Source organism: Tenrec ecaudatus, chromosome 8 (assembly GCF_050624435.1).
Source record: "Tenrec ecaudatus isolate mTenEca1 chromosome 8, mTenEca1.hap1, whole genome shotgun sequence".
Classification (NCBI taxonomy): domain Eukaryota; kingdom Metazoa; phylum Chordata; class Mammalia; order Afrosoricida; family Tenrecidae; genus Tenrec; species Tenrec ecaudatus.
Genome location: NC_134537.1, coordinates 6,496,485 through 6,618,380, shown reverse-complemented (window position 1 = coordinate 6,618,380; position 121,896 = coordinate 6,496,485). Strand labels below are relative to the sequence as shown.

Below are 121,896 nucleotides of genomic sequence, written 5' to 3'. Positions count from 1 at the left end.
CCAAACGCGTCCTCGGTCGGGAGCTCTGCAGCGCCCTCTGACGAAGCCGTCGGGGAACAGCTATGTACCTGCGCTTCTCGGAGCCGCGGCTGCTCCCCGAGAGGGAGGTGGATTCTTCAAACGCAACCGCTGTGTCCGCCGGTCGCCCCTTTCTCCTGGCCCACGAGCCACCTCAGCCCGACGCAAGGTGCTGTCCACCAGCCCAAGAGGAGGGCGCGCGGGGGAAACGCTCTCACCGCCACCGAGCCACCGCACTCTGGCCGTGCCCGCACGGCCCCCTCCCTCGAGGGCCCCCCCGCGGCCTGCCGCCGCGTCACGTGCGTGCCCCGTCACGTGAGCCCGCGGTCCAATAGCAGCGCGCCGCCCGTCCCGGCGCTGGCCGGCGCTGCAGGCGGGCGGGCGGGCGAGCGCGGCGTTGTCGGCGGACACCATGGCTCAGAGTCCGCGGCCCCCGAGCGGCGCGGTGTGCGCGGCCGCCTACCCCGACACCCCCGCCGAGTTCCCCCCGCGCCGCCAGGCCGGCGCGATGCGGCGCCGCTTCTGGGGCGTGTTCAACTGCCTGTGTGCCGGCGCGTTCGGGGCCCTGGCCGCCGCCTCCGCCAAGCTGGCCTTCAGCAGCGAGGTCGAGCCCGGGGCGCGGCTGCTGCGGGCGGGCGGGCTGGCTGGCGGGCGGGGCGGGCGGAGGGCGTGCGGCGGGGCCCGGGGCGGGTGGGCACCGAGGCCTCCCCCCGCCGCGCCGCTCTGAGGCCTGCTGCCCTCAGCCGGGCTGGGAGAGCATCCTCGGACGCTGAATCGCGTGCAGTGTAGGCGATGACAGGGACCAGAGGCCTAGAGCCTTCCCTCCCTCGATGGGGCTAGTTCGTTCTTGGGGAAGACGTCCACCCTCTGCCTCTCATTGTAATCTCGCCACGTTGACTCAAGGTGAGAAGCCCATCGCCCATCGTGGCGCCGTAAATAACAGGTGTTCTGACTGGTCTATCCTGCTGGTGGGAATGTTGCGTTCCTGAGTAGCAGGGAAGACGGAGAGGGACGTTCTGGAGCCTCCTGAGTCCCAGAACTGCTAAGGTGCCAGCTCTTCTCTTTATCTCTCAGCCTGAATCATAAGCCGGGCTCTGCTGGCTAGAGGTCTGGCTGTGTCTGCAACCCAGGGCTAGCCCCCAGGTGGGGCAGACAGGGCCAGGATGATTTGGGTTCGACCCTCCTTGGCCATAATCCATTGGGAGCTGCCGTGTTTGCATTCATAGCCTGTTGGTTGTGGGATGGAGGGTCTGGGGCAAGGCTGAAGAGGGGCTCTCTGCAGCAGGGGGTATTCTAGTCTGTTCAGGTGTGAAGTAGGCCCCTTTAAATAAATAAATAACTAGTTGACACCTTCCCCACACTATGCCTTTGTGTAAATGACAAGAAGGCATCTATTGCTCAAGACGTTGCCCTCAGCTGTTGGGGTGGGGGGGCGGTGTTCCAGAAAGACCCGAGGCTACGAGGTCTGGGCAGTCTCCAGAGGAAGTAGCCCTCACCAGGGAGGAGAATACAACCTAGTGCACACCCCTCCTCTGTCTCGGCCCTCTCCTTAAACCAAGACACCAAAAGGAGTCAGCAAGTGTTGGAAAGTCAGCAAGTGTTGGAAAAGGAGTCAGATGGTCTGTAGTGGTGGTCTCGCAAGGGGTGGGGGTTGTGTGCGCTGCTGCAGAGAGCATAGAGCCCCACAACCTGGGTGTGACTCGGGAGGCTCACCAGCAGTGGCAGTCGGGCAAGTGACTTCATGTGCACCTCCTGTTCTTCATCTGTGAAGCGAAGGCATGGAGAAGGTTAGAATGCACGCAGTCAACTTGCCTCAGGATCTGCTGAGTGGAAAAATGACATGGTCCCCAGGAGGGGTAGCCTGAGTAGGCTGGAACCTGGCTAGACTCCCAGATTCCTCCTGAGTAGGAGGCCCTTTGGGGCTAATCTTGTGGTTGGAAATCAGTCAGTGGCTCAACTCAAACCACACTGCCATTCAGTCGATTCTGACCCACAGCGACCCCGGTAGGACAGGGTAGACCTGCCCCATGCGAGTTTCCGAGACTGGAACTCTTTATAGGAGTAGAAAGCCCCTTCTTTCTCCTGCAGAGCGGGCTGATGATTTCTAAAGGTCGACCTTGTGGATCCAAGCCCAGCATGTAACCACTGTACCCCCACCACCACCACCACCCGGAAGCTTCTAGTAAGGGCCTGGTGATAAGTAAACACGACTTAGAGGTAGCATTTCCTCCTGCCCAAGGCCATGTGGCGAGCAAACTGAAAACTCACCAGTCAAGGCTGACTCATATGGATACTATAGGGAAGAAAGAAGAAAAAAAGGCCTTATAGGCTGGGAGAACTGCCCTGTGGCTTCCCCAGACTGTTACTCTTTCAGGAGTAGAAAGCCTCATCTCTCCCTCAGAGCAGCTGGTAGTTTTGAACTGCTGGCCTTTTGGATCGCAGCTCAGTAAGTAACCACTGTGCCACCAGGATCCACATAGCCAGCAAGAGAGCCAATGTTAGGTGGCCTGAGTCGCTTTCCTGTGTAAAGCAGGTGTGCCGCACACCTTGGAGTCCCGGCAGCCTCCTCAGTGCCTGGGTGCGTGGAGAGTGGGCGTGGCTGCAGTGACCCCCTCCTCCTGCAGGTGCACATGGGCCTGTGCGTGCTGGGCATCGTGGGGATGGCACTCACCAACTCTCTGATGTGGACGTTCTTCAGCCGGGGCCTCAGCTTCTCCATGTCTTCGGCCATCGCGTCGGTGACTGTGACGTTTTCAAACATCCTCAGCTCCGTGAGTAGCCCCTCCCCAGCCCGGGCTCCTGGAGGGAGGAAGATCCCCTTGCCCTTGGCCCCCCTGGGGTTACTTGCCCAGGGGACTGAATGCACGTCTGTTCTGCAGGCGTTCCTGGGCTACGTGCTGTACGGGGAGTTCCAGGAGGTCCTGTGGTGGGGCGGCGTGTTCCTCATCCTCTGCGGTCTCACCCTGATCCACAGGAAGCTCCCGCCCACCTGGAAGGCCCTCCCGCATAAGCTGCAGTAGGCGGTGGGCAGATGGTGGGACGGTCGGATGGAGGACCAGCTGGAGGGAGAAGGGGCATCCCGGCTCCACCAGAGGAGGGGCCCGCCAGGCCACCTGCTCTCAGGGGAAGCAGGGCTGCGGAAAGGGCGGTGGCTGTAGCAGTGTCCCAAGGGCTCCTACACAGGAGTATCTGTACTGCTCTGCTGGCACGGGAGCTGTGGCCGAGGCCGGCGGCCCCGGGCGTCTCCTTTTGGTGTGGCACCTGAAGCCATGATCATCTTCGTTGTTGTCGTCACCATGTGGCCCTACCAAGGCCAGTCAGAGTGGTGTGGCACTCAGGTCTGGGACTGGTGGGGGCGCATCGATGTCCCGGGCCAGGCCAGCTGGGCCCTGCGTGTGTCACTGCAGCGGGAGAAGGAAGATGGGTGAATAATAAACTCTGGGTGTTGTTTTTGATTCTGGGCGACCTGCTCTGAGATCTTCATCTCTCCCGCTCTGCACAGTAAACAGTAGCAGCCAGAGTGAGCTGGCTTCCCCAGTGTGCGCCCCCCCCCCCCCGCTTGCACACAGCCCAGTCCCCACTTTCTCCTGTGGTCACAGCTGGCCAGAGCTCTGCGCCACCCCGACCCCCACCCCGGGCTTTCCAGGAGAGGAGCGGGGACCTTGCTTGGGAGACCTTGGTTTGTCTTGTTTTGCTTCTCAGGAAAGACACTGATCGGAAAGATCACCCCTCTGCCCCCATCCTCTTTCCTTCCTCCTTTAGATCCCAGATGTTCTGCAGTTTCCTGCCACCCCGGTCCCTTGGATGCTATCTGAGGTGCTACGTGGGTGCATGGATGTTCAAATTCCCTGCGCACTCCCCTTCTCCCCTGGACGCCCATAGGGACCTGGCAGCTCTCTGTTCATTTGGCCCGCCCTTGCTAAGGTTCCCTGTGGGTTGAGGGACATGGCTGCTTCCCCTGTGCACTCAGTATGCGCCCGTTCACAGCAGCCCTGCCTGAGGCCATGCGTGCTGTCACGTGAAGTTTCAATGACCACAGGCTCACCAGCCACTCTGGGTGAGGACGACAGCAGCTATCCCCTCCGCAGACAGCGAGCGGGTGCCTCTTGTGAGCTGGGATTGCCGTGGGGAACCTCGACAGGGAGCGGCTACAGTCCCTGCTCTGAAGGAACCAATGGGGTGATGTTGGGTGGATACCGGAATCTCATATGTGAAATCAGCACGAGGGTGGGGAGGTCGTGCCCAGCGAGTGCCGGGCTGGCAGACACGGGCTCCGGGCCCTCCCCCGGTGAACGGGGGCCAGTTAGAACTTTGTCCGGTGAAAAGCCCTGTACTGAAGACTCCCTGGCAAGTTCCCTGGTGCTGCTGCCTCTTGTACCGATGTACCCAAGGTTGTGGCAGATGCATCATTTCAAGTGAACGTGAAGAGATACAGAGTGCAGGGGCTGGAATTCAACCTGTCAATCAGGTCGCAGACTGAGGGTGCCTCCCGATGGGCGTGGCCTTCTCATAAGGAAGGTTCTGGGAACCTCACCCTCTCTGCCTTCACCTCACTGCTGACTGACCCTGGCTGCTGCGAGCCCTGTGATATGACCACTGCCATTGGGCAACACGGCTTTGCACCCACCGGCCTGTGATCTCCCTGCATTCTGCATCATTGCATGTGGCTGCCTGAGACTGAAGAGGGACTTAAGGACTCGTATCGTCGTCCGGACTTGAGTGGGACTGGCTGGGCTATCAACTTGATATCTAAGGACTCTTGATATAAAGCTCTCTCGTGCACACAGAGGCGCGTCTCTGCCTTCGTTTCTCTGGTCAACCCACCTGACACGGCATTGTCAGCCTGCAGCCCTGGCCCATGGGAGGGCTTGTCACAGTCCTAGATGTGGGGGGCTGTGGCCAACACCCCAGTAGATGCACCGAGAGCAGGGGTTCTGAGCAGACTAGGAGTTTGGCCCTGCTTTAGACGACTCTCTGACATTTCTGTGGAGATGCAGCTGAGGGGCCAGAGGGAAGGGTGGAGAAGCAGGGCGCTGGCTGTTGTCTGCTTTTGCGGTCCCTGCATATGCCTTCCCCACCTAAGAGGGAGCCTCCTTAGGGAAGGCTAGGGTGTAGATAAGGCTGCCTGTGGTGGGTCTGGATTCGTTCTTGAATTCCTTAAAGTCTGATAAACTCAGGATGTCCAATTATTGGTGCTGAATGAATAAACATATAGACATACATATATACTTAGACATACACATGTGCGTTTACATACACACACAGATGTGTACTTAGAGAAGCCCTCGTGGCATAGTAGTTTATGTGCTGGGCTGCTCACAGCAAGGTCAGCAGTTGAAAACCACCAGTCGCTCCTCAGGAGAAAGATGAGGCTCCCTACTCCTTTCCATCCTGGGAAGCCCCTAAGTGCCATTCTAGTGTGCCCTTTAGGGCTGCCCTGAGTCAGAAGGAGCGAGCGAGGCGTGTAGTTCCCCCAGGCTGGCTGTGGCTCTCTACTGTGACTCTGCTTTAGCAGATCATGACTCAGGCATGCTTTCTCGCTCTTTCTCATCCCTACCCCAATGCAGGTGCCCGGCAGAGGCATGGCTGCCCAGCTACTTGTCTGCATTTGTATCACCCCTGACCGGGGACAGACCATGCTGGGAGTCGGGAGGAACTAGATGGTTCCTTTCGTGTGGATTTCGTCATGAAACAGATGCTCTTTTTTGGAGACGCCTGTGCCTGTCCGTGAGATGCGAACAGCCATCAAACCAGGGGTGTTTGAGCCATGTGAGCGGGGGACGCTGGCTTTGGGAAGCAGCTGACTTAAAGCCACCATGTTTTTGGAGAGGAAACTGAGGCCCAGGAGCAGCCGCGGCTTTTTATGGCGCTGTATCAGTGTCTCCTCCACCAGCCAGGTGCGGCAGACAGACCCCAAGACTCTGAGAGGAGGGGTCCTGGGGGTATCAGCGATATGTGCCCTGGCTGCTAGTCGGGGCTGTTGGGGGAGTGGGATGGGCTGAGCGGTAAGAAGGACGGAGGCAGGAAATGTGCCAGTGCCTCAGGGGTCTCACTCGGGTCCCAGACCCATGAGACAAGTGGGAAGGAACTCCGGAAGCTAGGGTGCACGACCCAACCTGGCCGGGCCAGTGGGTTGTCCAGTGGGTGTAGTGACAGGCTGGAATGGACAGGCAGCAGCTGAGGTCACAGGGGGGCCTGGTCCCAGCACTGTAGGACCTGCTGAAGGTTCTGCGCAAGCCAGGGAGAAGGTGTGGAGTTTTACAGTGGAAAGCTCTGGGACTCTCAGAGGTAATAGCTGCCCCAGAGTGTGACAATCACCTTGGAGGTCCCCAGGGCCTGTTGGCTTCTAAATCTGCTGCCACCAGCCAGGGTGCTCCCGGCAGTCCTCTGCCCACTGCCTCTCCTCTGTGCTGGGAGCCCCCACGGGGCCCGAGGGAGGTGGGCAGGAGACCACCTTGGAGCCCCTAGACCTGGAGACAGATGCTCCCAGGCTCCGTTCAGTAGGGGTTGGTGACCCAGAGTAAAGGCCTGCCTGACCCCCACGACCTTTCTTGGTGCCGGGAGCTGCCCAGCAGGAGTCAGCTCCGTAGCATGCCCGGCTGCTGGGCAGGCCTGGGGGAACCCCTGAGCTGTAGCACCCATTCCCTCCATCACCATGGGCGCGGCTCCACCCTGTGTGAATTTCTCTGTTAACTTTTGAGCTTCAACCTGGCTTGTTCTGGTCCTGCCCTCTGCCGGACACTTGCCTGCCCACCCAGATGTACTACGTCAGAGGCCACATTTTAACAGCAAGAATCACCCTGGGCCTTGTTGAACCATTGATTCAGGGGCAGAAAGGCCACTGCTCAGCCGGGCGTGGATCTAGCGTGGACTTGGTCTGGCTGGAAGCCCTCAGTAATTAACTTAAGCGCATTCGGAACTTCCATTCTGCCACATGATTCATATGCTTTTCATCTGACTCAGATTGCGTCAAGCAGCTGACCTGACCATTCGAGTCCCCTGGCTTTTTCGGTGTGAATTTTCACGGAGTGTCTCTGAGAGCATCCCGTCCTGGGTATCCTGTGGTCCCCTGGGCATCTGGCAAGCTGTTTGAACTTCCTGGGTCTGGGGAGTAGCTCTTTGGGGGCTGGGATTCAGGATGTCCAGTCTTTCTCTATGGCTTAATTGGACACCCCCCCAGGGGGGTACCAATACAGGCTGAATGAGAGCCATTGTGTGTGTTGAAGCCAGTGACTTTAGGTCCGATGCCCTTCCCCCTTGGGCCCGATAGCTGGGCAGAGTCCAAAGCAGTAAACTTCAGACTCGATGCCCTTGACCCTGGCATACAGTCGGCATTCAACAGCTGCTTGTAGGGTGAAGGGGGCAAACAGCCTGGGGAGACTGGTGACCCTTACCTGTTTCCTGGGGAAGGCAGCTCTCCCAGGGGTGCCCCTGGAGGCCAACCCAGAAAAAAGGACGCTTCCCAGTGTCCCCTGTGCCGAGTCAAGGGCTTGTCTCTCAAAGGTGGCAGCGGAGGCCAGTGCCCTGCCTGGTCTCCCAGGGACACTCCTCTTGCTGGGCATTGGTGGCAATTCTGTCCATTGGATGCTGCTCAGAACACCACACTGTGTCCACAGTGGCCACTGGCTTGGGGCTGAACTGGTCGCCACCCAGCTCACCCTGGTGGTGGTTCAGTCTAGCCACTCTCGGGGTAAGGAAGGAGTGATGTGGGGAGACAGGAGGGCAAGCAGTGAGCATGTAGAATGCCCCCAACCCCACCCCCTGCCTTCCTTTCTTGAGGCTCCAAGAAAGTGGACTTGGTTTGGGGGCTGGGGGGACCTCTGCTTTCAGGCCACACTGGCTCCAAAGGAGGTACATTCAAGTCCAAGTTGTGCTGCACTCTCCTCTGACCTCCACCCTGGACTCAGCCCAGCCTGTTGCCACCCTCGGCCCTGGGCCTCTGGCTTGGTGCTGGCACTGGGGCTGCCTTCTGATGGGGGAGTAAAGCAGATGTGTGGGGACTGTCTCCCAGAGCTTGGCATATCCATGCCCTGCTCAGTCAGCTCTAGGGCAGACCTGGGCGCTTTCATTGTCATGAACCCATATGAGGCTGATTGGGACCGTGGACACGAGCCTGCAGGCTGTGGCTACTCAGTGGGGTGGGGGGCACTCTTGGATGGGCCCCATCTGAGCAGAGCAGGGTGGAAAGCAATTAACCCCAGACCCTGTTGCTGGTAGGTCTCAGCCAGGGTCACCAGCCTGTGGCTTGATGCTTCCTGGTTTTCCACATTCATCCAACCCTTTTCTTCGCATCTTAGGGCTGCACCTCTGAACTCTGATATCTTCCCCATGGAACCAGGGGCTAAAGCCAGAGTCTCATGCTTCGTCTGGGGCTGGGAGAGTCTGCACAGAGCCGCCTCGGTGTCTGGGCTCTCAGCTGTTTGGGGGAGAAAGGGGGGCGCTAAGAGAGGAACAAAAGCTCAGGCGTGGCTAGAAGGAGCCAGGACACGCACCCTTCTGATGTGCTTTGTGAAGATGCTCCCTGCAGCCCCCCCCTATTGGAATGGGGTTTTGGAGTTCAAGAACCACAGTTTGGATATTCATTGATGATCAAGCTTCAAATGGAGTTATCCAGGGCCCAGGCTCATATTGGTAGAGTGTGATATTTGTCTGTCTGTCTGTCTCCCTCCCTCCAGGTTCACCAACACCCTCCCATCCCTCCAGAGAAACAAGGTGGATGCCATCTGGGACACTGGTGGTTATATAATCTGCTGTCAACAAGAGACTAGGTAAGGTGAAGGGGTGGGGTCTAGTCTGTCAATCAGGTCACAGTGTGATGACCTCATTTGGAGGCGCTAAGGAGATAAATAGATCGCTGGAGGCCCACAAACACTTGCTGCTTCATCTTCCTGCTGACCAGACACATGTAGCTATACTGATGGAGCCAGAATCCTGGAACTGGAGGAGCCATATGGAGACCCATGCTAGCGCTGAGATGTTTCCACCACCACTGGATCCACTAGACTTTCCACCCATTTGGCGTCATTGCATGTGTTGTGTGAGTCTGAATTAATAGACTGAGACTGGACATAGGGGCTACTATGGGACTTAATGGGCTTGATCTGGACTGGATGTTCTCAATGTAGAATGACTCTGACATAAAGCTCTCTCTTACGCATACATGACCTCTCTGGATCTGTTTCTCTAGTCAACTCACACAGACATACTGGCCTACACACATGGGCAGGGTGGGCTGTCAGGTTCCCTCCAGGAGGGAGAGCTGAGTTAGGGTCTCCTCTCTCAGCTGTGAGCAGGCACATCTGTGCCTGAGACACAAACCTGGCTGCCGCTCTGAGCTGCCCGACTCGGGTGGGGTGGGGGGAGACGACACCGGTGTGTGAAGTGGGTGCGAATTGGGGGTGCCACTGTCAGAGCTCAGACTCCCTTCTCTCCTGGGCATGTCTGAGTGTGTGTGTGTAGCCCTGCACCGGGGTCCTCTCAAACCGAGTCTCCCCCCAGGAAGGCAGCCGTGGCAGCCAATGGCTTCCTAGGAGCTCAGGCTGGTCCCTCTGGATGGTGGTTTCCCACCCCAGGCCCGCTATCCTGACACTTGGTTCCCGGAAGCCAAGCCCTCAGGCTCCCAGACTTCCCTCCGAGAAAAACCAGGGCGAGCTCTTTCCTTTGCACAGTGTTCTCTGTTGGGCAGGGAGGTACAGGGGCCCCAAAGCCACGAGCCCCCTGAGTCAAAGTCCCCCCGGCCCCCTTGGGCAGGCTGCCAGGCTCTGGGGCTGCCCGTGTTGGTTTGCTCTTCTTGGTGGTGGCGGCGGCAGCAGCAGGGCCTACTCATCTGTCACTTCCACGGAGTCCTCCTCCTTGTGCTCCTCGGACTGCTCCTCCGTGGTCTCCGTGTTGTCCGTGCTCGACAGCGAGGCCGCCCGCTGCACCCAGTCCGTGCTTTGGGAGGCCGCTGGCTGGCAGGGTCGGGAGAAAGGGCTGAACCAGTTCAGCGAGAAGTCGCCGCCAAAGGCCTCCTTCACCGTCTCCCAGCTGCCTGTGCGCTCCCGGGGCTGCTGCTTCCTCTTGAGGCGCTCGATGCTCTGGAGGGATGCGGGGGGAGAGAGGGTCTGCAGTCACTGCCACGGCACCGTATGGGGCCCACAGGGCGGGGGCAGTGGGGGCTGGGCTGCCTCTGGGAGGCCACGTGTGGGAGCAGCAGGGGAAGGGGGTTGGCAAGCAGGCCCTTCCTGAGGAGTTGGCCCGTTTCCCACCCAACCCTCCGTGCCCCTCCCCTCCCCCTCTTCCCAGGAGCAGCAGCCTGGACAAGGCCCACTGCTGGGCAGGGTCCTGGCACTGGTGGCTGAGGGCCTGCGAGAAACATCCTGGTATGGCTGGGCCAGCCATCTTGGAGACCACTAGTCCTGGTGACTCCCCTGACTATTCCGGGACACTCTCTCCATGGGGGGTGGAGGGTGCAGCAGACAGCACCGAGGAGGGTGGCACATGCGGGGCCACACTACACACTGGGCGAGGGAGGGAGCGAGCAGGTGCTGGCACATGCAGTGGGCAGCACAGGACCACCTGGACAGTGAGGGCTGGCCATGCAGAAGGGATAACCTGTAGCCGGCCCCTGCTGCCCACTCACCTGCCACTGGGTGTCGGCGGGACTTGCTGCCGGGCCAGAGAGGGGGTGGGGATAAGAGAAGCCCAAAGGAGTTAGAGGCCTAGTCAGGTCAGTCTGTCCAAGCGCTCCCCCCCCCCCCACCAACCCCCCCAGAGGGGCCTCTTCTGGTGGAAGCCCAGGGCTCTGCGGTGGGCTTGCCAGGCACCGGCAGTATTCCTACCACGCCAGGCCTCCTCGGAAAGCCTCCCACGCAGACTTTGCTTCTCTTTCCTAGAGACCCTGCCCGGGGAGCTCCACCCCACCAGGCAGCACACACGATGACCTCTGACCGCACCTTGGGCCCAAGCCTTCTCTGCGCTCCCCATTCCCGTGAGACCTCAGACACTGGCAGCCTTGATGTTTGTAAGCAACACAAAAACGTGTAAGTGGACGAATGTGCTCTCAGTGTCTCCCCAGACTCGAAACTGAACTTGCCATGGGTAGACGCCGACGCGCGTGGGGACCCAGTAGGACGGGTGGAACTGCCTTGGGGGGAGGGGGTGCTTCTCCCAGGACTGTAATGTTTTTACCGGAGCAGAAAACCCTGTCTTTCTCCCTCTGCGGAACCTGCACGTCTATGGGAATGGGGAGGGGAGGGAGGGTCATTTTGTAAGGGAGGCGCTTTGTACCTCTCACCTTCCGCCAAGAGGTCGGGAATGAGGCGCCCAGCTGCAGACAAGCACCGACAACGAGGGGTGGACACCAGGCATCGCCCAGGCCCAGGGAAGGAAGGCTACCTCTCCCCCTCACCCAACGGCCCCACCTCAACCTCCACCCCAGAAAGCCAGCATCAGTCCGCCTCCCTGGGACGGACGGCCTACAGGCTGGCCCTTAGAAAGGTCAAGGTCTGGAGTGGCAGAGGTGGTGGCTGTGGCCTGGCAATGTTTGCAAGCAATTGGCGTCACCGGATGGTCACTTTTTAGGTGGTGACCTTTCTGTCGTGTGACCTTCACCAGAGTCAACAAGGGCCAAGGTCATGAGATCTAGTAGGTCAGGCCCTGGATTGACGAAGAGGAAGGAAACAGGACCCATGATGCCACGGTTGGGTTCGGACCAGCAGACAGGATCATGAGAGACACTTATTTAACGAGGCATGTTCACTAGCTGATGCTATTCTATAAACATTCCTGCCCTGGGGTTGATTTCTGCCCTATGGCTTGATAAAAAAATATATATGTTTTGGGGTGAGTAGGGGGCAAGACTTAAAACCTTTCCAGACAGAACCTGGGGCTGTCCACAGCAGAGCGCAATCACTCATCAGTTAAGTGGGTGAGTGCCCACGGGGGAACCGGTCCTGAGTCTGGGAAGAAGAGACCATTCTCTGGGCCCTGACACATGGGGAGGGCGTGATTGTGGACCCGTATGCCCCGGGGCGTCCACTGAGGCTGCTTTCAACTGGCCCAGGGCCCATGCTGGGCTCTGAGGGAAAAGTTGAGCTTTAGGCTTTGGAGAGGCACCAGAAAGACCCACTTCTGGCTCCCGAGGGAGTGAGATTCCTGGTGAGGGGACCTCGCTGACTTGACCACAGGCGCCACCCGTGGACTGGCCCACCAGCGCCTCACGGGAAGTCACGCTTGGGGGTGGGGGGGGGTGGGACTAAAAGCCCCGAGGCTCAGCCCAGACCCCAGGACAAGAGCAGGCTGTGACCCTCTCTAGCTCATCAGAAAGTGGGCACCCCCCAGCCTCCCCCACTGCAGCCATACTGACGGGTCCTTTTCCTGTGGTCCCTTGTCACCAGTGGCTTCGCACGCATGTCACCACACCCATGACAGGCAGTACACGTCCACTACGCGCGAGTGCACCATCCCAGGAAACACCCTACAGCTACGCCACGTGGGGAATGTTTATTTCCTTAAAGGAAAAAAAATGCGGGATGCAAACCCATCGATGGAGGTTGCCCGTGACGACCCCTGGGAGCTGTGGATGGGAAGCCGCGGCTCCAAGACGACGCAGGACAGTTCCAGGCCCCACCGCCAGCACAGGGGCATTCACTCTTTGGGGGTCATTCGGCGCGCCAGCCTGTGGTTTGGACGGCGCTCTGGATTTTACAGCTGAGGAAGAGCGGAGGTCTGGGGAAGGGAAGTATTGGGGCCACCCTGGCTCTCGGCCTGAGATGGGGGTGTCCCTGGCCCCCTCCTCAGAAGGCTCTTTGCAAACAGCTCTGCAGTGCCCCTCCCCCCGCCACCAGCCCTCGGGCTGCTTCCTCAGCTCTGTGTGTGTGTGTGTGTGTGTTTCCCCAAGCAGAGGGGCTCCCTGGGGACCCCTCTTTGCTATGCTAGGGTGCTCATGCTGCACAGGCCGCAGGTAATGCTTTGCTTCGGTTTGGGAGGGCCTGCGGTCAGTGGTACATTCCCATGTCCTTGTGAACAGATGTGTCATCTCAGCGGCGGCGGCAGTGGTTCTCAGGGCACGGAGATGAACAGCAGGGAGAGAAGACCGGGTGGGTGCTGGGCTACACCGAGGGGAGCAAAGGTTCGTGTGTGGGCTTGGCCGCACTGACAAAAACTTGGCATGAGTGCAGGCTATGCGGTGGCTGCCCTCTGCCCCTCCCTGTGGACTACTGCTTCCCCCTCAGCAGAGGCAGGCCTAGCGCTGAGATGCTCAGGAAGGAATGCTGGAGAGGCAGATCCCCCGGCTCCCCATCGGACAGACAGACAGACAGGCTCACTCGCCCTCAGTGAGGGGAAGGCCGAGGGGACCGATGGGACCGTTGTCCAGCCCCACAGTCGTGCCTGATACACTGGACTCAGGTCACCCGCAGGTGACTCCTGCTGGCCCACGCTGGCTTCTCAGACTTGAGCACAGACGGCTGGGATTCCCTCTTTTTGATTCTCCGGGCCTGCGGGTTATGCATTGCTGACGAGTTCCCAGGTCTGGGGGGCCTCACTCGGAGGTCCACTGGCTGGGTATCCTCTGCAGTCACCAGAAAGAGGGTCCCTCAGGGGCTTCTATCACCATCGCGGATGATAGCTGGGACCCCTACTGCTCCTGGCTGGTTTCTCCTGCAGGCAGGCAGACATGCTGGAAGCTTGAAATGAGCCAGGCTGGAGGGCAGGTGGGAGCCTGTGAGGATGACGTCTTTCTATCTTCTTTAGGTTTCTGCCACCAGGGCTGATAGGTCTCAACGGAGTGGCCCAAGGTGCGCAGCAAGCGGGCCACACAGGTGTCTTATACTTTGGGCTTTTCCCAGAAGGAAGTGTCTCGGAGAGGAGATGGTTCAACCTAAGGGTACGGAGCACGTGCACCTCTATTCAGTCACCGTGCAGGATGCCTGTGCACCCCAGCAAATGTGCAAAGGTTCCCTTGGACCTCAGCATTTTGTATGTCCTTGTCTGGTTGTTGCAGCCGACCGGCAGGTGGGAACCTTTCCACCTCCAGTGGTGGCTGCTCCTGGCTCATGTTCGTAGGAGGGGGCCATTAGCGCCATCAGCGGTCCCGTGCCCAGCAGCACGCAGGGACCACCTTTGTGCCCAGAGATGTCCTCTTGCGCCAGGTGGCCGGGACCCCTGTATGTTGTGTGGACACTGGGTTGGGAGCTGCCAGTGTACTGCACACAGCCTGGGGCTCTGAGCGACATGCGACCAGTCTCAGGAAGATGAACTGAGACAATGCGAGGAGCCCCCTCCCTGGGAGAGCTCATCTGCTGTGAGTGGGCAGGGTCTCATGCTTTTCAGCCAGAGCGCACAGAAAACCCAGAAGCTGAATCAAAGGGGAGGTGTGGAAGGGCCTCTCTCTGGGACGGACAGACAGTATGCTCAGGTCTCAGTGAGAAGTCTCCATTTCTAGGATCAAAATGGTTAAAAAAAAACAACCCAAAAAGGCTCAGTATATTTTTGGCACGATCGGTTACACTCAGCCATTCCACGCCGACGGGACCAAGCTTGGTTACTTTGTTAAATGCCCTTGGAGCCAGCGGATGTTGAGGGCATCCCCAAACGCCAGCAACTCCAGCCCAACTGCAGAGCCCAGCTGCTGCCTTCCTTGAGGGGGCGTTCCTGAGCCGCAGGAGCAGGGCCAGCGTCCCCTCGGCTGCTCTGGTCATTGCCACCCGGACCACTGCTTGGACACCCAGGCAGACAGAGATTCAAAACACAAGGCATGTGGAGCGCAGCCAGACCTGAGAGAGCAGCGCCTCACAAAAGAGCAGGCTCTTGGCGCGGTGGAAGCAAGTGGCGGCTCTTTGGTTGGACAGAGAGGCGGTCTTTCTGAGCTTGCCCTGTGGGGTGGGTACCTTTGGCGGCTTCCTCCGGCTCACTGCTGCCCACTGTGTGCTCAGAGGGAAGGAGAGGGTTCTCCTCCCTGGCGTAGCCCATGAACGGACCCAGCTGGCAAGTGTAGCAGAGAGACCCTCAACAGATAGCAGGGGAGCAGTCCGAGGCAGGGCGGGGGGCCTGATGGGGCATTGTGTTGAAAGGAGGGACGTACTCCCTGTCACCAGAACCGCCGCCACCCAACCTCCCACTGGGTGCAGCAGGCAGCGTATGTGGGCGGACACTCTGCTGGCCCCGCCAAGCCCCCCTGCGGGAGCAGAGCGGCTCACAGGTCTGGGGAACCCGGACGTGCAGACGGAGGGGAGACCATGTGGCCTGTTCCTCCTGTTTTGGGAGAGCACTGGGCTAAGTCAGCTACACCGTGGGGCAGGCTGAGCACATGTCCCAGGCAAGGGCCGAGAAGGAGGTTTGTGGCAACTGCTTCCAACCAACCCGGAGACCAGGTCTTGAGTCCCCGATGGTCAGTATCCGGGTTTGAGTCCGTGTGTGCGCTCACGCAAGAGGCTCCCACTAACCCGCACCTCCGCCTCCAGCAGCCAGACCCCACCTGTTCAGAGACGGACCGGCCTCCCACGTGGGAAGGGCTACCTGCCAGGTCTCTTGCCCTGTTGGGGTCTGCGATGGCGGGCAGGCTCGTGTCCCAAACCGAGCCGGACACCTGCAGGAGCACGTTTACAGAGCTGGCGCCTGGGAACGAGAACCCACCCCAGACATGGGCTAACGAGGGAGGAGGGGTTGGACTGTGGGCATCTTAGGGCTGGTGTGGGACCTGCGGGTGGGCCTTAGCACAGATTAACTGGCGCCGTGCTGGTGGTAGGGGCAGTGGCGGTGAGCGAGGGTAAGTAGCTGTAATCAAGGAAAAATTGTCTTCCCTGTACAGTCTTTCCAAATAATCAGAGGGGATATATTTTCGGAATCCAGAATTACAAATTAGATCCCTTTCGTCTGTGCCCCGCCACCCCCACACCCCGGCCCAAATCACCATATGTCATCCCAGATGCCCATCAAGTTCAAAGGCTGGCAATTGGCTTTGTGAACCAGGAGGGCAAACCGTGTCCATTCAGGGGCCAGTCGGCTGGCCAGGGGCTGTCTTCCTGCCCCGGTGCTGCCCTGGGGCGAGGCGGGGCAGCTCAGGGGGGCGGTCATCCTCTCCGCTGAAGTTTACAGTCCCGTCAGGTTAGTAGAGGTGGGCGGGCCCCGCAGGCAGCGCCCTCCGTGTCAGGGTTTAGTCAGGCCACACAGACAGCAGAGGGGGCACCAGAGGCCAGAGAAGTCACTGAGAGAGGAAACGGAAGAGCAGCCGGCTGGCTTGCCAACAAACCAACCAACTCAGAGGGGATGATCTTTCCGAATAAAACGGGGGCAGGTTTTTTTTCCTTTTTCTCTGCAATGCTCAGCCATGTGTACTGGAGATTAAAAACAAGAGTCTGAGAGGAGTTGCTTTTCGCTGTGCACATTCATGGGCGTGGCCGCCGGGCTGGGGCGGGGTCCTTCAGACCACATACTGGTAGGGGTCTGCCTTCCCCTGGTCTGGTGTGGCAAAGGGGCTGGCCCAGCCTAGGGAGAAGGGGTGGCCGAACACGGCCTTCATGTTCATCCACTTTGTTTTTTTAGCCCATCTTCGCTCTTCCTTTTTCAGCTGCTCTATGCCCTGCAACAAGAACAGGACACGGTCAGTCAGCTCTCCGCCCTGCGGGTGGGGAGGGAGGCCCGTGAGCCCCAGGGGCACCCGACGGCACCTTTTCAGAGACCGACCGTGAGACCTTTGCCTCGTCATTCAAAAAAAAGCACGATTTTTCCCCCCTTTTGGTGGGTCCATGTTTATAAGTGTTTACAAGTCCCTCTGAGAAGGGGGTGAGAATCAACACAGCCAGCGGCCCCTCCTCGGGAACCTGGTCAGAAGCGAGGGTGCATGTATGTGTGTGTGTGTTGTGTGCTGCATGGATATGTGTGCTGTGTCTGTGCTATGCGTGTGCGTGCTGTGAGGGGAGTGGGGGACCCTCAGATGGTGGGGGGCTGACCATAATGATGGCCACTGGCCATCCATCTGAGCATAATCTGAGGGTACCATGACCACTTTGCAGAAAAAAAGAAAAAAAAGGGGTGTGGGGGGAGCAGAAATCAAACTTCTGAGGGGCAGTTAGCCCTGCCAACCAGGAGGTGTGAGCACCCTGCTGAGAGGCCAGACACAGCCAAGAGGAAACCGTCAGAGAGGGGAGTCACCAGCAGAGGAAGGAGAGAGGTTAGTGCAGGCCAGAGGGCGCAAGGACAGAGCAGTCAGATTATGGCCCAGTAGAGGTTGTCCCCAGGCCAAGGGTGCGCGGGAGGTGGCAGGCACCGTAGCTGTCGCAGGGCTGCGCCTCTCCCACACCAGGCCTGGGGCCTGCCCTCTCCCTTCCTCACAAGGAGCTGGTCCCAGGGCAGGCCCCGTTGCCTTGGTCTCCCTCAAAGCAGCTCCCTGAGAGAAGATGGGGCTTGAGGGGGACCCTCAGTCTGAGTGTTTCTTTACGGCTTAGGGACCTCAGAAGACATAGACGCAAGGGAAGCGGTCCTTTCCTGGGAGCTGCAGGCAGGTTTCCTTCCCTCTCCTTCCCTCCCTCCCTCCCTCCCTCCCCGACACAAGTCTCATGAGGATGATCCTGACCAGGCGCAGGTTACGGCCTGAGGTCCCTGCAGGTCTTAAGGGATCTCTTAGAAAGGAGTTGCTGAGGTCACCAGCCCTCTGAGCTGTCCAGAGGCCCACTCCCCAGACTTAGATGGGCCACATTTTCTGTGGCATGGGGGTGTGTGTCCCAGCAGCCTGTGCAGTAAGTGCACGGCTCGGCTTCCCGCTGCGCTGATTGTTTGACTGAGAGCTGCGGTCCGGAGGGGCTTCCACTCCTTCCCAGAGCTTGGAGTGCCCCTCCTCCAGCCAGCCACCCAACCTCCTGAGGGGTGCAGGCACTTAGCGAGGGCAGAGAGGATCGAGGGATCTGACAAGGACTGGCTGCCCATTGCTCAGTGATGGCGGGTGGTGGTGGCTCAGGGCACACCTACCATCTGACACCTCAGGACCCAATCAGTGGATTCCTTCCTCTGGGAGGCGCTCCCCCTCTCTCGACTGCACAGGGAGAGGTGTCTGTCCCTGGTGCCCGCCAGGGGTTGGCACAGCATTGTGTGCAGGCAAACACCACCAGACCACCAGGGGTCCCCACTCGGGCCCCTTTCCCATGTGACCCACAGGAGTGGGGGTGCACAGTGCACGCGCTTGTGAGCAAGGCCTGAGCGTTGCTGCACACGCTTGTCAGGGGCCTCTCCCTCCCCCTTGCCCCAGTGTACAGCGGCGGTGGCAGCCCCTCACCGTCTCGTCGGTACAGATGGAGTGCACCTGGGTCCCAAACATCACCGCGGTGAAGATGAGGAAGAGCAGCCCCTCGAAGCACAGCAGGATCAGCAGGATGACAGTGGTGGGAGGGGAGAAGGAGCTGCACTCTGGAAGAGAGGGACACGTGGGGCTGGGGACGCGCTCCCCACCAGGCACCCCTCAGTCCCTGCAGAAGCCCCCTCAGCCAAGCCAGCTCTGCCGAGTCCGTCAGCCCTTGCTCACCGCCTCTGCTGCCTGGCACAGTGCAGATCCACGCGGACACAGACAGACAGACGTTGAGTCCGGTGCTGGCGTGTAGCAGGGCCACACAGATCGGGCCGAGGAAGACCCTCTCCCCTCAGAGGGTGCCCTGCAGGCTGCGCTGGAGGACAGGCCTCCGCTCAGTCTGGCCACCAGCTTCCGGGGCTGCCCACTCTGCACCTCCACCAGGAACACAAAGCTTGGCAGAGGGCAACTGACCAGGGGGGCTCTGCCCCGCCACCGCCAGCTCACTTGCGCTTACTTCTGCAGCTACTGGGGCCAGAGGTTCCAACCAGAAGTGAGCCCCCAGTCGGTGTTCTCTCGGGCCCCCACCCAGGAGGCCCTCTGAACACCCAAGCCTGCCCCCACCCAAGGCCTCACCTGAGCCCCGTCTCCCTGCCCTGTGAACACCAGGCTGCCTGGGTGTGTGGCTGGGCTTCAAGCGGCAGTCTTCTGCCTGAAATGAAAGCCTGCCCACACTGCACAGAAGGAGGCAGTGGGTGAATGGGAGACCTGCTCCCACCCTGCCATCAAGGTGGCCTCTCGGGAGTCCTGGAGATGTCGGCCACACTGGGGGAAACGGCATGTGGGTGGTGCCCTAGGCCCCTCATCCAGCCAGTAGGGCTGAGCGAGCTCCCAGGCATGGACCTGCAGCCTGCAGGAAAGGTGGGGCCTGGAGGGCAGGTCAGGCTTCCCAGGCTGTGAGACTGCAGTGAGGATGCGTTCTCTGAGTCGCCCAGAGGCCAAACCTGGGGGTGGTCCCGGCAAGCGCCGTTACCTCCTCACAGTTCCTGTGGGGCTCTGCAGAGACAGTCTTTCCTGGGCTCTGTGCTGGGCAGAGTGGGCCATCTCTGGGTGGCCTCAGTGAGGGAGCTGCCTCTTGGCTCTTGGCCAGGTGGTGGGAGGTCAGGGCCCTGATATCAGACAGGCAGCCATGGCGGGGGCTTGGACCCAGGGCTCGGTGGTTCTCACTGGCACTATTTTGGACCCTGTGATTTTCCCGCATGCTGTGTGGAAATGCCCTGCCTTTTCCTGTCCTGCACCGAGGGCCTGCCTCTCACTGCACTTCCAGCCCCCCGTGGGAGGGAGGGCTGTGCACGCAGCCTGGGCTTCACACCTGGGACGTGCGGGAGACTCTGGTGGAGAAGCCTGGGCTCTAGGCGCTGTCCCTGCTTACACCTGCCTGTGTGTGCACACACACCCCCACTGAATGGAACAGCCTTGCCCCTTGCTCCAGTGGCTGGCAGCCTAGCCCAGCGGCCTGGTCTTGATCTCCACACAGGTGCAGTGCCCCACCCCTGCTGGAGTGGCGGGGGGCAGGAAGCAGCCCCAGGAGACGCAGAACTACTTTCCAGCCCTCTCGACAGCTCGACTCCATGGGCTCTCCTGCTGGAGAGGGCCACGTGCCTCGGGCGTGCCCCCAGCTCCTGGGGCTGAGCCGGGCTGAGCGGGGATGGTGCTATCAGTCAGAGTCACCCCGGGATTTGCTCTCTGTGGGGCTTCTCCTGTGTCCATGGGAGCAGGGCGCTTCACACCCATGCCTGGGAATCCAACCCCGGCAGCTGGGACAACAGGGTAGGATTGGGGTTTCAGGCCCTCCTCTTTGCTGGGACCCTGGGGAACTTGGCTTGGCTCCCCAGCTTTTGCCTCCTGCCCAGTGGGCCTTGAAGGGTTCAAGTGCGACTCAAGAGCCCTCTTCCAGGGAGGAGCCACCTCCTGCCCTTGCGGGGGCCAGGGAGAGGGGGCACGCTTCCCCCGCTCACGACTTTACCTGCGGATCTGACTTTGGGGGCCTGCTTATTCTCCTGAGGAGAGAGAAGAGGGTCTGCTGCTCCTTCCCCTGGCACTCCATAGTCTTGCAGGAGATCTAGCAAAACGAGGTTGGCCCCTGGCACCAGGAGGGGGCAGAGCGCCCACCTCCCACGCGGGCCCCGTCCGCGCTGGCGCATACTCACTTGTCCAGTCTTCCTCGAAGCAGTGCAGGAAGTGGAAGCCCACCATGATGAGGGCGTGCAGGGAGACGAGGGCTATGTACATCTGAAACGGGAAAGCAGTGTGCACGCTGCTGCTGGGGCCTGGCCAGCGCTCCTGGGCACCAGGGGCCACTTCAATCACTGCTGGCAGAAGCGAGACCAGGGGGCGGGGCAGAGGGGCATCCGGCGAGCCCTCCATCGCTGGGGCCCGCACTGAACGGCTATGAATGTGAGCAGCAGGGAACTGGTTACTTGATACCGGGGTAGGAGCCCCCAATAGGCCTTGCTTACAGCTGGTCAACACCGAGGAACCCCTGAATGCTCAAGCGAAGGGCCGAGGCTAGGCACTGCCCTTGGGATGGCCCCCCGAGTGCCGAGGTCTGCGGGGGGTGGGTCCAGGGCAGGGGCAGAGCGGGAGGTGGACTCACTGTAAACAGGACGAAGTACTTCTGGTTGCTCTCCCCGACGCAGTTGTTTACCCAGGGGCAGTGGTGGTCCATCTTCCGGATGCACCGCTTACAGACACTGAAAGAGCCAATGCACCGGACCCTGAGAGGGCTGCCGGGGAGCTGGGGGCTCTGGGCGTGAGGCCAGGGGAGGCATGAGGGCCCACAGAGAAACATGGAGCCGCTCCGCTCTGTGGTGTGTGTGTGTGAGGGGGCGCGGAGGGCAGCGCCAGGCCCCAGATTCATGCAGAAGCAAGATGGAAACGACGAGGCTGACAAAGAGACTGTACTCCTTTGTGGAATTTACGATCAGCTCATGGAAGCGGTGGACTCTGTGCCCGGGAAGGAGCGGGCGCGAGAGGGGACAGAGCTGAGGGGCAGCAGAGTGGTGACTGGGGTGACAATGGAGGCACAGTGACCAGAAAAGGAAGGCCTGCCTGCTGCACCTTAACAAGGAAGAGGTGAGAGACATCCAATTTAAAGAAACAACCCGACCAGATGCTTCACTGAGGAAGACCTCCAGGCTGGCGAGAAAAAAGGAAGAAAGGCTCCCGTCCGCCTGCCAGTCACGAGATGCAAACCCCAAGCAGTGTGGGATGTCATCCGTCCCACCTGAACCTCGGTGGCCAAGCCTGGCAATGTCCCGGCAGATGCCGCCTAAGCCAACACTGCCTAGGAAACCCTGGGGAAAGGACGAAGGCGGGAAAGGGGCTGCGATTTGAAGCGCAGAACAAATGCCCCTCGTTGCAGATGCCATAACCCCGCGCACAGAAACTCCCAGAGACCCCTCCCACCCAGCCCCAAGTTGCTGGATGAAACAGAAGAAGTCCGCAAAATGTCGGCCGGCGTGTAAGACACACACACGTGCATGTCAGGCTCTTCCATCACGGACCACACACTTGCTCGCTCTTCAAGGGCGGCCAGCGCTCTGCTATGAGAGTTTCATCCACCCCAACCCCTTCAGATGGTCTCCCCCCAAACTCACAAAACACCGAGACAGAGCATGGTTGGGCCCCTAGAGGCCGCCCACCCCGCCACGTGGCTAGACGGTCCATCAGAGAGCGAGCACACGTGTCTTTGAGGAAGGGAAAGAAGAAGTGTGCGGACCTGTAAAGATGGTGAGGAGATGTAAATGACCATGGAGATGAACCAACATGCGCAAGAATCGCAAATGTAAAACTGGACCTTTGCTCAGTGGACCTTTACCCCGTTCATAACAAAAACATGAAAAATGAAAAGAAACTGGGTGGGACCAAGCAAACCAGCTTAGAGTGTGGAAGGGGTACGGAGAACTATTGCTGCCCTGATCTCCCTTAGAAGATCAAGCCCAAGCTCCTGGGGTGGACCCAGGAGGGGGTGGCCCAGCTCCAGGCTGAGGAAGGCAGGAGCCCCTCCAGAGCTGGGTGAAGGGTGGGCTGTCTCCTGGGGTCAGGAAGGCCCCTCCTTCCAGGAGCTTCAGCTCCACAGCTAGCGGGAAATCCCATTCACCGGCACACCGCAAACTTGTTAGCTGGGGCGTTTGGGATGGAGAAGGCTTCAGGCAAACTGCTCCCTCCTTTTTGGGAAATGCAAAGTCAGGGTGAAACAAGAACGCAGCACTCCCAGGGTTTAGATGCAACTGCCTTCCGGAGGACCCTTCACCCAAGGATGTGCTCCCCAAGGATGGCTCTCTTCAACTCACTGGAGTAGCATCTTCCCAATGAACCCAGTTTATCTTGGAGATAAACAGCTTAGAGCACCAGGAATGCCACTCAGAACAGCTAGACTCTTGTTAAAGTTTCTTAGTGCACACTGGCTCCCCACCCCCACCCCCGCAACGAAAGTCTTGGTGGATCAACTTGAGTGGCCTGGGGCTGCCAGGTGTTTTAGACCTGCCCACACAGGGAAAGGGCGTGGTCTTCCAGGTATGGAGGTGTGCTGTCCCTAGGACCCTGGGTCTGGAAGCAGACCCCTCAGAAGAAATTCTCCACAGTGGGTGTGGGGTCTTGGCCAGCTCTGGGGGCAGGCATGCCCACCCGGGGCTGCCCCTGCCCACTCCCTAGCACAGCTCCTTCTGCCAAGCTGGTTCAACTCCAAGCCTCAGAGTCTCTCCATCACCAGGTTGTGGACTATTGTGGAACGTGGGAACTGGTATTGGCCGGGCTCACAGCAGTAGGTTCACACTCTCTCTGTCTACTCACTTTCCCACTTCTGAAATTCCAGGACCCCACTGACGCACATGCCGGGAATGAGCACACCTCGGAGTTGCTGGCCCAGTGTGAGCGACATGAGAGGGACATGGAGGGAAGGACACAGGCAGCCTGGTACCAGCGATTCTGTTTCCCCAGTCCGTGTCTTCCTGCATGTATGTGTGCACGCGCGTGTGTACACGCATCTACACATGCACACATCCTGACATGGGGAGAGCTTCAGAAGTTCATGGAAAGATGGTAAGAAAGTCTCCTCCCCTATATATATTTGTACAGGAGAAGGAGGAGTTTGTTATCAAAAAAGCTTGAAACCATCTCAGTCCAAAAATCTCTTTTACACACACACACACACACACACACACACACAAAATCTTGGTGATACACTGTGAAGGTACAGACGAGGTGAGCATGAAGCCCCGGCCTGAGCTCCCCATGCAGTCTGTCCCCGCCCCACAAGACACTCAGCTCTGATTTCTCGGTCCCCTCCCCAGGTTCTGTGGGCTCTGCGCCTGCCGCCTAGACTCCCGAGCAGCGCCTCCTCCATCTGTACATATTTCCAAAGGGAGGGTCGAGTGGGTGCCCTCGCAGTGTTTGCAGAGCAGAGTGGCTGGGCCTCTGAAAGTGTTTACAAAGCACTCACAGCAAATCCGCCCTTCCCGCTTTCCCTCTTCACAGGGGTGGGGCCCATGGAGAGCACATTCTCGGGGTTCATGATGGAGAAGTCACAGGGGATGGGGGTGGGGCTGCAAAGGCTGCCCCGCACTGCTGGCCTCAGGCGTTTTCTGGGTTGAATGTCAGGAACCGCCCACACTCCCTTCTCTCCCTGGCGGACAGGGCGGTTTACAAGCAGGCTTCTGGGCACAGGCGAGCCCCGGATTGAAGACTGGCCCACAGCTGTCAGATGCTGGGCCTGAGGCATGCGGAGTGCCAAGGGAAGGACACTTGGGGTGGCCTGAGGGTGGGCGTCCTGCTGTGCCACCTCAGGTACCACAAGGTACCCCCCCTCAGCTCAGCATAAGCATAGGGGGCTGAGGAAGCTCGGGGCTCACACCACTCCATGGCCCCCAGCTGTCTTCCACCCTCCTTTCTGCATGGACCAGGGGCCATGTTGGAGCTGCTGTGAGTTCTAGGCGCTGGGGGCTTGGCAGCATGTCCCCAGCAGGCGTCACAGTCACTGAAAAGGCCAAACGCCTTCAGTGGGGTCTGGTTCCCCCCAGGTTTCCCAGGTCCCTCTATGGACTACATCAGGGACCGAGGAGGCAGAGGCTTTGCACCTCTGCTCCGGGGTCCTCACCACCTTCCAGACCAAAGCACCCACCCGGCTCCTTGCAAGCACTTGGGATCCCTCCCCTGGGAGGTGCTCCACCTGCCCACCTGGGAGACACTGAGGGTCCTGGGGGCTGTGGCCTCTGCGTGCAACAGCACTGGGCCCTGCACCTGGTGGCCCAGTGTGCCAGTCTCTGGTGACACTGCACAACCGCAGGGGCACAGCATTCTCCAGTGGGAAAGGGCCGACTGCGGCCCAGAGTGCACACAGCACAGCGCAGAGCAGGGCCTGAGGCCACACCTCTAAGGGGGCCTAGCGCCGAGCAGTCGGCCTTCTCCAGCCAGAACTGCCTGCCCAGACTTCGCCGAGCCACTGCGAGCACCAGAAGTGAGACTGTGTGTGACATGCTTTGAAAATCGGACACCAAGCCCCCCTTCCCGCCGCCGCTGCTAAATCCATCACAGGTTGTGGCGACCCCTGTGGGGCTTCCGAGGCTGTCAGTCTTTCCAGGGCTGGCTGGTGGGCCTGACCCGTGGACCTTGTGGTTACCAGCCCAATACCAATGACACCGCCAAGGAGTGTGCTGTATAAATTCTATCTGTAACCATTACCAGGACAGCCCCACAGCAGGACCAAACAGCAGGGGCTCGGAGCCTGTGGGCCACTGAAGAATGTGAGTGGCCGCAGTCAGAGGTCTCTGTCTTAGTGTGTAACAAGAACCTAGCACAACAGCTTCATGTCCGGGTCGCCTGCAATAGCACTGATGGTGCTCCTTCCTCACCGGGTGCCCATGAAGCTGCTTCCACGGACAGGGGGGACCCAGAACCAGGACGGGAGCAGCCAGGGTTCTGAGTGCCTGTCTTTGCCAGACAGACCCCTGCAGGGCTGGAAGGTGCACAGACAGGGTGGGGTGGGGTGGGTTAGGTACGTGTGTAAGTGTTAGGTGCATCCCAGGCTCAGAGACATCTCACCATTCTCTGGGGGACAGGGACCACAGAGCTGGACACAGACAGCTTTGCCTGAGTGGGCGAGATGAACAGTGTTCCCCTGACCAGACAGCAAACTGCCCTGCCTGACCAGCCCCATATAGCCCCATGTTGGCTAGGGTGCTGAGTTCTCCTGTACCATCCTGGAGACCATGGGGCCATCATGCGCCACCACACATGGCAGCTGGCGGCATGCGCTTCCCAAGGCAGAGTGGTCAACTATGGGCACCTTCACTGCAGCCCGTTTCACTTCAAGCAGCACTTGTTCTGCTCAAGCTAACTGGATTTCTGGGAACCAAAGTGCCCCCCTTGGATTGTCCTGGGGAGAGGGGCAGGAGGTGGCAGTGGCGAGGGCTCAGGAGGGAAGAGAAAAGACATGTGCTGGCCCAATTTTCCACACCTGCGGATCTGTCCAACCTCAACACCCAGCCTCAACCTGAGAACACCCACTGGTTGCTGGGCAGGGTGACTTACAGCTACTCCTGTGTCGTCTGAAAACCAGCCACGAGGCCCGGCTCTGACGTCACCCCTTTCACAGAGGACGCAGCTCAAGTTTAGAGAGGTGCAGGGCCTAGCCAGCTGGGTGTCTAGAAAACAGCTGGCTCCCGGCATGGGGGGTGGGTAGGGAGAGCAGACATACTAACATTTTCCCCTCAGGCCTAATTTAGCTTCCAATACGCATCAGCTGGAAGCACCAGACAGGACAGCATCACTCTGCTCCTCACCTCCGAAGGAGGCCGATTCTTTATCCCCACGCTCCAGTGGGGTGTTTGTTCTGGAGGGTCTACCTCCGAGAGGTTGGCAGGTAGAAAACACACACACACACACACACACACAAACACGCATCCACACATCCATACACAGGCATGCACCCCCACACAGGGTTTGACACGTATGTGCATGCCTGTCTAAGTGACTCTCCAGGTGGCACATCGCCCCTTCAAGGCCCACTTTCCTCACGGAGGGAGGTGCCGCAGGGGTGACCACGAGGACTCAGGCCTGGCAGCTCTCTGGGTGGGCAGCCCTGATGGCTGTCTGTGGGTCTGAAAGAGAAGCCTGCCCTCCTGCGAGCCTCCTTCAGATGGTGATTGCACCCGTCCGATGCCACGAGCAACTGCAGGGCCCCGAAACCTCTCCCCAACCCAAGAAACACGGATGGGAGACAGGGGACAAGTGGCGTTCGTGTCCTTTAGCATTTAAAGTTGCCCTTGCTACAGTGAAGTGTGACACACGGCTCACGGTCTGCTAGTTGAGAAGACTCGGAAGAACAAAGAAACCCCCAAGCCCACACAAGCACAGCCACCAGAGACGGGGCCTGGCAACCTCCAGGCGCTCTCCTAAAGCACAGCCTCCGTTCAGGCACTACCCCTTCCCTCATCTGTGGAAGTCCGAGCGAGTGCAGCCAACCTTGTCAACGTGTGAGGACCAGACCCTCCCTCGCCACTCTCTCCCCGGCTGCTTGGTGAGGCAGCCCTGAGGTGGGAAGAGCAGGACTGCCGACTGTTCGGAAACGTGGCGGCAGAGGCAGAGGTGAGGCAGGGTTCCCATCCCAGACTGCAGCCCTGTGCAGACAAGCTCGCTCGCTGGGGACTGGGGGAGACTCACACCCAGGGACGCTCAGAGGGCACCTTTGGGGGTGTGCGGTGGAGGGGAAGGGGGCGGCAGGGGGGCCGTACCTGCAGTGGTGGGCCCGGTCAGGCTTGATGCTGCAGCACTTGGGACACTTGTACACCACCTGCCCGGGCTTCAGCTGTAAACTCTCGATGAATTCTTTAGTGGCGTTTCCTTTGGGCACTGCCCCCTGCAAAACAGAGGGGAGGTGTCAGGGTTAGGGGGTCCCCAACAGCCCTCACATGTCCCGGTGGAGGCAGTTATCTGAAAGCGGAAATCACACACACAGGGAGAGGGCACCTGGATCCTGGGGACTTCTCAGGGCTGACGTTGAGTCAGTGACCAAGAATTTGCCTTGAGGAAATGCCACTAGGTCCTATGAACTTCCTTGATTAATTTCCCACCCAGACTAGTTCAGTTATTATTTCCAACCATTTTCCATTTCCATTGAACTAAACGGAGTTTCTTTTTCTGTTTTTCAACACCCGGAGTTTCTTTTAGATGTCGTTTCACGGGCAGAGAACGCACATCACATGATTCAATAGTTCAGTCACACCAGGAGGAGTGCATTGATCACCACCCCACCAGGTTTAGAACGTTTTCTCCATTCTTATATTTGTTCTTAGGCCCCGCCCCCCCACCTTTCCTAAATCAGTTTCCACGGCACCATTCTATTTCAATGTAATTAGTAAATGGAGACTTGATTCCCCAACTATGTTTTTTGAGAGTCAATATCCAATTTCCTTTAACAGCGAGAACCTCTGGGAATTTTCACAGGGGAGTAACCTGCCAGGCCTGGCTCTCCCAGATAAACGCTGGCAGCTTGAAGTTCTCACGGGTTCTGTGTAGATTGGTGTCAAGTCCTTTCATTGGTGGTTTTTAGCAGGTGAGAGGGTGACTTAACGTAGCTTTGGTTTGCTTTCCTCTAATGAAACTCTAGGCGCCCTGACGGGGTAGTGGCTACGTGTTGGGCTTTGATCTGCATGGTGGGCTTCCTACTCCCGTAAATAGTTACTCTCGGAAGCCTCCGGGGTCGCTGTGAGTCAGCACTGAGTTAATGGAACTCTGATCATCTATCGGGGAAGCATTGAACAGCTAACCACACCCACTTGCCACTCCAACGGAGACGAGGCTCTCTGCTCCTGTGGAAATCTTCCACCTTGGGCACCTTATACAGGTGACTGTGGGTTAGAACGGACTCGGCGGCAGTGGATTTGGATTTGGTTAGTGGTCGCATTTTGTCCTGTAGCTGTTGGCTGCCTGAATGAACGCCCTCTTTTGTGAAGTGAATGTTCACGTCCTTTCCCCATTTCTTACTGGGTTTGTACTTTTGCTGCTGAGTTGAACTGTTCTCTATATTTATAGTTTCAGCTCTTATCCGATGTGTTGCCAGTGGGTTTCCTCCGGGCTACAGGCTTTGTTTGGTAAAGTGTTTTGATGAGCACAGGCATTTCACTCTAAAGAGGCCCCACGGATCCATTTTCTCTCCTGCAGTGCGTATGCTTTCCCTTTTGTTTCAGAAGGCATTTATAAAAAAAAAAAAAAAAAACCAGCCCCCCCACCCCGTTTTGGCCCACGTGCTCCTCCAGGCACGTCCTAGTTGTAGCTTTAGCACACGTTCATCTCTCTGCATCTTGAGGGATGGACCCGGTCCTGTCTCTGCAGAGGAAGAGCGAGTTCCCGGCACCGTTTGTTAAGTAGACTTTGTGCTTTTGTCAAAGATGAGATAGAGTGACTTCCGGGTCCTCAATTCTGTTCCATTGGTGTCTAGGTGTCTGTTATGGTACCAGTCAGTACCGGCAGTTTGGTTTTCTGACGCTGCCTTCAAAGTTTTGAGATTGAAGTGTGAGGTCTCCTTTGGTCTTCAAATTGAAGATTGGATTTTTCCATTAAAGAACATTGTTGAGATTTGGATAGAATTACATTGTGTGTATCTATAGAGAGCTTTTGGGAGTGGCTATTTTCAATGTGAAGTCTTCCAATCCATGAGCATGGAATGGTTTCCTGGTTATGAAGATGTTGCTTATAGTAGTGGTTCACAGTTTTCATTGTGAGTAGTTTATGTCTCTGGTGCGATTTATTCCTAGGCTGTTGCTCTTGTGGTTGGTTGTGTAATCTACTGTGAATGGTACTGTTTTCTTGACCAGCTCCCTGGTGTCCAAGAGGGACTACAACAAGCAAAGGGCTCTCAGCCTAGAGAGGAGGAGGTCTTGGAATCAGAGTCTCTCCTGGGAAGGGAAAAGCCGCTGCATAACCAGAACAATCTCCAGATTCCAAGAGTGCAAGGGAGCTGCGTTTTATCTTTTACCAAGGAAAAGACCACAGACGATAGAGACTCCAGCGGAGTTACTCGTGAGGTGCAACCAATCTACCCTTCTCTCCTGGATGTTTACAACCGTACATTCCCAACCTTATTTGGCTCACCACCCCTTCTTTTCAGGAAAATCAAACACGCCGGCACCCTGCCATGGTGATTGAAAATGTCTGACAGCACACCACACAGGGTAAAGTGCAGGGTCCTGCTTTTTCACCTCCACCACCCCAGCAGCCTCAGGGGTCAAGTACCACCCATGTGGGAAATCGGAGCACCACGGGAAATGCAAAGGTGTGACGGAGCAGGTGGGTGGGAACCCAGATGCACAGTAAGAAGTCTCAGCCACTGCATGTCAGGAGCTTTCGGGAGCACGAGTGCCGAGGTGGGGATTCTGGGAGGAAAGTGGGTCTGAAAGATGGGGCAGGGGGGTGGGCTTCGGCTAGACAGCAGCAGAAGGGTGCCCAGGAGGGGGAGCACTGTCCCTGAGGCAGGGGAAAGGGGTGTTATCAGGTAGATGGCTTCTCAGGAGATGATGAGCAGGACTGAGGAAGGGCCTCTTGTCAGCAGCAGGGGAAGTTCAGCCAGACACTTCAAGGGAACAGGAAACCATTTCAGTCTGTCAGAGAAGAGGCCTTGGGGGGACTCTAGGCCGGCATGCACTTAGTCCTCTACCTGCTCCCAGAGGGGTGGGGGAAGAGAGACACCCTAACCCTCAGTCCTCCACCTGCTTCCAGAGACAGACAGACAGACAGACAGACACACACACACACACACACACACACACACACTCCAACCCTAAGTCTAACACCAACCCCAATCCAAACCCTAACCCTAAGTCTTTTTGCCAGAGTTTGTGAGAGGAGATTCTATCGTCCGGGTGAGCATCTATTCATGCCTGGGACAGCCAGCACTTGCCCACTGTTTTTCAAAGCAGTGTCCCTGGTCTGTGTTCAGTATAAGAGACCTGGGCTCAGGGAGGGAAGGAGACCACCCAAAGGATGCGTGTTGGGTATGGGTGGCCTGGGTCCTGGGCTCATAGCACCAGGGTGAAGACCTCTTCTGTTGAGGGGAGACAGGAGGGGGGGGGTCTTCACAGGAGAGGGAGGCAGAGGCCAAAACCTGGGAAAAGTCTGACTTGTAAAAATGGTGAATACATGGGTGTCCTTTATACTTTAGTGGTTTGAAACAACCCCTTTGGTGGAAAAAAAGTTGTTTTTTTTAAAGAGAAAGAGAAAAGAAAAAGTATATGATCTGTAAAATGTCTCCAGATGCCAGAAAACCCTACTACAAACCATTTAAAAGCATGGCAGCATTGGTGGGCAAGAACCATACGGTACGTGTAATGTCATTCAGAATGTGGCTCTTGGCATTCGATAGACTGCAGAAGCACACGGTGTCCTGGGAGACGGCTAACATAGGTTGTTAAAGGGAAAATAGGTTTCTGAACGGAATGTAGACCAGGAGCCCATTTTATAAAGACATGTCCGTGAGAATAGGGAAAAGAGACAAACACCCAGGTAGAACCCATTCACGGTTACCTCAAATGGAATCGCAGGCAAATTTTATTTTCTTGGCTGGACTTCTTAAATGTTCTATGTTGACTAGTAATTTTGTAATAAGGAAAAAAAATTAACCACACGAGTGAAAAGCAAACCCCAGGGAAGTGCTACGGTGGCAGAAATATCGCCAATGTCCCTGAAGTGTGTGACCAGAGTGCTCTCTCAGTGCTGTCCTCTTGAGCCAGCGAGGGCCTCACAGGAGGGCCAGCCTCTCAAGCCTTCAGGATGACAAGACAGAGCCCAGACCAAGTATGAGGGGTTGGAAGGGTACTGGCCCAGATATAGGGCAGTGTGGTACAGAAACCCTCACACACAAAGTACTTCAGTACGGGCAACTGGGTGACCTTTTACAGATCGGATCGCTGAAGCCACGCAGAAGGAAAGGACAAAGGACCTTCGTTTGTTTCCAGAGGGAGAAGCGATGAGGAGGCTAATTTCCTGTTTTGCTGGTTTTTTGGCCTGTTTCAGGCACGATTTTTAAGGAAGCTCCGGCTACTGGGATTGGCTGGATGTCTCTGCTCCAGAGTCTTTACACTGAGGGCAGTTCAAGTTCCCAGGTCGCCCTTGTTTCTGGCTGTGCTTAGAAACACAAGTCTTACAGTGGGGCTCCAGGTGCACATGTCGGCCAGAGGACCTGTCCTGCCCAGGCCCTGCTGCCAAAGCCCCTGGTGCATCCTTAGTGTAGGGGTTGGCACGGGCTTCCTGACCAATGCGCAGCGAGCAGTTTCACATTTGTCACCATCTCAAAGATTCTCTTTCTAGGTCGGGCTGGCATCGGTCACTCCCCCAACCACCTCGGCACAGCCTCTTTCCGAATGTGCAGTCCCTGGCAGGGAAGAGTAGCCAGGAAGCAAGGGGGCCAGTGTGAAACTGTCCACTAGCGCTTAGCTTGCGTATTTGGTAATCTGTCCCTGCTTAGCCTCCACCTTCCTTGGGGGTCTCATCACCACCAGACCCCCCACTCTGTCACTCTCTCCTACAGATGCTCTGTGCTGCCTGGATCTCCTGGAGACAGGTATGTACCAGGGTTCCACCCCAGCTTTCTCCCCTGCTCATTCCAAACTCTCTCTTGGACCGTGTTGTCAATAACCCCCACTTCCCTTATGACCATCCAAGAAGGATTTTCTCATGCTGACCTCTCTGGGAGCGACAAATATGTCTACCTGGTTGTCCAACAGATCATAAAAGAACACAGAACTGGATCCCCAACATATGGCAGGCACAGCTAGGACAGAACCCATTACTCACTGCTTCACCTGCTCCCCCCAACCCAACTGTCCCTCTTCCCTGGTTCCTGGCAGTCACCCAGCACAGAAATCTCAGTTTTCTCGGTCCTCTGCCCCACGCCCCATCTGTTCTACCAAGCTAGATCTGCCCCTAACCAGTGTTTCGAGTCCACCTTTCTGCCACACCACGACCCGGCTTCACTGCAGCCCCATCCGTCGCCTGCTTCTGACTCCCCCTCACCCTTTACAGCCCACTCTACTCTTCCCCCAACAGTGTTGAGCACAACCTTTCTAAAATGTGAACCCCATCGTGTTGCTGCCCACCCCAAGCGTGGCTCCCTGGGGACTGTGGCAAGGAGCCCTGGTTACCAACCCAAAGGTCGAGGGTTCAAACCCAACAGTTCTTCCGCTCCCATGAAGACTGCAGCCCGGGAAACCCACTGGGAGCCATTCCGCGTGGTCCTGAAGGAAAGCCAAGCAGACAGCAGTGGAGTTCTATGGACCACGGCACCCAGTCCAAGTTCCTGGGAGAACTCCTAAGACCACAACCCCAGAGCTGGCTTCTCCTTCTCCAGGACCGAGCTGTGAACCACCAGGTGTGCTGGTATCATCACCACTCCTCCCCCTTCAGCCTGCGGGCCACCTCCCTGCCCTGTGCACCCCAAACTGCTCAGGGGCGCCTCCTCATCGGCAGTTGACCCAGGACCAGGCGGAACCCATCCCTGTCTTTGTGCTCCCATGGAGCGTATTCATAGTATAGCCAAGCTCCCAACCAGGCCTTCCCAGGCCCGTCACGGCTGATGAAGCGACCCTGGTACAATGAAACGTGAGCACGAGAACCGAAGCACAAACCAGCACGCGTCAATACTGGCTCTCAGGAAACAGGGCAGCCGTGTGCTGTGCAGCAGTGAAACCTCTCGACCAGCAGAGTGGAAACAACCGTGCCCGTTTCAGCAGCCCCGAATGTGTGTGTGGTCCCGTCGAGGCAGTTACCCTGTTTCCCAGGTCCCGCTGCTGAAAGGGGCACCGCTCCTCTTCCAATGTTCCCATTCTGGGCTCTGACCCAACTCGTCAGAAGCCCAGACCACTGCACCCATCAGTTAATCACATGCCGACCTCTGTTGCCTACATGCCTGCGTTTCCTCCGGCGCAGACACAGCGCCTCCCAACTTTTAACCCAGGGCACTGCCCAGGGCCTGTCTGCGGCACGAAGCGCACAGTCAGTGCCCCCGAGCCAATCAGCCTGACTGCCCAACAGGCCTTGGAGTGCTCACCGCACAGCGGTCACAGCTCCAAAGGCTCCCCACGTGTCGACTCAGTTGCTTTGGACAAGAAGCCCACGGCTCTTCCTCGCTGTCCAGACAAGGTGCCTACAGTGGAGACCTTGCCCAGGCCCCATAGCTAGTGACTGGCAATGCAGGCTGAGAACCCAGGCCGGGAGACGCGCGGCTCAGAGTTCTAGAGCGCGGCGTGGCAGGAGCTCTCCACGGCCTTGCTGCTGGCTGTCATCTGACCGCCAGCACCCTTAGGAAGAACAAGTAAGGCGGCCCGTTCCAATAGGCAGACGAGCTGGCACAACGTGGCATGAAGGGTACAAGAGCAAGCGTGGGGAGGGACGGGCTCCTGGGAAGCACGAGGTGGGGGTCCCTCAGGACTAAACATCCCTACCCACTCTGGGCAGCAGGGGCAAAACTGGCTAAGAAGCTTTCTGGGGCCACAGAGATGAAGACCTGTGTACACATGGGGGCCCGGGTGAGTGTCAGCCCCACACCCCCGGCACCCCAAGCTCTGTCGGGGACAGAGGTCAGCTGACAGGTGCAGGCCTCGTGGTGTGGCCACAGGGCTGCCCTACAGGAAGCGCAGCGGAAGGTGATCCCCGAAGGGCACACTCCCGTCTCTCTGGAGCCAGGAAGCCTTCTCCCGGCGATGAGGAGTTGCTCAGGGGCAGGTACAAGCTGCCCAGCAGGAGAGATGAATGAATGCTGAGCCGACCTTGGGCAAGCAGGCCTGTAGCTGGCAGCACAGCATGGTCAGCTGCAGCTGCAAAGGGGCCCAGGCCCTCCTGCTGTGTTCTCACTGGCCCCTGCATCAGGCCGCCACACTAGGAAATGTTTGTCCTGCGCACGGTGCGTGCTCAGCAAGGGTGCCGGGAGAGATTCCAGAAGGGAGCACCCACTGCCCAGTTGACGTGAAGCCCACTCTGCTGACTGTGGCGTGCAAGCAGCGGGGCTGACGCAGTGACCCACAGTGGTCAAGTGAGGGCTGTCCAGAGAGGTGGCCAGAGGCTCGCAGTGATTCCGTGGAAGTGATTGATAGCACTTCCTCCTCAAGTCTCAGCTGTGATCATTTACAATGAGGCTCACAGGCCGGTCGGCTGGTCACGAGGGTCACCCCACTGCTGCGGGACGGTCGGACGGACAGAAACGAGCTGCTTGCCAGCTCTTGGTACCCTCTGCGAGACAGAGACGCTGTGCCAGATCTGAATTTTAAAGGGAATTCTTCCCACGGGATTTCACCAGAGGAGGCATGAAAACGCACTGTAACCACAGAAGAACAGATGGTGAAGGCGGGGAGTGGAGTGGCCAGAAAGGAGTCCAGAATGTCTTCAAGAGGCTGCTTCACGGGGCAACTGGAGCCGCTGCGGGCCTTTGAGCACCTGCAGGGTTCCAGGAAGACTGGGGCTCCTTGGAAGGCCTCCCCAGAGAGGCGAGGGCAGGACACCAGGAGACCCAGCCCCAGCCAGACCTGCCGCCTGGCCACCCCACCAGTACCAGATGCACCTGTCCTCTTCCCTCGGCAGGATGCTAGTCCTTAAGGGGGAGCTAACCCCTAGACTGGGCACACCTGAGCATCATTTGTCTCTTCCTGGTTCAGCATGTGTGCCACACACCGACCCCATTGTCCCTACACTGGTCCTGTGAGGGAGGCCTGGCAGTGTGGTGGTGGGTGCTGGGCTGTAGGGCTTTGTGCTCCTGTCAAGTGACAGTCTCGGGACTTGATGAGCAGCGAGCAGAGAAAACAGAAGAGCCCAACAACTGTTCTGAGGCTCCATTTGGGAAAGGAATTTTAAAGCTGGAAGCAGAAAACAACTACCTGGGTGACCAGAAGAGGTTGTTACTAGTATGAGTAAGGTTAACAAAATGATATCGTGCACACACTACTGTCCATAACCTTAGAAGGCAATTTCCTTCTGGAAAAAAAAGATGGGAAACATGACCACAATCCCATGAGAGCTTCTGAAAGCCTGCTGGAGAGCCTTTTCTGTAAGCAGAGACCCCGCAGTGTGGGTGCCCCTCCAAACCAGCACCAGTGACCCTGGAGCACAGAGCAGGACTGCCCAGAGTCTCCAAGGCCGAACATCTTTAGGGCAGCGAAGAGCCACATCTTCCTCTGCCAGGGGTGGGTCCAAAGGCTGAGCCTCTGGGTCAGCCAACAGAGGCTTCAACCACAACGCTGCCAGGGGTCTCGGCAGAGCCCACAAGGCACCCTACTCGCTCAGGCAGCCCACCTGGGCCTCTTGAAAGCCCACGTTCTACTGTGGGGCCTCCGGGGCACTCTCCTTCCAACTCCACCGTGTGTACAGTGGCTGCTGCAGAAACTGCCCCACGCTGGGAATGGGGCAAGGCAGGTCCTCAGGAAGCTGGCTGACCCCGGGGCGGGCCTATCTGCAGGAAATGCTTTGAGCCGGCCCCTCTTACTCTGGGAAACATAGGACAGTCCCTTCATTGTGTTGCCCAGTTTTCTCTGCAGCTTCCAGCAAGCCACACCTGCGAGAGGCACACTGATATCTGGTAATATACTGGAGGTCGGGGGCTTCAGAAGCTTGTGGGAACATTCCAGTTTTCCACAAACGTCTTGAAGCCCCCTCAGAGTTGTCCATGGCTTGCACCCACCTGGCATTAGAAGCTGAGCCACACAGGATGGTGGTAATGTGTTCTCCTGCACCCTATGGAGGAGGTACCTTGAGAGTCCCCCCACCCCTCTTCAAGTGAGGGGCTCCAAGGACTCCCTGTGCCAGGCCTTCTGGAAGCCAACAACCCACACTCTCCACTATGAGACCCTGACCTCCCGTGCCCACCGGGCACCTCTGCTTACATGCTGTGCAGGCTGCTTGGGGGAAATGGAAGTCTGCATCTGTGCCCCCAAGTCTTTCCCATTCACTAAGCTGTACCCCCAGTCCTCTGGGAGCTCAGACCAAGCCTCTCGAAGGTACTCTGCATGCATCTCCACCTGGTAGCTCTCAGCTCTCAGCACAGAGCCTGCTCTCCGGCGGATGGACAGGAGTCACCTGGGAGCTCTGAAGTCTCCCAACGGGCAAGGCCAACTCAGCCTGATTACAGTGGACGCTCTAGAGGGGTGTGTGTGCAGCGCTCCCGGGGCTCTCTCTGACCACTGGCCTCAGAAACACGCCACGTCCCACGGCTCTCTCCAGCCTTGGTGGCTTCCCCCGTGGCCACTGCACTCGCCCACCCCAGCCTGCTTCTACTCACCGGCCCCCTACCCCCAGAGCCCCCTGACCCGCACAAGCTGTTCTCTTGAAGGCCAGGTGGTGGCATCGCGCCTCTCTGAGGCTTCCCACTGCCCTTGTGGTGAAGGCCAGAATCGTCTGCTAGCACCCCCGTTCCCGCCTTCACTCTGCCTGCCTGGCTGGTTTTACTGCTGAGCCTCAAACCTGACACTGCTCCTGTCTCTAGCTGCTCCCCCTCGGCCTCGGAGGGCTCTGGGGACCTGGTGTGTTGCTTCCTGACATTTGGGTGGGGGGGTAGCTGGGAAGGCCATCTCCTCCTGCCCACAGCACCCCTGGGGCTGGTCGGCGTGATCATGTCTGCCAGGAGGATCCTTGACAGTGGCCACAGGCTGCCCTTCATTTACCTGCCTGACCCCCAATACCTCACACACCAAACCCACTCTGACACAGTGACCCGACAGGACAGGACCTGCCGCAGCATCGGCTGGAAGTTCACCGCCTTCCAGTCGCTGAACCCTGCACCACATTGTCTGTCTGCTAACCCACCTTCCCTCTAGGCTCCCAGCATTCCAGTGGCTCCCCAGAGGGGCCACAGGCCCGCAGCACTCTGCAGCTTGGTGCTCCTTCCTCTGAGGTGGACATCGCCCTGCTTCAGTGCCCTCTGGCTCCCCTGCCAGCTCCCCCTGCTGTGGGCTGCCTGCCCTCACAGCCACTGCTGCCCAGACTGGGGGGCTACCCACCCTGCCTGTCACTTGATGGGAAACAGAAGTCGAGCAAGATACTGTCCTTGGCCCTGTGTCCCTAGCGGAGGGGGCCCATGCAAATTTCTGGACCAACCCTTGTCTCCAGTGTGACCAACTGGGAGCTGCTGGGAAAACCTTTCAGCAGGTGCATGCCTGCAGCACCTATGACCACAGGGAGGTCCTTCCTTTCTCGGGGGATGACTATGTAGCCACTCCATATGCCCTCCTCCCGAGGGCGCTGCTCGGGACCAGTGGCTGATGTGTCATGGAACTGGGAATACTGCCCTCCCTGGGGATGGGATATGGAGCCACCAGCAGAACAGAGGGAACTGGAGCCACCCCCTCCCCCCCATGAGAAGGTAGGAGGAGCCCATGGGGGGAGGAGGGACAGGGCCAGTGCCATCAGCAGATGGGCAGGCTTTCCCAGCTTAATTTAAACACTGGAATCCCGTGCACGCACAGGACAATCAGACCACAGGCGGTCTTTACTGACTGATGGACTCTTGAGTTTCCTACCGAGATAATGAGTAGGGATGAAGGCTTAATAGCAGGGTGCACACTCCTGCACTAGCCACTCTCACAGCCTGGTCTTTGCAGCAAAGCCATCTCTCTGCAGCAAAGTCATCAGGAGGGACGCCACAGTGCAGGCATGGGTGGTCAGCCAGGGCCACGAGCTGTTGCCTGGAACAGGCTTGTCTCCCCTTTCGGGAAGCGGAGTCCCGCTCAAACACGGAGAAGGTTCCTGGAACTGGGCGCAGCTCCACTCCTCTCTGCACTGGGCCACCCCGTCCTCAGCCCTCCGGCCTCAGTCCCCCAGCAGGCCCCCTGCTCGCGCCATCTGACGGTCTTTATTTGGAGTGAGCTGGCCGCAGTGTTCCTGCAGGAGCTTGCTTCCCTGAGCCCAAATCTCTGCCACAGAAGTTTCAAGGCACACACGAGGGGCTTCAGAGAGTGCAGGGGAACAACATCACTCTAAGTTCCAGTCTCCCACAAACTGTTGGAAGCGCCCCGCGTGGTGTTAACTAAGAGGCGCAAGCTGTGTAAAGGAGGCTGCCCTGCTCCTCTGCCACCCTTGGCCCTGCAGTGCCTGGGTCCAGTGCCCCTGGGGCCATAGGAGGAGAGTGTGGGTGGGCCAAAAGGCACCCTGACATACTCACGGGGTCCGTCAGCATGGCCCGGCAGTGGGAGGCCAGGGCCAAGAAGGCCAGCAGGTTGAAGACAATCCCGTTGAGGACGCTATAGACGTAATCCCGGGATGGAATCAGCATGACGAAGAGGACCACAAACTCGGCATAGAGGACCAGAAACCAGGTGACGATGGCACAGGCGATGCCGCATCCGTCACGGATGAACCACATGGTTCCCTTGGGACCAGGGCGGGGAGGCGGGACGCACTTCTCTGGCTGGAGGTACTGGGGTTTCCGCTCAATGTCTCGGGAGTGGTGGGCGGGGATGAGCATCATAAGCTATTCTGTCCGTGCCAGCATCTGGAAGAGAGCAGAGGGAGGAAGGAGACTGGGTATGGAGGTGCCACCAGGGAGTCTCCAGCGGAGGCAGTGCCATCGGCGGGCGAGGGACCCCTGCCGCACTGCTAGTCCCTCCAAAATGGGAGTCTCCTTCTCCACTCTTGGGAGGTAACCCTCCTGAGCAGGGCCACCTTGCCCGATGCCATCACCTGGCAGTGATGGAAGTCGCCATGGGTGGGTGACAGGCCAGGCCCCTGGGCAGCCCGAGCAGCAGCTGCAGATAGGGAGTTAACAGCAGAACCCAGCCTCCTCCTGCTGGGATCTCGTGGTGTGAGAGAGACTCAGGAGCTGGTTAAAGTGTAAATTAAAAGACAGAGAAGAGAGTCAATCAAGTCCTCTAGGGCACACGCCTCGGGCAGTAACCGGACGCCTTCTTGATGGTGAAGGCATCCAAACAAAAACCCAAGTTCACTGCCATCGAGTTAGTGCCAACGCAGAGAGACCCTGAAGGCGACAACTGCCCCTGTGAGCTCCAGGCACTGTAACTTGTTGCCCGGAGTAGAAAGCCGTCTTTCTCCCACGGAGTCTGGTGGTTTTGAACTGTGGATCTGTGGTTAGTAGCCCAACTTGTGACCCTTATGCTTCCAGGGCTCCTTATCTGGGACCAGCAGGAGGAAAACGGGGGCTACCTAGGACCACCTGCCGCAAGTTAGTAACGACAAAGGAAACAGTCACCAGGTTGGGGAGTGCTTCGAAACAAACCAAGCTTGTATTGCTGTCTGTCTGTTTTCTGCTATACTGGCCCAAACACCCCCACCCCCAGGGCTGACTCACTTTGCTTTCCTTGTGATAGGCAATGGGACCACGTGTGGGTACGTGGGACAGCAAGCCTACCAGCTGGCCTCGGCTACCGTCTCCCTCCCGAGGGGAGCTCGAGGGTGGAAGGAGTTCGTGGAGGTGCCGGCAGCGTGAACTAACACTCTCTCTCTCTCTCTCCGTCAGAAGCACGGGCAGGGCAATGGGGCCTTTTCTTCCTATCTGCTGCCGCTCCAGGGCCTGGAGACAGCAGTGAGACAGCTGAGCCACATGAACTAAAGTCTGTCCATGCACAAATGGTGCGGGGAGACCCAGCAAGCACAGACCTCCCTCTTCGACCGCTGTACCTTACGCTTCGTGGCCGGCTCCACGGCCAGCGGGTTCCTCTGTTAGCAACGGTGACCGTTTGGCTTCGCCACTAGATGTGGGGGCTGTGGGAAGCCCCCGTGGCACAGGCAAGTGACACCAAGGTCTGAGAACCCAAGCCGCTCCACAGCAGCAGGAGCCACTGAAACGCCAGGCTGGCTGCGCGTGTTTTTCAGGGGCTGCAGCCTGAAGGGAAGAGCTGGCTCTTCAGTAATGTGTCATGTCAAGTTATTCTTAGCTCCCCCCCCATTTCTCTTCTCCCCCTACTGCCCCCAGTCCCCCAAATAGCAAGGAGTGTCCAGAAAGCTACGCAGGCAAAGCTGTGCCGGCTACTGAAAATGACACTGGAAGGTGGAAAGCTGCACAGCAGAGGAAGGCCAGGGCTCCCTCCACGGCAACCGCGAGTTAGTGGCTGAAAGGCAATGAATGTGTACCACGCACGCAGAGTCACAGAGGATCTGGCCACATGGGGATATGAGTACTTCCTACACCAGGCACTTCTGTGCTGGGAGCAGGGGCACAGGAACCCGTGACCACAGGGAATGACCATCTCACGTCCAGCAAAGCTGGCACGACTTGATGGATGACGCACGAGCCAGCAAGCTAAAAAAGGGACCTATGCTCTCTAGAAAACCAAAAACCCCACTGAAATCTAGTCGATTCTGGCTCACAGTCATCCTACAGGGCAGCACAGGGCTGCCCCCTAGGGCTTCTCAGGCTATAAACCTTTATGGGAGTGGACAGACAGCCTCATCTTTCTCCAGAGAAATGGCTGGTGGGTTTGAACCATCGACCTTGTGGTTCACAGTCCAACAGGGAACCCTCTCCAGAGGACAGTGGTCATTTGTGCTACCAGTGACAGACAACCCGAAGGCCTTAAAAGGTGGGGCAGAATCACCCTAGGGGATCATGAACCAGGAGTGGCTGGGGCCTGACCTGCACTCGGCACATTTTAAATTCTCCCCAACTAAGAACAAATAACCGCAATCCCACACTCTTTTGACAAGAAGATCTCTCCTCTACAATGTTCAGGAAAGGAGATCCCTGCTCAAGGATGTTTAGAGAAGACCCGCTCAAAACGGTTCAGGAAAGAGCGTCCCTGCTTGGCGATGCTCAGGAAAGAAGATGCAGGCTCTCTCTGGGCCATTCCCGCTGCCACACAGACTTGGACTCCGGAAGTCTGTGTGTTCCCACAATGATGGCCGAGTGCTGGACACCCAGGAGGCTCAGTGGCACCACGTGTCCATCGGGCTCCGTGCTGTGATGGCTGCTTTGTCATGGCAGGAGCGGAGAGGAGAGAGTCATCGAGGAAGAGACTGGATGACAAACAGGTGTTAATCACCAAAGAACGTTTTTTTTTTTTGTTTATCACAAGTCTCACTTCCCTTCAGAACAGCTGAAGGTGATGGAGATGGTCCATCACAACTCACCCCATCCCACCTTGTCTGTGGCTGTGGCCCGAGAGTCACCCGGCCACAGGCCCTTCTTCAACCATGACAGATGGTGCGTGTGTGTGTTGAAGTCGGTCCGATACTAAAGATCCATTTTAGAACCAGTCTCCTGTTCGGGTAATCCTGTTCACCAGGCAGGCAGTGTAGTTTGCAGCATCCTATCACTTGCTAGCCGCTCTTTCTTGACTGTGTATCTGGCAGCGACGGGGGAAGCTCTCGGGGTGGAGCAGATGGTTACGAGTCTGGCTGTCTACTGAAATGGGGGGCCCTCCCAGTTACGCTTCGGTGGAAAGGCCTGGTGAATGACAAAGCACCTGCGGCTGCGAATCAGCATCAACTCAACGGCGCCTGGTTCGGTTTGGGGTCTGGACCCTAGAATGACATTTTATAGGAGTCATTTTGCTGAGAGATAAGCCCTTCCCCCCCCCCCCCCCCCACACACACACACGAACTTCTCAGGGAGCTACCTTATTCTGAAGAAGGCAACATCTAACCATGCGGTGGAAAGGAGCCTGGTGGGGCAGTGTTTACACACCGGGCTGCCAACCACAAGGGCAGCCATCCTGAGTCTCAGAAACCCACAGGGGCATGTCCACCCTGCCTTCTGGGCTCACCGTGCGTTAGAATGGCCTTAAGGGCAGAGAGCAACCGTCTTAACAAGAAAACAGAAGCCAACAAACAAGGGTTTGAGGGTGGGTGGGGCACACCATAGCTGTCCCTGCGCTGCCTACAATCACCCTCCCATTTTCCTGGAGTGACTTAGAGTCCTTATGAGCACATCATTAAGGGAACGGTGCTGTGTTGTGTAATGATGGCCTCAGGGGCCTCGCCAGGCTCACTGACCCAACCGGCCTGCTCACACCATTACAGTGATAGCTTGGGCACCTGCTTGTGTGGCTCTTTGTCTTCCTCCTCCCGCTTCTGCTTCTGGCACTTCTGCGTAGAGTCGCCAAGCCTCCAACACACCCTCTGTTTACTACAGTTAACAGGCCGTGGGCTGGAAGAAGCCAGTAACTCAGTGGTGATCTGTTCGATGTGTCTGTAAACCACTTCTCGGCGCGTGCACCAGGCTGGGAGGCTGGGAGAAAAGGCTTGCCCTGCAGCCTGCGAGGGCCAGAGCCAGTCTTTTCATTAGACCAGGGCCGGGCACACCAGAGCCACCCAGGAAGTGTGCTCCTAGATAAACACTGGCCCAACATGCTTGCCCCACCTCTCAGAGGCCCTCCCTACCTGTGAACTCAGGGCAGCAGCGGTTCTCAACTTGTGGGTCAGGACCCCTTTGGGGGGTGGGGTCCAATGACTCTTTCACAGGGGCCGCCTGATTCATCACAGTAGCAAAATTACAGTTATGAAGTCGCAACGAAAATAATTTTATGGTTGGGGGTCACCACCACATGAGGAACTGTATAAAAGGGTCTCGGCATGAGGAAGGTTGAGAACCACTGGGCTGGAGGGTGGGCACACCGAGTAGGACCCTGGAGTCAACTGGCTGTGACTCTTCTCTCTAAGTGGTGGTCCTCCCTCTACCAAGGTGGGACCCCAGAGTGTGTGGGCCTGTGCCACACTGAGAGGGCAGCCCAGGTCTGAGGAAGGACGCAGCCAAGGCACCCGGTGGGGAGCCAGGACCAAGTGCTGAGCTGAAGAACACAGCACGGTTTCAACATTCAGAGCCTCCCCAACCCCCCACAAGGAAACAAACAAACAAACAAACAAACAAACAAAACAACACCTCTGAGGTCCTTTTTCTACAGGTCATTTGTTTCCTAAACAAGCCACCTGCAAGTCTCGGACTTGGAAGGGAGTGAGACAAATGTTATGCAAGCATTCCCTCCACGCTGCCCTGCCAGCACGGGGGCAAGCACAGACTGCTTTCCCTTCTCCCCTTTGAATAGGGAAATGCGGGCTGGGCCACACCCACACGGGCCCTGGCTTGCAAGGAGCTGGGCAGAACCTGCAGCTCTGGGTCAGGCCCAGCTAGTGCAGGCCTGAGGAAGGCAGCCTCCTCCAGGTACCCTTGCCTGGCCTGCCCTCCAAAGCCCGGTCGTCCAGGTCAACCCAGGAAGAGACACGGCCCATACAGCGCAAGCAGGGGGCTCGGCTCCTGTGGGTGTGCTGCCCTCAGGCCCCATGGCCTTTATCCCCTAATTCTCAGCAGGGGGAAGCTAGTCTTACCTGCCTTTCCTTCTAACCTGGAAAGCCCCTCTGTACAGACTGCGCTCCTGAATGTACGGAATATGTCTATCACAAACACCCTCAATAGCCCAACACCCAGGCAAGGCAGGAACAAACACAGCTGAGGGGAAAGCACAGTGCCAACAAGAGGGGCTCGTTTTTGTGGCCAGGACTTCTGAAGAGGTGACTCTGAGTCGGGCAGGGAGCCAGGGAAGGTGCTTCAATTACCAGCAGGGTGAGCGTGGGGTGGGGCTGAGTGCGCACCCACAGGGCTTCCCTGTGGACTGGGAGGAGAGGGGCGCTTGTGTGTCCTTAAAGGCCAGAAGAAGTTATTCAGAGGGCCTTAGAACCCATGAGTTGGGTGTCACCCGAAGGTGCCAGGGAGCAAACGGAGGTGTCTGAGGGGGTCCAGGGTGCAGCAAGGCCGTTCTGGCAGGGCAGGCAGGACAGACCAGAAGGCTAGGGAGTCCCAGAGGTGCCGTTGCGGGGAGACAGTAAGGCCCGCCTGGTGGAACTGGGCTTTCATCCCTCTAAGTGGCTATTAGTTTTCCAAAAGACAGACTGAGAACAAAAATGGCTTTGTGATTTTCCTGACCGCGAGATCCCCAGCGTGCCTTTATGAACTCACAGAAGTTAACAAGTGCAAGCACCTCCCTGGGCTAGTGACCCACACCCAGAGTCATTACATCCCCACCTGACCGGAACACAGGCACTCAGCCCCGCCGAGAGCACTAGAGCCTCCTAGAACTCACAACCCCAGAGACAAGGAAGGCACAAGGCCAACATGCCCCCTGCGCTCTGTGGGGGAAGCCCCATCCAGAGCCCCACGGACGGGCGACACGCCAGACCTTCACCTGCTTCCATGCAACAAGATGCTCATAAAGCCACGGAGGATTTCGACTAGAGCCAGAACCAAACCCTGAGGAGCTACCAAAACTCGGCGAGGAGGGCTGTCTTCAAACCACACACCCTCTCTTTGGTGCACTGTGAGACTGCAGAGAATCATGTAGCATTACAAGGATCCACATGTGACCTCCTTCCTGGGAGATGGACGGCAGCGGATGTGCGGATGTGCTTTATACAATTGATGTATGTATATGTATGGATTGTGATAAGAGTTGTATGAGCCCCTAATAAAATGTTAAAAAAAAAAAAAAGGGCAGCTGACCCAAACCATTAAGGCCTGTCTGAAATGTGGAATTATTTTCACTTGGCTTGGCACTAAGAATTACAGAAATCCTAGGAAAAGAAATAGGACAATCAGGGAGTTCACTTCGGAGGCTCAGACTAGTGAGAGTATGTATAGTTGGTCACCTCCTTAGCAGACGGGAACCCTTAACATAGCAGACTTAACTTGGGTGAAAATTAATTTCAGACAAATATTTAAGAGTTTAACAAACTGAGTATTAAGCTTGACTGCTGGTTCAGGTCTTCTCCGAGCCATTGAAGTCCTACCTAAGCCGATGTTTTCCACAGTTAAACAGTCATCTACCCGAAAAAGAAGGCTCCGAAGGCCCGTTGAAAGAAGACTGCCTCTTTCCTGACATCTGGTCATAACTCTCAAGTGAAACTCGCCCTAAAGAGCATGTCATTATCCTTCCATGGATTAAATCCTACTGCTGCCCTAAGATCATGCCTCTTCTAGGACGTCTCACGCTTCTTTTGAGTGACAGACTTACTTAACATCTTCAGGCATTCCCAAGCCTGCCCAGCTTCAAAGCAGAATAGACAGCCCGTGCCCAGGCAGCTTTGGAAACACACCTGGATCGAGTAGGATATTAATTTATCAGCGCAACAATTCCCTTAATGCAATCTGTATAAGGATTCAAAGGGACTGTGAATGTTATACCTGTTTTTGTAGCTCCTTGGGAAGAGAAAGAACCACCTATGAGTCACTTTATGAAGTCTGTATGAAACACTTCCATTAAACACATGGGCTGAGTCAGGATCCACTTTACAAGGTAAGGTAGGGTGTGGTTCCCGCCCTCAGAGGACAGGTGCCTTCTCACCTGCATCAGCACGCTGCCTGTCAAGGAAGGCGGGCAGACAGGATTTTCTTGAATAACTCCAGGGCTTCTCACTCTGCAGGAGGCTGTCTCTTGCCTCTTGTGGCAATCTTCAATGATAACAGAAAAAAAAACCCACCAAAAAAAAGTTTACACATACACACGTGCACGCATCTCCCATGCCTTTTAAAATTCACCAAGGAAAGCAAGAAGTGGTCAGTCACCAACAATATCACAGTATCAGTGACGGTACTGACTCATATCTGGTCACCTTCCAATAAACCCAGAGAGTAGCACACAGACAGACTCCGCCTACTGGATCGTCAGGTCAGAAAAACAGTCTGGGATTCAGACAGCTCAGCCAGGCAAAGGGCTCCTCCTCGTCCCACCTCTCACCGTTTCTTATGGATGGGAGGCCTGGTGGCGCGTGGTTGACACGGTGGGCTGCTAACTCCAAGGCCCGCAGTCGAGCCCACGAGGTGCTCCAGGGGAGAGAGATGAGGCTTTCTGCTTCCATAGAGGGACAGTCTCGGAAACCCACGGGGACAATTCTCCTCTGTCCTATAGGGTTGCTGTGGGTGGGCTGACTCGACAACAGGGAGTGAGCTTTCTAGATTGGGGGGATGACACCCAAACACACACACACACACACACACACACTGACACGACCCATGTGGCAAATGCTGGAGATCGTCAGACATGGCCTCTCATTTGGGGGGTGCATTGTGCTCCCTCTGCCTTTGGATGGGGTCCATGTGTGGCCGTGAGAAAAGGCCGTGAAACTTCCAACAAGGCCACATCTACGAGTAAGGAGTGAAATACGTGTCAATCTAAACCAGAATTTTAGAGTGGAAAGGTACATTAAATTCAAAAACCATGTCCGTCTGATAGATTCTAGTCAAATAGTCACATGCGGACAAAGACATCGAGGGCCAACGAAGACCTGGCCTCGGACATAAACGTTCATGCAGTGCTGTCCCGGGAAAATGGGCCCCAGCATCGAAGAGCTATGATTTAAGGGCTCACACCCAGCCACTGGCTTCAGCATCTTGACCCAGGGACTAGTATTCTCCATTTCTTAGATGGGAGGCTTGAGGCTCCGAGGCTTGGAAATATTCCCCTGGTGGCCCGCTGTGAGGGCACAGGGCACCAGCTGGGTGTGTGCCATGGACCATGCCGCTGACCACAGCAGGTGGCTTCCTTTTTTGCAAGAGGAGAAGGGAGGAGTGACCAGGCAGGAAACGCGAATGCTGCTTCTTCCTCCCACACATATTTGAGACTTGAGAAGTCACTACAACTCAACTTTAAAGTGAGGGGAGTGGCAGATCTCTAAGCACCATGACTTCAAACCCCAGACCCGAACTCTAAGCAGACCTTTCTCCCAGGGGCTCCAGGAAGTCCACAATTCCCATGTCTTCAGATTACCTCTAGCAGCCGCCTCCCGAACAGAATCAGGCATCCACAGGCCTACCTCATATCTTTTGGACATAAAGTGATTCAGCTTGTGCAAAGCGATTGGGGAGTAGCTGTCTCAAGCAAACATAGATGGGTCCAGCCCATTTTACAGACGAGTGAAAACATGAAAATCGAGGTATCGGTTGATCTTCCGAAAGTGCTTAGAGGTGGCTAACAAGCTTTCTATGTCGGACCAGTGGAGCCTACTGCAGTCTGTTTAACTTGATGCTATGCTGCCGTCTCCCCGCATCACCCCCTCCTCCTTGCAGGAAATCTGTAACTGTTTATCAAGGCAACAACGAACCAGCGATGCAGCAACCCAGCTGAAACTTGTCCACAAACCTAATACTCTCTCAGTGTGTGAAACCCTTTGTAACCAGGCGCGTGGACCTCACTTGAACTGCCTCTGGCCACTGTCATTATTAGATGACATCACACATTATGGGGCTCCAAGATGGGCATTCTCCTCGGGCTGCTGCCTTATTGTGGGGCAGGGCCGAGACTTCTGGAATACCTCTTACCCGACAGCCTTGACCACGGGCTAGACAGACAGCAGGCTCTGTCTGTCAGACAACTAGACATTTACTCTGTCATACCCCCACCCCCTTCAGAGCCGAGGAAGATGGAGTGTGGAGAGGGGTGCCCAAAATTGTATCTCCTGGAAACAGTACACCCCCAAGTCTGCTCCTATCCCACAACCTGCTTTTCAGCCACTCTCGGCAGACACTACATTTCGGACAATGGCCTGGGGGTAGAAAAGGCAGGCGGAGTGTGGCTCTTCCCTGAATGCCCTTGGGTTTGTGGAGATGGCACGCTCCAGTGGGCGGCATGCAGACCCTGGGCCTGAACCCAGAGGCACGAGCTTGGTTTCGGTTTTATTTTTTCTTTTAGGGGCCCGGAAGCAAAAGTGCCTGGAGGGATAGGAACTAGCTATGGGAGAGAATGAAGTGGCTTTTGCAAGTGCACTGACGTCTCACACAGGGCGGGGGTGGGGGGGCATTGGCTGTCAGGTTTCCACTTGCTTCCTTCATCATCCCAGGTACCAGAGGCAGCTATGCAAGCGGCGGCGGGCGACCCTGGGAAACCTGGGCTCTGGCCATGAGGATGGCGTGTGCTCTGCAAGCCCACAGCCCCCTGCCCCCTGGGCTCGGGCTCCCTGGATCAGCCAGAGCAGCCGTTCTCAACCTGTGGGTCTTGACCCCTTTGGGAGTGTGTGTGTCTAATGACCCTTTCACAGGGGTCACCCGATTCATAACAGTAGCAAGATTAAAGTTAGGAAGGTAGCAACGAAAATCATTTTACGGTTGGGGGGGTCACCACAACACGAGGAATCTGTTAAAGGGTGGATCGCCGAGTCTTTCTGCCTAGGCCATCGTAGTCTGGAAGCAGACATCTGCCCATCTTTCTGCCCCCAACAGGAACCACCCAGACGCAATCCCTCCATTTCTGCTTGAGAGGCTTGGTTCTTTTGTACGGCCGACAGGGCATCTACTACACGTGCTTAAATACTCCCCAATCTGGTCATCGGGCCATGTGAACCCTTCTCTCTCTCTCTCTCTCTCTCTCTCACACACACACACACACACACACACACACACACACACACACACACACACACACACAGAAGCAGCCTCCAAATGGCACACCGATGAAGAGTCCTCCAAGTGGGAATGCACTTTCCCGTGCACTCTGTCAATTTCCTATTCCCACATCCCCAAGTTACCAGGTCCAGATCAGGAAGACGGACACACGGACTTGCCAGGTCAGTTCTAGCACAAGTCGTTTTCTTTCTTTCTTTCCTTCTCAAGACAAGGCACAGGTAGGGCAAACGGAGTGTTCAGGGAAGAGAGATCTGACAGGGAAGAGTAGCTCACTTGGCCTTTTGAGTGGTGCTGGGGCACTGGCCTGGGGCTGCTCACCACAAGGTTTAGTTGTTCACATGCGGCTCTGCAGAACACACAAATGTGGCACTTTGTGGGTTTCAGAGGCTGTAAATCTAAAGGGGTCAGCCTCAGACTCACAGCTGCTGACACCCAGAGGCAGTTCTACTGTATCCTGTGTATGCGTGGGTGTGGGTGTTGGGGTGGGGTGTCACTATGAGTCTGAATCGACTCCGAGTTTGGTCTGGGTTTTGAGTTAATGGTGAAAAAGCAAAGGAGATGGATGAAATTTAGTCAAGTCCAAGACCAGGAACCCAACGTTCCCAGCTCTCTGCATCTTCAGAACCAGGGACTGCCGCTCCTGCCCCGAGCACTTCCATAACTAGCTTTTATTGCCTTAATTAACCACCACTAGGTGGGACACAATTATTGCCTCTCTGCAACGTAACTGTTGCCCTCCAGTTGCTGGCAGCAGCTCATCACCTCTTTGCACCAGATGCCTGGCCTGTACAATTAGCACCTTATTTGTATTGATTTATTTTTTTCAATTAGCACCTTATTATGGGCTGGCCTCACTTCTAATTACCCTGGGTCTCAATTGAGGCCTGTACTCTATGGTCTTGTTTAGACACGAGCTCACGTGCCTGGGTTCCCACAAATAGAATAGAGCCTACATTCCTTTGGGGCTGGTGCTGTCCTCTGGTTTGCTTCTTCTTCTTTAAAACATTTCTCCCCCAGGCCTATGAGAACACTAGGGACCTGTCAGGCACGCACACACCACGCCTATCTCGGAGTCCCTGGCTTCATTTGCTGGTAAAGGCTCTCACTAGATACTCGGAGTGAAGCTCTATCAGACAACCCTGGTGGTGTAGTGGGTTACATGAACCCCAAGGCTGGTGGTTCAAACCCATCAGCTGCTCTGCAGGAGAAAGATGAGGCTAACTGCTTCAGTAAGGATGTACAGCCTTGGGAAAGCTGGGCTGAAGCAGATAAAGAAACCTCCCACCAGCACCACATTCCAAGGTCCTCTAGAAAAGCAGGCTCAAGGGATGTGAGCTGATGTCGGAAACAGACTTCTCTCCTTTGGAATGAAAAGGGAGGACACCGAGCATTGGATGGCTGGTTGTACAGAGACCCTGGAGAGAGTCACCCCGAGTTGGAATTGACTCGATGGCAGTGTGTGGGGTAGACAATCCCTAAGCAAGGAACTCTAGTGGCACCGAGGTGAAAGCGCTTTGCTCGTCTGCTAACCCAAAATCAGTGGCGTGAACCCACCAGCTGCAGCAGGAGCAAAGATGTGGCAGTCTGGGAAACCCTGTGCAGCAACTCTACTCTGTCCCAGAGACCGCTGGGGATAGACGGCCCGGCGGGGAGTTTGCTTGGTTTCATTCCTGGGTGGTGTGGTTCAAACCCACTTGGAGGGGCCTCCAAAGTGCAGTCTGGTGATCTGCTTCCCAAAGGTCACAGCCTGGAGAACTCTATGGGGTAGTCCTCTGTACACACTGGGTCACCCGCCGTAAGCGGGAACCGATGGCCACAGCAATAGGGTGTACAGGGCGGCTGGCAATTCCCTTGCAAACACAACTCCCCCCCCACCCCCAACTACTCGGAACTGAAGAAACGGATCCTCTCTCTGAGGAGGCCAAGTGAAAAGCTCAGGAACAAGGAGGGGGGTCACTTGGACTCAAATGCTGACTCTGCTTCTCATTAGCGGAGTTACATGATCTGTGACCTTGATCCAGACAGTTAACCGGCAGTTTCCCAATCTGTGAAAGGGGGCCGTGATCCTGACTCAAGAGGCTATTGCGAGTTAAACTTTGTAAGATGCTCACAACAGTGCTTGGCACATAATCAGCACCATATAAATGTGTGTTAGAAAAAATTAAGAGTTCATTCCATGTTTTAGAATTCACGGACCTTACCAAATAAGGTGCCCTCCACCCCCCACCCCCCTATTTGATGATGATGGTAAAATAAGCTGGTTTAAAGGAATTTTTCCTCAGCCTCTTTACATTTCTGGCTAAGAAAAAGCACTCTGAAATGTATGGGTTTACAAAACGTCTTTTTTAAAAAAAAGCCTAATAGTGATCACAACTAAAGTGATAAAAGTCCAAGAAACATTTAAGTAGAACAATTAGTGAAGGTGGATTTTTTTTTTGGTTCGGAATTTAAAATAAACTTTCTACTGTTAACGTCTTATACCAACACCTGACAGCATCCCTAACAGCACCTGTGCTGTGTCACCTAAGCAGTGCTGGCGGTGCTGTTGCTCCTTCTCCTCCTTCTCCGGCAGGAAGCCCCGGGCCAGCTGTTGAGATACAAGCTGGGTGTTTTCAAATCAAATGACTTTTCTGCTGGGATGACCCCGCGGTATCCAAGTCCAGACTGTTCTTGCTGTGTCTTTTTTCACCTGCCAGTTTGCTGGCACCTTTAAAATGCTCAATCCCAGAGACATCTTGGTAACCAGAACTCCTCCTTCCACTGGCTTTCCTTCCTGAGCACTGGCCAGTATACAGCAGAGGGGGGCTTCAAAGGGATCTTCTGGTAATCCCATCATCTGTTCATTCCATTTTCCAATGAACTTTGTGAAGTCACCCACTCCACCCCATCCCCGCCCCGTTTCACCTGCACCAGCCCCATATTATCTCAACAGAGTTCACCTGCCCAACCACACATGGAGATATCTATCTCTGCGTCACTGCAGGTGGGGCACTGGGCCTTCACTGGGGAAGCAATTCCCCCCCCCCCCCCCCCCCCCCGCCCCCAGCCTTCCTGGAGGGCAAAGTCCAACCCTGTAAGTCACTTTCCCTTCGGATACGCCTCTGTAGTGAAGGCTGTAGAGACTTTCACAAGGAGCCTTCTTGGCCACACTATTGGGCTGCTAACTGCAAGGTTAGCAGTTCGAAACCACCAGCAGCATTTCGAGAGAAAGCCGGGGCTTTTGACTCCGGGAAAACAGTTAGTCTTGGAGCCCCACAGGAGTAGCTCTACCTTATCCTACAGCAGGGGTGCTCAATACCTCGATCGCGAATGTAGTGTGGGTAGATCGCATGGCATTAAAAAAAGATGTAAGCCTATCATCAATCCCCCCACTTAATTGATATATAGCACAGTCAATCAGATGCGATCTTAGGTGTCAAATGCACGCACAAACAACTGTACTAAGTGCAGCAAAACTGACAAGCTAAGTTATCACCAATTTTTAGACCTTGTTTTTTTTTTCTCTTAAACATAAGAAAGGGTATTAAAATGAGCGGGAGAGCTGGACCAAGTAAGAAGACAAAAACGTATCTCTTTCATACGGAATGGGAGATTTTGACACTACAAGCCGACATTCAGCTCAAGTCCAGAGCGCATGAACAGTTCTGGAACTTACTCTCAGAGGGAAAGTTCCCAAACATGAGAAAATGTGCTACCTTCTTGACTGCATTATTCGGCCCTACTTATTTCCGTGAGTCAGCCTTTTCCCACATAAAGATCATTAAGTCCAAGTACCGTTCCACCATGACTGATGGTCATTTGGAAGTGTGCTTGAGACTGGCTGTCAGCAGCTAATGTCCGGACTATGCATCCCTGGCTCATTCCATTCAGTGCAAGTCGTCAGAGTAAACTCAGGTAATGACAAAAAATGAACATAGTTAATTGTGTTGTGTTGTGCAATACGGACTCATGTGGTTATGCAAGGCACATGAACATACATTGTACATATAGAGAATTCTCTATGTATTTATGAATACATGTAATAAATGAATAAAAGAAACATATGTTTTGAATTTTTGTAGTTGGTAGCTCGCATGCTGACAAAGTGTGAGCACCCTGGCCTCCAGGGTCTCTGTGAGTTGGAATTCACCGAAGGCAGTGCTTTTGGGAATGTCCAGTCTATGAACCAAAAGGGTCATTTCCCATGAGGGCCAGCAGTTAAATGCTTAGGACACTTCCTTCCTCTGCCCTTCTGACTCACCTCCCGATGGCCAGACCCACGGCACCCATTGGGGACACCATCACTGCTCTAGGCACACTATTCATGTTTAGCCTTACTTCAGTCTCCCTCCGCCTCTGCACTAGGAGCTTTCCGGGCACAAGCTGGGCTATTCCTTGCCTTCCGCGTCTGAACGTTAGCATCGAGACCACATTCTTTGGATAGTAGAGCAGTGAAGGTTTACTTTCACTTTTAACAATAGGGGAGGAGATTCCGCAAAAAAAAAAAAAGAAGGGGGGGGCATCCGGAAGTCACGAGACCCAAGCACTTTGGATCAACTTTCTCCAATTTAGCCGCAAGGTCCCTTTAAAACTTGTACTGGACCCTGCCTGCCCCGCCTCAATGGGACTCCTTTGACTCCTGCTTCACCTTGCAGGTATCCAGTCTGGAACCCGAAGGCCCGCACTCGCACTCGGCCACCGTGCGGACCTGCCTCATTTTTCCTTTCCGGGCAGGTGCCACCGCATGCAATCACCCCCATTCAGCCGGGGATTCCAGTCCCCACAGGGAAGCTCTGGGGGCGCCCGCGCGGGCACGATGCCCTCGCCATCGCCGGTGGCAAAAGAAATCCTCCCTCCCTACTTCTTCCAGGACAATGCTCTGGCGACCACCCGGACCATCGTGCATGGTCCTGGGCCAGCGTTCGATTCGTCCTCGGAGATAGACTGGGGTGGGTGAGGTCCAGTGCTATTCCTGCCCGGCCCCTTCGCACCGACGAGGGGCCGAAGAGGGCTTCTTCTCGCAGACCATTCAAAGCACCGGGAAATGGAGGGCGGGGAGAGCGGGGAGCGAGCCCCCCCGGACCAATCACGACGTCCGGCTCCGCTCAGCCAGGCTCCGTCTCTTTCTCACGCACACACACGACCTGCAGCGAGCAGCCGGCGCCGCGCGCCTCCCGCTCGGCAAAGCCCTGGGTCCCGACCCGCGTCCCCAGCCCCGCGCCAACCCCAATTCTCCCTGCCAACTGACCGTGAAGCCGGAGGCAGTCCCCCCGTCCCCAGCCTCCCGGGGACGCTCGCCGCCGCCGCCTGCTGCTGTAGTCCCCGACCCAGGACGCGGCCTCGGGCTGCGGCGCGGCTCCCCGGACGCGGCCAGACACCCGGCGGCGCGCAGGAGAAGCCCATGGAGCTCCCGGCGGCGGCGAGAGCAGCGGCTGCAGGAGCGGCGGCCGCGCGGGCTGATGACGCGCCGGCTCGGGGGGGCGCGGTCGCGCGGGGGCGGCGCGCGGGGATGACGCCGGTTGCGTGGCGCCACTCGGCAGCATGGCGTCGGTGTCGCTGAGCGAGGCAGAGAAGGTGTACGTCGTGCACGGCGTCCAGGTAGCTGCCGCGGTCGGTCCGCCGCAGGGCGCCCCCGGCTCGCCGGGTGGGGGGCGGCCGGGCTGCCGGGAGCCCAGATTTACCTGGAGGCTCTGCCGTCAGAGCCCGCCGCGAACGGCCCCTCGCAACTGTTTGCCTGCTTGCTTGCGGCTTGGTCTACGAGGTTTTGAACTTGGCTAGGAAGCGGCGGGCGCGCCCAGAGGCCTTTCCTGAGTCCCTCCTCGGGGAGATGATCGCCCAGTCGCCTCCTCTTTACCTGTCTCCAGATTTCACTTGGCCCACCCTCAGTTGTTTGCTTCTGGGGGAAGGAGTGTTTCAGGCTCACGTGGGGTGGGGTGGGCGTTTGGTTTGGAGGAGCAGAGAGAGAGAGCACACACCCGCTTCGAGGATGCACAAAGGGCAAAGGTTTGGGGTTTAAAAGGCTGCTCCGCACCAGGGAACCAAAAGGCTTCCCATTTTACCTGTCGAGAGCTTAGACTTCTGGACGCAGTGGCGTCTGTGCGCAGATCTCAAGCCCCCAGCTTTGACCGCTCAAGAACGAGAGTTGTGGGCTGACGGCCCCGCCCTGGGGCTACCCGGAGCCCTTCCCTGACCCTGACCGGACTTGTCCTCCCCGGTGCTGCCCTCGAAGCCGAGTTCTGTAGCTCGCTGACTGCAGGGTTCTGTTGGCATCCTCTTTCGTAGCCTTTTCTCTGCGCCTGCAGTCAGTGGTTCCATGGTGTGGTTTTCAGATTAAGGTGGTCGGCGTTGCTCAAACTCGCCTATTTAGAATTAAGGCCCTGTCCTTTTAACATGATGCCGTGTGTTGTTTTGTTTTTCTTTCTCCTATGCCTGTTATAGAAGAAGCAAGCATTCGTTTTTATCTGACAAGTTGCATCTGAAACCTGGGAGATAGAATCCAAACTCAAAGTTCATGAAATGTTACTTTAGATTTTAGGATCAGGAATAGAGGCATGAGGGAGAGAGAGAGAGAGACAGAGACAGAGACAGAGAGAGAGAGTGTTATTGGGTAGAAATGTGTATGATATTTGTGTTCGGGAAGATATAGAAATGCTCACAAAGCAATTAGGTTGGGTTTTCCTTGTCTTTGTGTCATTGTGTGTGCGTGCGCGTGCATGTGCGCATGGGCGCCTATTTGGTTCAGGTGCTGTTTCTCCTGAACAAAAGATGCTTGGGGGACGCATTAAAGATGACATTTATAAATCTAAATGATGTCTTGGGTTCTTTGCCACCACAGCCATGAAATATTGATTACCTTTTGCTGCCAATTCTCTAGCATTCCCTCTCTGAAATTGCCACCAAAGACCATATGAGAGGAAAGCAAGTGTGCCCTCCCAACCTGTAACCTCCCAAGGTTAGAGATGCCCCAGGAACATCCTTAGTTCCTATGGCAGCTCACTATTCAGCATCCTGCCAGAGAACCTATGTAGCCATATGTCCTCCCCGATTACTTTATAATCAGTCATTACACGCTTGTATTACATTGAGTGCCGAGTGGGAGGGGAAAAGGCCACAGATGCTGAGCGGATAGTTTGGGCAAAATTAGATGGTTTTATGCACCATTTTGATACTCAGTCCCCAGCCTGCTCTGTGGGAAACTGGGGGTGGGGAAACATGAAGGGGCTTGTGTTTTTGAAATTAACTAGAGATCGAGGAGAGGGGGGAATAGATGTCTACAACAGAGACAGTGGGTTTAAGTGTTATATGCTGCGAGAGATTAAAGACCGTTGTAATGCCATGAAGTCCAATTAGGAGTCTATTAAGCTGGCAGTTCTGGGAGGACTGTGTGGGATAGTGACGAAGGACTTGGGCTTGGAATTCAAATCACGACTTGCTGCCTGCTGGTCACGTGACTTTGGGCGAATTGTTGAGCATCTTTGTTCTCAGTGCCCACATTTGTGAGATGGAACGAATGACACCGTCTCATGGGGCTCTGGTGACATAGAGGAGTTGCTGGCCTTTGTGATTTGCAGGTCTTTGCTGCTGTTAATTTCAGTTTCTAGGTGGAGCAAGTGGTTGACACTGCACCGGCCAACCCAAAGGCTGGTGTTTGAGCTCACCCTGAGGTCCCTCAGAGAAAAGGCCTGGTGGTCTGTCTGCATGAAGGTGTTGGCTCAGCCAACTCTCTCGGAAGAGACTCGATGGTGACCAACAAAAACAGGAAGCGCCTCTGCAGCATCTAACTCGACCTTTACCATTTATAAATAAGGATACTGAGCCAAAGAGCGGAGGGATTCCTTGGTCAAGCACCCAGTGAATGATCGGCGGGGCCCAGACCCCAAGGTCGGTGCCTAGTGTTCACTCACAACCGTACGTGTCTGCAGCCCATAAAAGAGTCCTGGTGAATGTAGATGTCTCTGGGCCAGGTTTGTACCTGCAGGGTCGGGCAGACTGTGGGGTCAGAGACTGCGACACTTTCAGGTTTTGTGGTTGTGAGGGGACAGTAATGGTCACAGGGAGTCCCAGAATTCCACACAAGGTACAGTCCTGACAGTGTCTTTAAGAGGTCATAGGTAAGTCAGCGCAGATGCACGCGGTTCTTAGTTCACTTGCCTTTTCATGCATCTCTTTAGGTTTAAGCATTGGGCTGCAAACCTCAGGGTCGGCTGTTCAAATCCACCAGCTCCTCCAAAGGGAGAAAGAGGAGGCTGGCTGCTTCCATAAAGATTTGTTCTTTCGGATATCCTGTACAGGTTTGCTATGAGCTGCAGTCCACTCGAAGGCAGTGGGTTTGGCTTTTTTGTTTAGTGAACGAAAAAACTCGCAGCCTTTTCTGTGATTGAAAAACTGTAGGTGCAGCCAGTGTAGGTGATTGTGAAGAATCTGTGGCTGTTAATTTAAGTGAGAGGGCCTGGCTGGGGGAACTAACCTTCCTTACAGGCGTTCCAGCTGAGAGGGGCTCCACTTTCCTAGGCTTGAACTTTTGTTATTTTCAAATCCAAACTCCTGACACTCAAGATAGATTGCATGGAGTGGTGGGCTGCAAAGGGGACTTCAGGCCAGAGCCTGATGTTTATGTTGTCGTTGGAAAGAGGGTGAAAGAAGACTCGAGCTAGAGCGCTATCAACAGAAGGTCCCAAGAAGTTCATTGGGGAAGGTGCTGGGTTTTCTTGTGTTTGTTTGATTTCACAAGTCAGTCACAGTGCAGTCAACCAGGCAGTTTAACAGTGACTTCACCGTAGTTGCCCATAACACAGAAGTGTGTGGGGGTGGGGTGGGGGGAGTAGTAGTTTGGTTTTTAACTCTTGGGGGTTTCTACTTCCCTGAGAATCTGATGAAGTTAATGATTCCCCGCCCCCAATGGAAAAAGTACTTAAAAAGTATCTATAAAGACTGAGGACGATTTCTTCAACCTGACATGGAGTACTTATCTGGATACATTGTTAAGGATGAGAACAAAGTGCAAGGGAGTATCTAGAGATGCTGTCCTTCTATAAGAAAGAATGTCTGTAAAAACGACTTTGTATCTGTTCATTTGTGCAGAAGAAACACCAGCAGCCATTGAGGTGATTGGGACTCCGAGTGACCCTATGATAGAGTAGAATTTCCCCTATGGGCTTTCTAGACTGTTCATCTCTGTGGGAGTGGAGTGCCTCATCTTTCTCCTGCAGGGTGGCTGGTGGATTTGAACTGCTGACTTTGTAGTGAGCAGCCTAACACATAACTCCCTATACCACCAAGGGTCCTTTAGAAAAAATATAAGGAGGATAAAATCAACAACTAACCAGTAACGAGGTTGTGTACTGACCTGGTGGGGAGAGGAATGAAAACAGGGTAATCAAGTCAGGGTCGAGGGAGCTTTCTCTGAATGTGCCCTTTCTGGCAGAGCTGGCTCTCCCGTCCACATTCCCTCAAATAAACAGAAGTAAGTAGGCCGTGGGAGGCCCGGGCCATGAGTCCTCGGTGGCTCATGTAACAGAGTAACGGGGTCTTTGTGTCAGGAGTAGAATGCCAGGCCTTTCTTCCTTGCCCGCTGGTTAAGTTCACACCACCACCCTTGTGATTACCAGCTGATGACGGACTCTTTGGGCCACCCTGTGGCCATGGAGGAGCCCATACTAGAGTACAGACCCCCAAACTGCAACCCACAGCCATATAGAGTCAGTGCTGCCTCAGAGCGACCCTGTGTTGCCCGTGACCACCATACCCGCCCGGAATGACAGCGCAGGAAGGGGACAGAGAACCATGTGATCAGCCCTTGAGCAACACGGGTTTGAACTGCACGGGCCCCCTTAGACATGACTTAGACGTAAATAGATCAGAAAAGTCTTGGGAACTTTTGCAACAATTTAGAAAAACACGAACCGCTTAGCCTAGATATATCAAAAATTAAGCGAAGGTGTGTCATATGCATAAAATATTTGTATTTTGTAATCTATTTTATAATTTCCTGGCGCAAGTCTATTGTAAGAAGTTAAAATTTCTCAGAACCGACAGAGAAACACAGACGGCACTTGGCACCACATGCAGCGGCCAGACAGCTAAACAAAGGCAAAGAGGCTGGGTCAGATCCGCGTAGAATCAGCCGTCCTAATCAATCGAACGCCCTCCCGCTGCTCCCGTGGTGAGTGCAAGTGGGAGGAACTGCTTCCAGCGCCACGTGGCACTCCTTCCTGCGTGACCTGCCTCCAGGGTCCCATCGCGGTGCTCTGAATGCAGTGCTGTCCACCTTCTCTGAGGCCCTGGGACTCACCCACAGTGCCACCAGGGATGCCGGAAACGCTTCCAAGATGCAGAGTGGCCGTGTCATGACAGGAAAATGCCAGGCTTACTGTATGGTAGACTGAGTTTGGCGCCCTGGGTCTCCACCATATCAAGGTAAATGAGTCCACTATTGAAAAGGAAATCCCTGTTGCTGTCTACAGCAGCATAGGGGTACTTTTGCCAACTATCTTTTTTATCTTCTATTGAAATTTTGGTATTTATGTGGGCAAACTATAACGCACACAATATGTGTTGATGGGCGGTTTTATATTATCAATAGCAGTAGACGAATAGTCGTTAAGGTTTGGGGAGTCAAAAGTTGTAGGTGGATTTTCTGCCAGGCTGGGTTGGCAGCAGACTCTGCAGACTCCAAGCCTGAGTTATTCAGGGTCCAGCTATCTTTGGAAAGGCTGGCCATTCGAACCCCAGATGGGCCTGGCCATCTGCTGCTACAAGGTTCCACCTAGTTCTGCTCTGCCCACAGGGCGTCTTCAGAATGGGAGTCCGACGGCAGCTAACAGCAACAGTCAGATGAAGACCAGCATCATTCTGCACGAATGCTGTCTGTACTCTGTAAGGAGATGCATTACACCTGCAAGTTTAGGTTCGCAATTTGGAAAGTATGTGTGTAGTAAGACTGAACAAATAGGTAATATATTGTAGAGGAGGAGAGCTTATCTGTCTCGGAGAGAAGTGACCAGATGCAAAGGGGACAGGTTTGGCTGAGCACCATCGTGGTGGGCTGGCGGGCAGCTTCCACCTGTGTGTAGACAGACCAGGCACCAGCTCCTCTGTTGCCGACTCGATTCCGACAGCAGTGACCCCGTGGGCTGCAGGCTGGGGCTGCGTGTGCTCCATTGAGCTCGCTTGGCTGCCTTCTTCACAGAAGCTCATCAGCAGGCCCTTCCATGGTGCCACTGCGGGTTCTCGTGGTGGACGGCTGATGGCTTGTGCCACTAGGGACGTGACATATAATATAGCGTTATACATAATGATAGACTGTAACAGATGTATCTATGTCATAAGCCAGAAGAGGTGTAGATGTATGTGTATGCTTGGTTACCATATCCACATACATGTTTTAGTTTGTTCCGTCTGCTAAGAAGGCCGCAAAGCAGCGCTGCCTCAGTAGCAGTGAGCATGCTCAGCTCTCAGACCCTGGTTTCACATATTTTCCTCCAGTGAAAGGAACCGGGGTTCCTTGGAGGAAAGGACTGGTTTTGGAAGAAAGGGCTGGGGCAGGAAAACAGCCACGGGGGACCCTCGAAGTCAGAGGCAGGCCTGCTGAGAGCACCCAGAAGTCCCCAGGGGCCAGGTCTGGAGCCCTTCCAACAGTAAAAGGAGTAAGGGTCGTATCTGACGCTGCCTCACAGCATAAACTAAATCCTTCCGAGCTCCGCTGATGTCAGTCATGAAGGCTGTACGGTGATTGACCAGGAAGCTGAGCCAGCTCCTTGTCACAGAGGTCTATTAATGAGTGTCTGAGAAGTGAGGGCCTTCCAGTTGCCAGGCCCACTGTGGGCAGTGGCGATTGTTGCAGGCGTGGTCTTCTAGCGAGTGCTGCACTCAGGAGGTTTGAGGAGAAATGGACTATTTGCCTAGTCTCAAAGTATCTTCTCCCAAGAGAGTAATTGCGAGGGAACGATTGTAACACTCCAGACACTCCTTAACCAAGTGGTTGAAGTTACTGTTTCCTGTCGTTAGTTAAGACAGCATCCTGCGCCTCCTGATGTGCCTGACTGCACAGGGTACAGCCTCTTCTATAGTTTGCCTCAAAAGGCCTGACCTCTGTCCAAGCACGAGAGGACACTGGCCACATGCAGCGAAGAGACTTCCCACAAAAGTGTCAAGATTACCAAGAACAAAGTTGCTGCCCCCAGAGGCAGAGGAGACTTGCTACCTACATGCAGCATGGGGTCCTGGACTGGGCCCGGAACCAGAAAAAGACAGTACTGGGGGAACTGGAAGACCATCTTTAGCTAATAGTACCTACCAATGTTAATTTCTAGTTTTGAAAGATGTACTATGATTATGTTAATTAAAGGAAGCTAGGTTAAGAAATGATGGCAACTCTTTCCTAATTTTGCAGGTCTGAAGATATTTCCAAAGAACTCTGTTCTCACTTAGGGGAGGGCGGTGAGCACCCGTTACTCTGGGACCCATCTTCCTCAACACAGTGGGGACTCTTCCTCCAGAGAGCGGGAGAGTTATGCTGTGGGGTGGTGCAGGTAGCCCGGTCCCTCCAGGAACCTCCGCTCTGCCTTCCAGAGTGGAAGCAGCCAGGGAGAAAGGAGTGGGCAGGGCTGGGACCTGCCCTTGACATGATGGTTCCCTCCAGGTGCCTTGTTCTCGTTTTTAATCTTCTGGCCGTTTACAGTACAGATCTTGTTGAGTTTTCTGGGACGGGCAGCTGCAGCCCAGGGAGTTGTGCTCAGAGCTGGGACATGTTCTTCGTTTACAAAGCTTTATTGCGAGTTGGGTTACAGGGCGGATAGGTCAGCCTCAGTTTTCCATTCCACAGTTCATACTCATTTTGCTTCACGTCACTGATTGCACACCTGCAGTGCGCAGTTGTCACGCACCCCGCCTCCTCCCTGTGTTTCCTGTGGCCCTGCCTCCTCCTCCTCTAACTACCTGGACTCGGTCCTTGGGTAAATGCTGCCTTTTTTAATCTCCAGTGGTTGGCCGGCCTGAGGCGTGTGTCCCTCTCTAGAGTCAGGCATGTTCTCCTGGATGCCGTTTTAGAGGTGCACATGTGTAGAGGGGCCGACTCTTGTTTTGCCTCTTGTTTCGCAGGTCTATTCAGTCTGATGGCATGTGGTATGGACCTCAGAGCTGGACGGGTCTGGACTAAGTGCCCAGCTTTGTGCCTACTAGCCGTAGGGCCGTGGCCAAGTCACTTAACGTCTCTGAGTCTCTGGTGCCTGATATATAAATAGTAATACTATTTTTGTTTTAATTAAAAGATCGTTTTACTGGGGACTTTACAACTCTTGTTACAGTCCATACATTGATTGCATCAGGCATGTTTGTACACACATTACATTCATTTCTAGACATTTACTTTCTATTGAGCCCTTGGTATCAGCCCCTCATTCCCTCCCACCCCATACCCCCTTGCTAGATTAAAAATTATTTTCATATCTTACACTGACCACTGTCTCCAGTCCCCCATATTTTCTGTTGTTTTTCCCCCCTGGAGAGGAGTGTATGGTTATGTGTCGATCATTGAGATCCGTTTCTCTCTTGCTTCCTCCTCCTCCTCCCTTATCCCTACTGTTCCAGTATCGCTATTCCCACTCCTGTTGTTCCTGGATTCCGTGTGTCCTGAGCTCCCATCTCTTTTTTAAAAAAATTATTTTTTATTATAAATCATTTTATTGGGGGCTCGTACAACTCTTATCACAATCCATACATCCATCCATGTGTCAAGCACATTTGTCCATTTGTTGTCATCATCCTCAAAACATTTGCTTCTATTAGAGCCCTTGATATCAGCTTATTTTCCAACCTTCTTCCCTCCCTCCCTCCCTCCCTCCTGAACCCTTGATAATTTATAAATTATTATTTTCTCATGCCTTGCACTGTCCAACATCACCCTTTACCCCCTTGTCTGTTGTTCATCCCTCTGGGAGGGGGTTATAGGTAAGTCATTGTGATGGGTTCCTCATTTCTCCCCCCCAGCTTCTCCTTACCCTCCTGGTATGGCTACTCTCAATATTGGTCCCAAGGAGTTAATCTGTCCTGGATTCCCTGAGTTTCCAGCTCTTATCTGTACCCATGTACATGCTCTGGTTCTGCTGGATTTGTAAGGTAGAATTAGGGTCATGATGGGGGAGGGGGGAGGGAAAGCAAGCATTAAAGAACCAGAGGAAAGTTGTATGTTTCATCAGTGTTATTACTGCACCGACTGGCCCATCTTCTCCCCATGACCCTTCTGTAAGGGGATGTCCGATTGCTTACAGATGGGCTTTGAGCCTCCACTCCACACTCCCCTACTCTTTCACATTATGATTTTTTGCTCCTGGCCTTTGATGCCTGATAGCTGATCCCATTGACACCTCATGATCACACAGGCTGGTGTGCTTCTTCCATGTGGGCTTTGTTGCTTCTGAGATAGGTGCCTGCTTGTTTATCTTCAAGCCTTTAAGACCATAGATGCTATATCTTTTGATAGCTGGGCACCATCAGCTTTCTTCACTACATCTGCTTATGTACCTGCTTTGTCTTCAGTGATCGTGTGGGGAAGGTGAGCATCTCAGAATGCCAGATTATCAGAACCAAGTGTTCTTGTGTTGAGGGAGTACTTAAGTAGAGGCCCAATGTCCATCTGTTTCCTTAATACTGAACCTATAAATATATGTACATAGATCTATTTCCCCATCATCACATATAACTATATTTACATATGTCCATACCAATATTTAGATCTCTATAGATGCTCTTTACCGCCTAGTTCTTTCCTCTATTTTCTTTTACTTTCCTCTAGCCCTACTATCATGTTCAGCCTTTATTTGGATTTCAGTAATTCTTCTCGGTTACATTGCCCTTGATCAAGCCCTACCAGACCTACACCCTCCTCACCATCAATTTTCGGTCACTTGTTTTTCCCTTGTCATGGGGTTTGTTAACACCCACTCCCCCCCTCCAATCATGTCCCCCCAGAACCATTGGTTGTTTTCTCCTTCAGCTTGTTTATCCTGCCTATCTTATCTAGCTAGACATGCAGAGAGCATAATATGCACAAACACAAGACTGAGCAAAACAAAGCAGTAAAAGAAAAAACATTGCCAACAACTAAAAGAAAAGCCTATAAGTAGTTCAAGGTCTATTTGTTGTCCTTTACAAGTGTTTTTCAGTAGAGTCTGCTGGGGTGCCACGCCCTGGCCCCATAGGCTATTTTTTGAGCTCTGCTCCCCTCGCTGTTCTGTTGCATGCCCTTAGTGTTTTGCCGTGGTATGGTGGGGTCCGAGCAAGCGAAACTCCTGCGGTGTGTCTCCAGTGTTGGCCCCATAGTGCTATGGGTCAGTGAAGGATGTTGTATCTCTTGGTGGGGCCAGCCCTGAGGTCCTCTCTGTGCACTGGCTGCTCTGAGAAATATTGTCATCAGGGCTTGGTGGGCCCGGATGTGCTCCACTCTTTTTTCCTCTCCCTTCGTTTGCTCCTGTGTGCTCTGATCAGACATGTCCCTCTCCCCGTGCTGCAGCTTCAGTGCTGCCCTCTGAAATGAATTCTTCTGAGGGGAGGGGGTAGCTCCCATTTCTCTTCTATACCTGTGTACATGCTCCGGTCTAAATAATACTGTTTTTAAGGAGCCCTGGTAACGTGTTGGGCTGCTAATTGCAAGGCTAGCAGTTCAAAGCCACCAGCCACTCCAAGGGAGAAAGAGGAGGCTTTCAGCTCCAGGATAGAGTGACAGCCTCAGAAACCCACAGGGGCGGTTCTCCCCTGTCCTGAAGAGTTGCCGTGAGTCTGCCTCGACCCGATCAATGGCAGTGATTACAACACAGTTCCTAACCATGGGGTCAGCCTGCTGTGGGTTTGGGGCCACAGCCAGAGCGCCCTGCTTGTCGCACGCAGGAGGACCTCCGAGTGGATGGCCGGGGCTGCGAGGACTACCGGGGTGTCGAAGTGGAAACTGATGTGGTGTCCAATACCAGTGGGTCTGCCAGGGTCAAGCTGGTGAGTAGTGTGGCCACAGCCCATGGGGCAGAGGCCGCAGCAGGTCTCTGCAATATACAGGACTCCTAGGGGACCCAGGCCCACCCCCACTGAGGAGGGCCGCCTGACCAAATCTGAAGGGACTGTCACTCTCCTAAGTCCCAGCACTGCTCCTGAGAAATAGGGTGTCTGGGGGGGGGGGAGAGGAGGGGGGCGGCTGGGTGCCTTCAAGTGAACATGGTTCTGTGTCTGCAGGGCCACACAGACATCCTGGTGGGCGTGAAAGCAGAGATGGGGATACCGAAGCTGGAGAGACCAAATGAAGGCTACTTAGAATTCTTCGTCGACTGGTCAGTACTGGGCAGGCGTTTTAAAGACAAAGGTTCCAGAACTGAGCCTCTGCTTTCCTGTTGAGCACACCCCCACCACCCCCATATTTATTTAGCCATCATTTCCTCAACCAACAGACATTAACCCAGCTCTGCCTATGTTCCAGGCACTAGGGCTGTGGCAGGAAGTTTTGTTCCTGGTCCCAATCACCAGACTCTCTTGGGGCCCCAGTGTCCCTGTCGGAAAGGGGCTGCTTACTGCCCAGCCATGGTGGCCGTGAGGGCGGAGGAGATGTGTGCTGATGAGAAGCATCAATTGTAGGCAGCAAGGGTCCACTTCATTGGGTCTAGAACTCCCCAGTGCTTTTCCTGCTTCAGCTTTGCCGGAAACCATGACTTGGTGGGTCGAGGCCCAGGGCTAGCCAAGTAGCCAGGCAGGCTGTGAAAAGCCAGGGTTCTGCGGGGGCCCACATCGCTAGCTGTGTGACCTCAGTGAAGTTGCTTAGTCTTGCTTACCTACATGGCTTCATCTAAGCCATGCCTGTGTGTGTGTGCGTGCGCACATACATGCCTGCTCGGAGGTGAACTGATGAGAGAGCACCTAGCACAGAGACTGACTCCCATGGGCCTTCAGTAACTAGCAGCTCTGACAGCCAAGCCCCCACACGGAGAGCTTTGCTCGGAGGGCTCAGCATGCATGTGACACACAGAGCCACACATCCTCATGGTAGCAACCACCAGGCAGGGCTCTGGGTGCACGTTTCTGCCCAGGAAAGCCCGTTAGACACTCCTTGCCCCAGATTCTTCACGGGTGCTGGGAGGGGAGGGAGACTGTGCACGGTGCCTAGCCTCAGCTGTGGTGGCTTGAACCTCCCTGGCAGCGCAGTGACCTGCTCCTGTAGTGCTGCTGCTGTGTGTGGGCTCCGAATTGGCATTTTACAAAAAGCACGTGTGTTTTTGCCCCCAAACCAAATGCAAGCACCCCTGCCCCTGGAGGCTTCTGTTGTGATGCAGATGAGCTGGGGCTTGGGTTACCAGCCCCTCTATAACAGAAAAGCCGTTTATTCCGTGTTCTCACCTTAGAAAGGAGCCCTGTGGCCCAGTGGTGAACCGCTTAGCTGTCGAGGGACAGGCTGGCTGTCGGAACTCACCAGCTGCCCTGGGGGAGAACGCTGTGACCAGTGCCTCCTTGCAGGGGACAGCCTTGGAGACCCCGCAGCTTACTCTGGACTTACTGTGAGTCCCAGGGACTCCACTGGCAACAGCACTGGTGGTCTTTGGTTTGGTTTTTAACCCTTAGAGATGAACCTTCCTTAAGGTTTGGAGCTAAATGACCTCACTCTGCAGTCCCTGACCGGTGCCCGAGTCCATTCATGGCTTTGGGCAAAAGGCCCAAGAAGTGACCCTGAGGGCCACTGCACTGCAGAAGTAACCAGAGAGAGGCCAGGGAAGTGGGACAGAGAAGGGCCAGGCAGCCCCGGTGAGAGGCTCGGCCCTGCTCCGGCAGCCACAGAGTTGAGCTATGTTCTGGCTCAGTTTTTATATCTTTAACATGGGGGTGCCGATGGCTCCTGCTTCAGGGGCTGTGAGAGGTAACAAAGGTCCATGGTTCGAAACCACCAGCCGCTGCTGCTCGGGAGGCAGGGCTTTCTACTCTCATGAAGATACGAGTCTTGGAAACCCACAGGAGCAGTTCTACCCTGCCCTCCAGGGTCGCGGACTGGGTGGCAGTGAGTGCATTTTTGAGTTCTGGAAAGGCCTTTGGGCTAGGCTGGGGGCCCTGCTGCAGTCTTCACTGCTTGCTAGCTTCCCGGGGCCCTTGGTTTGAAGACTGGTGGTTACGGCTGTGACCCCTGAGGCAGGTGCAGACGGTGCGTGTCTCTGGTGCTGACCTCCGTGCCTTACCAGGTCAGCTTGTCCACTTCGTCAGAGGGTCTTGGTCCGTGAGTGCCCTTGGTACAAGGTGGAATCCTCATTTTTCTATCCCTGCCTCTCCATTCAGCCTTTGGCAAAGTACAGTCTCGGGGCTTCTTTCCATGTTACCAGAGTCCCTCACTCATCCTCTGGCACCATGGGAAATTGCCTCCTGCTTCCCCTGCTCTTTCCCGGAGTCAGTCGAGGCCAGGGCCCCAGATACAGGGCGTCCCAGGCTCTCCTCTGCCTGGCTGCCAGCTCTGAAAGGATGACATGTTCAAAGGAAAGCCCAAACCAAAGCTGTTTGAAAAGGCTAATGTTTCCTCTTTAAATTAGTCAGTGTCCAAAACCAACCAAATGAGCCCTACTCCCCCCCCGCCCCCCCCCCCAACAATGGTGTGGTTTTAGAGGTGGACTGACAGCGGACAGGCCCCGGGGAGCCTGGACTCTTCTGTGAGGCATTCTCTGGGGCTGCAGGACAGTCCACACATTACTCCCCGAGGGACTGGTCACTCCCAGGAGGAAGCGGCCCTCTTGTCGGCAGGACCAGGTGAGCACCCTAAGTGCCATATTTGTGCACACAGGACTGTGGAAATGTGTCCTTAAGCGCTTCAGAGATGCGCTCGAACACTGATGGCTCGGTGTTGAAATGAGAACCAGGCTGTGTTTTGCTGCCTGTACAAACGAAGCTTGGTCCCTGGTGACTCCATGAGCTCATCGTGAAGTTGCTGCTTTTGCCGGCCAGGAACTGAGGGGGCAGCTAGGTTGCTATCTTAGTAATGAAGTTTCTGGGGGGTTAAATAGCATTGCTGCCAGCTGGCAGTAGTAAAATGAGACTATAAGTGGAGAAGCAAAGTTAGCACAGCGATGCTGTTGGTGGTTTGGGGACCCATTCTTATGCCTAATTAGACTGGACTGACAAAAAGGACTTTTAAACGTATCCGGTGAGCTTCTCTCAGCGTTACATAAATGACTGAGTACCGCCCTGGGACTCCCCACAGGCAGCCAGCTGGCTTGGCCTGGAATCACCCTGGCTCCGTGTGACCGGCCCAGCCCAGCCCAGCCCAGGCTCATCCTCAGGTTTGCGGGCTCCCAGTTCTTGGAGCCGGTTGGCGCAGCCCCTCACTTGGCTGGGATGGTTAATGCATGGTCTTTGGTCACCTGGCTTTGCCTTGAAGTCCCTAGAAGCTAGATGCAGGGGTGGGGCTGCGGGTGTCAGAAGGAAGTGCCTCTGACTTCTGAGCACCCACCCTGGTTCTGGCCTTTGTGGGCCGGGTGCCCCAGAGGAACAGGGCTCCTGGGATGCTTACTTAGCCTCACAGACATATCCGGAGTTGTTCAGCCCAAGCCCTCCCACCTTTCCCGTTAAACCCCTCATGTAGTGCTTGTGGCCAGGGCCAAATCTTGTTCCTTCTTTGTTCCGGTAACTGGGCCTTTCAGTGTCAAGAGGCTGAAAAGCAAATATCCAGTGATGTAAAGTGGGGGGCAAATTAATATTGGATCAGCCAATAGTCTTTCTCCCTTTGATTTAAAGTTTATGATGCAGCCCAGGCAGACTGCTGGCTGCACGCATTGACTGTGGTTTCTGCATGGAGAGTGCCGGAGTGCGTGCGGTGGCTGAGAGGACGGGCTGGCCTGCACACCGTCTACCTGTCTGACGGCTCCCTGGGCCTCCCGGCTCCCTGGGCCTGCCCGTAGAGAGCATTTCTTATGCTTTCAAGACATGAGAGTTAATTGACACCGTCCCAAGTTTGGTTCACGGAGTCCTGGTGGCTTCATGTTGGGCTGCTAACCACAGAGCCAGTGTTCGAAGCCACCAGCTGCTCCGAGGAAGACAGATGAGGCTTTCTACTCCTGCAAAGAGTTAAATCTCAGACACCCACAGAGGCAATTCTGCCCTGCCCTCTAGGGTCACGAGAAGTCGGAATCGACTTGAGTTTTATGTGCTTGTTGTTTTTGAGGAGGTTCGGTTTATCATCACCCTCTTGGTTCTTGTTGGATCAAGATGGCCGAGGTTCAGGTCAGAGGGCAGTCCGCCACTGCACGCTGACAGCACACAGGCTGGTACTGACTCCCTGCAGGCTGCCCTGGCCGCTGCCTGTCCCTGGCCGCAAGGCTCAACCTGTGCTTCCTCCTGCTGCCCTCCCCTGCAGCTCAGCCAACGCCACACCTGAGTTTGAAGGCCGGGGAGGCGACGACCTTGGCACAGAGATTGCAAACACGCTCCACCGGATATTCAACAACGAGAGCAGCGTGGACCTGCGGTCCCTCTGCGTCAGCCCGCGGGAGCACTGCTGGGTCCTCTACGTGGACGTGCTGGTAAGTGCTACACAGCCTGTGCCCCCTACTCACGCCCTTGTTGTCTGCCCTCAGGTGCATGTCTGGTTGTCCAGGTGAGATTAGTCATAAGGTAACAGTCACTCCCTGGCAACGCTGTATCTACAGGCATTGTCAGGAGGGTGGAAAAACTAGATGCCCTCCAGCTGGTGCCAGGCAGAGTTGGTGGGCAGAGCTGGGATAAGCTTTGAATGACGATAAGCTCTTCATCTGCATTTGTGCTTAAACCCTGCAGACCCTCTGAGGCGACTCCCTACCGAGGATTTGACTCACAGCGAACCTGGAGGGCAGAGTCAAACTCCTTAGGGTGTCCGAGGCGGTCAGTCTTTCCGGGCGCAGCCAGCCTCATCTTTCTCCCAGCAAGCGGCTGATGCAATTGAATGACTGACCTTGTGGTTCGCAGCCAGTGCCTAACCCATCACGCTACCAGCTCTTTCCTTTGTGAGTGGCAGGTGGAGAAAGGCAGGCTCAGAGCTGGTCTGCAGCCCCAGTTGCTGGGTGGTGGCCATGGGCCTCGCAGCCTGCCCCTTCCTTGCTGGGCAGCCTCCCTGGAAGGTATCCTGGAGCCTCACTCAGGTGGTGGGTGGTGGGCTGTGGGCCTCCGAGGCTGCTCCTGGCGTCTGGTCCAGCACTCGGGCCCCTCCCAGTGCTTTCTCACCCAAACACTCTGCCTCCTGGCTTTTGGCACCTAACAGAGTAGCTAGGGCTTTGCTTTTGTGTGGAAATGTGGCGGTCAGGTGCTGGTTCATTTGCAGTCTCTTTGGGATCTTTGTTTTCCCCCCTTTTCTTTACATGACATCTCATGGACCTTGAGACTGGCTCTTTCCACCTCTCAGGTCGGGTGAATCTGACGATGAAGTCGATCCTGTGGGCTGATAGTCGCTTCCGGAAGAAGGGCCTGGCAGACCCTAAGTGTTGCCCCTCCCCGCCATGGAACAGGGCAGGGCTTCCTAGAGAGGGTAACATGCATTTGACAACTGATGGAGCCCGATCACGAAACATCAGTCGTTACCGTCTGATCCGACAGTATCAGACTGTTTCCATTAGGGCAATTCTATTCTGAGCGCTATGTTCATGAGTGAAAATCATGTGATCACAGGCCCCGCCCTTTGCTTTTGACTCGTCTCTAAGAGCACCCCATTGAAGCACCGTGGCAGAGTTAGGCACCACAGAGGTGTGGTTAGAACCCACCAGCATCTTTGCAGGAGACAGACGAGGCTGGCTGCTCACCTAAAGGCTTATGTTCTTGTTTTGGGAATTGACTCGATGGCGGTGGGTTTGTAGTTTTGGTGCATGAGCCGGACAGACCTTGTAATGTGGTCCTGGCATGACCAGGTAGCATCGCAGAGGACGGGACTGAGGCCTAGCCTCCTGACCCATAGGACGTGATTCCCCAAGCTCCTCCTGATGTCTGAAGAACACTACCCCTCTCTCTTCTTATTCCCCTCACGCACCCACCCCCTGCATCTGCTCTGCTGCCCCCTGCAGGAAGCCCCTCCGTGCATGCGCACTGGGAGTTGGGAGGGAGACTGGCTCAGTGGTGTTGACTGTGCTATAGATTCAAATCCAGTGCAGCCCTGCTAACTGGAGGACAGTGTCTCTGTCAGAAACAGCCCCTTCTTCCCCAGGCAGGGCCTGTCCCTGCCGTCTGGAGACCTTGAGTTTTCAGACTTTTGGCATGTGGCTCTCTCTGGTGGTGCAGTGGCAGAAGGCCTCAGCTGCTAACAGAGAGGTCGCTGTCCGAGCCCAGTAACCGCCCCCAGGAGAAAGATGTGGCACCTGGTCCCATAAAGATCACATCCGGGAACCCTGGGGGGCAATTCTTCTCTGTCCTGGGGGATCAACGTGAGTGTCCACTTGATGGTGGTGGGTCTGGTGGTTTTTGCTTTCTTTGTTTCTCTTTTTTATAAAGTTCTATTCATTTTTCAGAAGACATACTTTTAAAATACTGCCTCATCCTCAGGAAAATTTTTGATGAATTAGAACAATGCTGAAAAAAAAGAAGCTATATCAACAGTGGAGTGGACCAGCTTTTGCTGCCCGTGGGATTGGGGCCTATGGAGGGGTTTGCTTTCCATCATGTGCCCAGGCATGTTGGGGGGGGGTAGACTTCCCTCAGAGGAGGGCATTTTTATCCTAAATGTGAAAACACCTGAAGTCACTGAGCCCATGTTGGAAGCAAAGTGGACCCTGCCTGGCCACTGGGATGGGGACAGGGCTCTCCGGTGGTTTATCTCGCCAAGCTCGTCTGGAGCCTACCTTAGTCACTGGGCAAACACCCTCACCCCCACCCCTTACCCCCATGCTCTCAGACTTGCTCTATGGACACATTTACTTTACCCAGCCAACCGACCAACTGAACTCCACAGCCTGCACCAGTCAGAGGGGTAACCCGCTCTTGGCTTGTGGCACAGTGGGGTGAGGGCTTGACCGGACCACGGAGAGGTTGGTGGGTTGAGCCCACCAGCTGCTCCACAGAGCAAGACAAGGCTGCCTGCACCCGTAAAGACCACCGCCTTAGGGAGTTGTCGGCAGTTCTGTTCTAATCGACTCTGTGCTTCAAGTCCCTCGATGGCAGTCGATTTGGGTTTTGTTTGGTTCCCCAAACTGGGCCATTTTTCTTCCCTTGGCTTTGCGTGGCTCTCCATCGACGCCAGTCTGCCCCTGACTGGGAAGCCTGTCAGGACCTTCAGGGGCACATTGGCTGTGAGGCTGGTTTGCACGGGCCTGGGAGTGGTGATGAAAAGAAGGGGTTGGCGTGCAGGGTCTGGGGGAGAGGGAGGCATCCTTGCAGCGCCTGGCTGTGTCCCAGGGAGCAGCTGCACAGCACGACTAGCCGCTGCTGTTGGACAAAGTCTTGGGAAAAGAATTTCCCCTTTGCCCCAGGTTGCTAATAGAGGATGGTGTGTTTTGCCCCAAGGGAGACAGTTCTAGGTAGGTGTTTGCATCAAAGGGGAGGTGTGTATGCATTCTGTGTGCTTCCCCACCGCGCCCCCCCCCCCTTGGGGACCAGTGACCTGCCTCAGTCAGTCACGGTAGCTGTCCTGCTCACACAGCCCAGTTGGCTGCCTGCGTCCCCCATCTCCCACCATGGCGAGACTGCCTGCCCGGCAGAAGAGAGGAAGGAGAGCACCTTTACCTGCCGGGCTCTGGAAAGGATGCTTACTCCTGCCATCCCCACAGCAACTCTCCTTGTGCATGGCTTTGCTTTCCTGCCCTTCCCGCCAGCCTCCAGCAGAGGGCAGTGGTGAGTGTCGTGCACCTGCCTTTCCCAAGTGTGGCTCCCAGAGAGGAGACTGGCAGGCTGCAGTCGTGAGGTCTGGAGGCCGCTCATTCCTTGCAGCCCGTGGACAGAGGCATGTTGGTTGACACCTGCCCCTGGGGGGAGCCCTTAGCTGGTTCTCAGGGTTTGGTGTTCCTAATTTCACTTAATTCCTAGTGATGAGCTCAAACCAACCGAAGTCACTGCCATAGTCAGTGTTACTCACGGTACCCCTGTGGGTCCCTCACCCTGGAGTCAGTGTGCCTCACGGCGCCCCTGTGGGTTCCCAAGACTGTAACTGTTTATGGGAGTCGAAAGCCCAGTCGTTCTGCTGAGTAGTTGCCGGTGGCTGGGGACTGCCGACCATGCGATTGCAGCTGACACACAGCTGCTTTGCCACCAGGGCCCTTGGACTCTTGGGATCCGAGTGCTTGACCAGCACAGCCGTGGGACCCAGCACGGGACAGTGGAGAGCGATCCTGCAGTCCGCAGGGGGTGGGGGTGCTCTCCTGCTGCCACGAGGGACTCCTGCACCAATTAGCACTTGTTTACAGCACGTGTCTTGGTGATGTGGGTGTCAGTTTGCAGAGCAAGTGGTTCCCGTCAACAGCCCATGCACAGGGTGACGCGTAGCGTTGGTGGTAGTCCTGCCGTGCACGTGAGCACCTCCGCCCTGTGTGGTGGAGCTTGTGTCCGTCCGGGCCCTGCTTTCTTGGACCTGCCTCCCTCACAGAACCTGCCATTGTGATCTGGCCGGGTCGGCTGCTCCACCACAGGGGTCGGCAGACCTTTGAGATGGAAGAGCCAGTCCTGCCCCTCCCGACAATGTGAGAGCGACTCGAGAGCTGTAGATAGATTTTACAAAGGAATGAAATCACGGTGACCCGAGTAATACCCTTGGAGCTTGTTCCGTTTCCCCTCAGAGCCACACGCACCGACTGGAAGAGTTGCAGTGGCCATGGGCCTCAGCTGCCCCTGGGTGTTGGTGGGGTGCTCGCCTGTAGCCCGTGCTCGGTTTGATGGTTGTTGGGCCACGGGCTGCCTTCAGGAGCCCAGGGTTCTAGCAGTCTTCTTGAGACATGTAAGCCTGGTCTTTGTGTGACCCTCAGTTGGGGGCCACATTTCTGCCCCTGGACTCCTGTCCAGGAGGGCGGGAGCTGGCACCCTCTGTTTGTCTGCCCTCCGGGTCTTGGAGGCTAGGCTTGGTGGGGCCCCATCACCCTTTGGCCTCATTGCCTCTGTGGGCCTTTGACTTTTCTTACTCTTTGCTCCGCTGGACAGGGAGAGACCAGTCGTTGCACAGGCTGTGAAGAACCTAGTTGGCCCTCACCAAAGCAGGCCTAGAATGTTCATTGTCTCTGTGGACTCTTGACTGTACCAGGGGACTGTGGGGTGTCCTCCCCTCCCACCATGGCCCTTGGCCCCTCTGTCTAGCACTTTCTTGGCATTGAACAAGCACTGTGAGACAGCAGGGCATGAGCAGTTTCAAACTGGTTCACTCGGGTTCTTCCCCCTGATGAGATGGCATTTGTAGCTGAGCTTCACAGAACCAGAATCTGCACTTTAACTCGAGCCCCCGCCCCCCCCAACCCAAAGCTCTGAGCAGAAAGCAGTGACTGCCCAATGCCAGCTTTAGGACCTCGCCTGCCTTTTCTCAAGCTCCCAGCTGATTCCGTTTCACAGCCAGGGCTAGGAGCTCTGCCGTCAGACGTGAAGATGGAGAATGGGGGGTGGGGGGTATGCAGGACTCGTCCTCCAAAAGTCTGCAAGGGCCAGCCACTGGGATGTGCAGGGTGAAGTCGTACTGTGAAAACACTTAGCTCATACTGAATGTGTGTCAGCCACGCCTCTGTGGGATCCTGAGTGTTAGCTCATCCAGCCTCATAACTGCTTCATGAGAGAAGTGTGGTTCCCTCCCTGCAGAGGCACACAGAGGTGAAGGCCCCACGGCAAACTGCTGAGAGCTCAGAAAGCCAAAGAACTCAGAACTCGGAGCCCCGAGACCCTGGGCGGGCTGCCTCTAACCCCGATTCCCTGGGCAAAAGTGGGGCCACTCTTCTTTCAGACGCAGGGCCACCCACGGTGGACAGGCGCCAGTGGAGCTGACCAAGCTCCCCAGTCTGTCAGTCTGACCAGGAAGGTCGGCCTGGGGCATTGAGCCCCTAGAAGTGATGTTGAACTTTAGCGCCTCACCTCTGTGAGATAGCGCCAAACCCTGGTGGCTGGGCTAGCAGTGCCTTGGGCCAGGTACTCATGGGGATTGAGTTTGAGCCAGCTGCTGCCCGGTGTCTCGCTGACTTGACTGAAACAGATGAGTGCAGGGGACTGGCTGTCAGCAGGGGCCGGCAGCCCATCCCCCCTGTGGCAGCAGCTGTGTTCCGTGGGGCTCCTGCAGGTCGACCAGCAGGCTTCCAGCCTTCGTCCTTCCAAGGTGCCTCTGCATGGACCTCACGCCTGTTACCCGTGGGCACCACCAGGGACCACTAAACACACACACACTGAAAAATCCACTTTCCCTCCTTTTTTCAGGTTCCAGAGGTTTCTTAGTGTAGACCTCAGCACGGCACACCAGCGTGATTTTGCGCCTTTTAGAAGTCAGGGCCCTCATCCTTCCGTTTGCTATAACCCGAGCTCACTGAGTACAGCCTCTGTTGATCATCGGGACCCAGCATAGCCCATGGCTCTGGGTGGTTCTTTCTGCCCCAGCTGACAGCTGGATCATGCCATGCAGACACATGGCGCACGGTGGCACATGGTGCTGCCGAAGCTTCTCCGGCTCCAGGAACTAAGGAGAGGTGTCAGACGTGGGTGCTTCTCCGCCTGACACTGGATCTGGCTGGGGAGCCTGTCCGCCGCTGTGGCCGCGGGTCTGGAGAGAAATTTGGCAGGCCCAGGACCCAAGGCTCTGCCCGGAAACCCTTTCCTGTCACACGTCACATCTTCCGCTGTGCTGTTTTGTGTCCCGCAGCTGCTGGAATGCGGTGGGAACCTGTTTGATGCCATCTCCGTTGCTGTCAAGGCCGCCCTCTTCAACACCCGGTGAGTGCAGCGGGGGTGCCCACGAGCTCACACGGGCAAGATCATGGGGGGCTTTTGCTGTGAAATGGTGGAATCCAATGGTAGCATCCAGAAAAGAGAGGTTGTGTAAGTTCAGACTCCTCCCTGGGGCAGTTCTCCTCCGAGTCAGAAATGACCCAGGAGCAGTGGGTTTGGGTTTCCTGTCATAAGGAGTGGTGTGCCATGTCAAAGAATCTTAGGAAACTACAGACTGAGCAGCTGAAAGCAACTGCAGGCAGCTTCCCAAACACCTGGCCAGCCTGATGCCTCTCTGCTGCTCAGGGACTGTGCCTGACACTTGGCAAATGGCAGAGCCACATGGGAATTCCTAGGGGGGCTGTGAACCAGGGGGCTCTGTACCAGGCCTTGTGGGGCAGCGTGTCCTCTCTCTGAGTGGGAGTCCCCCTTCGCTAGAGCAAGCAGTTCCAGGAGAGTGGGGCTGACTTGAAAGTAAGTGTGGTGGGATGAGGTGACCATCTCATGAGAGCTTCCATCCAATCGAGGCAAAGAGGGCCCTGGGGTACTAGGAAATGAGGATCGGGGACTTGTAAGAATGTCACCCAAGAACAGAATCACCGGACAGCGGGCAAACGTGACTTCCAGGGTGTTTGCTGTCGTTTCTTTGTGTTGGTGAGGCATTGGAAACAACTGGACTGTCCCACCCAGCACAGGCCATTGGAATCTGCCCCGTGCCCTTACACACACATCACTGCTGGTGGGTTGATTCTGACGCGTGGCCATCCTGTAGGACGGGAGAATGGCCCCTGTGGCTTCTGAGACCGGAGAGCTTCCGAGGTGGGGGATGCAGAAAGCCTCATCTTTCTCCTGGGGAGTAGTTGGTGGGTATGAACCACCAGCCTTGAAATTAGCGGCCCAACTCAGGGCTCCTCCCACAGTGGCATCACGGCTCACTGCCTGGCACAGCATGCAGTAGAACCTCGGCCCTCCCCTGACCCGACAGGAGCGTTCTCACCCACCGACGTCGGCATTGCTCCTGGAGCCCTTCTTCGCCTGTTGATGCTTTGTGTGAGCGGGCTGCCATCTTTACTATCCGGCCACTCCTGGTGGGCAGCGGGGTGGTTTCGCTCAGAGCGAGTGTGCATGGTGCTGGTCCTCAGTGCGCCTGCTCAGTAGGAGGAGAGGCTCCGGTGCCTTGTGTAGTTGTCGTGGATACAGCAAAGCCAGGTTTCCACCGTGCTGCTCCGCTGGCCAGGAGCCCAGGGTTCACCAGTGAAGCACTTGAGCCCCTCTGCAGGGCTTTCTGCACGAGAGGAGGCCGAAGGTGACCGCCTAGAACACAGCACTTGGGGTGCGAGTCAGAAATCGACCCGCCGCCGCCACGCAGGGGAGCTGTGGGTTGCACCACGTCTCTGCCTGCTCTTGGTTGTCTGGTCCTTTTAGCATGAGCTATCGTGTGAGTGTAGTCTTCATTTGCATTTTCCTGGTGAGTATTGTGTGTGTGTGTTAGGTCTCTGCGTCACCTCATCTAGGAAATCTCCTGTCAAGTTATTTGCCCATTTTTCTTTCAGTTTGTCTGTCCTTCATTCTTCCAGTGGAAGTTCTTTATGCAACCTGTACGTAGTTGCATATAATTCTCCCACTGCCGGTATTCTTTGTAATTTCTAAATGATACCTCTCCACAAACAGAAGCACAATGGACTCACCCCCCTCCTTTTATGGTAAACATTGTGTTAGTTCCAGAAATCTTTTTTTTTTAAACAATTTATTAGGGGCTCATACAACTCTTATCACAGTTCATACATATACATACATCAATTGTATAAAGCACATCTGTATATTCTTTGCCCTAATCATTTTTTTCTCTTTTCTTTTTTTACATTTTATTAGGCACTCATACAACTCTTAGCACAATCCATACATATACATACATCAATTGTATAAAGCACATCCATACATTCCCTGCCCCAATCATTCTCAAGGCATTTGCTCTCCACTTAAGCCCTTTGCATCAGGTCCTCTTTTGTTTTTTTCCCCTCCCTCCCCTCTCCCCCCTCCCTCATGTGCCCTTGGTAATTTATACATTGTTATTTTGTCATATCTTGCCCCATCCGGAGTCTCCCTTCCCCCCTTTCTCTGCTGTCCCTCTCCCAGGGAAGAGGTCACATGTGGATCCTTATAATCAGTTCCCCCTTTCCAACCCACTCACCCTCCACTCTCCCAGCATCACCCCTCACACCCTTGGTTCTGAAGGTATCATCCACCCTGGATTCCCTGTGCCTCCAGCCCTCATATGTACCAGTGTACAGCCTCTGTCCTATCCAGCCCTGCAAGGTAGAATTTGGATCATGGTAGTTGGGGGGAGGAAGCATCCAGGATCTGGGGGGAAAGCTGTATTCTTCATCGGTACTACCTTGCACCCTAATTAACCCATCTACTCTCCTAAACCCCTCTATGAGGGGATCTCCATTGGCCGACACTTGGGCCTTGGGTCTCCACTCTGCACTTCCCCCTTCATTTAATATGATGTATATATATATATATACATATACACACATACACATACATGCACACACATATATATACATACACACACACATATATATATATTTTTGCATGATGCCTTATACCTGTGCCCTTGGCACCTCGTGATCGCACTGGCCGGTGTGCTTCTTCCATGTGGGCTTTTCTGCTTCTGAGCTAGATGGCCGCTTGTTCACCTTCAAGCCTTTTAAGACCCCAGACACTATCTCTTTTGATAGCCGGGCACCATCAGCTTTCTTCACCACATTTGCTTATGCACCCATTTGTCTTCAGCGATCCTATCATGGAGGTGTGCTGTCAATGATATGATTTTTTGTTCTTTGATGCCTGGTAACTGATCCCTTCGGGACCACTCGATCACACAGGCTGGTGTGTTCTTCCATGTGGACTTTGTTGCTTCTGAGCTAGATGGCCGCTTGTTTATCTTCAAGCCTTTAAGACCCCAGTCACTATCTCTTTTGATAGCCGGGCACCATCAGCTTTCTTCACCACATTTACTTGTTCACCCACTTTGGCTCCAGCCGTTGTGTTGGGAGAGTGAGCATCATAGAGTTCCAATTTAATAAAAGAAAGTATTCATGCATTGAGGGAGTGTTTGAGTAGAGGCCCAAGGTCCATCCGCCACCTTAATACGTAACTTATAAATATAGACACATAGATCTATTTCCCCATCCTCCTATATATATTTGCATGTACATGTCTTTGTCTAGACCGCCATAAATGCCCTTTGACTCCTAGCTCTTTCCTCCATCTCCCTTGACTTTCCTCCTGCCCTACTACCATGCTTCATTGCCACCTGGGCTAGAGTATACCTCTTCTTTAAGCAACCTTACCCTTGATCATCTCCCACCAGGCCTGCCACTCCCCCCTCTCTACCATTTGGGGTCCCATGTTTTTCCCTTGTCCCTGTGTTTGTTAACACCACTTCCTTACCCCCCCTACCCCCCCACCCCAAGTCCCCCTGGAACTGTTGGTCCCGTTGTTTTTCCTCCAGATAGTTCATCCAGCCTGTCCTATTCAGACAGACCTGTGGAGACACTAACATGCACGAAAACAAGACAGAGGAAAACAAAGCAACAGTATACAACCAGACAACAAAACCACAAAAACAAACCACTGACAAAGAACAGAACAAAACAATTCACAAGAGAAAAGCTTGTAGTTAGTTCAGGGATCGTTTGCTGGCCCTTAGGAGCGTTTTCCAGTCCAGTCTGTTGGGGCACCACGCCCTGGCCCCAAAGTCCACTTTCAACATTCCCTGGGGACCTTGCCACTCCATTCCCTTGCTGTTCTGCTGCACTCCCCCAGTGCTTTGCCTCGGTGTGGTGGGATCAGGTCAGGTGCAATTCCCACAGTGTCTCCGGTAGTTCCAGAAATCTTTAATTACTACAACATTGCAAAGGTAGACTCACTTTAGTCTAAAAGTTTGACTCATCGTTAGCCCCTTAGCATAAGCTTTTTCCGTGTGGATGGCTGATTGCACCGGTGTCATTTTTCCCTCCTTGCCCCGTGGCTGGTGCACTTCTGGGGGCGCAGTGCGGGGGGGGGGGGGGGAAGGGGGCGTTGGCGAGAGTGATACTCGACAGGCACAGTGTGATTCCAGCTCCGGCTCTTATTTTGTGCCCTCTCAGTAGGTGAGAGCTTTATTTGTGCTGCTCCCTCCCTACAGGATACCGAAGGTTCGGGTCTTAGAGGATGAAGAGGGGTCCAAGGACATTGAACTGTTCGATGACCCGTATGACTGCCTACGGCTGAGTGTGGAGAACGTCCCCTGCATCGTCACCCTGTGCAAGGTGAGAGTTTGTTTGCTGTGTCTCCCGCAGTCCCAGCCTGTTAATGTTATTGAAACATTGAGAAATTGCGACATCAAGAAACATGCACAAGGAGTGTGTTAGGCAGGATTCTCTAGAGAAAACCAAGGTATTTATGATTTTATATTTATAGGTTTATACAGCGAGCAGGAATATAACAGCTAATTAGTCCACACAGCAGTACAGAGGGCTCAGTTCAACTCACTTCCATGGAACAGTTAATATTCTGGAAGTCCTTCAACTCACGCGCTGCTGGGTTCAAGGTCAATGAAGCAGACAGAGGAGTTTTCCCTGGGGCAAGACAGGCAGAGTCAGCCCTCAGGCAGCAGACGGCAGGGTGGGCCAGCAACTGACAGTTGCTGACTCGGGAGCTTAGTAAAGCAGGCCTGGATGGGATCTTGAACTCAAGCGATGCAAGGCGACAGCGTCCATCAGCCTGAAGCTCAAGTGATGGAAGCACCAGCAGGGCAGCAAAGCAGGTCTCAAAGGAGCCTCAAGCTCTAGCGACACAATCATGGGTTGGCTGGCCCACAGGTAGTGTAGCTCACGGGTTGAGGCAGAGAACTAACTACTGGTCCCATCACCAGGGAGCAAGAGGGAAATGGGATGCTGGCCATCTTTATTGATCTCGGTGGCCCTCCAATCAAGCTGGGACCTGATCAGACTCCAACCACATGTTCCCATTGGCCTAGTTGGCACAATAAACCTATCACAAGAGGCTTGGACTACAGTGTGGCAATCTGAGGGACCACTACTGTGTGCAGTCCCTTTGCTTTGTGATTGAAGGTGTGGTGGAGACCTGGGTACCCAGGAGTGGGCTGAGAGCAGCTTCTATATGCCACCTACCTCGCCTTGTGGGTCTGTGTCTCTTACTCTGAGTCGCAAGGCCCCAGGCCTGTCATCGGCCTGCCCTCAGCACGCTTCCTGCCACGAAGGTCCTCTGGGGGCCCATTGCCCGGATCTGGGCAAGGAGGGGCTGGAGGAAGTGTTGGGATGTAGTACTAAGAAGGCTTCCGGAATCCCCTGGGAAGTTCTGTTATCATCTAATCCCATCTGTCCACTAGCTCGTCGAGGCCCTCCTGCATCCAGTGTGGTCTTCAGGCTGACCTAGAGGTCTGTGCACCTAGCAGCTGACACGCTGTGTATGAGGTGGGGCTGGCCCTGCCCGCTGCCCACGGGGATCCTCACCAGTCCACAGAGCGTTCATTACGTGGCCTCGACCTTGAGGCTTCCTGTGCTGAAGTCATGTCTGGAGTGGGGTGGGTGGTGGAGCTTGCAACAGTGTCTCCGTTCACCGTGCTGGGGGGCTCTGAGCCCAAAGCTGGGCCTCAGCTGACCTGTCCCATCCTCTTTAGCAGAGGTGGGAGCGACACGGCCCCTTAGCAGTCCTCATGAGGCACTGTGTGCCCGGCAGTGACCGCTCCTCTCAGATAAGGGGCAGGATGCGGCATGCTGTCCTGACTGGGCGGTGTTGTCTTGCCCAGCACGGTACCCCCGTGATGGAAAAGGTACGGCGATGCCCTGGGCATCCTGCCCATGTGTGTGCTGTGCTCTCACTTTGCAGATCGGCTGTCGGCACGTGGTGGATGCCACACTGCAGGAGGAGGCCTGCTCCCTGGCCAGTTTGTTGGTGTCGGTGACCAGCAAGGGGGTCGTGACGTGCATGAGGAAAGTAGGGAAGGGCAGCCTGGACCCCGAGAGCATCTTTGAGATGATGGAGGTGAGAGTCTGGCTGTGTGCTGTGTGCCCTGCATGTGTTGCAGCTTGGTGAGCAGCTGGTGTGAGACTAGCTAAAGATGTGGGGTGGATGTGGGACCTGAACAATGTTGCTTATAATCATAAGGTCGGGTGGGAGGTGGGATGGGAGGCAGCTACACACCTCTGGCCTTACAAGGAGAACCCCCATCAGCATCAGTCCCACACGAGGGTCCTTAATAGATGGGTCAGCCCGGCCTCCATGCTCCAACCTCTGACGGGTTCTGAACCCAATTGTCCCTCCCAGGGCAGTCTCTTGTTCCCAGCTGGTTCCATAGCTCATTGCAGTGACCACCCAGAGCTCCCAGATTGTACTCACGATTATGGGGGTTAGGGAAGTTACAGGTTGTCATTCAGGATCAGAAATGCCTAGGCCACAGTTCTTTGCCAGCAGAGCCCCCTCCAGCCATGCCCCAGACAAGGCCTCCTCTGGCTCCCAGCCCCTTGGTCTGGCTGTCTGGCCCAGCAATATCACAGAGTTCTTTCAGAGTTACTGATAGCGATCAGAGAGCATGTCACTGCCCTAAACCTCAGCTCCAAGACACTCAGCTCTAGCTCCTTGGGTCAGCGAACCCAGCTTCCCAGTGAAGTGCCCGGGGGCTCCTGCATGGAGGCTCTCAGTTTTACTCACTCCCCGGGCAGGAAAGCCCACTGCCGCCACCCCTCTGTGCTTCCTGGAGTGTGTCAAACGCACTTGGGGTCTCATCTCAGCCCCAGCACGGTCGGGGCCAGGGCTAGAGCATGGCATAGGGGCTGCATTTCAGGGAGGACCATGCCCACACGAGGACTGGGTGCCGCATCTGGGCGTCAGTCCTCAGATCCAGGGACAGTAGCGTTCAAGCTGCAGTGGGGACCCAGAGAAGCCTGGATGGGCCAGTGGGCTGGTTAGGTTCTTATCATGACTCCGGACCACCACAGAGGCCAGTGGATACACAGTCTCCTGGAGGGAAGCTTGTGGATTTGGGGGTGAGTTGGGGGGGTTGGGGGTGTTCAGGCCCCCTGAGGTCTGTTGTGTAAGGGCTGCCTGGTCTCTCAGCCTGCCCGTTCCTTCAGCCCCCCTGCATCAGTCACGCCCGAAGCCACTGACTGGTCTCATCTGAGCAGTCTTCACAGGCGTGGTGAACCAGACTCTTGGAGAAAATGTGCCCTGTGCCTGTGTCCCCAACACGCCAGCTTCCCTGGGCCCCTCTGCCTCTCTCACTATGCAGAGTCCCACTGTGGACGTGCTCACATCTAGGCTGCCAATCACAGCAACTGCAGGAATGCCCGGCCAGTATTCCTGTAGCCATGGCGCTGCCCACAGGGTGGTGGTGGTGGCTTTCCCAGTGCGTGGCCAGCCCATGGTTGGGGTTTGGGGCTCAATCAGACTTAGCCCTCCTCAAGGAGGCGGGTGGGATGTGGGCCACACGTGGGGTTGTCTCACCAGCAGGCTCCTCTGCTCTCACCTGCCCCACAGACCAGCAAGCGCGTGGGCAAGGGTCTCCATGCCGCCCTGCATGCCGTGCTGCACCAGGAGGAGGGCCTGGGCCCGCAGCGCCAGAAGGTGGGCTTCCTGGGCTGATTGCGGCGCCTGCGCAGTGAGGAGCACGCCTCGTTTCTGTCTGCCCTCACGGTTGTACGTGGGAGATTAAAGTCTATTTTCTGGCCCGGTTTGGTCTGGCTGGTATTCTTCCGCTGTAAACCCACGTGGGAAGCCTGGGGCTGAAGGACAGCTACCCTGAGACTGGCAGCCGGGGAGGGCTGATCCTCTGACGGAATCCGTCGGGGCTGGGGACACTGTCCTTTAGTTGGAGAGCACAGTCCCCAGTGTTGGTTATACACTTGTGCTTGAGGTGGTTCCCATTCTTGGTGGACTGACTTGCAAGCAGCAAACAACCAGCGTGAAGATGTGGCCAGAATCCATGCACATTCAGGACGGTCCTCCTCTTCTCAGAAGGCTTGCAGAATCAAGGGGGAAATGTGACTCCACCGTGTGTGTGTGTGTGTGTGTGTGTGTGTGTTTTTCTTGGGGTGGATGGGAGGAGGATAGAGGCACACAGAGCCAGGTACAGAGCCTGGGATGTGCGTGTGTGTGTCTGTGGTCTGTCTGTTTCTTGGGGTGGACGGGAGAATGGAGGCACACAGAGCCAGGTACAGAGCCTGGGCTGTGCCGGGTGGAGCCTGCCCTGGGGCCTGGCTCCAGCGGCTGCCTTGGCCTTTAGCCTGCCTTTCTTATCACTCACATGGAAGGGATTGGTGTTTCCTAAGTACTCCCTGGTGTCTGCTGAGATGCTGTTTGCTCCGCAGGAAGGCTACTGTAGAGATGGCGTCATCGGCTTGCTCATCCCTCTGTGTGTCTTCGTGCTCTGCTCGCTCCCCCTTCCCTGCAGGCTCATCCTCCCTCATACAGCAGCGTGGTAGGGTAGGGAGGAGTCCACTCACTGGACCAGCAGTCTCTGCAAGTCCATAGGGTGGAGCTGGCAGAGCGTTTCAGCTGTGCCCCGACCCTGGAGGTAGGGCATGCCTCACCGAATGGCACCGTCTGGTTCCACAGGGCCTGTTCCGCCCCTTGGTTGGTGGGGGTCTGCTGCAGCGCACACCCAGCACAGCCTTCATGCCCCCTTCGTTATTTTCTGCAGTGGGGGACCTTTTGGGCCTGGGACAGCAGAGAGCAGCCCCTCCCTCCCCAACTTCAAGAGACAGAACTCTGGCAGGGGGGTTCAGAGATGCCTCTAGAGCAGCAGTTCTCAACAGGGATCACCTGATTCCTGCAAAATGACAGTGATGAAGTAGCAAAGAAAATCATGTTAGGGTTGGGGGCGGGGGGTCACCACCACATGAGAAACTGTATGAAAGGGTTGCTGCCCGAGGAAGGTTGAGAACCCCTGCCCTAGAATGTGAACAAAGCCTTAGGGGAGCGCCTTCCCTCAGTGGGGGGGTGGGGTGGGGTGTGTGTGTGTGTGTGTGTGTGTGTGTGTGTGTGTGTGTGTGACACTCAGCTAAGCCGGCCAGCCATGTTACCTCCAGCAGACAAGTCGGCTGGCTGGAGGGATAGTTATAAAACAGCCAGCCTTACCCCCTCCCCACGCCTTTCCTGGGAGGCTGCCCTGTGTGGGAAGTGACCCCCAGGGGATGTGCTGAGGGGAATTTCAGCTCTCAGGGAGAATAAAGCAGGAGACTGAAGACAGCCTGGCACAGGCCTGGACCAATGTTCTCTGCAAGCCCCCCTCCCCCTCCCCCCTGTTGGATGCAGCCAAATGCAAGCTGTCTCTAGTGGCCTCATAAATAAACACCAAGGGATGGCCGTCAGGAGCTGAGGGTGGGGCGTGCGTGCGTGTCAGGAATGCAGTGTTATGTAACCCCCACGTTCCCTAACACTGGATTCTTCTTGTGAGTCCCCGGGTGCCCAAGTCACGTGGGGCCGGGCCTTCACGACAGCCGCAGCTAAGGTGCTGACGGCAGCTCCGAGAAAGGCAGTGGCCTCGTACAAACTGCCAGTAGAACATGAGGAGTCTTTTTTGGGGAAGTCATCTCACGGGGAGAACCAAGAGCCTTAAAGTGCCCAGCCCCTATGTGCTAATAGCTCTACTTCTTCAGATGAAGCCACGAGGAATTGTTCGAGATGCAAAGGGAATCGACAAGCAACACTGCTGGAAGTTCTGGGTGTGCTTAACCCCGCCCCCCCAACCCCCAGCCCCAGTGGAAGTGCTGAGCTGGAGGGAGATGGTGCCCTAAGGCCCCGGGAACAGTATGCCTCTGCTGAGCGGCTTCTCACCCTCTCCTGCCCCGCTGTAGGGCCGTCCAGACTGGCTGCCCTCACTGCCCGCTGGCAGTCTTGCTCCAAGTGTTTCCTGCAGGCTTCTCTGGCCCTTGGTCATAGGACACAGGCAGAAGCCCACTCTCCATGTAAGTATGTTCAGCCCAGAAGCGCTGGGGACTTAATGAGGGCCAGTTACCAATAATTCCAACAAGGTCTTTGCCGGCTTGCCCACGCCTACGTGGGAGGCTGCTCACTCGTGGCCGCGGTCAGCTCTGCCTCTGCTGTTCACCGTCCTCCGGTTCCGCTCTCCCCGCTCCCCGGGCTCACTTTCCAAAGAAACGGCTGTGTAGTCACTTGGTGTCGAGTCACTTCCTGCTCGTGGCTGCCGGAACAGGCCCGGGCCTCGGGCTCTGCTTTTGGGGAGAAATGTAGCCCAAGCGCATGTGGCCCCCCGAAAGCCGACGAGAGCGGGACCTGGGAACCGGACCAGCAGTTGTCAGGAAGCAGCCTGGGTTCTGCGTGGTTGTGTTAGTCCAGGTAGACTAGCGAAACAAATCCACAGAAGCTCCTGTGGATAAGAGAGAGTTTTATATAACGGGTAAGGATACATTAAGAAAGCATCCCAAAATGAGCTCAAGTAGAAAGGAAATGTTTTGAGAATGATGATGGCAACAAATGTACAAATGTGCTTGACACAATGTATGTATGTATGTATGTATTGTGATGAGAATTGTACGAGCCCCCAATAAAATGATTTAAAAAGAAAAAAAAATCATCCCAACCCAGTCCAGTCCCAGCCCATAAATCCGACATTAACCCATATGTTTGATAGCAATCTATGAATTCCTCTTCAGACTCATGCAGCACATGCAATGACGCCAACTGCAGGAAGCTCACAGGCCAGTGGGTGGAAAGTCTTTGGATCCAGTGGCAGTAGAAGCATCTCAGTGATGGCAAGGGTCTCTCTGTGGCTCTTCCAGTTCCCAGGGCATGGGGTCTATCAGAGTACTGCCATGTGTCTCGTCAGTAGAGAGTCTCTCAGGGAGTAATCAGAGAGTCTCCTGCCTCCAGGGAGGAAGACAGGACTTCCCAGAATCCTCAGGAGAATCCCACACGGAGACCTCATTGGCTAAGACTGACAGACTAAACTACCCCTTCACTCAATCCTCTCAAGTCCCAGATCGACACCAGATTATATAACAATAGAGCTGGAAACCCAAGGCATCTGATAGTCTCATCGCTACCCAGTCTCGCCCGAGGTGGGCTGAGATGAGGCTCCGGGTTGTGCGGTAGAAGCACCACCACACAAACAGCAGAGCAGTAGTGATAAGGACTGGAGTTGGCTGGCATACAAACCACTATAGGAAGCCTGTTCTAAAACACACGGCAACTGGCAACTTGAGCTGAAAATCAGGATGATGCCTTTAAGGAGACGGACCTGCAGCTGCCATCCAGGCCCTGCAGGATTTGACTTGGGTACCAAAGACAGCTGCCCTGGAGACTGGAGGTGGAGCAAGCTTCTCTTGAGAACGTTGTAACTTTGGGCTAAAGGCAAAGTCATGGGTCTTCATATCCCACTGAAGCCCCTCCGGCATATATAGAAGCAGCCTCGACCCCCTAGCTAAAAGGGCGGCCATCTTTTCCTGGAGGCCATGCCCCTCACCTTCATTCCCCACAGATCATGGCTTTCACTGCCATCAACTCGATGCCAACTCAGCGAGGCTGTGGGACAGGGTAGAACCGCCCCTGTGGGTTTCCGAGACTAACTCTTCACAGACTCATCTTTCTCCCACAGCACAGCTGGTGACTTTGAACTGTCAACCTTGTAGATAGCAGCCCAACACAACCACTATGGTGCCAGGGCTCCTGATACAAAGGGCCCTGAAATGCCATCAAGATCCTCCAGTTGAAAGGGAATCTTCAGGAGGCTGGGGTATCGAGGGATTCTGGACCAAGTCTGACTCCCAGTAAATTTAGTGGGTCTTGATATGGTTTCTCTGTCCTTGAGTGTCTGCTTGCCACACACATATTTTGGTATCATATGCTACATAAGTGGAATAAGAACCACCATGACGAGAAAGACCAACATCGGAAATGGTCTCTCCTCCCACCCAAGACTGTTTGCTGGCCTGGAGGATCAGAGAGGTCTGCACCGACACAGAGACTATCCACACAGAGACCATTTCATTTTCCAGCTTCCGTGACAGCTAGCTAGGGGTGACCGAGGACCCCTCCCTGCCTTCTCCTCACCAATGAAAGAGGTATCCCTGAGTTCACCTGCCGTGCTGAGTGAAGTATGTTGACGGGGCCAGATCCCAGCCACAGGAAGGCTCCACAGCGGAGCTCACTGTCTGTGCAGGCAGCCAGGGAAGGACGTTCTATTCTCGCCTCGGCACTGCATGTCACTGTGGGGACTGCAGGGCTCCCCCCTGCCCCTCCCTGGCCCATGCTCACTGGGCCCAGGGAAACTCAGTCTCTCGGTGGATAAAGGGTGGCAGAGTCTCCCTCCAGCCTAACAGGAAAGCTGCAGCCCAGACCTCTAGGATCTGGGAACAAGGCCTCACTTGAGAAACCACAGACAAATCCTCCCTTGCTCAGTGAGCGAGTTTGGCCTGCTCCAGGATCCCCGGAGAGACTGGGTGCCTGGCCCTGGGCCTGCCAGTAACTGGAGCTGCCCACGATGAACTGGCCGTTGTCTGGCCCGCCCAGTCATGGGGTGAAGGAGGGCAGCAGAAATCCGAGGTTGGCTGAGAGAGGTACATTTGGGATGCAGCCTGAGCTGGTCCGCGGGCACAAGTAAGAAACAGGTGGCCCGGATTCTTCTGTGACCACTGCCTCTCCTCCTGCCTGGCCCCATGGGCGAGGACATGCCCGGGCCTGGTGTGTGGCTGTTGGCAGAGGGGCTGCATTAGACCCCCAGGGGCCAGAGGACAGCAGAGCACCCGGTGGTTCCACGTGTCCCCCAGCCTCAGGCTGCCTCTGAATGGCCCTCACCTCAGCCTGAAGGGAGAAGAGGCTCAGCAAGGAGATGCCACAGTGCCTGAGGAACAGGCAGTTTCTTGGCTAGAGAAGTGTGGATGGGCCTGACAGGAGTAAGGTGGGATGGTCGGGGGCCAGCCAGGAGGAGGGTGGACCTATAGGCAGTGACAGCGAGTGCACGGGACCACCCATCAGAGACACAGCTCAGGGAGGCACGTGACCACCACGGGGAGGCTTCAGACTGGCTACAGTCGGATATAGTGGTTTGTGGCTGACCACCTTCATGCCGCAACCATGAGACGCCGAGCACATGCTTCTGAAACCAGACTACCAAATCGTTCAGAGCTACGTGAGGAGCTTCTCGACGGGGATGTTTGCAGATTGTGGGCATAGGCCACAGCTCAGGCTTAGATATAAAAAAACAGCCCCCAAGGTCACTGTCCTCATCGTCATTGATTCTGACCCACCCTATAGACAGGGTACAACCGCCCCCTGTGGGTTTCTGAGACTAACTCCTTTTGTGTTCCCCCTTGTCTATGATCTTTTTTTAAATAAGTTTTATTGGCACGTACTTTACATATCATACAATTCAATAGTTTCATCAGTCATACTGAGGAGAATTATATGATCGTTACCATATCAATTTTAGGCCCCCACACCATGGTTAAATCACCTTTAAAAGAACGTAACTCTACAGGAGCAGCTGTTTTGGAGCTGTTCACTGCTAACCCCCATCGTGGGGCGTGCCCACAGTTAACACACTCAGCTGTGCCCCAGAGGCTTGTCTGATGGATGCGCCCATAGGCATCTCAGAAGAGCCTGCAGAGCACAGCTCTGTAACCACCGCATGGGGTCAACAATGACTTGAGGCCGTCTGGCGCTAGGGAAAAGGACACCAGCAGCGCTTTTGGCCAAGCTGTGCAGGGCCAGTGAGACAACTTGGGGACTTCAGGATCCCCAAGCGCACTGCTAGCATTCCATTTGTAAACACCGTGCATGGGGAGGCCCTACGTCAGTCAGGTGGACTGACATCGCCTTTGGTCTCCCTCATAAAAGCCTCATAAACTCATAAAGGGCTGTATGAGTTTTACAGAGCTGCTATCAACTGGGTGGAGGTGCAGTGGGATAGAGGTTGGCAGCTCAAACCCACCAGTTGCTCCTTGTGAGAAAGATGAGGCTAGCAACTCCCATAAAGATCGACTGTCCAGAAACCCCATGCAGGGTCACTGTGAGTTGGAATGGACTTGAGGGTCATGCTATTTGGTGTTTGGGAGGTGCAAGGTGGAGGCCAAAAGTCATGAAAACGTCAGTGAGCCCTCTCTCTCTCTCTCATGGTCCCAGGGAGAATTCATTCCTTGCCTTTCCCCAAGTTTCCAGTGTTGCCAGCATTCCACTCTGCAGTCCTTTGCTTGTGGACACATCACTCCAAGCCTGACCTCCAAGGCTGCCTGGCACAGACCTGTATGTTCGTGCAGGCTCCTCCTCTGGTCACTTCTTATAAGGATGTTTTATTGGACCTGAACCCCACCTCTTCATGTAATCACTTCTCCAAAGACTCGTGCTTAAGATTTCAACAGGGTGTTTTTCTTTGGCAGGGGGTGAGGGGCACAATTTAGTCCAGAGTGGGATCTAATTCTGCTTCCGATGTCTCCTGGTGTGAGCTGTCCTGACTGAAGGCATCAGTGGAAGGTGCAAAGCTGGGCCGCCCAGGCCCAGACAAGCCTCTCCCAATGTCGAAGCAGCCCAGTCCTACCCTCCCCACTGCAAGGAAGGGACAAAGGGGCGGGGAGAGGCCAGCAGCACCCCCCCCCCCCAGGGTGCACTCTCTGATTTTGGCAGGTCGCTGAGCTGGCTTGTACAGAATCTCACCGTGTGGGCAGGGCCAGGATTATGGCCCCAGTTTACAGAGGGAAGGGGGTTGTCTAGCGTTTTAAGAACATGCCTCAAACACCACCAGTACCAGGTCCCGGTGCCGGTGTGGAATTCAGGAATCAAGTTCTCTCTCCAAAGTCCACGCTGCCAACCTCTTAGGACAAAACAAAGTGCGTCCAACAAGAGCCAGCCTGAGGCTGCGTCGTGTGAGGCCATTTCTCTAGGGCTACGTGCACAGAGGCAGCTGTCATGTGTGCAGTAAACCACAGGACCAAGGCGACAACGTGGAAAAGGGACAAATGTCTTTGCTCGAGAAGCACTTTGAAGGCCAGGGGCAGGCTGGTCTATCTGATGTTGGACGACAGGCCAGGCCAGCCCTTAAGAATATCCTTGGAGATTTGCATCCTGCACTTGCATCCCGGGACATAGCAGGGGATGTGGAAAGTTCTGACCTTCCATTAGGCCAAGCCGTGTTTCTGTTGACCGTGGGCCAGTGGAGCTAACAGGAAACATGTGTGCAGGGTGAGAAGTGGGTGTGGGGGACACGTCATGTTTTCGGCCAGGAGGTTTCGTGTTGTCCAGGCTGGCCTGGGTGGGCTGGCCAGAGCTTGTTTTGTGTAATCCAGCTGCCAACAGCTCTGGTGGGAAAAGGCAGGGAAAGCCGGTGAGAAATTTAAATGTGCCTTCAGACTTGTGTGTCCTCATCCCCCCATCTAGGCTTTGTCTGTTTGAGATCACTCTACATGAGGGGACATTGGCGTGAGAAGATGCCTGGAGGGTGGTGTCTGAGCAAGCAGACATCAACCCGAGAGGGCCACCCGTCAGCGTGAGTCTAGATCACCCGTGGCCAGGATCAGCCTGCTTCCTGTCTGTGGACCTATCGAAGGTCGTCAAGTTGATTTCCGCAGGACAGGGCAGAGCTGCCTCTGTGGGTTGCTGAGACTGTGGCTCTCTGTGGGAGTCAACAGCCTCCTCTTTGTGCTGAGGGGCAGCTGGTGGTTTTGAACAGCTGACCTTGCAGGTAGCAGCCCAATGTCACCTCTGCACCACCCAAGTTCCTCGGGTTATGGCTACTCACTACCTGTCCAGGTTGACTCATAGGGACCCTCTAGGACAGGGCAGAACTGCCCCTGTGAGTTTCCGAGACTATTAACTCTTTCTGGGAGTCGAGAACCCCATCTTTCTCCCAAGGAGCAGCTGGTGGTTTCGAAGAGCTGACCTCTTAGCTAGCAGCCCAGCTCAGAACCACTCTACCACCAGGGCTCCTCAGCTCAGGGCTAGGGCACCTGTAATGCTCAGTGATGTAAGCACTAGGGCTCCACCCAGGCCATGAGGGGATTCACTGCGGTTGACCACCATGGTGGGCCTAGCCTGGCCTGAGATGACTGGTGGGAGACGGGCACCGGGGCCTTTCATGGTCATAAGCTCAGCCTTGGCAGCCTGGCTGCTCCACAGAGCCCATGGCTTGTGTGGCTCCGTCAAGAGGCGAGCGTGCGTTCGGCACAGGCCCTGGGCCACAGGCAGGTCTCTAAGAGGTGGCCGGTTGTGAGAGCTGCAGCACCCCAAGGGCAGTGACACCAGGAAGGCCACCCAAGACCGGTCCTCCCGTTCAGAAAGGCTAGGAGAAGATACGTGGACGAGCCATCATGCTCCAGGAATTGCCAATCAGAACAATGAGGAACCACTGCCCACCCACAGCCAGTACCACTCGCCGTATGAGTCATGGTGCCCGGCCGCGTGAAGCAGAACTGCTCCCCCGGGTCTCAGGAGCTGAGTGCCAGGCCTGTGTTCCGAGGCTCCTGAGTGGGCTCGACCTGCCCCCCTCCTTCAGTCAGGTGGTAGCTGAGCGCATTAAGCATCGCAGCGCTGGCGAGGATGTGGCGCAAGAGCAACTCTTGTTCGTTACTGCACATGGCGTGTTGGACCGGTTGACCAGAGAAACGAAGGCAGAGATGCGCCTCTGTGTGCACGAGAGAGCTTTATATCAAGAGTCCTTAGATATCAAGCTGACAGCCCAGCCAGTCCCACTCAAGTCCGGAAGACGATACGAGTCCGTAAGTCCCTCTTCAGTCTCAGGCAGCCACATGCAATGAAGCAGGGAGATCACAGGCTGGTCGGTCCAATGGCAGTGGAAGCATCTTCAAGAAGCATTTCCAGAAGGAAAATGAAGGCAGAGAGAGGGGGAGATCCAAGGACCCTCCTTAGGGGAAGGCCACCATCAGTGACCTTGTTGACAGGTTGAATAGCACCCCTACACTTTTCTGTATGCTCCACCGGACACAAACTGACGGAACTACCAGAGATGGGAATGCGGAAGGGTCCAGCTACTTTGGAATGCAGTCTGACAGTTTGTTACAAAGTTACACGTAGCTTAACATTCTATCCAGCAATCGCACCAGAGATACTTACCCAAAGGAGCTGAAAACATATATAACACATACTATTTGTTATTTTGTTACTGCCTCAAATAGGAGGCAACCAAGATGCTCTTCATTCAGTTAGTGGATGGACTAACTGTGGTATATCCAGACACTCGAGTATTAATAAGCGGTAAAAAGAAATCTCAAGCTGTGGAAAGGCAGGGAGAAAACTGAAATGCAGATGAAGAAGACAGACTGAAAAACAGGTTGCTGTGTAGTTCCCTCTGCGACAGCAGAAAGCCCCCAAAACATTTTCTTTTTTGTTTGTTTATAAAGATTTAAAAAAATCATTTTATTGGGGGCTCATACAACTCATTATAATCCATACGCCCATTGTGTCAAGCTCATTTGTTGCTATCATTATTCTCAAAACATTTGCTTTATATTTGAGCCCTTGGTATCAACTGCTTATTTTATCCACTCCCTCCCCACTCCCCACTCCATCATGAACCCTTGATAATTTATAAATTATTATTATTTTGTCATATCTTACACTATATGATGTCTCCCTTCACCCACTTTTCTGTTTTCCATCCCCCAGGGAGGAGGTTATATGTAGATCCTTGTAATCTGTTTCCAAGAGAGAGTTTTATTTAAAGGGTAAGTATACATTAAGAAAACATCCCAATCCAACACTGTCCAAGCCCATAAGTCCAACATTAGCCCATATGTCTGACACCAATCTACAAAGTCTTCCTTCATCTCACAAAACAGACACAATGATGCTGACTGCAGGAGGAAAGCTGAATCAGTGAGTGTGTAAGCATCTCAGCACTGGCAGGGGTCTCCACACGGGTGCTCCAGCACCCAGGGCTGCATCAGGGTAGGTCCATGTGGCTTCTCCTCAGGGATGTCTCGCTGGAAGTGAGCCTTGCCAGCTGAAGCAGGGAACTGGCTAAAGCAGCCACACCCTGGTCTGACCATCAGAAAGCAAGAGACTCAAGAGGCGAGGTTTACCGAGCCATTTATCTCTCTGCCCTTCAATTAACCCTGCATGTGTTTATCAGTCAGGCTGGCACAGTAATCTTTAACTATCGCACTCCCCTTGAGAGGGCACTTGCTCCCTTGCTGGACTCTGGCACTCTGCTCCCTGGGGGCCCTGCCCCCACCCCAATCCTTGACAACACTGTGGGGCCTCTGTAGCCACCTCCTCTGTGGTGCCCACCTCAAGGTGGTTTCAGGGCAGGATGGCCGAGAAGGTCCATGGAAGGACTCCTTGTGGTTTTCAATGACTAAGCACCGAGCACACAGAAGCAGACCCACCACAATCATGGGGACCCTTTGGAACCCCGTGGCAGTCAGCTGGCAGAGGGGGTCGGTCAGTGGTCTGGAAACTCTGGGGTCATCCCAGTGAGGGTTGAGATACTGCGACTGCCTCTTGGGGGCCTGGGAAGCTAGGCAAACCCCTCAGCCTGGCTATGCTTCAGTTTCCCAATGGTAAATGAGGGTAGCAACAGCATTTCCCTCCAGCGGCCGGAGAAAGGGCCCCCCTGCCCATGAGCAGAGGGTGGGTGTAACCCAAAGCCTGCCCTCAGCAGGGGCAGGGCAGTCAGCAGGCCTCTCCAGGACCCCAGAGAAGAAGGACCCCTTCCAGGAGGCAGGGCCGGGCAGCTGGCTGGGCTGGGTGGGGAGGTCCTTTGGGTGTTTTCTGGGCAGCGAGCCGGTGGCTCCTTGCCCTCTTTCCTTCTTCATACTTCCCCCTCCCCTTCCCTTTTGGCCACTGGCAGCCAGGCCTGGGAGGATTTTTTGGACAGGGGTCCTCCCTCTCGGCCCTGACCTTCACACTAAGCCCGCCCCCGATCTTCCATGACGGACAGGGCCACTGCAGCCAGAAGCAGCCCGCAGCAGCAGCAGCAGCAGCATGGAGCTCTGGGGGGCCTATCTGCTCCTTTGCCTCGCATCCCTTCTGCCCCAGGCCACTGCTGAGCCCCCAACTCCCAAGACCAAGAAGGCCGCAGGTGGCAAGAAAGGTAAGGAGGGGCCCCGGAGCCTCCCCATGTCCAAGGAGCCTGCCACTGCCATCCTGCGGGGCTTGTTTCGCAGGCTCTTTCCTCACATCCCTCTCCTGGTCCCATCTTAGAACCTGAGCAAAAGCCTCCCTGGGGCCCGAGGGGGTGGGTGGGGGGTGAGGGGACTCTATAGACTGCGGGTTCGGTGTGGGGGAGGGTTAGTAAAATCAGAATGAACCTCAGAGACCATCTAAACAGCTGGGCCATGTGGGGGAGCACTGGCCGGGCTGCACTTTAGAATCGGCAGTCTCATTTGTTGTGAGGAGTGCATGATGCAAAATGTGTCAAAGCCTACGCTTGATGCATAGAAAATAAGGAACTAAAACTCTAATGCTCTCTCTCAGAGAGACCCCATCAGACAGGGTAGAACTGCCCCTGTAGGTTTCCGTAAATCTTTATGGGAGCAGAAAGCCTTGTCTTTCTCCCTATCAGAGGATGGTGGCTTCAAACTGTGGACCTTGGCGGTTTGCTGCCCAAAGCCAAACCGCGACAGCCCCAAGGCTCCTTAGAGAAGTAAAGGGTTATGCAGATTGGCAACCCCATGTTCTGAGAATGGCCCCAGCTATCAAATCTATAGCGTATCAAAGAGCTGAGACGAGAGAAGCAGGTTCAGATTTAAAACTAATAACCACTGCCCCCCCCCTCAAACAGCTCTGCTCACCCTCTGATGCCTCTAGGGTCCGTAGGGTGTCCTTGGGTTGCCCTGACTGCTGGCAGGATGCTGCCCTTGCAGCCCCGCCTGTAGTGAGGTCACCCTGTCTGTCTTGGGACAACATTAACAACATGCCACGGTGATGATGCGTGGCTCAGGCTCCCAGGGCATCAGGGTAGGGATTAGACACGTGGTCAAGTGAGCGCAGGGAACAGAAGGGGGAGAAAGGACACCCTCACTGAGCCGCCTCTGTGAATGCGACCTTTGCCCACTGGCCAGGGACTGGTTATTGTCTTGCCTCCCTCCTTGGTTTGTGATTGTCCTCACCTCTCTCTGATATCACCCTAGATGGGGTGGTCCCCAAGATATTGGAGGAGCTCAAGAACCGGCTGGACAGCCTGGCCCAGGAGGTGGCGCTGTTGAAAGAGCAGCAGGCCCTGCAGACAGGTGAGTGTGGGGCCTGGGGGCTGGAGGTGGGCGCAGGGCCCTCCTTGCCCGGAGAACATCAGCGAGGGCTCAGGCCAGCCGTGGAGGCCAGGCACCAGATCAAGGGAGTCCCCTTCCCAGTCTGCTTCCTCTCAGGAAGGCAGGTTCCCTGACATGGGTCTTCAAAACCTACCCAGGTGTGTGCTGTGGGGTCTCTGGCCACACGGGTGGAAAATTGGCAATGTTCCAAGTGGACAAAAGGATCTTTGGTGAAGTTCCAGTACACACACCCTAACCCAGAAACTTGGCCCCTGAGATCTCCCCAAATGAAGCCCCCAGAGGGCACTCTCCTTCTGGCCCGCTCTGCAGCCCTGGAGGCCCCATCATAGCTACAGCCCAGGTATAGGCAGCTTTGTTTCATAGTGATGATGAGGGGGAATTTAGCATTACATACAGGGAAACTGAGACAAAGAGATGTTCATCCTCCTGGTGAGAGCCAAGCAGGCTGCAAGGAAGGATGGGAGGAAGGCAGGGAGCCAGTCCTGTCTGGTGTCGTGGTGTTGGGCTGGGTGCTTGGACTACTGGCCCTGGGCCTTCCTGGTTCTGCACAAAGTGGTCCACTGAGGCTGGAAAAAAGCACAGGGCATGGAGCCTGGAGCCCAGAGAGGCGCCCCACCTGCCCAGCTCTGCGAGGATGACACCCGGGCAGCTCTCCTTCCCCTCTTGGCCAAGACTCACTCAAACCCACTGTCTCAGGGTCAATGCTGACTCACTGTAACCCTGTACGACAGAGCAGAACTGCCCCCACAGGGCTCTGAGGCGAACTCTTCATGAGCACAGACAGCCTCACCCTTCTCCCAAGAAGCAGCTAGTAAGCTTGAACTCCTGGTCTTCCCTGAACAGTCAGCATGCCACGCACTGTGCGGCCGGGGCCAGCCCCTCTCCACCAGGGTCCTTTCCTGCCTCCTCCATTCTCTGCTCACCTCAGACCCTGCTCCCTAGAGCCCCCCCCCCACCCCAGCCCTTCATTCCATGGAGGACGCAGGGGTATCAATCAGAGCTTACACTCTCACAGGCCTGGGCATGGACTGCTCCTTCCTCCAGGATCAGCCCCAGGCCCCAGGCCCCTGCCTGGAGCTGGGGGCCTGGCTGGCCGTGGTCTGCTCTGCAGCCTCTCAAGATGCCACCAGGGAACCTCCTTGGAGTCTGCAAACATCCCCCTGCTCACAGCACAGGGCTCTCCTGCACCTGGCCTTCCCCTCCCCTCTCTCATCCTCAGGAACCTCCTTCAGTCCAAGATCTTACCCCTAGGGCAATTTGTATTCTCTCAGCATTCACAGACTCAGGTCTCCACCCTCCTGGAGAACCTCTGAGCCATGGCTCCCCCCCCACAGCCCCCCACACCTCAGTGTTACATTCTCAGAAGAGATACGTACTCCCCCAAACCCCAACTCCAGGAGCCCTGGTAGTGTGGGGGTTGCTAGAGTTAGTGGTTCAAACCCACCAGCTGCTGTATGGGAGCAAGAGGAGGCAGCCATCCCCCCGTAGCAAGCAACTTTGGTAGGTAGTGGTCTTTAGTAATCAGAACATCTCCATAGCAGTGTATTTCAAAGGAGCCCAGGTGAGCCAGTAGCCAGGCCAAAGGCCTGTGGTTCCAGCCCCGCCCTGCCTGCCCTGCCTCCCCACCTCCTCTGAGGGAGAAGGGTGTGGCAGACTGCCGGTGCAGGCAGTTCTATATTGCCCGGTGAGCCGGGATTGCCTGAGCAGCAAACAGCTAACTAACCCAGTTCAATTTTCAGCTTGCTTCAGCCTAGCTCCCTTCCACCTGCTCCAAGGAAACCAGTTGACCTGGAGCCGATTCTGACGCCTGGGCGCCCCGTGTGTGTCAGAATAGAACTGCACCCCCTAAGGGTTTCAATGCAAATGGAAGCAAATCACTGTGGCCAGGAGGCTGGCTCTTCTGGGGGGCTGCTAGGAGGACTTCAATCCCAGGCTTTCCAGTTTGCAGCCAAGGACAGGGACTGTACCCTGGAGGCCACCCAAAGTTTCCATCAGGTTCCAGGGCTCTGGGGTGCTCCTGGGGACATGGTGATGTTGCCTGATTCCGATCTTGTTGAGCGACGCGTGGAATTAAAGTGAGCGAGTGAATGAGTTAGTATGTGGAATTACAGTGAGCTAGTGAATGAGTGAGTGCATGGAATTAAAGTGAGCAAGTGAATGAATGAGTGGGTGCATGGGATGGGGTGCAAGCCCGCCCCTCACATTTGCAGGGTCCATCAAAGATATACCAAGCTGTCTGCACCCTCTGCTTATAAATCAAGCTAAGAAATAGTTTAAATCAGTGGTTCTCAACTTTCCTAATGCTGTGACCCTTTCATACAGTTCCTCATGTTGTGGTGACCTCCCAGCCGTAAAATTATTTTTGTTGCTACTTCATAACTGTGAATTTTGCTACTATTATGAATCAGGCGACCCCTATGAAAGGGTCGTTCAATCCCCAAAGGGGTCGCCAACCCTCAGGTTGAGAACCGCTGGTTTAAATCAAAGCATGTTCTCTTTTCCTATCCAAATGTGCCAGGTTCAGATACAAGTTTTAGGCACCACAGGACGTTCACACCTGAAAGAGCAGGTCCTACCTGCAGCCTGCTCCCCCACCCCCTCTCTTCCCACCATCCTTATGTCGGAGGAGCTTCAGTCTCTATGTCCTGTCCCCCAGAGCCCTGTCGAACAGACATCGCCCCGCACAGGGACTCTCCAGCTCCGTCTGTTAGTCAGACCTGGGTCCCGGGGGCCTGGCCTGTGGTCTTCGCTCTGACACCCCATCATCTCCTTTGCTCCTCAGGTGGCCTACCTTAGGGAGGTGTGTGGCAGGGGTCGGCTCAGGTGTTATTAGGGGGAACCAGGGAGGAGGAGGAAGACAATACAGGCTTGGGCATAGGGAGAGCTGCCACGCAGGAACACGGGCGCCTGATTAGCTCTGCCATGGGCACAAATGCGCCCCCTCCCCCTGCTGTACACCATCACATCCCTCACATTCTGGAGGGCCCAATGTGGGGGCAGCGGGTCCCCGCAGAGGAGGGCGCTGACATCTTCGCAGGATTTTGGGGTCACGCTCTGCCTCTGGGGACCCCCCATAAGCAAAGCCTCCAGTAGAGCATGGATGATTGGGACCCCTCATGCCTGTGCGGAAGGGGTGGCCTAGGATGGGCTTGGGAACCTGGCGACGCTTCAGTGACGGCCCTCTCCTCTCCTCGTGCCCCCAGTCTGCCTGAAGGGCATCAAGGTGCACATGAAGTGCTTCCTGGCCTTCTCCCAGGCCAAGAGCTTCCACGAGGCCAGCGAGGACTGCATCTCACGCGGAGGCACCTTGGGCACCCCGCAGACGGGCCCCGAGAACGACGCCCTGTACGAGTACCTGCGCCAGAGCGTGGGCGCCGAGGCGCAGATCTGGCTGGGCCTCAACGACATGGCGGCCGAGGGCTCCTGGGTGGACATGACGGGAGCTCGCATCTCCTACAAGAACTGGGAGACTGAGATCACCGCGCAGCCGGACGGCGGCAAGGCCGAGAATTGCGCCGTGCTGTCGGGCGCTGCAGCGGGCAAGTGGTTCGACCAGCGCTGCCGCGACCAGTTGCCCTACATCTGCCAGTTCGGCATCGTGTAGCTGCGCACGGGGCACGGGGCGGGTGCGGCGCTTCTTTGGCCAATAAAGCTTCAGCAGCTTTGGGGGGCGTGTCTCGGCTGCGCTCGGTGCTGGGTCCCTGGTGGGCTGGGAGGAGATTTCTGGGAGCCCAGCCCCAAAGCCCTGGGGGGCCAGAGGGGGGGGATGGCGGGGAGGAGGGACAGGACTCAGACCTGCCGCCTTCCCCCCGACCCCCCCGTTTAGAATTTTGGCTCCCATCACGCCAGACCTGTGGCAAATTGGCAAAACCTGTGCGTTTCCAATACTGTAACCATTCACAGAAGTAGAAACCCAGTCTTTTACTCACAGAGCGGCCAGTGGTCTCAAACTGCTCACCCTGTGGGTCACATCTCAGCCCTTACCCACTACTTCACCAGGGCTCCTTCGGCAGATTCTCATACACCCTTCATCCAAATCCAAACCCAGACGCCAAGCTCACTGCCATCGAGTCAGTGCGGACTCACAACAAGCCCGTGTGGGTTTCCGAGACCCCGTTTCTGGGAGTAGAAAGCCCACGGGGCCGCCGGGCTACGGATCTTTGCCCAACGCGTGACCACAACGCCACCGGGGCTCCCCAACACGGACGTTTCCCCCTCACGGCGCCATCGTTTTCTTTTCTCTGTCTTTAAACCGTGGTTCCAAAGACAGTTTCTCCTGTCTCAGCAGCAGCTGGGAACTTACACAGACGACAGCTAGGTTTTCTCGGTTACAGACCTTCCCCAAATCTCCCGGCTTTCTGCAGAATCCACTTCCATGTGGTGGAATCCAGCAAGCCTTCTCCCCTCTCCCCCCCCCCCCCCCCCTGCAATCAGCTCGCTGTAGGACGGGAGTGAACAACGGATCCCCTCCCTGTTGTGCTGGCTGCAGTGGGAACAGAGGCGCCTGCAGGGACCCGGGCGAGTCTGCATCGCTCCCCCTCCCTAACGCACCGGGAAGTGGGGGGGGGGTGGAGAGAGAGAGAGAGAGAGAGAGAGAGAGAGAGAGAGAGAGAGAGAGAGAGAGAGAGAGAGAGAGAGAGAGCGCGCGCGCGTGTGCTTCTCAGGAGCCAAACATGACAGGCGCCAGCACTGCCTGACAGCGGGCCCTCTCTCTTCCCATCAGCCCTGGGAGGCTTGTAGGGCTTGTTCCACGTTAGTAACAAGGGCTGCTATTTCTTGTGGCTTCTTGGCGTGAGGCTTCGGGACGTGTCTTATTTAATCCTATTCTCCCAGTGCAAAACGTGCGGCCATCCTCCTTTTACAGCACTGGACGCTCTTCCCTGACCCCACAGCGAAGAAGTCACAGAACCAGGGTTTCACCCAGGGCGCATGTCGAGGGCTGGGACCTCGCCACCGGGCGCTGTGATGCTTGCTTTGGGGAAACTGGAGCGTCCCGGGCGGAACGCACCTGCGAGCCGCTGTCCAAAGGTCAACTCCCAGCAGTGGCCTGCTTCATCCCACCATCTGCGCTGGCCCAGCTCTAGTGACGCGCTCTGTGTGCGCCCCCCCTCGGGCACAACCCTTTCACACCCGCACTGGCTCAGGTCTGCGGAGATAAGGCAGAGCGAGTGTGAGTGGACGGATGACGGCGAGGCTGGGCTGGGAAGGCAGCTTGCTGGTGGCGGTGCTCTGTATGTGCGCCTGGGATTTGTTCGGGTGTGCGGTGTGGCATTGTCCGCTGGAGGCAGCCAGCACCCGTGCGTGGCCACTTCGGCGCCCCTCGGTCAGGCAGGGCGCAATGGCCGCTTGTCAGCAGCAGGTGGCAGTATGGGCAAGAAACTTATCCTTTTCATTTATGCATTCATTCATTCATGCATTCATTCATGCATGTATCCATTCATTCATTTTCCAGAGCTGTGAGGTTTCAACCTGGATACCCTTGCCTTGGGGCTTGACTTGATCATGGTTTGTTCATCATGGATAATTTTGTGTTCCTCTTTAAAAAATATTTTATTGGGGGCTCATACAATGCTTATCACAATCCATCCATCCATCCATCCATTGTGTCAAGCAATTTGTACCTTCATTGCCATCATCGTTCTCAAAATATTTGCTTTCCACTTGAGCCCCTGCATCAGCTCCTCATTTCCCCCCTCCCTCCTCACTCCCCCCTCCCCATGAACCCTTGATAATTTACAACTCATTATTATTTTGTCTATCTTACACTATCCAACGTCTTCCTTCACCCACTTTTCTGTTGTCTGTCCTCCAGAGAGGAGATTATATGTAGATCCTTGTAATTGGTTCCCCCTTTCTATCCCCCATTCTCTCCACCCTCCCGGTATTGCCACTCTCACCACTGATCCTCAGGGGTTCATCTGTCCTGGATTCTCTGTGTTTCCAGTTCCCATCTGTACCAGTGTACATCCTCTGGTCCAGCCGGATTTTTAAGGTAGAATTGGGATCATGATGTTGGGGGCGGGGAGGGGAAAGCATTAAAGACCTAGAGGGAAGGTTTATATTTCATCATTGCTAAAAAAGGGGGGCATTGGAATATTATATTGATCACAGAGGTTTTCCTTTTTAAATTTTGCATCCCCCTTGAACTTTGTAAAGGTGGTGCAAACTATTCCCGTGCTTGGTTGCTAAATAAAGGTTGGAGTTCTAGTTCAAGCTGAGGTGCTCCAGAAGAAGGGATCTACCCCAACCCAGCCCCCCAAATCAGCGCTGAGAACCTCGGGGAGCCAAGCTCCTCTCTGACACCCCTGAAGTTGCTCCGCATTGGAGCTGACCCCACAGCCACTGGCTTTGAGCATTCTGAACCACATGCAAGTACCCCACTCACTCACCACCTCCTTCTCATCCGGGTCTTGCCTCAGGACAGAGGGTTTCCAATGGGGCCCACAAGGAGAGCCTTAAGAGACTCTGCTCCTCAGCCCACAGCTCCTCAATGTCTGGGAAGGGAGCTGCTGGGGAGAAGACTCTATTTCTATCCCCTCATTCACCAGGGCCAAGATGTCTTCCCACTTTGCAAAAGGAAACGGACTCCTTCCGATCCTGAGTTTCCCCATGGTGCAGTATGCACTGGTGGTAGCAAGAGCTTTGGGGATGCCCAGCAAAGGGGCAATTTGGACTCTTAATCTCAGTGCCAAGGGAGTGAAAACAAACAAACAAACAACAAAGTGAAAAGCCTCACGGTTTCCAATTCTTTGCTCTCAGCAACCTTAGAGATGAGCTTCATTAAGTGGCCAGCTACCAGACCGTGCCAAACCCTTTCCTACCACGGAGCATGTTTTGAGGTTAGAAGTTCAAGCATCGAGTCATGACATAACAGCACTTCCTTCAGACCCTCCCGTTGACTTGTCTGGGCAAAGGTTCTCAACATTTACGTCTCTAAAAATGGAAAAGAGGGGTCACCTGAATATCACATTCTACTTCATTCTCAGATGCCGGAACCAATAAATAAACTTAAAAAGGCCCTATTCATCTGATGAAGAAACATCTGTTTGTGTTTGTAAAAACAGTGATCTTTTTGACCAACTGTGCACTAACAATAGTTGTGTCGGGAGAAGGCCAGCAAAATCGGGTGAAGCTCACTTGCCTGAACCCCTGCTCTGGGAGCGGGTCAGGCCACGCTTCTACAGGGCGACTGGCTGAGCAGCAGCAGGCTCAGGTGGCTTCTGGGAAGGGTCATTTTCTTCGTTCCCTTGCGGACCTTCACACTTGCACCTGGACTCACTGCTGGCTAGTCAATCGTGGCTTGTCGTTGCCCTATCAGGACAGAGCAAACTGCCCTTGTGGGTTGCTGAGGCTGTAAATCTTGACAGGAGTAGAAAGCCCAGCTCACAGGGTTGCTGGTGGTTTTGAACTTCTGACTCTCTGGTTAGCAGTGCTATTTGTATCCCAAGAACACCGGGACCCCTCCTCAATCTTGTGCTAGAGAGTCTTAGTCTCTCCCCCTTTTCCTTTCCCTGCTGTGGCTCCTGTAACTGTTTCTCCCTCTTCAGCCATCCCTGCTTGCCACCCCACACCAAAGCTGATGGGAGGACATGGAGGCAGCCCCCAGCCTCCAGTGGGAGAAGGCAGTAGGTCCAGTCAGGATCTCAATGCTCAGTCTCTTCATCTGTAAAATGAGGTGAGGACCAGATGATCCCAAATGAGTGTGGCCAGAATTCCACCTGGATTGCCCCTGGGAATCTGTGCGGACTCCTCTCTGGACAAAAGGCCGCAGTGGGGCTGCTCCCCGCACCCAGGGAGTCCCCTGCATGTTCATCTCATTCTCTGCAGTGGCTGCAGGTTCTTGTCTCTTTCTTGAATCCCAAACCACTACACCTACAGATGCCTGGTGGGTATTCCCACCTACAAGTCTTAGGTCCATCTGTTCCCAGTGTCCTTCTCACTAAAGTCTGCTCCTTTTCTGCGTTTACATCTACCTGGTACCCAAGCCCCAAACCTGTGGGGCACCACGTAGCACCTCAGGGCTCATCCCTCAGACTCTGGGCTGGTGACGGTCATGTGTCAGCTTGATTAGGTTATGATTCTCCGTGGTTTGGCAGACGGACTGACTGCTCCTTTGTCACGCAATGCATTCACTTCTGTGATGTGGTGAACCAATCAGGTGTAAGAGGAACTTCCTCAGGGGCGTGGACTGCATTCAATATATCTAGATGTTCTGGAGAAGCTTGCTCACTTGCTAGCGGGTTCCTGATTCTTTCCCCAGCTCATCACCCTCTGACCTCTGGTTCTCAGGACATGCACAGTTTGTGTCTTGATGCGCAGATTTTGGGATTTTCCCAGTCTCTGCAGCACCGGAGCCAGCAGCCTGCTGTCTGACTTGGGTCAGTCAGCTTCTGCAACCACGTGAATTGGGAGAAGCCTCCAGCCTGACACCTGACCTACAGATTTGGGATTTACTAGCTTCCAAAACTCTGTCAGTCATTTCCTTGAGGTAGATCTCTCTATGTATATATCTATATGCATATCTATCTATCTTCATCCTCCTCCTCCTCATTATCTATCTAGCTTCATCCTCCTCATCATCTATCTAGCTTCATCATCATCATCATTATCTATTTTCATCATCATCATCATCATTATTATCATCATTATTATCTAACATCATCAATCCATCCATCCATCCATCCATCCATCCATCCATCCATCCATCCATTCATCCATCACTTGCTTTGCTTCTCCAGAGAACCCAGGATAAGTCAAACTTCATAACTTCACCTCCCAAGGGACTCTCTGGCCTGTCCCCTCTCTAGTTCCATTGCTACTGGGCCCACCTGTCCTGCCTGAACCATGTGACGGCCTCTTTCCTGATCCCCTGCATTCTCTCCTGCCGCTCTCATCCACTGTAAACCTGATGCATAATTAGTTGCATGACAGAGGGGGGTCAGAGGAGGACCTAACCTTGATCAGGTTGCCTGATGGGATGTGATCGGAGGGGTGGCAGCACTCCTCTCTCCCGCCCTCTGGGTACATGCTATGTGTACCATGTATGTCATACGCTCATATGAAGACACTTCCCTGATGGCGTGTCCAGATACTTTCAACCTCCAGGTGGAAACTCTGCCTTTGATTTCAGCTTTGCTAAAAGACAGCCGAAGGAGAGCCAGAGGCACTGTCGGGGAAGTGTCGGGCTGCTGGCCACCAGGTCAGGTGCTCAACCCCACCAGCCCGTCTGCAGGAGTAAGATGAGGCTGTCTGATCCAGGAAAGATTTACAGTCTTGGAAGTGCTATGTAGGGTCACGAGTCAGAATCAGCTCGATGGCATAGGTTTGCTTTAAAGAAAATGGGGATGTTCCTACAATGAAAGAAAACAATATTTAAGCTCCTATTTTGTGCTGGACAAGGTCCCAGGGTTTGTGCTTTTCAACTAACCTAAAGATTCACCATTGGCAGGCCTGGTAGGGAATGATCAAGGGTAAGGTTATGTAAAGAAGAGGTATAGCTGTAACCCAGGTGGGGACGGAGCATGATAGTGCGGCAGGAGGAAAGTCAAGAGAAATAGAGGAAAGAGCTAGGAGGCAAAGGGCATTTATAGAGGTCTATACAAAGACATATACATGCAAATAAATATATGAGGATGGGGAAATAGGTCTATGTGTCTATATTTATAGGTTTAGTATTAAGGTGGCGGAAGGACCTTGGGTCTCTACTCAAGCACTCTCCCAATGCATGAATACTTTCTTCTATTAAATTGGCATTATATGATGCTCACCCTCCCGACACAACTGCAGAAGCCAAAGTGGATGAACAAGTAAATGTGGTGAAGAAAGCTGATGGTGCCCGGCCATCAAAAGAGATAGTGTCTGGGGTCTTAAAGGCTTGAAGATAAACACTGTCATTTTCTTGCAGAATACATTTTATTTTTCAATTTCAACTCTCAGTTTTAGATACAGGTTTAACTTTTGAAAAATTTATTAATTGAGAGTTAATACATACATCATATCATTCCATAGTTCAATTACGTACAATCGCTACCACAGTCAGTTTCCAAACATTCTTTTCCTTCCTGGACTCCTTGACATTGTCTCCTTTTCACCTACCTTGAGCATGTTAACAGAAGAGACCAGTCCCTTGACATTGTGTCCTTTTGCCAGCCCACTGTAACCCACTGATACTTGTATGTGTTTGTATAGAGAAAGGGATTTATATTGAGAAATGGCTTGCACAGTTTTAGAAGTAGGTAAGTCCAGTCAGGTTTTCAGCAAGGTTTCTCCTTGTATAATGGCCAAAGCTGATGAACAAGAAGCAGGAGGACAAAGGGGGCATGGGAGAGGGAGGATACAGGGCATAGGCTGGTAGATGTAGAGTAAAATGGATCCTAAGTTGGATGAGTGGATCTACCAGCAGCAATTTACTGGTGGCTCAGGGATCGACAGCCAACACAATAGGAGACTGAGGAATGAGACACAGGATCTAACTCTGGGAGTAGGCGGAGGGGCAAAGATAACTGGGCTCCACCCCGCCGCTCTTTCATACCAGAGGCCACATCCCCAAAGCAGTGTCATCAGGCTCTGACCTGATTGATAGGCCAGACTCCATCCCTTCCCTCACCCAGAAGTGTCTAGTTGACTTAAACTCTAACCCTCTGCCACCCCTTGTCAACCTGACACCTGAACACAACTCATGAGTCATACATAATCTCCAAACAAAGAGGATAATAAAATCATCCTCATACCTAATAGGATACAACTATCATACATGAAAATGAAAATGTACTAGTCCCTTTTTACCTTACATTTTTAAGTGAACAAACCAAAGACTATTTGGTACATACATACACATAGAAATTACTCAAAACAATCCCAGTCTTAGTTTCTGCAGCTTCTCATGTGGCCGCGGTGTTTAGAAGTACCTTTGTCCATGACTCATTCTGTATTTTCTTTGCTCTCCGTGAGCACCTCAGCTGGTCAGGGGACTTTGCCTGGCAGGGAGACCCAATTTTCATTCCTCAAGAGTCTAGGCTATTAGTAGTCATGTCCAAATTGGGGTGTTTGGCTTTTTACCTTGGGTTTTAATCATAGGACATAGGAGTGCAAAGACGGTCTTATGAAGCTCCTGAATTCCAGACCCATTCTTCTTTACCTCCCTTGTGCAATCTTTATACAGTTTCCCCTTGGTCGTCAGGATCGATGACCTCACTCCCTCACTCCGTACAGGGATACACTTCCTTGCCTGTTGATCCAGAAGCAGAAGAGGCCCTCAAAATAGCCCAGAGGCATTCTTAACTTCGAGTTCAGTGGAATAGGTGCTGTGTCTCCAGACGGCAGTATTTTTTCCTTCGGAATCAACTTGATGGCACCGGACAACAACAACAACAACAACCCTTCCCTGAGTAATTCTGCCTCCATGCGACATTTCCTTATTTTATGATTGGCATAGACCAGTCACGGGCTTTTCAAAACAAACTTAACAATCAGGTGTGTGATGAAGCTGTGGGAAACCCGGGCCCTGGAAGCAAGTGTACGTGTCCTGCTCCCGGCACCCTTGACTCCATGGCTTGTTCCGTATCCCTAGACATTCCTCCAGGAGGCACTCAAGGTGGGGAAAGTGCCTCAGACACAAAATTCTAGGAAGGACGTTTCTCCCCAGCACACCTGCGCGACATCAACGCTTAGATAACGCGGTGTCCCACAGACGCGGGACTCCTCACGTACGTACACAGTTGAAATACGCTTATCGCAGAGAACATTGGCTCACGTGGTCGCTTATCTTAGGTGCGTTTGCTCCTCCAGGCTCTTGTATGCGTTGCCCGCCCTTGGGAGTATTTCCCTCAGAATGTTTGGCATACCAAGACTAGTCCATTGCCCATTTGTCTGCTGCTTATGAGTCACGAAAGGTATGCATGCTTCAAGGGCTACGGAAACCCTTCGTTGACTATACCCTGGGCTCCCCTCCCTCTTCTCGCTTCTCTCCAGAATGCAGTCGAGTCCCCTGTAACCGCCTTTCCTGTCTTCTTTGTCTTCTTTAATTGTGGATGGCTCTCCGTGGGCCCATTCGCCACCATGACACCCTAAGTATGGCTGTAAAGCAGCAGTTTTCGACCTGTGGGTTGCGACCCCTTTGGTGGTCAAAGGACCTTTCACAGGGGTCGCCCGATTCATCACAGTAGCAAAATGACAATGAGGAAGTAGCAACGACAATGATTTTATGGTTGGGGGTCACCACACATGAGGAGCCGTACGAAAGGGTCGCGGCCTAAGGAAGGTGGAGAACCACTGCCGTGGTGCTGAGGACCGTTTTCCCCTCGTGAGCACCGGGGTAGGGTCTAAGGCTGTGCTCTGCAGCAAAGCGAGACCACGTGAGCTTTCTAGATGCAAAGGAGGAGGCCACACCTGACCTCCCCAGAGGGATGAAGAATTCAACTCCACACCAGTCCGGGCTGGTTTCTATGAGGCCAAGTTCGGCGACGTTGCCCTCCATCCAGTATTCGTTATTCTGACATCAGCTGTCCCTCCCCTGACCCTCTACTCAGCTTGAGTGTGTTTTAAAGCACATTAACTTCTCTGTGAATAAACTTGACTTTATGCCAATTGCTACGTAGAACTCACAGAAAATCTTCATGGTTGTAGGGTTTTTTTGGGAGAGTTAAGGATGCTGTATATTGTGTGTGTTTTGTCCACAGTGCTCTTCTCAGCTTTGCTAGCCAGCAAGTGGCTCTCTGGTCCTCAGCCTCAATCACATGACCTCTCGGCTTCTACAAACTTCCTCTAGCACTGATAAATGCCCAAAGGGTACCCCACGCTGCCAACCAGCCTCCTGTCCAAAGGCATTCAGCTAGGAAGTGGTTAGTGGCACTAAGCCTGGCAGGTCAGATGGCAGGATACTGGTTGCAGAGGGAAATGAATGCAAGATACACAGGTGAGATTCACAGGCTACCAAGGCCAATGACATAGAAGATGGGCAGACAACACAGATAGTTGGGTCACTGGATCAAGTTCAATGTACTGGAGGTCAGATGATGAGCAAGATGTAGGCTCCAGCTCCAGGTATTAGTACACAAGTTTTATGGGAAGCATGCTGCTGCACCCCTTATTCCCCCCCCCCAAAAAAACTTCCTTTGAATTGATTGGCTGCTCATAGAAGACACTACCATAGAAGTGATTATTGGTATTATTGATATCATTTCTCATGCTGGGTGTTGAGATAATGTCAAACACAGGAGCCAAGGGTCAGGGGCATGTTCCAGAGACCACAAACAAGTCCAAGATGCCCAACCGGCAGAAGGAGCAGCTGCACGCCCTGGTGGCCGACACCCTCACCACGTACCCCACATGTAAGAAGCCGTGTCCTCAGAAGGGCGACCCGCAGGTCCACGAGGAGCTCTTCAGGACAAGGGGCAGCAGGAGGCCCAGCTCTCCACCCCACCATCCACAGCTTCCTCAAGCTCTAACGCCACCACTGCCGGTAGCCGAGCCGGCTGGCCCCCTGGACCACACGGAGCAGGAGTTCCACATCCAGCTGCAGGTCTTCAAACACAGGACGAACCTGGCATGGACCAGAGGCATCTCTGCCCTTCCAGTCCACCCCTGAGGTGCACTTCTACATCGATAAGGACATGATCCACGCACCATGGTGGCCAGGTGCTACGGGGGTTTCTTCACAGAGGGAAGCAGCTAACAACCTGGCGACAGCAGCATACCACGGAGAGGTGCCCACGAGAGAAAGACACAGTGCTCCCCACCTTCACCAGAGGAACGGCAAATACCAACACGCATGCCCATCAGCATTGGCAGCCGGCTAAGTTTTGCCTTGCATGTGCCTTGAACTCCAGAGGCCTGGAACCCGGAGCTCCCGACACAATATTGAACAAAGTACAAAGGATAAGAGTCCCCTCCTGTGATTCTATGGAGAATAAAAGCAACAACGGATACAACACAAAAAAACAAAACACTGCCATCAGGTTGATTGCAACCCATGGAGATCCTAAAGGAAAGGGAGTTGATGAAGCTGTAAGACTTTATGGAAGCAGAAATCCTCATCTTTCTCCCATGATGCACCCTGGTGGGTCTGAACAACTGACCTTGTGGCTAGCAGCTCAACATAGAATTCCCGATGGTCAACGAGCACCTTTAGGAGACTACAGTGGGGTGAAATTAACTAAACATTACGAGAAAATTCTCCCCTAAAAAAAAATCAGAAAACAACATCAAAATTATTTTTAAAAGACATCAAAATGAGCCCAATTAAACAAAACTGCAAACAACTGGTAAAACACATACACGCATAAAAGAAGAAGGACCAATCACAAGGAAAAAACAATAAAGAAGAGGAAATTTATCTGAGGGAGGTCAGGTTTTTTTAAAAAAAAATTCAAGTAATGGTGCTAACTATGTTTAAAGAAAGCTAAAAGCACACAATCAATAAGCTAACAAATATCTGGAAACAAATGGAGGAGCAAAATGAGAAATTCAACCAGGAAATTGAAAACGTTAAGAAGAAAAAAAGAACTGTCAGAAAAGAAAAATAATGCAACTAATTTAAGAAAACACAACAATGCAACACTCCACAACACAGTGGAACGGAAACAAGGCAGAGCAAGTAAACCTGAAGAGTGACCAGCCCAAATGTTCAGATCTAAAGAAAAGTAAGAAAAAAGAACAAAGAAGAATGCATTAAGTTAAATGGAAATGTGAGAGTCAATGAATAAATTTAACATTAGAATTATTATCAAAGAAAAATTCCCAGACCTGATAGAGAATCATACCTAAAACTATAGAAAGCTACTTGCTTCCCAATTAGAAAAGGTACCATAAGATAGACTCAGTGTCACATCCTAAAAAAATTCTCAAAAACCAAAACAAGGGGAGATTTCTGAAAGCAGCAGGAAGGAAACAATGTAATGCACCGAGTCCTCCATCAAGAACTCTCGAAGCCAGATGACAATGCAGCGACATAAATTATTGAACAAAAGCAAGCGGTAACCAAGAATACTTGATCCTATAAAACTATCATTTAAACAAACAACCAAATGAAGGCATCCCCCTCCGCCCTAAAAAGTAGAAGTTCTGATAATATGCTACTAATAGACTGTCTCTGCAAAGGTTATTCAAGCGTGTTCTCCCGATGAAAAAGTAAGAACCCTAAACAAATACTCAAGTCTACACAAGGGGTCGGGTGAGAGCATGTAGGGAAGAAGATAGCTAAATAAAAAGCGACATGAACAGTCATAAGGACCAAGCACATAATATTTACAGAGAATAAACTCAATGATAGAATTTCACAATCGCTGTAACATCAGGCTTATAAGGAGTCGGTAGAAAGTCAACCTATCCAATATCCAATAGGCAATGATGTTGTAGAAGACTCACCAAGAGACACAGAGAGGGAAGAGTTTATCAGGAATGCACTTACTATGTTAAGGTTGTATGCTACATATAGTTCATACATTCAATGTTGTCTCTATTGGAAGTTGTGTAATGTACTGTATGCAGTAAAAACTAAAATGCACCTATTAACCTACAAAGAATAAACAAATAAAGAAAACAAAAGGGATCATCACCAGAAAGCAGCCAAAATCAAATAAAAATAGAAAACCCAGCATAAACAGAGAAAGAGGATGTGGAACTCAAGGTCGTGCTCAGTGCGTTATTGAAACTTCCCGTGCAAAAGGCAGAGAAAGGCTTTGGAAATCTCATGGTTTTGCTATTTACAAGATGCCCATGTTCGTCATAAGAACACAGACAGACTGAAAACGAAGGGGTGGGGGAAATACCTCATGTAACAGGCAAACAAAAACCATCAGGAGTGGCAATACTTATATCAAATAAAATAGAGCTCCAGTAAAAAAATCGATTTGTTTATCACAAAAGAATTAAGTCCGTTTCAATTTCACCTCTCCTTTTATAACCGCTCAGACCAGAGTTTAGGTGTGGTGGGCAAGCAAGCAATCTGGGGGTGGTTTAAGGTGGTGAGCCTTCCTCCTCTTTTACAGAAAAAAAAAAAGATTCATTTTTATTCAACACATCCAGAAAAATATCCTAAATGTAGTTGCCTGTCCCATTGCATCAAAATGGTGACAGGATCCAAGTTTTAATCCTCGTGTGTGTGTGGTTCTTTCTTTTATTATTATTCCAAATTGTTTTCATTGGTGTCTAACCCTTTTTTCCTCATTGGACATTATCTAATTTATTTTACTGGGTAGTATGACTGGCTATATCATTTAGTTCCAGTTGTTACAAAGAATGCTATTGGAACATTCTCTTCAATCTGTTTACTGTCATGATGCCTTCTTGGTTTCATAGTTTTGTTTCCAATCCCCCTTGCCCCAAAGTACTTTTTCTATTTCCTCCCCTAATGGAAAAATGGAGTAACTTAGAAGTTTCAAAAATGAAGACTGAAGCTTACAAAAATATGTATTTTTAAAATGTAAGGTACTTTGCTATTAGAACTCAGTTAGAAAAGTATCTAGGTGCTCAGCATTGCCAGCAGCGCGGGTATGTGTGTGTGTGTGTGTGTTTGTGTGTGTGCGTGCGCGTAACAAACGGGGGGCTATGATTGCCAATCTTTGATATGCCACGGCTACGTGACCTTCACGGAGCTCAGACGAGAGTCATGTGCTTACTGCTTGTCTGTATAAGCAATATTTAAACAGACCATCAAGGTGCCTCAGGCCCTTTTGAAAGTGGGCCTTTGAACACAAGTTGTAATCTGCTAGCCTGTGGCTTGCATGGAACTAACAGACATGGTGAGTCTTCTTGCGTAAAGCTCTCCTGTCCGACTAAGCTTTAAGCTGATAGTCATATTCAGTACTGAATTCTTTCTAGTGCACTCTCTTCCTGCTTCGACTTGATGGTGGGAACAGTGGGAAGAAAGGGATGGGATGTGGCTCCCGCAGGGCGTTGTCGCTCCACACTGCTCATACCCTGACAATCCCAACAAGCGAGGGTCACTTAAAAGATTGAAGATCTTAATCATCTGGTGGAAAAATGAGATGTGAAAGATTTTCTCAAGCCCTGGTCTTCCTAAGAGGAAAGACAAGGAAGTAAGAAATGGCACTTTCTCCCAGAAGAACCGAGAATGCTGCGGGGGGGGGGGGGGGGGGCTCTGTGAGCAATGCTGCCGGGGGGGGGGGGGGGGCTCTGTGAGCGGCCCGACGTGCTGGAGCCTTGATGTGAGGCGTGCTGGAAGGAAGGGAGGGAGGGCAGCCAACACATCTTCCATCGAGAGAGTTTCGTGGTTTGAACTGTTGTGTAGTCATGACACTTCCATGGCGAGGAATTGCCAACTTCGTTGCGCACTCAAATTTATGATCTCAAAATGAGGTTTGAGTTTCTATGTGCACCTTTAAAAAGCTAACTACAGGAAAAAACCCAACAAAACAAAACAAAGCAAAAAGACTAACTATGGAGCTATAATATGTAGATTGAAGTATGTTGTGAGTCATCAAACACCGGACATCAGTAGAAGCTCTCGTACTCCCCAGCATCAAAGCAAACTGCGCAGCTGCTACTATTAAAGCAGGCTGATACTGATTCAGCAAGAGAAACGCAGACCACTGGAATCGAGAACGCAGAATGGAATCCGGCCACCTCTGGACAATTGATTTTAGATAAGGTTCCAAAGTTCTAGGTCAACACACACTAAAACGCCTATGCTGCACAAACTGTTGAATAAATGCTGCCGGGAAAACTGGACATCTGCTTGCAAAACAATTAAACAGTACCTATGCAACATGTCACACGCACACACAAAGTAACTCAAAAATAGATAAAAGTCCTAAAGGTTAAACCTCAAGCTGTTAATTTCCCTGAAGAAACAATAGCTCAAATAAGACAAAGTAGATAAATGAGATCTTATAAAAAATGAAAATGTATGCTCAGAAAATGACTTTATCCCCTCTCTCCCCCCTCCCCCCTCCCTCATGAACCCAAAAAATGAGGAGCTGATGCCAGGAGCTTAAGTGGAGAACAAATGTTTTGAGAATGATGAGGGCAATGTATGCACAAATGTGCTTTACACAATTGATGTATGTATGGATTGTGATAAGAGCTGTATGAGCCCCTAATAAAATGATAAAAAAAGAAAATGACTTTATCAAAAGAGTAGAGGACCTATAGAGTGGAAAAGAATCTTCATAAATTACATTAGATAATGACTTTGATCTTCAAAATTTGTAGTAAACATCAATAGCTCAATAATAAGATGTCAAGCAACCCAATTATGAAATGGGCAAAGCACCTGAACAGGGCCTTCACCAAAGAAGAAATCTAATCAGACAAATGGAAAAATGTTCACAGTCATTAACCATTGCAGAGCTGCAAATCAAAACCACACCAAGCTATCATCTAACCCGAAAATGCCACACATGAAAACAACAACAACGAAACGGATGACAATAAATATTGGGAGAAGGAGCGAAGGTTTCTGGTTGCACTGTCAAATGCTACGACCACTGGGAAAATCAGTATGACGCTTCTTCAACCCTTAGAAATAGAACTATGCTTCCATCCAGAAATATCACTGCTATGCACATACACTGGACATGTAAAAGTAGCGACTCATTGTTCTCTTCTTCATCCAAATAATTAAAACACTATCCTTCGATGGAATCTCCTTTGGCTGCGATACCTTTTACTTGGACATCATGGCTTATTTGGGGGAAGGAAGGAGCTCTCCCAGTTTTCCACTCTTTCCATCTGAACTGCCTTAAGGAGAAGGATTATGATTGGCCATTCTGACCTTTGGCTGAAAGAGAACTTGAATGTTGATCACCCCTCAGAAAGCATTCCTAGCGATGCTGAAGCCCTGGTTTTGTAGTATGTGTGTCACCCAATTGAACATTCTATTGTGACAGCCCACGTTCGTGGTGTGAAATAATTTCGCTCACACTGTGTGGTCTACACTCAAAGTAATCGAATGAGAAAGAGAATGGTCTCTGTGAATTTCTAGGCAGTAGAAAAATACGCTTTTCATGGTGTGGTGGCTTCAGAAAGCTTGTGAAGGAGGGGATGAAGGTGATGTAAGAACTGGAGGTAAAGGAACAAGAGACGTGGGATTGGAAGATGGATCCTGGAGAAAATGACCACAAAGCACTGCCTGAAGGGAGCGGAAGAGGAGCAGATGGGAAGCGCTAGCCTCACAATCAAGTCTGTTTGTTCCCCAAGTGTAAAAGCCTCTGGTCCTGATGTTCCAAGCCTCTATTACTTTCCACATGTTATAAATTACCTTATTAATGAGCACAGATGTCTCAATGTTGAAGGTGAATCAGTGGCTCAACCTAGAAGGAATTTCTGTCATGTTGCTTTTTGTTTATTTCTTCATTGACTAGAGCAGCTAATATTTATTCTCCACTTCAGTACTTAATATGTTTACGTAAGTAATAAATCTTCACAGTATTTGAAAAAGTAGAAATCAGGCTAAAATTCAAGTAGTAAAATAAAAATTGGATCTAACCAATTTTTTTTGCAGGCAGTTGAAATTCTGGAGGTAGAGTTTGTTATGACTAGGCCATTGCAAATTATGTCAAGAGGTCTTACATTTTTGGAATGTGAAAAAGCTGGTGGAAACTTTCTCTGGCTAACATAAATAAATAAGTAAAAATATTCTTAATAGAAGCACTTATTTATATGTATTTAATATATATTTAATGGAAGGGATCCATTACAGAGAATTGAGAAATTCACGAGGAAAAAGGAAAACAAAATTAAGCAAACAAAATAAAATATTAAAAGAGACTATTTTTGTGCTGGCTTTCATGGTCCCTCTTTCTCCTTTTCTTCTCCTTACAGAAAGAAAAAATAATCAAGAATTTCTTACTTCATAGGTTAACAAACAAAGGTATTAGGCATGTGAAAATTCACAAATTTGTGATCTACCCATATAACTTTAGTAACTAGCCTTTCTATATATAGGTGCACAAAATGCGTGAATGAACATAAACTTGGTGTTTTACATTTTGGAAATTGAGGGTACACATTTGGTGAGTTTTCCACGAAAACCTGAAACTATAATCCGCCCCCACCCCCTGGTGTGACTGTTTCACAAGAAATTTGAAATTTATAAGAAACGGTGATGGAGTATGTTTCATTTGAAAGGTTTCTTTGACCTATCTCAATTGTCACATTTGATAATCTGTAATTAAAAGCATCATGTGTCCTGTGGTTTGAACCAGTTTTATAGCAATCTAATAATAACCACGTGACCATTCATCTCTGTAAGTGTGCCCAAAGTATTATTTTTTCATTTATTGAAATGTTCTATTCAGCTCCGTGATTTTGCCCTTCCTTCTCTTTGCTTTAGCTACTCTAGTAAGTTTAATAGTAAGTTTTGGAGTCTCTTCAGACATAGGCTCTGATTTTTTCTTTCCTGTCTTTTTAATGACAGTAAGATGAAAGGAAAAGCTTTCTTCATGAATGATGTCGTCCCACGGCTCCCCAGGTCCTCTGTCATTAATATTCAACGGGCCACATCTGTTCTTGCGTTGATTCAGGTAGAATAGACTTGAGGTTGTACTTTGGCTCCTGCGGACTTGTTTTCATTTTTTTCAGCTTGCACCTGAATGCACACATGAGCAATTGTTGGTCCGTTCCACAGTAAGCCCCATGGACTGGTTTTAGCTGCTGATATTGAACTTCTCCATCGTGTCTTCCCACAGCTGTAGTCGATTTGATATCTGTGTTTTCCGCCTGGGGAAGTTCATGTGGATAGTAGCCTGTTGTGTTGTTGAAAAAGGTATTTGGTTTCGCAAGTGTTATCACGTGCTCTCCAGCTTCTCTCCTCCCCCAAGTCCACATTTCACACCTGCTGTCCTTTCTTTGTTTCCAACTTAGGCCTCCCGGTCCCCAGTAACTATCAGTGCTTCTTGATGGCAAGTTTGATCGATCTAACTGAAGTCGCTGACAGAATTCTTCATATTGTCAGTCACTAGCTCTTATGGTTGGTGAATAAATGTGATAACAGTTGTATTGATTGGATTTGCTTGGAGGCTGGTAGATAGAATCCAATCACAGACAGCATTGTACTTCATGTATGTGTCACCATTCCTCTTGACTGTGTCATTCCTGACAGTAAATTGTATGGTGGTCTGATTCAAAATGGCCAATCCCAGTCCACTTCAGCTTGCTAATGTCTAGGAGATTGATCTTCATGTTTCCCATTTCATTCTTGACCACTTCCAATTTCCCTAGATCCATACTTCCCACAATTCCCAGACATTGGAAGATGTTTGCAGGTGTTTCTCTTGACCTTGAGTCGTGCCCATCAGCAATGGAAGACCTTGAAGGCTCCATGCCCACAGGCTTTCCTGGTCTCTTGTCACCATAATCCCCTCCGAGAAATAATCTCCTCTTCAGTCACATTTCAAGTGCCCTTGGACTTGGGGGGTCCGTCTGCCAGCAGATGGAAACAGAACATGTCGGAGAGACTGCTGATGGATGGGCCTCTGAATAAATAGCCCTATGTGTAACTGAAAATGTCTAAAAGAATCCACAAAAAAGTATTTTCTTAGCAGAGAAATTCACAATAAACATGCTTCTAGGCTACTTCTAATTTTTAAGGGTGGTTAGTTAAATATCACAGATAAAATTTAGATATTCTTGTCAAACATTTTACTTGATTTACAGCTAGCTCCTTCACGAAGGACATGTACTCAGCATCACCTTTCTGGGTAGGAACAAAGAGTTCCTGACCACTAGTTGGCATGCCATAAGGGGACATACATTAGAGCTTAGTTTAAGGTCCCCTTAAGGATCTTCCTTATCCGCAGAAAACCCTGCAAAAGTCATAACTATCCCATGCAGGACCGGAGTCTGCCAGAAAATGCAAACATTTCCCACTAATAGAGTACGATAGAGAAGTAGTGACACTGCATCCTGCTAAAGGTGGGAAATGGTGAAACCTGGGAAAGTTCCAGGTCTCCTGGCATTCTGGCCCACACATCTCAGTTCACACAGGTCTCACGGTAATTACAAAATGATGCAGTTTATGTAGTCAATGCCCCCTTGTTTCTGAACCATCGATTGCTGGGGTCTGTGTCTACCAAAGTGCACGTATGAATTTCAACCAATATTTGACCAAAAGACTCACACCTCTGAGGATATCGACTTTGGATTTTAGCCAGGGTGTTGAACTCCATGAAATGTATGTAAGGAAAGCATACATGTCCCAAGAAAAGCAGTAAATCTCAAGCCCCATCTCACCAAAAATGTGCTCTTGGAGCTCAGAGAAATCCTGCTTACTAGGTAACCATGTTTTTCCAATGAGACTTGACTTTAAATTTTATTCAGGGCAAGGTTGAATATAATTATACTTCTACTTCAATTCAGAATTCCGTTCTTCTTTCAAGTGTATGCTTTTGCATACTTTTTAGGTATTCTGCATGAACTAACCTTGGCTAATCTTTCCTTCTACTTTCATTATAATCCCAGCCCTCCTGAGACTATCTGTTACATAAAAGTGGTTTTATTTTTTCTTCAGTGTGGGATCTGAGTGTATATAAAGTCATTAATTTAAACTTTTGGCCCAAAATTGATTATTTAATAGAGAAGATGAATCACGTAGACTTTGTGGATTTCTCACCATATGCGATGATGTAAAAGGAAGTTACGTGGAGAACATTGCTTTCTAATAAAGGAATTTAAATCTCTGAACAACACCCTTTTCTTCTTTACCTACTAAGTTTGGCTTAGGATTACATTCAAGATTATTTTATTCTAAAAAACAAACAAACCACGAATCAGACAGAAAGAGAGCCAAGACAGGCCTGGTAGGGAATGATCAAGGGTAAGGTTACGTAAAGAAGAGGTATAGCTGTAACCCAGGTGGGGACGGAGCATGGTATGAGGGCAGGAGGAAAGTCAAGGGAGATGGAGGAAAGAGTTAGGAGTCAAAGGACATTTATAGAGGTCTAGACAAAGACATGTACATGCAAATATATATATAAGGATGGGGAAATCGATCTATGTGTCTATATTTATAGGTTTAGTATTAAGGTGGCAGAAGGACCTTGGGCCTCTACTCAAGCACTCCCTCAATGCATGAATACTTTCTTTTATTGACGCTCCACGATGCTCACCCTCCCGACACAACTGCTGAAGCCAAAGCAGGTGAACAAATAAATGTGGTGAAGAAAGCTGATGGTGTCCGGTTATCAAAAGAGATAGTGTCTGGGGTCTTAAAGGCTTGAAGGCAAACAAGCGGCCATCCAGCTCAGAAGCAACAAAGCCCACATGGAAGAACACACCAGCCTGTGTGATCACGTTGTACACTGGTGCATATGGGAGCTGGAGGCACAGGGAATCCAGGGGTGTGAGGGGCGATACTGGGAGGGTAGAGTGAGTGGGTTGGAAAGGGGGAACTGATTACAAGGATCCACATGTGACCTCCTCCTTGGGAGATGGACGGCAGAGAAGGGGGGGAAGGGAGACTCCGGATAGGGCAAGATATGACAAAATAACAATCTATAAATTATCAAGGGCTCAAATTCTTTGAAAATGATTAGGGCAAAGAATGTACGGATGTGCTTTATACAATTGATGTATGTATATGTATGGATTGTGATAAGAGTTGTCTGAGCCCCTAATAAAATGCATAAAAATAAATAAATAAAATGTAAGCATTTCCTTTTTAATTAAGAAGGGAAATGTACTATAAAGAAATCTCTTTTTTTTCCAGCTACCATCTAGGGAAGACTTAAAAGCTGATTTTTCAGTGAAAGGCAGTACTGGGGCCATGATTGTCGGAGGTGAGGAAGCTTTAAGGAACCAGTGGGATATTCTGTGTTTCATCAGTACTATACTGTGCCCTGGTTGACTCATCCCTTCCTTGTGACCCTTCTGTGAGGGGATGCCCCATTGTCTACAGATGAGTTTTTTTTAATGTCTTAAAATTTTTTTTTAAAAATCATTTTACTGGGGGCTTGTACAATTCTTATCACAATCCATACATCCATCCATTGTGTCAAGAATATATGTAGATTTGTTGCCATCATTATTCTCAAAACATTTGCCTTCTACTTGAGCACTTAATATCTGCTGCTCATTCCCCCCTCCTTCCCCACTCACCCCCACCCTGAGAACCCTTCATCATTCATATATTATTATCATTTTGTTACAGATGAGTTTTGGGTCTCTGCTCCAACCCCACACATTCACAACAATAAATTGTTTGGGGTCTTCTGATACCTGATACCTGGTCCCAATGAAACCTCATGATTGTACAAGCTGGTGTGTTTCTTCCTTGTGGGCTTGTTGCTTCTCTGATAGATGGCTGTCTAGACTGGAGCATGTACACAAGTACAGATCAGAGATAAGGGCTCACAACACTTGAAATCCAGGAACAGCAATGGAAGTAGCAATCCCAGAGGGTAGGGGGAAGATGGGGAGATAAAAGGAGGAAGGAGGAACAGATTGCAATGATTGACACATAGCTATACCCCTCTCCCCTTCCAGGGGGACACGCACAACAGAAACTGTGGGGGAAGGGAGACTGTGGTTGGTTTAAGATATGGCAATAATAATAATTCATAATTTATCAAGGGTTCATGAGGGTGGGGAGGGAGGGAGGGAAGGAAAAAAGAGGAGCTGATACCAAGGGCTCAATAGAAAGTAAATGGCAATAAAATAATGATGGAAACATATGTACAAATATGCTTGATACAATTGATGTATGAATTGGTATAAGAGCCCCAATAAAATGATCTTTTAGTAAACAGAAATAATAAATAAAAGCTGACTTTGTGGAAGAAAAGCAAATAAGTCCCCAAGGAATAACAAAATTAGCCTTTGGGGCCAGGGTGTGGTACCCCAGCAGACTCAACTGGAAAACACTCCTAAAGGTCAACCAACAGACTTGGAACTATTTATAAGCTTTTCTTTTTTTGCTGTTGGGTTTTTGTTTGTTTGTATTCTTTTGTTGCTTTATTTTGATTTTTCTTGTTTTTGTGCTTATTATTGTCTCTGCATGTCTATCTAGATAAGATAGGCAGAATAAATAATCCAGTGGAGTAAACAATGGGACCAATGGTTCCTGGGGAACACGGGAGAGGTAGGGGAAAGGAAGGGGAGAGCCAACAAAGGCAGAGAGAAGGAAACAACAAGTGATCTAAAATTGATGGCGAGGAGGGCGCAGGTTGCCTGGTGGGGCTTGATCAAAGGCAATGTGACTGAGAGAAATTACTAAAACCCCAATGAAGGTTGAACATGATAGTGGGACAAGAGGAAAGTAAAAGGAAATAGAGGAAAGGACTAGGAGGTAAAGGACATTTATGGAGGTCTAAATACAGGAATGTACATATGTAAATATATTTATATATTATAATAAGGAAATAGATCTGTGTACAAATATTTACTGTATATACTTGAGTATAAGCTGACCTGAATATCAGCTGAGGTACCTAATTAGACCACAAAACCTGCACAAAAAATGTGCTAAGAATCTCAGCTTACACTCAAGTATATAGGTATTTGTTAAATATTAAAGTAGCAGAGGGACATTGGGCCTCCACTCAAGTGCTTCCTCAATGCAAGAACACTTTGTTCTACTAACACAACACTCTATAATACTCACCTTTCCGACACGATTGCTGAAGACAAAAATGGGTGCATAAGCAAATGTGGTGAAGAAAGTTGATGGTTCCTGGCATCAAAAGATATAGCATCTGGGGTCTTAAAGGCTTGAAGGTAAACAAGCAGCCATCTAGCTGAGAAACAACAAAGCCCACATGGAAGAAGCACATCAGCCTGTGTGATCATGAGGTGTCGATGGGATCAGGTATCAGGCATCAAAGACCCCAAACAAAAAATCATATCAAGGTGAATGAAGGGGAGGGCAGACCCAAAGTCCATCTGTAGACAATTGGACATGCCCTTACAGAAAGGTCACAAGGAAGAGATGAACAAGTCAGGGTGCGGTCTAGCACCGATGAAGCATACAACTTTCCTCTAGTTCTTCAATGCTTCCTCCCCTCACTATCTGGACCCCAATTCTACCTTACAAATCTGACTAGACCAGAGGATGTACACTAGTACAGACAGAGCTGGAAACTCAGGACCAATAATGAAAGTATTGATTCCAGGAGGGTAAGGGGAAGATGGGGGAAGAAGAGGGAACCAATTACAATGATAGACATATAACCCGCACCCTGGGCGACAGACAGCAGAAAAGTGGCTGAAGGGAGACAGCAGTCTGTGTA

The 121,896-nt window shown here is 53.6% G+C and overlaps 4 protein-coding genes and 1 long non-coding RNA gene across 12 annotated transcripts; 4 read left to right on the top strand and 1 right to left on the bottom strand.

Moving 5' to 3' along the window:
* The first annotated feature begins 394 nt into the window (after positions 1–394).
* TMEM42 (transmembrane protein 42) lies at positions 395–10,100 on the top strand. 3 transcript variants are annotated; one of them, XM_075555957.1, is made up of 5 exons: positions 395–622; positions 2,643–2,789; positions 2,898–3,034; positions 8,694–8,786; positions 8,918–10,100. In XM_075555957.1, the coding sequence occupies exons 1-5, from the start codon at positions 431–433 to the stop codon at positions 8,925–8,927; spliced, it is 579 nt and encodes a 192-aa protein (XP_075412072.1). In that variant the 5' UTR covers positions 395–430; the 3' UTR covers positions 8,928–10,100. The 3 variants fall into 3 exon arrangements, with proteins under 3 accessions (XP_075412072.1, XP_075412074.1, XP_075412073.1); XM_075555959.1 differs by lacking the exons at positions 8,694–8,786; positions 8,918–10,100 and adding an exon at positions 3,781–4,806 and having other exon boundaries at positions 2,898–3,041; XM_075555958.1 differs by lacking the exons at positions 8,694–8,786; positions 8,918–10,100 and having other exon boundaries at positions 2,898–4,806.
* ZDHHC3 (zDHHC palmitoyltransferase 3) lies at positions 9,673–54,060 on the bottom strand. Of its 6 annotated transcripts, XM_075555952.1 has the most exons (9): positions 53,875–54,060; positions 38,472–38,801; positions 27,070–27,194; positions 20,934–21,030; positions 20,488–20,569; positions 20,304–20,399; positions 18,269–18,399; positions 10,640–10,665; positions 9,890–10,094 (listed from the first exon to the last, which is right to left on the bottom strand). In XM_075555952.1, exons 2-9 carry the CDS (start codon positions 38,775–38,777, stop codon positions 10,031–10,033), a joined length of 927 nt encoding a protein of 308 aa, XP_075412067.1. In that variant the 5' UTR covers positions 38,778–38,801; positions 53,875–54,060; the 3' UTR covers positions 9,890–10,030. The 6 variants fall into 6 exon arrangements, with proteins under 6 accessions (XP_075412070.1, XP_075412067.1, XP_075412069.1 ...); XM_075555954.1 differs by lacking the exon at positions 20,304–20,399 and having other exon boundaries at positions 53,875–54,059; XM_075555949.1 differs by lacking the exons at positions 9,890–10,094; positions 10,640–10,665 and adding an exon at positions 15,811–16,579 and having other exon boundaries at positions 53,875–54,059.
* Positions 10,814–16,364, top strand: LOC142454738 (uncharacterized). Its single transcript, XR_012785704.1, has 2 exons — positions 10,814–11,039; positions 12,516–16,364. It is a non-coding gene; the product is annotated as an uncharacterized LOC142454738 (long non-coding RNA).
* Positions 54,061–54,072: 12 nt separating the features above from the next.
* EXOSC7 (exosome component 7) lies at positions 54,073–83,202 on the top strand. Its single transcript, XM_075555956.1, has 8 exons — positions 54,073–54,224; positions 64,509–64,610; positions 64,845–64,939; positions 68,986–69,151; positions 75,400–75,470; positions 79,660–79,783; positions 81,366–81,521; positions 83,013–83,202. The coding sequence occupies exons 1-8, from the start codon at positions 54,168–54,170 to the stop codon at positions 83,115–83,117; spliced, it is 876 nt and encodes a 291-aa protein (XP_075412071.1). The 5' UTR covers positions 54,073–54,167; the 3' UTR covers positions 83,118–83,202.
* Positions 83,203–94,219: 11,017 nt separating this feature from the next.
* CLEC3B (C-type lectin domain family 3 member B) lies at positions 94,220–99,382 on the top strand. Its single transcript, XM_075555565.1, has 3 exons — positions 94,220–94,536; positions 95,576–95,674; positions 98,917–99,382. The coding sequence occupies exons 1-3, from the start codon at positions 94,428–94,430 to the stop codon at positions 99,315–99,317; spliced, it is 609 nt and encodes a 202-aa protein (XP_075411680.1). The 5' UTR covers positions 94,220–94,427; the 3' UTR covers positions 99,318–99,382.
* The last annotated feature ends 22,514 nt before the right edge of the window (positions 99,383–121,896 follow it).

Bases quoted from the DNA above. Each gene is read 5' to 3' on its own strand.
- TMEM42 (XM_075555957.1), top strand. From the start codon at position 431: ATGGCTCAGAGTCCGCGGCCCCCGAGCGGCGCGGTGTGCGCGGCCGCC. The intron at 623-2,642 runs GTCGAGCCCGGG...CTCCTCCTGCAG, and splicing joins AGCTGGCCTTCAGCAGCGAG to GTGCACATGGGCCTGTGCGT. The intron at 2,790-2,897 runs GTGAGTAGCCCC...TCTGTTCTGCAG, and splicing joins TTTCAAACATCCTCAGCTCC to GCGTTCCTGGGCTACGTGCT.
- ZDHHC3 (XM_075555955.1), bottom strand. From the start codon at position 38,777: ATGATGCTCATCCCCGCCCACCACTCCCGAGACATTGAGCGGAAACCC. The intron at 21,031-27,069 runs GTACGGCCCCCC...TGGCTCTTTCAG, and splicing joins GACCGGGCCCACCACTGCAG to TGTCTGTAAGCGGTGCATCC. The intron at 20,570-20,933 runs GTGAGTCCACCT...TTCCCGTTTCAG, and splicing joins AGTACTTCGTCCTGTTTACA to ATGTACATAGCCCTCGTCTC.
- EXOSC7 (XM_075555956.1), top strand. From the start codon at position 54,168: ATGGCGTCGGTGTCGCTGAGCGAGGCAGAGAAGGTGTACGTCGTGCAC. The intron at 79,784-81,365 runs GTGAGAGTTTGT...CTCACTTTGCAG, and splicing joins GCATCGTCACCCTGTGCAAG to ATCGGCTGTCGGCACGTGGT. The intron at 81,522-83,012 runs GTGAGAGTCTGG...CCTGCCCCACAG, and splicing joins GCATCTTTGAGATGATGGAG to ACCAGCAAGCGCGTGGGCAA.
- CLEC3B (XM_075555565.1), top strand. From the start codon at position 94,428: ATGGAGCTCTGGGGGGCCTATCTGCTCCTTTGCCTCGCATCCCTTCTG. The intron at 94,537-95,575 runs GTAAGGAGGGGC...ATATCACCCTAG, and splicing joins GGCCGCAGGTGGCAAGAAAG to ATGGGGTGGTCCCCAAGATA. The intron at 95,675-98,916 runs GTGAGTGTGGGG...TCGTGCCCCCAG, and splicing joins GCAGCAGGCCCTGCAGACAG to TCTGCCTGAAGGGCATCAAG.